General features: G+C 44.7%; 1 protein-coding gene across 2 annotated transcripts; it reads left to right on the top strand.

The window, feature by feature from the left end:
* Positions 1-30,139: 30,139 nt before the first annotated feature.
* Positions 30,140-125,730, top strand: GANAB (glucosidase II alpha subunit). Of its 2 annotated transcripts, XM_040409010.1 has the most exons (25): positions 30,140-30,231; positions 33,470-33,568; positions 40,571-40,679; positions 51,378-51,505; positions 51,575-51,754; positions 51,997-52,062; positions 67,067-67,151; positions 68,375-68,441; positions 84,226-84,322; positions 86,244-86,424; positions 86,516-86,669; positions 87,782-88,017; positions 88,212-88,338; positions 88,631-88,710; positions 88,788-88,931; positions 89,044-89,140; positions 89,226-89,327; positions 89,430-89,673; positions 90,858-90,922; positions 99,382-99,458; positions 99,537-99,611; positions 99,741-99,854; positions 99,983-100,092; positions 100,188-100,288; positions 124,090-125,730. In XM_040409010.1, the coding sequence occupies exons 1-25, from the start codon at positions 30,215-30,217 to the stop codon at positions 124,197-124,199; spliced, it is 2,865 nt and encodes a 954-aa protein (XP_040264944.1). In that variant the 5' UTR covers positions 30,140-30,214; the 3' UTR covers positions 124,200-125,730. The 2 variants fall into 2 exon arrangements, with proteins under 2 accessions (XP_040264944.1, XP_040264945.1); XM_040409011.1 differs by lacking the exon at positions 51,997-52,062.
* Positions 125,731-144,179: the final 18,449 nt, after the last annotated feature.

Genomic DNA, 144,179 nt, shown 5'->3' with positions numbered 1-144,179 from the left:
ACTGAAAAAAGAAGGGGAGGCTCACATCAAAAAGTTAACAGAGCGCTTGTACGACTTAGAATCACTACACAAACGACTCCTTACCCCCTCTCTTCTGGCGGAGCTAACAACAATAAGAGATAATCTTAAAAATGCTATAGATAAACGGTTCACCCTCTCAAGGGAAAGATTCCAGAGTTTTCTATATGACAAGGCCAATAAATGTGGGAGCGCGCTTGCCAAGTTGTTACATCCTAGAATATCGCAAACATATATCCCTGTGATTAAAGATCATAGAGGTCAGTCAGTACATCATCCCTCTCACATTGCCAATACCTTCAGGACGTATTATGAATCGTTATATAATATTAGGGGCCAGTTTGCTGATACGTCCCAACAAGACCTTGAGAGACGTATATCTACATACATGTGAGAAACATCGGCCGAGCAGAGTACAGATTTAGATCAGCCTTTCACAGAGACGGAAGTTAAGACAGTGATATCAGCCCTTAAAGGGAAGAAAAGTCCTGGCCCAGACTGTTTTACAGCCATCTTCTTTAAAAGATACCAAGAATTATTGCTCCCCTTCCTCACGAAGATGTATAACAGTCAATCCCCCACATGTCCTTTCCCTAAACAATCCTTAGAGGCCAACATAGTGGTTATACCTAAACCAAATAAGGACGGTACTATATGCAGTAACTATAGGCCAATTTCTTTAATAAACTGTGATATTAAGATCTATTCAAAAATCCTAGCGAATAGGCTCAATGGAATACTGCCTGATATTATCAACAGAGACCAAGTAGGATTCATCTTAGGGAGAGAGGCTAGAGACAATACTATCCGCACCATTACTCTAATTTCGCAAGCTCAACAACGGAAAATACCCATGTGTTTGATGTCAGTGGACGCTGAAAAAGCGTTTGATAGGGTACACTGGCAATTTATGCTGGCTTCCCTAAAACAAGTAGGCATAGGGGAAAGGTATGTAGAACTGGTAGCAGCTTTGTACTCGCACCCATCAGCACGAGTTCGTACTAATGGTATTCTGGCCCCACCATTTGACATACACAATGGAACGCGACAGGGATGCCCACTGTCCCCACTTTTATATGCCCTATCAATGGAACACTTGGCAGAAGCTATTAGGAACAACCCGAACATTAAAGGGATAGAGACCCCAGGCATGCAACATAAACTTGCTCTTTTTGCAGACGACCTTCTACTATATGTAACTTCCCCCCACACCTCCATTCCATCCGTGCTTAAAGAGTTTGATAGATAGTAATCTTAGTAACTTTAAGATAAACACGGACAAGACTGAAATATTAAATATTTCTCTCTCTCAAGAGATGACTGAATCTCTCAAACATAACTTCCCATTTAAATGGAAGGCTGATAGCTTATCATATTTAGGTATTCAGATTCCAGTTCATTTACACCAGTTATTCCCCTTAACCACCTCCGGACCGCTGTACGCACAGACGCGTCCTGGAGGTGGTTGATTCATTCCTCCTGGACGCGCCGGCGCGTCCTCTCGCGAGACGCGAGATTTCGGTCACAGCCGGCCCGCGCATGCGCATCGCGGGCCGGCAAAAGTTAGAGGAGTATTTCATCAGCAACCTGCCAGCCAATGATCGTCGCTGGCAGGTTGCTGATTTTTAAAAAATCGAATCACAAGCCAGATAACAGATCATATTAGTAAATATGATCTGTTATATGGCTTCTCTGCTTCTCTGCTGGTCCTTTTCGTCGGTTGGATCCAGCAGAGAAGCAGACATCACTGTGAGTACACACCAAACACTGCCCTTAGCCCCTGATCACCATCCATCACCCCCATCATCCAAATTAACCCCTTGATCGCCCCCTGTCAATCACTTAGTGAAAGACAAAAAGTGATCAGTGTAAACTGACACTTTTTTTTTTCACTAGTATTGGCTGTTAGGTTTTAGGGATAGTTTAGGCCCCTTGGTTAGGTAGTTAGCGTCAGTTAGCGCCCACCCCACCGCACCGCAGTCACTTTTATTCGCTGTTTAGCGTATCGCTAATCAGCATTTGTACTTTTATAGTATCTGTAAGTGATCAAAACTGATCACGGTCAGATCTATAATAGTATTAGTGTCACTTTAGTTCGCCCTCCACCCAAAACGCAGTGTTTGCCCGATCAGGCCTGATCGGTCGCCCACACGTGCGTTCACCCACGCCTGCCCCACCGCAGTGACAAAAAAATTTTTTTTTTTGATCACTGCACATTCACTTTACACGCTCTGCGGCGATAAAAAAATCAGTTTTGATATTTTTTATCAACCGCAGCGGCCTCCGGTACTTCGCTAGCCTCCCCTTTGTAAGACAGGCTTGCTTTTTTTCTTGGGTAGTCTCAGGGAATACCCCTAAATTTAGTAGTCCAAATGTCAAACAGGGGGTATTCTTCTGAAGAGGCCTACAGGATTCTGACCCAGTCGGATGAGGAGTGGGAACCCTCATCTGATGAATCTAGCGGGTCAGAATATGAACCTGTAGAAAGCAGTGGCTCTCTGACCCAAAGTTCGGACGAGGAGGTTGAGGTCCCTGGCAGCACCAGGCGTACCCGGCCCCGTGTCGCTAGACCACAGGTTATGCAGGATCCGCTTCAAGAGCAGCAGAGTGGGGCTGTCGCTGCCGGATCACGTGGTGAGGCATACACCAGCAGCGCAGCCCTTCCTGGACCTAGTACCAGCACTGCCGTACAACATGGTGAAGTAGCGAGCACCAGAAGGGCAGTTGAAGCTGGTACGGTGGCACGTGCACTAGTTACCCCGTCGCAGCCACCGCACAGACAGGCCCGTAGAGCCCCTAGAATCCCTGAGGTGCTGGCAAACCCTGATTGGCAGTCACCAACTTCAGCCGCACCAGTAGTTCCCCCTTTCACCGCCCAGTCTGGAGTTCGGGTTGAGACGGCTCAGATCAGTACGGCCCTGGGATTTTTTGAGCTGTTCTTGACTGCGGAGCTCTTGGACTTAGTCGTGGCAGAGACCAACCAATATGCCACACAATTTATAACCGCAAACCCGGGAAGCTTTTATGCCCAGCCTTTCCGGTGGAAACCAGTCCAAGTTTCCGAACTTAAAATTTTTCTGGGCCTTCTCCTCAACATGGGCCTGACAAAAAAGCATGAATTGCGGTCATATTGGTCAACGCACCCAATTCATCACATGCCCATGTTCTCTGCTGCTATGTCCAGGACACGATTTGAGGCCATCCTGCGTTTCCTGCACTTTAGCGACAACACCACCTCCCGTCCCAGAGGCCACCCAGCTTTTGACCGGCTCCACAAAATTCGGCCCCTCATAGACCATTTCAACCAGAAATTTGCAGATTTGTATACCCCTGAGCAAAACATCTGCGTAGACGAGTCCCTAATACATTTTACCGGGCGCCTTGGCTTCAAACAGTACATCCCAAGCAAGCGTGCCCGGTATGGGGTCAAATTGTATAAGCTCTGTGAAAGGGCCACAGGCTATACCCACAAATTTCGGATCTATGAGGGAAAAGATCAGACCCTGGAGCCGGTCGGTTGCCCTGACTACCTGGGGAGCAGTGGGAAGACAGTCTGGGACTTGGTGTCACCCTTATTCGGCAAGGGGTACCATCTTTATGTGGACAATTTTTACACAAGTGTGGCCCTCTTTAGGCATTTGTTTCTAGAACGGATTTGCGCCTGTGGCACCGCGCGAACTAGTCGCGTGGGCTTCCCCCAACGGCTTGTAACCACCCGTCTTGCAAGGGGGGAGAGGGCTGCCTTGTGTAACGAAGAACTGCTCGCGGTGAAATGGAGAGACAAGCGTGACGTTTACATGCTCTCCTCCATTCACGCAGACACGACAATACAAATTCAAAGGGCAACCCGTGTCATTGAAAAGCCCCTCTCAGTCCACGACTATAATGCGCTCATGGGAGGGGTGGACTTCAATGACCAGATGTTGGCTCCCTATTTAGTTTCCCGCAGAACCAGACGCTGGTATAAGAAGGTGTCTGTATATTTAATTCAATTGGCGCTCTACAATAGTTTTGTTCTCTACAGTAAGGCTGGGAGAACACGATCCTTCCTCAAATTCCAGGAAGAGATCATCGAGAACCTCCTTTACCCAGGAGGTTCCGTGGCCCCATCCACCAGTGTAGTTAGCCGTCTACACGAGCGACATTTCCCCAGTGTCGTTGCTGGTACCTCAACCCAACCGCCACCCCGAAAAAAATGTCGTGTCTGTAGCAGGAGTGGAATAAGGCGTGACACCCGCTATTTCTGTCCTGACTGTCCGGACCACCCTGCCCTATGCTTAGGAGAGTGTTTCCGGAAGTACCACACACAGGTACACCTAGCATAGGGATCACATCTCACCAGGACAGGCACACAGGGCTATTAGGGCCCTTTCTCTCACAGCTGCTGCAAACCTCTCCTTTCACCTGGGATAAAGTGCATAACGTACTTCGCCACATCTTTGGGCGATTTGCGCTTTGCACATTGTCCCATGGGGAAGGAGAGGTTTGTTCTATAAAGGTAAAAAAAACAAAACAAAAAAAAAATTAACGGTAAGTAAAAAAGTTAAAAAAGTTTAAAAAAGTTAATATGTTCTGTTCTAAAGTTAATAAAGTTATTGCTTTGCGGCCTGGTTTTTTCTTTTTTGTTTTGTTTTTTTTACCTTCCAGGTGGACCATCCGATCGACCAGCTGCAGCACTGATGTGCATTCGGACAGAAGCATTGCGCTGCTGTCAGATTACACGCAAGTCGGTGTATGCGGCGCTGCAAGACGAGATTTCTCCTCTGCAGTAAAAGATATGTTTGTCAAGGCATATGAGCTGAGGAGGTGGCGGTGTTCATATACTTTGGCAAACACTTTGTATATATAAAAAAAAAAATCCCGGCAATGATTTATTCATCCACATCGATTGATGTGAATGGAGAAATCTGGTTTGCCAGGGCATACGAGCTGAAGTGGGTATGGATGTTGGGCGGAGCTCCTATGTCCTGGCAGACGCCTTTCCCCTCCTTTTTTCTTTTTTTGGCAGAGATTTTTTCATCCACATTGATCGATGCGAATGAAGAAATCTGTGCCGTTCATTTTTTTCTTTCAGCCCAGAGGCTGAACGAAAAAAAAAAATCTCATTACCCGTATGCTCAATATAAGGAGAATAGCAGAAACTCCTAATGCTGGCCATACATGTAATGATTGCGGAGACCCTCAAATGCCAGGGCAGTACAAACACCCCACAAATAACACCATTTTGGAAAGAAGACACCCCAAGGTATTCGCTGAGGGGCATATTGAGTCCATGAAAGATTGAAATTTTTGTCCCAAGTTAGCGGAAAGGGAGACTTTGTGAGAACAAAATCAAAAAAATCAATTTCCGCTAACTTGTGCCAAAATTTTTTTTTTTCAATGAACTCGCCATGCCCCTCATTGAATACCTTGGGGTGTCTTCTTTCCAAAATGGGGTCACATGTGGGGTATTTATACTGCCCTGGCATTTTAGGGGCCCCAAAGCGTGAGAAGAAGTCTGGTATCCAAATGTCTAAAAATGCCCTGCTAAAAGGAATTTGGGCCCCTTTGCCCACCTAGGCTGCAAAAAAGTGTCACACATCTGGTATCTCCGTACTCAGGAGAAGTTGAGGAATGTGTTTTGGGGTGTCTTTTTACATATACCCATGCTGGGTGAGATAAATATCTTGGTCAAATGCAAACTTTGTATAAAAAAAATGGGAAAAGTTGTCTTTGCCAAGATATTTCTCTCACCCAGCATGGGTATATGTAAAATGACACCCCAAAACACATTCCCCACCTTCTCCTGAGTACGGAGATACCAGATGTGTGACACTTTTTTGCAGCCTAGGTGGGCAAAGGGGCCCACATTCCAAAGAGCACCTTTCGGATTTCACAGGTCATTTACCTACTTACCACACATTAGGGCCCCTGTAAAATGCCAGGGCAGTATAACTACCCCACAAGTGACCCCATTTTGGAAAGAAGACACCCCAAGGTATTCCGTGAGGGGCATGGCAAGTTCCTAGAATTTTTAATTTTTAGTCACAAGTTAGTGGAAAATGATGATTTTTTTTTTTTTTTTTTTTTTTCATACAAAGTCTCATATTCCACTAACTTGTGACAAAAAATAAAAACTTCCATGAACTCACTATGCCCATCAGCGAATACCTTGGGGTCTCTTCTTTCCAAAATGGGGTCACTTGTGGGGTAGTTATACTGCCCTGGCATTCTAGGGGCCCAAATGTGTGGTAAGGAGTTTGAAATCAAATTCAGTAAAAAATGACCTGTGAAATCCGAAAGGTGCTCTTTGGAATGTGGGCCCCTTTGCCCACCTAGGCTGCAAAAAAGTGTCACACATCTGGTATCTCCGTACTCAGGAGAAGTTGAGGAATGTGTTTTGGGGTGTCTTTTTACATATACCCATGCTGGGTGAGATAAATATCTTGGTCAAATGCCAACTTTGTATAAAAAAATGGGAAAAGTTGTCTTTTGCCAAGATATTTCTCTCACCCAGCATGGGTATATATAAAATGACACCCCAAAACACATTTCCCACCTTCTCCTGAGTACGGAGATACCAGATGTGTGACACTTTTTTGCAGCCTAGGTGGGCAAAGGGGCCCACATTCCAAAGAGCACATTTCGGATTTCACAGGTCATTTTTTACTGAATTTGATTTCAAACTCCTTACCACACATTTGGGCCCCTAGAATGCCAGGGCAGTATAACTACCCCACAAGTGACCCCATTTTGGAAAGAAGACACCCCAAGGTATTCCGTGAGGGGCATGGCGAGTTCCTAGAATTTTTTATTTTTTGTCACAAGTTAGTGGAAAATGATGATTTTTTTTCATTTTTTTCATACAAAGTCTCATATTCTACTAACTTGTGACAAAAAATAAAAACTTCCATGAACTCACTATGCCCATCAGCGAATACCTTGGGGTCTCTTCTTTCCAAAATGGGGTCACTTGTGGGGTAGTTATACTGCCCTGTCATTCTAGGGGCCCAAATGTGTGGTAAGGAGTTTGAAATCAAATTCTGTAAAAATTGACCTGTGAAATCCGAAAGGTGCTCTTTGGAATATGGGCCCCTTTGCCCACCTAGGCTGCAAAAAAGTGTCACACATCTGGTATCTCCGTACTCAGGAGAAGTTGAGGAATGTGTTTTGGGGTGTCTTTTTACATATACCCATGCTGGGTGAGATAAATATCTTGGTCAAATGCCAACTTTGTATAAAAAAATGGGAAAAGTTGTCTTTTGCCAAGATATTTCTCTCACCCAGCATGGGTATATATAAAATGACACCCCAAAACACATTCCCCACCTTCTCCTGAGTACGGAGATACCAGATGTGTGACACTTTTTTGCAGCCTAGGTGGGCAAAGGGGCCCCTTTCGGATTTCACAGGTCAATTTTTACAGAATTTGATTTCAAACTCCTTACCACACATTTGGGCCCCTAGAATGCCAGGGCAGTATAACTACCCCACAAGTGACCCCATTTTGGAAAGAAGAGACCCCAAGGTATTCGCTGATGGGCATAGTGAGTTCATAGAACTTTTTATTTTTTGTCACAAGTTAGTGGAATATGAGACTTTGTAAGAAAAAAAAAAAAAAAAAAAAAAAATCATAATTTTCCGCTAACTTGTGACAAAAAATAAAAAGTTCTATGAACTCACTATGCCCATCAGTGAATACCTTAGGGTGTCTACTTTCAGAAATGGGGTCATTTGTGGGGTGCTTGTACTGTCTGGGCATTGTAGAACCTCAGGAAACATGACAGGTGCTCAGAAAGTCAGAGCTGCTTCAAAAAGCGGAAATTCACATTTTTGTACCATAGTTTGTAAACGCTATAACTTTTACCCAAACCATTTTTTTTTACCCAAACATTTTTTTTTTTATCAAAGACATGTAGAACTATAAATTTAGAGCAAAATTTCTATATGGATGTCGTTTTTTTTGCAAAATTTTACACCTGAAAGTGAAAAATGTCATTTTTTTGCAAAAAAATCGTTAAATTTCGATTAATAACAAAAAAAGTAAAAATGTCAGCAGCAAAGAAATACCACCAAATGAAAGCTCTATTAGTGAGAAGAAAAGGAGGTAAAATTCATTTGGGTGGTAAGTTGCATGACCGAGCAATAAACGGTGAAAGTAGTGTAGGTCAGAAGTGTAAAAAGTGGCCTGGTCTTTCAGGGTGTTTAAGCACTGGGGGCTGAGGTGGTTAAATTACATACCTCTCCAGAAAAGAACTCTTGAGTACCTCCAGACATATAAACTTAAGTATCTCTCATGGTTCGGCCGTATGAATACAGTCAAAATGGACATCTTGCCGAGGTTTTTATACCTATTTCAAACTATACCTATTCACGTGCCTAAAAAATACTTCCTAGAGATCCAAAGAGCCCTTAACAGGTTCATTTGGCACACAAGTAAACCTAGATTTAATAAGGTCTTGATCAAACATAAATCCCTAGGGGGGTTTGGTTTACCAGATATCCGCCTATATCATGAAGCAGCGGTACTTACTAGACTCTTGGATTGGAGGCATAAAGGCTTAAAGAAGCTTTGGGTCACTTTGGAACAATCTTTGTCTCCTATCTCCCTTCAAGTCATACCCTGGTTAAATATAAAGGATAGACCCTCTCAGGAAGAATATCCATTTTTAGTGAGACATGTTCTAGCAATCTGGGAGGAATGGATCAATAAATCCCAAATTTCCTTCAGGTCCTATGACTCCACTTCATGGGAATCCAGCATTTATCCTGGGTATGACTCCATCATCCTTTCTCATCAAAACCACACATAATGATCTAATGAGAATTAGAGATGTTCTATCAGAGGGGGCACTATCCTCTTTTGAGAATCTACTCCAGAGCGTAGCAATTAGTATGACTTCCTGGTTGGGATATGCTCAATTAAGTTCCTTTTTTGGAACCACATTTTCCGGAGGAACAGTGAACCCAATGACAGGATTTGATAGGTTATATTTGCAACAGGGCACAATTGAGGGCACTTTGTCCACACGTTACCGATTGCTTCTTGATTTACAAAGTGGAGAAAGGGCATAATTTTTTGATAGTTGGGAATCCGATTTGCAGACCCGGTTCACAGACGAGGAGGTAGAGAAGATGTGTACGTTTTCCAATGGAATCTCACTGGCGTCACAGGTCAAAGAAAAGAATTTATAAGATTCTCTCGAGATGGTACTATTGTCCTACTAAATTGCATCAGATGTTCCCTAATGTGTCGGACAGGTGCTGGAGGTGCGAAAATGATAGGGGTTTATTACTACATATTTGGTGGAGTTGTCCGAAAATCCATTCGTTCTGGGAGCGAATTTTGCAGATCTTTGCCAAATACTCACACAGAACGATTCCTAACACTCCACAACTTACCCTACTATCCCCGATTCCTGGCTCTCTTGCCCAGGTCAAGAAAGGAGTCCTGAGGCATTTTCTAGCTCTGGCGAGGATGGTTATTCCTAGACATTGGAAGTCCAGTTTGCCACCCACATTGCTTGAATGGTCAAGAGAGCTAAGATTTATACCACGTATGGAAGAGTTGATAGCAAACAAACAAGAAAGAGCTGAATCCTTTGCTCGTAGCTGTGACCCCCTACTCCAGTTTCTGGACTCTTCAGAATTTGTTGACTTACTAGGAGTGTAATGAGTTTTAGAATTTATAAGACTTCTCACTGTATCTTTAGATCAGGTCCATATGTTTTAATATCTCTCGATGTTTTCTTCCCATCCACCCCCCTCCTTCCTTATGTTTCTTGTTCCCCCCCATGTTTTTTTTATACTAAAAGGTGATAACTCCCAGCGAGATGACCGTTTAGCCGCAAGAAATATTCTGAAAGTGCTATGTGGTTCCCTATGCCACAATGCTTCATAGGGAGTCTTAACATGGATGCAATGTTTCAAAGTGAGTCTATACCTGTATTCATTTTTTGATGATTATATTCATTTTTTGTATTTGATGTATTGATAACAATTTACTCGTTGTTACTTTATACGCTGGACTCTAATGGTTCTATTGTAATACTCTTTGTGTCAAATGTCACTAGCCATTTTTGATTTTGGTATTCCCAATAAAATGAGAGTAAACATAAATGCACGTTCAGAGAGTATACTGGCTGCAGGGCAGGCCAGCACCTCCAAGGCATACAGGGCAAGCTCTGGCCTTGTGGACAATTTGGAGACCCAGAAGTTTAATGGGGCAGAACAATCAGTCAGTACGTGTAGTCGTGTGCACAGGTACTGTTCCACCATGTTGTTCAAATGCTGCCTCCTGCTAACATGCTCCATATCAGCAGTTGGGGCCGGTTGTTGCGGCGAGGTGACAAAGCTTTTCCACAGGTCGGCCATGCTAACCCTGCCTTCTGAGGTGCTGGCGCTGACACAGCTGCATTGGTGACCTCTTCCTCCTCCCCTGCCTTTGCCTTGTGCTTCCACTTGTCCCCCGGCGTCAGTCGGGAATGCTCTCAGGAGCGCGTCTACCAGCGTTCGCCTGTAGTCGCGCATCTTCCGATCACGCTGCAGTGAGGGAATTAAGGACGGCACATTGTCTTTGTAACGGGGATCCAGCAGGGTGGCCACCCAGTAGTCAGCACACGTTAAAATGTGGGCAACTCTGCAGTCGTTGCGCAGGCACTGCAGCATGTAGTCGCTCATGTCTGCCAGGCTTCCCAGAGGTAAGGACAAGCTGTCCTCTGTGGGAGGTGTATCGTCTGCGTCCTCTGTATCCCCCCAGTCACGCACCAGTGATGGGCCCGAGCTGCGTTGGATGCCACCCCGCTGTGAACATGCTTCATCCCCATCCTCGTCCTCCAGTAGTGGGCCCTGGCTGGCCAAATTTGTACTTGGCCTCTGCTGTTGCAAAAATCCTCTTTCTGAGCCACTTCTAAAAGACTGGCCTGAAAGTGTTAGAGATGACCCCTCTTCCTCCTCCTCGTCCTGGGCCACATCCTCTTCCATCATTGCCCTAAGTGTTTTCTCAAGGAGACATAGAAGTGGTATTGTAACGTTAATAACAGCGTCATCGCCACTGGAGATGTTGGTGGAGTACTCGAAACAGGGCACACAGGTCTCGCATGGAGGCCCATTCATTGGTGGTGAAGTGGTGCTGTTCCGCAGTGCGACTCGCCCGTGCGTGCTGCAGCTGAAACGCCACTATGGCCTGCTGGTGCTCGCACAGTCTCTCCGGCATGTGCAAGGTGGAGTTCCACCTGGTGGGCACGTCGCATATGACGCGGTGATCGGGAAGGCCGAAGTTACGCTGTAGAGCAGACAGCAGAGCGGCCGCAGGATGAGAACGCCGGAAGCGCGCAATGAGTTTCAGCACCACCAAATTCAGCACATGCGCCAGGCAAGGGATGTGCGTCAAACCGGCTAGTCCCAGAGCTGCAACGAGATTTCGCCCATTATCGCACACCACCAGGCCGGGCTTGAGGCTCACTGGCAACAACCACTCGTCGGTCTCTATACCCCGCCACAACTCCTGCGCGGTGTGGGGCCTGTCCCCCAAACACATTCGTTTCAGAACGGCCTGCTGACGTTTAGCCCTGGCTGTGCTGAAGTTGGTGGTGAAGGTCTATCGCTGACCGGATGAGGAGGTGGTAGAAGAGGAGGAGGAAGCCGAGTAGGAAGAGGAGGCAACAGAAGGCAAAGAATGATGCCCTGCGATCTTTGGTGGCGGAAGGACGTGCGCCAAACAGCTCTCCGCCTGGGGCCCAGCCACCACTACATTTACCCAGTGTGCAGTTAGGGAGATATAGCGTCCCTGGCCGTGCTTACTGGTCCATGTATCTGGTTAGGTGGACCTTGCCACAGATGGCGTTGCGCAGTGCACACTTGATTTTATCCGATACTTGGTTGTGCAGGGAGGGCACGGCTCTCCTGGAGAAGTAGTGGCGGCACATCCTCTGTTTGCTGGGCGGCAGGTGCCAACGTTCCTCCAGAGGCGGAGGAAGAGGCCGAGGGAGCAGGAGGGGCCTGAGCCCTTTCTTGGTTTTGAAGGTGCTTACTCCACTGCAGCCCGTGTCTCGCATGTAGATGCCTGGTCATGCAGGTTGTGCTAAGGTTCAGAACGTTAATGCCTCGCTTCAGGCTCTGATGGCACAGCGTGCAAACCACTCGGGTCTTGTCGTCAGCACATTGTGTGAAGAAGTGCCATGCCAGGGAACTCCATGAAGCTGCCTTTGGTGTGCTCGGTCCCTGGTGACGGTGGCCAGTAGCAGGCGAACTGTTTTGGCGACGGCTGCTCTGCTTTTGCACCCTGCTCCCGCTTTTGCTACGCTGTTGGCTCGGTCTCACCACTGCCTCTTCCTCCAAACTCTGAAAGTCAGTGGCACGACCTTCATTCCATGTGGGGTCTAGGACCTCATCGTCCCCTGCATCGTCTTCCACCCTGACCTCCTTTTCGGTATGCACACTGCATAAAGACGCAGCAGTTGCCACCTGTGTTCATCATCAGAGACGTGCCGAGGTGGTATTCCCATGTCCTCATCAGGAAACCTTAATGGTTGTGCGTCAGTGCATTCTATGTCTTCCACCCCTGGGGAAGGGCTAGGTGGATGCCCTTGGGAAACCCTGCCAGCAGAGTCTTCAAACAGCATAAGAGACTGCTGCATGACTTGAGGCTCAGACAGGTTCCCCGATATGCACGGGGATGATGTGACAGACTGATGGGCATGGGTTTCAGGCGCTTTCTGCAGAAGACTGGGTGGGAGATAATGTGAACGTGCTGGATCCACTGTCGGTCACCCAATTGACTAGCGCCTGTACTTGCTCAGGCCTTACCATCCTTAGAACAGCATTAGGTCCGACCAAATATCGCTGTAGATTCTGGCGGCTACTGGGACCTGAGGTAGTAGGTTCAGTAGGACGTGTAGCTGTGGCAGAACGGCCACGTCCTCTCCCTGCACCAGAGGCTCCATCAACACCACCACCATGACCGCGTCCCTTATTAGATGTTTGCCTCATAGTTAGCGTTTACAAAGTCTGTTAAAAATTAACCGCCAATAAAAACCCTGATGTAGGGTATTGCACTCAAATTTTTTTTTTTTTAACTCTATATGACAGCGGTATTTGTGGCCTAAATGTGACACTCACTTACGCACGTCTTATCCCAGATGTGCAGTATATCAGAGGGTTTTTTCACCCTAGTAACCAAAAAGCCGTATTTCTGGCCTAAATGTGACACTCACTTATGCACGTGTAATTCCATATATGCAATATATTAGAGGCTTTTTTTACCACAGTATGCCAAAGCTGTATTTCTGGCATAAATGTGACACTCACTTATGCACATCTTATCCCAGATGTGCAGTATATTAGAGGGTTTTTTCACCCCAGCAACCAAAAAGCTGTATTTCTGGCCTAAATGTGACAGTCATTTATGCATGTGTAATCCCAGATGTGCAGTATATCAGAGGCTTTTTTCACCACAGTATGCCAAAGCCGTATTTCTGGCCTAAATGTGACAATCACTTATGCACGTGTAATCCCAGATGTGCACTATATTTAACAGATGTATTTTTTTTTAACCCCAGTAAGCAAAAAGCTGTATTTCTGGACTTGCAGATAGCCTGTGCTGGTGCACTATCGTTGCATAAAATGGCTGCCGATTATGTATTGATATTGACTAACTGAAGAAAACAAAAGTTTGTTTTCAGCAGTAGTTGGCTCAGGGCAGGCTTAAAAAAATTGTGCACTGCACCCACAAAACACATTTGCTGTAGATCGCTGAGTACAAAAAACAGTTCTTGATAAGATGTCTCCCTGATCTCTCCCTCACAGCAGCTGCAGCCTCTCCCTACACTAATCCGAGCAGAGTGACGGGCGGCGCTACGTGACTCCAGCTTAAATAGAGGCTGGGTCACATGCTGCAGTTGGCCAATCACAGCCATGCCAATAGTAGGCATGGCTGTGATGGCCTTTTGGGGCAAGTAGTATGACGCTTGTTGATTGGCTGCTTTGCAGCCTTTCAAAAAGCACCATAAAAATCGCCGAACACCGAACCCAAACTTTTACGTAAATGTTCAGGTTCGGGTGCCGAAAACCCTAAAGTTCGGGTTCGCTCAACTCTACTCACAAAGTGACTTCAGACCTGAACTGGTCCTTAAAAAGTGGGTTTTGGAAAATTTCAAATTTTTTTTCAAGATTTGCTTCTAAACTTCTAAGCCTTGTAACGTCCCCAAAAAATAAAATGGCATTCCCCAAATGATCCAAACATGAAGTAGACATACGGGGAATGTAAAGTAATAACTATTTTTGGTAAATTTGGTATTTTTTTTTTTTATAAATAAAAATGATTTTTTTTTTACTCCATTTTACCAGTGTCATGAAGTACAATATGTGACGAAAAAAATATCTCAGAATGGCCTGGATAAGTAACAGCATTTTAAAGTTATTCTCACATAGTGACATTTTCAAAAAAATGGCCTGGTCCTTAAGGTGAAAATGAGCCCGTTCCATAAGGGGTTAATATTTGTATTGACTGGTGTTGGCCCATGTAGTCTTATATGTACTCCTACTTCCCTATACTATATAAAAGACAGTTGGACCGTTGTAGAATACAAACACTTATGGTATGCCTCCTATATCACCCCTATCTCGTCTCATCTAAGATTGTAAGCTCTCGCATGCTGGGGCCTCACTCATATTGTCGACATTTCAATCTGTAATGTCTAGTTACCTATAAATGTTCCTTCTGAATTGTAAAGCTCTACTGAATATGTTTTCCCTATATAAATAAAAAATACAATTTTTAGGTATGAGTCACATTTTATTTGTATACATCCATACCCCACTGCATACTCCTCCACAGGTGTGTGCTAGATAAATTTCCAGAAAAGTAATTAAATTAGTCCAGATAACCAACAGGAACAAAATGTCATTTTGTGACAGGCTAGAATCAACAGACTCAGACGCTTCTTCATTTGCAAGTTTCAGCCTTGGGGAACCTAAGAATCAAATATTGGTTCCATTTCTTATTTCATAGAAATGTTTAATATCCAAAGAATGGTAAAACTATGATTGGTAACTTGCTGGTGATAATACCTTTATAGAAGAGATCTACAAAATGTTATGGCTCAATCTAATATTGTCATATATCTAGTGACTTCTGCCTCTAGTCAGATTATGTAGGGTGGGCATGGACTCCTTAAAAATGTCTCATGAACTGACACAAGATCAGATCCTGAAAATACACCTAGCTTAGGCCTCGTTCACACTTCAGTGTTTGGTCAGTGATTTCCATCAGTGATTTGTGAGCCAAAACCAGGTGCAACTCTAAACACAGCACAGGAGCAGATCTTTCCCTTCTACCTCATGTCTGTGGAGGCTCCACTACTAGTTTTGGCTCACAAATCACTGATGGAAATCACTGACCAAACACTGAAGTGTGAACGAGGCCTTATAGGTCTACTCAACTAAAAGCTGTTCTCCCAGCAGGGACCAGGGGCGGATTGGCCATAGACCTTACATTGAAATTTCCAGATTGGCTGATGTCCAGGGGGCCACCCAAGCCAAGTTTCTGCCGCTGGCTGGTTACATAATAATCAGTAGTAATTAACTCAGAGAGTTGAGAATCAGGTACTCATGTATCCGGCTAACATGCCCTCCTGAATTCAACTATGTCCCATATAGTACCTCCTAAGCACCCTGCTCCATATCCTAATCAGTGACAACTGGAAGAGGAGGAGAGAAAATGGCCTCTATTGATGGCCAAACTCAGAGGGACAGCTTTTGGGGCAATATATTGTGGTATTTTGTGCTATGATATTGTTGACACCCCCCCTCTACTTTTGTTGCCCTGCTTCCTGTCAATTTAGACTCTCTACTACGATATGGGGCCACTTTTCGTTTTTTTTTTCCAGGGCCACATTAGGTTCCCAATCTGCCCCTGGCAGGGACCCTCACCAATCTTAGGCCTCATGGACATGACTGTATCTATTTTGCAGTCCACAAATTGTTGATCCACACAATAAGGATGCAATCTGTTTGCTGTCTGCATTTTTTCCAGACCCGCTGACTTCAATGGGTCCATGATCCACATTTTGTCGACATAATCTGTATTTTTGCAGAACAGACATATAGATGAGAAAACACACGGATGATCATGTCCCATACTTGGCCACAAAATATGGACTACTGACCCAATGAAAGCAATGGGTCTGCAAAAAACACGGATGCAACACAGACTGTATCGGTATTTTTCTGAGCACTAAATACTTATGGTCGTGTTCATAAGGCCTAATTTGTATGTAAAAAAAAAAACACACAGAAAACAGATGATAATGCACTGACACAATAGATGCAAGCATTATATATGGACTTAAGCCCTTACTCTAGTCTGATATGATAAAATCCTAGACTCTCAGCCAATATATTTTGATCAAAACACGTGTGCCCGCCTACCCACACCAAGGTGGTCTCAGGCAAGTCCTACACTAAATCTACCTATGCCATTGGGCATCTATGTTCAGGAGCCTGACTGAGACCACCTTGGTGCGTTTAGGCAGGCACAGATGTGTTTTTTATCAAAATATTCTGGCTGAGAGTCTCGTATTTTATTACATCAGTGAGGGCTTGGTCCATATATAATGCTGGCAATGGCATCTATTGTGTTAGTGCATTATTATCTATGTTTTTTTTAAAATTTATTCATAAATGTAGCCATGGGCAACTGCATATTTATTTATCATATCGTGTAGGATGTTTTTCTTAGTTTTTTTCTCCGATTTTTTTCTAATTGGTATGTGATTCATTATTTTATCTACATTCTATCTTTGTACTGTATGCTTATCTTTGTTTTTTGTAATCTTTTTGTAACCTTTTAGCACTAACTTTTATATGTTAAATCTTTAATTTAATTTAAGTCATTCATTGATGCTCTAAACGTACTCACACCCTCTAAGTTCTGCTTTGCTGTGTTACTATTGAAGGCTGGTGTATGTTAGAACACAGTGTGTACAGTACAGTTAATGCTTTTGTAACCAGGACATCCTGAAGGGTGGTGGCAGTAATGAGTGTTGACAGGTTCAGGAGTTTCTCCAGGGGAGTGTGGGAAGGAAGAATCAAATTATTTGGGTAATGGAGGAGATTCTGACCAGCTAGAGTGTTGTCAATAACTGTGGGTACAGTGGCCGTAAGGGAGCGTGAAGATGGGTCATAGGTGTCAGGAGCAGTCTCAGCAAAATTAGTACTGAGAGATGGCATCCCAACTAGGCAATGCTGGGTAACTAGAAACACAGGTGTCATGGACTGTTAGGACAGTAGAGTTTAAGGGGAGGGGGGACTAAGTGTGTGGGGGAAAAGTGGATGATTGGAGGCAAACAGGTGCAGTAATGGTTATTGGATAATGCATCTGACATTTGTGTAGATATAGTGAAGGCCTGATGTGTTCCAATGTGGCCAAATTTTTGGCTCTGCATATTACTGTTTTGTAAGATTTGAAGATCCTGAGTACTGGTGGTGGGTGGAGACTGTGTGGGAGGCTCCTGTGTAGTAGTGGTTAGAGGAGGAGGCTGCGGAGGACCAGTGGTCAAGGGATGCTCAGAAAGGGTCGGAAGAGAATGAGAAGTAGATGGGAGATTATGAGGATTGGGTGATGAGTTATATAGAAAATTATGAGGTATGTGATTAATTGATGACGAATTATGGAATAGTGATGGTATTTATGGGAGACCAACTATGATGAAGTTGGTTGGATCCTCACTGGAACTGGGAGGGGGCAGTACACCAGTGTATGGTTTATTGTTCTTGTATTTACTATTGACTTAGTTTCAAGATTTCAGACCTGCTCAGATTGCTGGCTTGTAGGGAGTAGAGGATAAGGTAACGGGCGGGAAGGAACTCGCACAATAAGCAGCAGTGTCACATGACCTATGTGCTCGGTTAGCACATGGAAAAACTCCATAGGACTAATGATGGAGGCCATTTTTGGTATTACAATTATTTCACCGCATGCATGGTTACATTGCTGCATGTTTCCAGATGATTTGTAAAATGGCTGCCTGTCTCTAGTATGGCAGCACAACATTTAACATACAAACAATAGAGCTGAGAAATGGGGATCATACTAAATTAAAGTGGTATTATACCTACTATAAATGAAAAAGAAGCCTTTGCGCACATTTTTGATCAAAAGTGTGTTGAGCCCCATCTACCAGGCGTCAAGGTGGCTTCCGCAGATGGGTACCTAACACTAACAGAACTGCCTCTCTTGGACTTACCTAAGCCTACAATGTTCAGGGCGTTGTAGTAACCAGATACATTTATACTCTTCTCAGAAGCCCCATTTCTCAGTTCTATTGTTTGTATGTGAAATTTTGTGCTGCCATACTTTTATTAGCTTTCCATATGATCGCTTTATGGATATGCACCTGTGACTGTGATAGTCTAAATTTTCTTGTCTCTAGGTGATGTAAAAAAAAGTCAAAAAAAAAATTACAAACAACACGTACAGGGGAGACAGGGAGAACAATGTTAGTTCTGCTTCTACACAGACACCGATAGACATGAAATGCTGCTGCAGGCAGTAATACTGTATACATATGTTCTGCATCTCAGTAAATTGTTATTCACCCGTTAGATATCTGGATAGTTAAAGGGGTTATCCAATTTCACAAACAGCCCCGCCATGTGCTGGGCCCCTCACAGGTAATATACTTACCCCACTCCCGGCACCGCTGCTGCTTCTCCCTGTACACAGATGAAAACATCCAGTGTCGGGGGGGAGCAGCCAATGGCAGGTGAGGACTGGGACGAGCCTCTCTAGCATCGCGGGTGACTCTAGGGAGGCTCGTCCCCGCCCGCCATTGGCTGCTCCCCCAGACACCGAATGTACATCAGTGTACAGGGAAAAGCATTGGTGCGAGAACCAGGGGGCTGTTTGTGAAATTAGATGACCCCTTTAACCGCCTCTGGACCGCTTAACGCAGGATCGCGTCCTGGAGGCGGCAGCTGCAGGCAGAGTCACGCATCTATGCGTCATCTCGCGAGACGTGAGATTTCCTGTGAACGCGTGCACACAGCCGCTCCCGTTCACAGGATCGGAAGGTAAGAGAGTGGATTTCCAGCCTGCCAGCGGCGATCGTTCGCTGGCAGGCTGTAGATGCGATTTTTTAAACCCCTAACAGGTATATTAGACGCTGTTTTGATAACAGCGTCTAATATACCTGCTACCTGGTCCTCTGGTGGTCCCTTTTGCTTGGATCGACCACCAGAGGACACAGGCAGCTCAGTAATAAGTAGCACCAAACACCACTACACTACACCACACCCCCCCCCCTGTCACTTATTAACCCCTTATGAACCCCTGATCACCCCATATAGACTCCCTGATCACCCCCCTGTCAATGATCACCCCCCTGTAAGGCTCCATTCAGACGTCCGTATGTTTTTTACGGATACATGGATCGGATCCGCAAAACACATACGGACGTCTGAATGGAGCCTTACAGGGGGGTGATCAATGACAGGGGGGTGATCACCCCATATAGACTCCCTGATCACCCCCCTGTCATTGATCACCCCCCTGTAAGGCTCCATTCAGACGTCCGTATGTGTTTTGTGGATCCGCAAAACACATATAATGGAGCCTTACAGGGGGTGATCAATGACAGGGGGGTGATCACCCCATATACACTCCCTGATCACCCCCCTGTCATTGATCACCCCCCTGTAAGGCTCCATTCAGAAAATATTTTGGCCCAAGTTAGCGGAAATTTTTTATTTATTTTTTTCCTTACAAAGTCTCATATTCCACTAACTTGTGTCAAAAAATAAAATCTCACATGAACTCACCATACCACTCACGGAATCCAAATGCGTAAATTTTTTTTGACATTTATATTCCAGACTTCTTCTCACGCTTTAGGGCCCCTAAAATGTAAGGGCAGTATAAATACCCCACATGTGACCCCATTTCGGAAAGGAGACACCCCAAGGTATTCCGTGAGGGGCATATTGAGTCCATGAAATTTTTGTCCCAAGCTAGCGGAAAGGGAGACTTTGTGAGAAAAAAAAAATATATATCAATATCCGCTAACTTGTGCCAAAAAAAATAAAAATTTCTATGAACTCGCCATGCCCCTCATTGAATACCTTGGGGTGTCTTCTTTCCAAAATGGGGTCACATGTGGGGTATTTATACTGTCCTGGCACTTTAGGGGCCCTAAAGCGTGAGAAGAAGTCTGGGATCCAAATGTCTAAAAATGCCCTCATAAAAGGAATTTGGGCCCCTTTGCGCATCTAGGCTGCAAAAAAGTGTCACACATGTGGTATCTCCGTACTCAGGAGAAGTTGGGCAATGTGTTTTGGGGTGTCATTTTACATATACCCATGCTTAGTGAGATAAATATCTTGGTCAAATGCCAACTTTGTATAAAAAAAATGGGAAAAGTTGTCTTTTGCCGAGATATTTCTCTCACCCAGCATGGTTATATGTAAAAAGACACCCCAAAACACATTGCCCTACTTCTTCTGAGTATGGCGATACCAGATGTGTGACACTTTTTTGCAGCCTAGGTGGGCAAATGGGCCCACATTCCAAAGAGCACCTTTTGGATTTCACAGGGCATTTTTTTTTACAGATTTTGATTTCAAACTACTTCTCACGCATTAGGGCCCCTAAAATGCCAGGGCAGTATAACTACCCTACAAGTGACCCCATTTTGGAAAGAAGACACCCCAAGGTATTCCGTGAGGGGCATGGCGAGTTCCTAGAATTTTTTGTCACAAGTTAGCGGAAAATGAGACTTTGTAAGAAAAAAAATAAAAGAAAAAAAATAATCAAAGTCTCATATTCCACTAACTTGTGACAAAAAATAAAAACTTCCATGAACTCAGTATGCCCATCACGAAATACCTTGGGGTGTCTTCTTTCCAAAATTGGGGTCACTTGTGGGGTTTTTCTACTGTCTGGGCATTGTAGAACCTCAGGAAACATAACAGGTGCTCAGAAAGTCAGAGCTGCTTCAAAAAGCGGAAATTCACATTTTTGTACCATAGTTTGTAAACGCTAAAACTTTTACCCAAACCATTTTTTTTTTTTTTACCCAAACTTTTTTTTTTTATCAAAGACATGTAGAACAATAAATTTAGAGACAAATTTATATATGGATGTCGTTTTTTAAAAAAAAATTTACAACAGAAAGTGAAAAATTTCTTTTTTTGCAAAAATTTCGATTAATAACAAAAAATGTCAGCAGCAATGAAATACCACCAAATGAAAGCTCTATTAGTTAGAAGAAAAGGAGATAAAATTCATTTGGGTGGTAAGTTGCATGACCGAGCAATAAACGGTGAAAGTAGTGTAGTGCAGAAGTGTAAAAAGTGGTCTGGTCATTAAGGGGGTTTAAGCTAGGGGGGCTGAGGTGGTTAAGGAGGTTGTCCCACAAAAAATACTCTACAGTTTTCTAACCAGCACCTGAATTATTTTGTAATTGCATGTATTGAGTTATTCAATAAAATGTATCAGTGCCACCTGCTGTTTTTTTTAATTTTTTATTATTTCTTTGTCCTGCTCACTGAGATGGCCGCACATGCTCAGTTTCATCCTTCAATTGCCTCCTGAGTTGCGATAGATAGAACATGGACACGCCTCCTGAGCTGCAGCAGTAATGACACTCTCCCTTAGCTGTCAACTTGATATAAATCTAGCAGAGCAATGAATGGGGAGATCTCTGGATCCATGTGAGGTACAGGGCTGGTTTGTCTACTTTGCTAGAAAGGTATTGTTATGTACTACAGGGCTCGACAAATCCCAGGCGCCAGGTCGCCTAGGCGACCAGGAATTTAGTCCTGGCGCTTGGGTATTTGTCAGCCCGTTTTCAAAGGTGCCCGGGCGATGGGTGCAGAGCTGCCGTTCTGTCCGGAGGCAGCACCGTGTGAACAGCTCCTCAGTCTGAGTCAGTGAGTCACAGCACACAGAGAGTGAGATGCTGGCAGCAGGGAGGGGAGGGGCTCGGGAGGAGTGTAATCTGATCCTAGAGTGGAAGCTGCTTCTGCCAGCCCCTCCCCTCCCCGCCCACCAACCAATCAGAGCTGAGGCAATGCAAGCACTAGCAGCTCTGGGTCACTGACACAAGTACAGGAGGGAATCTAGAAAGAATCGAATGAGTCTCAGGTTAAAAGAATCTAAAGATCCGACTTAAGCCTCATGCACACGACCGTTGTGTGAATCCGTGGCCGTTGTGCCGTTTTTTTTTCGCGGACCCATTGACTTTCAATGGGTCAGTGGAAAAATCTGAAAATGCACCGTTTTGCAGCCGCATCCGTAATCCGTGTTTCCTGTCCGTCAAAAAAATATCACCTGTCCTATTTTTTTGATGGACAACGGTTCACGGACCCATTCAAGTCAATGGGTCCGTGAAAGAACACGGATGCACACAAGATTGGCATCCGCGTCCGTGGCCCCCCCTCCCTCTATTGTAATTTCATTGGTGGCCAGTGTGCGGCCCCCCCTCTATTGTAATAATATCATTGGTGGCCAGTGTGCGGCCTCCCCTCCCCCCCCCCCCCCCCCCCCCCCCGATCATTGGTGGCAGCGGAGATTCCGATCGGAGTCCCAGTTTAATCGCTCTGGGGCTCCGATTGGTAACCATGGCAACCAGGACGCTACTGCAGGCCTGGTTGCCATGGTTACTTAGCAATATTACAAGCATCATACTTACCTGCTGCGCTGTCTGTGTCCGGCCAGGAGCTCCTCCTACTGGTAAGTGACAGATCATTAAGCAATGCGCCGCACAGACCTGTCACTTACCAGTAGGAGGCCACCAATGATATTAATACAATAGAGGGGGAGCGGGAGGGGGGGGCTGCACACTGGCCACCAATGATAATACAATAGAGGGAGGGGGGGGGGGCGACGGAGGGAGAATATACTACTAACTGTGAACATGACTGCCCCCTGCTGCCTGGCAGCACCAAGTTAAAATATACCATCGGATTGGAGAAAACTCAGATCCTATGGTATATTAACTCCTGACTTTACATTGAAAGTCAATGGGGGACGGATCCGTTTGAAATCGCACCATATTGTGTCAACGTCAAACGGATCCGTCCCCATTGACTTGCATTGTAACTCAGGACGGATCTGTTTGGCTCCGCACGGCCAGACGGACACCAAAACGACTTTTTTTTCATGTCCGTGGATCCTCCAAAAATCAAGGAAGACCCACGGATGAAAAAACGGTCACGGATCGTGGAAAAACGGAACCCGTTTTTGCGGACCGCAAAAAAAAAACGGTCGTGTGCATGAGGCCTCAGTTAGGGACTCATTTGATTCTTTGAGTTAAAAGAGCCGTGAGTCAGACTCTAGAACAAGTTACACTGAGGCTGTCTGATGCTTTTGTTGCAGCAGTGATAAGATTAAGGGACAGGAGCAGAGAGATAAAAGTGACAGGCCAGTTTAGATTACAGTTTGAATTAACCCTTTAGGATCAAATTGGCTTCTCAAGGAGATATATATGTTAAAGGCATCCCTTCTTCTGTCTCATTCAGTAGCTATATAACTAAGGGTACTTTCACACTTGCGGCAGGACGGATCCGGCAGGCTGTTCACCCTGTCGGATCCGTCCTTCCGCTGTTTCGCTGGACCACCGCTCCGTCCCCATTGACTATAATGGGGGCAGAGCTCTGGCGCAGCACGGCAGTGCATGGTGAAAGGCCGCCGGACTAAAAGTACTGCATGTCCAACTTTTTAGTCCGGCGGCCTCTCACCGCGAACTGCTGTGCTGCACCGGAGCTCCACCCCCGTCCCCATTATAGTCAATAGGGTCCGGGGACGGAGCGGCGGTATATGTAACATGGTATACAGCATTATTGGGGGGCTCTATGGAAAAGTGGGGGGGGGGGGGGGGGGGGGAGCCACTATGGGGGCACCTACTGGGGGCTTTATGACGCGGCTCCGCCTGGCTCCTAACTAGATTCCAAGGAAATTTGTCAAGCCCTGATGTACTATATGATCTCTGATTTTCATTTTTTACAATAGTCATGGCATAACCCCTTTAAACTGAATGCCAGAAGCCACATGACAGGATTGAGGGTCACATGACTGACCCTATGGATGGATTTTACAGGGCTAAAATGGGCCATACCATTTTTTTCTTTATATACTAAAGGTCTGCGAGCAAAATTTTACATGTATACTAGAAAATTGTATAACTGCCTATTCTCTAAACTAATAAAGTTATTATTAAAATCAGAATATCTCTGTATTAAAGGGAGTCTGTCATCAGCATTTCACTTTTTTAACCCTTCCCATAGCTCCCTAGCATGCTTACAGTTAATAAAAACATTACCTCTGGCATCAATCCTGGACTTATAAAACCATCAAAAACGATCTTTATAACATATGCAAATGAGGGCTCGCAAGTGCCCAGGGCCGAGATCCCGCACCTGCGCACTCATTCCTTTGGCCGGCGCATGCGCACTGCGATGCCCATTCCTTGTACGGCATCACAGTAATTAATGCGCATGTGCCGATGGACCGCCTCCTTTGTTGTGTTTTCACGTCGTCAGCCGGCGCATGCGCAATAGTTACTGTGATGCTATACAAGGTATGGGCATCGCAGTGCGCATGCGTCGGCCAAAGGAATGAGTGCGCAGGTGTGGGATCTCGGCGAAACAACAAGTTAGTAGATAGGCGGTCAGAGGGAAAGGATGGGTGGGCGGAGGGTAAGCAATGAAAAGGCTGAGCTAGCAGGGCACCTACGAGGGTAACGCCGCCCCTGGGCACTTGCGAGCCCTCATTTGCATATGTTATAAAGATCATTTTTGATGGTTTTATAAGTCCAGGATTTAAGCCAGAGGTAACGTTTTTATTAACTGTAAGCATGCTAGGGAGCTATGGGAAGGGTTAAAAAAAAAAGTGAAATGCTGATGACAGACTCCCTTTAAAGAATGTAGTCATGATTTTAAAATGTAATATTATTATTTATTTGAAAGCGCCATTAATTCCATGCCATGGTACATCAAGAGAGGGTTACACATACACAGTATAAAAATACAAGAACCAGAATGGTAGAGGGGAAGAGGATCCTGCCCTCAAGAGCTTACAATCTACAAGGCATCGATATTAAAAGCCTGGAAAACATCTTTAAGGATTTGTTTCTGGAGGAGCCTATTTCTGTACACTGCTTGTTGAGGAAGGTAGTTGATAGCTGCACCGGTCTGCTGCAATCCTCAAGAGAGAACATTCTTCTGCGCCTGTGAGATCAAGAGGACGACTCCCGTGAGAAGACGAGTATATAGGAAGCGAATTGGCTGCTCACATGAGGCCATTGTGCTGTGCACACAACAGCTAATAGCGCTTTAAAAAGAAAAGGCATGAACAAGGAATGATTGACAAAGGATTGACTAATAAAATATATTGTAACTATGCAGCCATTCTAAAAGTCCACATAAATGGTCAATGTAAAGTAACTGACAGATAATAAATAAGTAAATCAATAATAAAAAAAATGCAAAACTCTCAGTCACAGCAGGATGACACTGTGCCTTGTAACCGCTGGCTTCAGCATTCCTCCTGTTCCTTGTAGCACCTTCCTTTTTCTAAGGCTACTTTCACACTAGCGTTTTTACTGGATCCGGCAGGGTTCAGCAAAAACGCTTCAGTTACTGATGATACAACCATCTGCATCCGTTAGGAACGGATCCGTTTGTATTATCTTTAACATAGCTAAGACGGATCAGTCATGAATTCCACTGAAAGTCAATGGAGGACGGATCCGTTTTCTATTGTGGCAGATTGTGCCAGAGAAAACGGATCCGTCCCCATTGACTTGCATTGGGGGTCATGACGGATCCGTTTTTCCCAGGACGACAAGAAAAATACAACATGTTGCGGTTTGCTCTCCGGTCTAGGAACGCAACTAAACTGAATGCATTTTGGAGCATTCCGTTCAGTTTTGTCCCCATTGACAATGAATGGGGACAAAACGTAAGCGTTTCTTTCGGTATTGAGCCCCTAGGACGGAACTCAATACCGGAAGTGACAACAAAACCCCACCACCCCACCTGTGGCAGAAAGTCAAGAGTTTTACTGTTGGTTACTTCTGTGAGAGAAATCAGCATTTGGACTGCCTCAAGGAGGAGGTACAAGATCCCACGCATAGCTGTGGTGGTAATAGTGTAACCCATAGCCACTGTATTGGCGTCGGGAACAGAAACAGTGGCAGTCGGGGCGAAGGAGCCCTCAATGATCTATCACAGTCTGCTAAAGATGGCAGGGAAGGTGAGGACTTTAGTGACTGTTGGACAGGACCTGGGAGCTGCATCAGGGTACGGAGGACTAGGAGGAGGTAACATCAGACGGCGAGGGTGGTGGCAGCATCACCCGCTGACACTGTGGGTGCTTAAAGGCACACTGACAGGGCCAAAAAGCATATTAAGGTATACAGGGAGTGCAGAATTATTAGGCAAGTTGTATTTTTGAGGATTAATTTTATTATTGAACAACAACCATGTTCTCAATGAACCCAAAAAACTCATTAATATCAAAGCTGAATATTTCTGGAAGTATTTTTTAGTTTTAGCTATTTTAGGGGGATATCTGTGTGTGCAGGTGACTTACTGTGCATAATTATTAGGCAACTTAACAAAAAACAAATATATACCCATTTCAATTATTTATTTTTACCAGTGAAACCAATATAACATCTCAACATTCACAAATATACATTTCTGACATTCAAAAACAAATCCGTGACCAATATAGCCACCTTTCTTTGCAAGGACACTCAAAAGCCTGCCATCCATGGATTCTGTCAGTGTTTTGATCTGTTCACCATCAACATTGCGTGCAGCAGCAACCACAGCCTCCCAGACACTGTTCAGAGAGGTGTACTGTTTTCCCTCCTTGTAAATCTCACATTTGATGATGGACCACAGGTTCTCAATGGGGTTCAGATCAGGTGAACAAGGAGGCCATGTCATTAGATTTTCTTCTTTTATACCCTTTCTTGCCAGCCACGCTGTGGAGTACTTGGACGCGTGTGATGGAGCATTGTCCTGCATGAAAATCATGTTTTTCTTGAAGGATGCAGACTTCTTCCTGTACCACTGCTTGAAGAAGGTGTCTTCCAGAAACTGTCAGTAGGACTGGGAGTTGAGCTTGACTCCATCCTCAACCCGAAAAGGCCCCACAAGCTCATCTTTGATGATACCAGCCCAAACCAGTACTCCACCTCCACCTTGCTGGCGTCTGAGTCGGACTGGAGCTCTCTGCCCTTTACCAATCCAGCCACGGGCCCATCCATCTGGCCCATCAAGACTCACTCTCATTTTATCAGTCCATAAAACCTTAGAAAAATCAGTCTTGAGATATTTCTTGGCCCAGTCTTGACGTTTCAGCTTGTGTGTCTTGTTCAGTGGTGGACGTCTTTCAGCCTTTCTTACCTTGGCCATGTCTCTGAGTATTGCACACCTTGTGCTTTTGGGCACTCCAGTGATGTTGCAGCTCTGAAATATGGCCAAACTGGTGGCAAGTGGCATCTTGGCAGCTGCACGCTTGACTTTTCTCAGTTCATGGGCAGTTATTTTGCGCCTTGGTTTTTCCACACGCTTCTTGCGACCCTGTTGACTATTTTGAATGAAACGCTTGATTGTTCGATGATCACGCTTCAGAAGCTTTGCAATTTTAAGAGTGCTGCATCCCTCTGCAAGATATCTCACTATTTTTGACTTTTCTGAGCCTGTCAAGTCCTTCTTTTGACCCATTTTGCCAAAGGAAAGGAAGTTCCCTAATAATTATGCACACCTAATATAGGGTGTTGATGTCATTAGACCACACCCCTTCTCATTACAGAGATGCACATCACCTATTATGCTTAATTGGTAGTAGGCTTTCGAGCCTATACAGCTTGGAGTAAGACAACATGCATAAAGAGGATGATGTGGTCAAAATACTCATTTGGCTGCCTCTGAGAATGAGACTGTGCGCAGGCGCGATGCGATCCCGCCCAGTGAGGGTGCCGGGCGCATGCGCTGAAGATAGCCGGGGACACTAGTAGCCGCCCAGCGAAGTGAATATTGATGAGCTGGGCGGCGCTTCAAACGGCAGTTTTGGCGAGGCTGGCTGGGCACAAGCTGAGGTGAAACACCGCCCCTTGGGCAGATTGAACCCGATTCCAGCAGGTTATAAAACTTCACATTACTGTAGTTATAAGGTGGACAGGGGGGATACTTACACGATTCTTATACACTTTATAAGACCTGTACGGTCATATATATACCTTAATATACTTTTTGGCCCTGTCAGTGTCCCTTTAAGGCCCAAAACACACCAGAGTTAAGCCAAGCTCGGCTGTCTCCAGCTCTGCGTGAGTATCTCCCGTCTGACGGTTTTTCTCAAGGCCGCCCAAAGACAGAAGTATTGCCCTGTGCAAGCTCTGCAAGAGTAAAATAAGCCATGGGCAGTCAAACACAAGCAGAGCTCTACTGAACCACATGAAGCAGCATCATACCTTCCCTTAGGAAAACAGAGATGGAAGCCAGCTACCGTAACAAGTTTCCTGCTTTCCTGGTCTCCCGGCATCAACAGGCAGTACTACCTCTTCACATCGTTGTCCTCACTTTCTGCCCCTCCCCCTCCATCGTCAGCCATCGGAAATATGTGGCCAGGAAACAACTTTAAACGCCCAGCAATCCACTGGTGCACAAGCTTAATTCGCACCTGGCCAAGGTGCAGGTGAGAATGGGCCTAAGGACCATCAGTATAATTCATTCTAGGGCTTTAACGATTACTCGACTTAATCGATTAAGGCTACATGCACACGAACGTTGTTTGTTTCCGTGTCCGTTCTTTTTTGCGGATAAGATGCGGACCCATTGCTATCCGCATCAGTATGTCCATTCCGTAGCCCCGCAAACAAAATAGAACATGTCCTATTCTTGTCCGTTTTAGGCATTTTTACAATGGATGCGCAAAAAAACCAAACGGATGGCATACAGATGTCATCCGTTTTTTTTGCGGACCGCAAAAAAAATACGGTTGTGTGCATGTAGCCTAACTCGACACAAAGAAAATCCTTGAATCGGTGATTCGTTTGTGCCATGTGACCACAGAGTGTGAGTGAAGAGCACACAGCGCTGCTTTAGATCCTGACGCACACACATCGTCGTCCTGGTCGCTGGGGTGGGAGAGAGCTGAAGGCACTGGGGCTGATGGCTAGGAGGGGGAGCTGATGGGGCTGGGGTGGGAGAGAGCTGAAGGCACTGGGGCTGATGGCTAGGAGGGGGAGCTGATGGGGCTGGGGTGGGAGAGAGCTGAAGGCACTGGGGCTGATGGCTAGGAGGGGGAGCTGATGGGGCTGGGGTGGGAGAGAGCTGAAGGCACTGGGGCTGATGGCTAGGAGGGGGAGCTGATGGGGCTGGGGTGGGAGAGAGCTGAAGGCACTGGGGCTGATGGCTAGGAGGGGGAGCTGATGGGGCTGGGGTGGGAGAGAGCTGAAGGCACTGGGGCTGATGGCTAGGAGGGGGAGCTGATGGGGCTGGGGTGGGAGAGAGCTGAAGGCACTGGGGCTGATGAGTTTTTATAAAGGAAAACAGTCTATTCATTTTTTCTTATTCGAGTACTCGATTAATCGTGAAAAATAAAAAATAATCGTTTACTGCAGCACTAATTCATTCTGGAGGCCCCTGTACAGCTACATGGAAATGGTAGATTATGATGGTCCAAGGCCGGCCCGTCTCTGTACCTATATGAGTCTATAATTTGTCAAATAATCGACCCGGTTTTTATACCGAGATGCTGTGCTGGGGGCCCAGGGGTGGATTCACCTGTTCCTCCTAGGCCAGTCCAAGTCTGTCACAAATTTCTTCCAGTTTTTAGTGATGATTGATTTGTGGTCATGACCTAGTGTGGGGACAAAAGGGGAGGCTGCAGCACTGGAAACCAGGTGACCGTCCTACCTTCTGAAACAACCCTTTGTCTTGACTCTTCCTCGCCTTTCCCGCCCATCGTCTTCCTGGTCACATGACCCGGCCCACATCTTCGTTCTACACACTGCCAGGTAGTCGCGTCATGGCAGCCGCTGGTGTGGGCGTGGCGTTTCCTGGTCGAGCTTTTACCGACCAATGGTACGCGTTGACGTGTCTCGGACAGCGCTTTAGGGCTTGCGATGACGTTTGGGCAATGGGCGTGGCTTCTGTCAGAGAGCCGGCTACTGGCAGGGGGGTCGGAGGTTAGAGCGGCTCCAAGATGGCGGTGGCGTGGAGGTGAGAGCGGGCCCGATATAGGGGGAGACGGCGCTGACTGGGAGGGAAGGAAGGCACCCGGTGCGATGTGGTCGGCTGTAGCTGCTTTGTATTCTAGTTAATGGAGGGTTTGTGGTGTAGAGCGCTGAGCACGGCGGTCCGCTTAGCAGTCATCTACCAGGGAAAGCAATGGCTGCCCTTCCCCCGTCCAGTGGCCTGGTGGTGACCAAGCGGAGCAGTGGGAGAAATGTCGCTTGTGTGGGAAGCTTTCATATTCTAAATGCTCAGAAAATAATGCACTATAGTAATAGATGCAAGCACTACATGTGGACTAAGCCCTCACTCTAATGATAAAATCTGATCAAAACACATCTGTGCCCACCTACCCAGCGCCAAGGTGCTCCCAGTTCAGGCGGGTCCTACCTAAACCTGCCTATGCCGTTATGCATTCATGTTCAGGAGCGCAGACCCCGCACATATAGTGTGTTGCTCCTAGTTACCTCCATGTGCAACAGCAAATGGTGGGAGGAGCAGCGCACACTGGGTAGGTGGGCACAGATGTGTCAGACTCTATCATTGGGGTACTTTCACACTTGCGGCAGAGGATTCGGCAGGCAGATGTGTTAAAACGTATGCAAACTGATGGCATTTGTCAGACGGATCCTGATCCGTATGACAAATGCATTGAAATGCCGGATCTGTCTCTCCGGTGACATCCGGATAAACGAATCTGGCATTTCTAATTCATTTTATTTATTTATTTTTTCTCTTTTTTTATTTTTTTTTATTTTTTATTTTTATTTTTTTTGCAATGCCGGATCCGTTTTGCCAAAACATTCGGGGCCGGATGGCATTCATGCAGTTTAATGGGAAAAATGGACGGAGATAAAACTGCAGCATGCTGCGGTATTATCTCCGTCCTGAAAAGGCAAAAAAACTGAACTGATGCATCCTGATCGGATTGCTCTCAGAATGCATTAGGATATGCCTGATCAGTTCTTTTCCGGTATTGAGCCCCTAGGACGGAGCTCGATGCCGGAAAAGAATAACGCTAGTGTGAAAGTACCCTAAGAGTGAGGCTTAGTCCATATGTTATGTTTGCATTATTTTCTGTGCACATCCACATATTAACCATCATATCGTGCAGGATGTTTTGCATCTTTTTTCTGTGATACATTCTAAATGCTGCACTATTCTGACAGTGAACAGTAACCTATTACAGAACTGTCTGGGAGCCTTAGTATGACTGAAGAGAGCATAGACCTGGCAGTAACCTGGCCAGTACACACCAGTACTGGGGCCATCTAATGTGGGGGTGCCACTAGCCTGTCCCTAGTAATGCAGGTGACACTGGCAGTTCTCCAGCGGAGGGTGGCGATCCAGTTATTGAGCCCTTCCAGTGGGAAATCCGTTCTCTTGGAGTTCCCCTTTAAAGATGTAAAGGGCTGGGGTATTCTTCTGCTGCTTCCTTCATCTTCATGAGGTTTGCAGAAATCCATTGTTGTGACAGAGACAACCCCCTTCAGATGTATGGGACCGATCTGCAACTGTTGTGATGATGATAGAACGGACCGGATGTAATGAAAGCATACTTAGCTGCGCTTTTAGACATATATGAGGACCCCCATTGTATATTATGCACTAATATAAACCCACCTCTTTTGATGATGGTCTGACGGACGTGGTCCCAGCGGAAGCTAATTCCTTTAAAGGGGTTGTCTCACTTCAGCAAATGGCATTTATTATGTAGAGGAAATGAATACGAGGCACTTACTAATGTATTTTGGTTGTCCATATTGCTTCCTTTAGTGGCTGGATAAATTTTTCCATTACATTATACCCAGCTTGTTTCCATGGTTACAGACCACCCTGTAATCCAACAGTGATGGCCGTGTTTGCACACTGTAGAAAAAAGCGCCAACCTCTCTGACAGTCAGAACCACAGGAGTGCGTATAGGCCGGCACTTTTTCCTATAGTGTGCAAGCACGACTACCGCTGGATTGCAGGGTGGTCGTAACCATGGAAACACGAAGATTACAATATGGCCTTATTCACATGTCGGTGAATTGCGCTGAGCCAGTTTTCTTTAGCCCTGGTTTTAATAAATGTTCCCCTATAAGTCAACTGCTGCTGCTACTACCCCAGGTGTTTATTAACGGAGCTTAAAGGGGTTATCCATTTTGGTTTGTTTTTTTTAGTCTCCTCTCGCCCACACCAGTAAGAATGGCATTCTGATGAGTTTTTTTTTCCTTACTAGGCAAGCGCTGCGCTCCCTGGTATAATTATGATGCGGGCACTTCTAGGATCACATGCCGTACACAGGGTATGTGATCCTAGCCCGGTTTCCACCCACAGTGTGCAGGGGTTGTGCCTGCGCAGTCAGGCAACCTTGGGAGCTAGGAGCCGTCTGCACAGGTGCAACTGGTGAACATAGTAGGTTGAAACCGGGCTAGGATCATGTGCCTAATGTAAGGCAGGTGAACCTAGAAGTGCCCACAACATAATTAGACTGGGAGCACAGCGCTTGCCCTGTAAGGTAAACAAAAAAAGTAATGTGGGTGCTATGAGAGTAAAAAAATAAAATAACCGGATAACCCTTTTAACCACTTCATATCCAGTTCTGACTGTAAAAGCCACCATGTGAACATACCCTTAGAGATAGCTACAGTCTTTGCCATGGAGATGCATAGATCTGTGAAGCAGCCATGCATCTCTATAGCATTACTGCTTTATTTTTCTTTAAAGGGTCACTAAACACCCGGTTTGTGTGTCGGCTGTATCTCCTCTCACCAGTACCGACTGGGTCAGTGTTTTATGACGGTCAGTTCTGCTCACAAGTCTGTGCATGTGATTTTTTTAAAAAAAAAATTTTATATATATTTTTTTAAATTGCCGCATGTTTGCCTCAGACCAGTCTGACCATTTTACAGTTTGTGTATAATCTGTGTAAACAGTTCAGGAACTTGGTGAAACTGGTAGATGGTCATTGGCTACATCTAGTGTTCCAGTTCAGAGCTGAAATCTCCCAGCATTCCTTGCAGGCTCAGTATCGGCACAGGGCTTGTTGGGGCGGTTTGCATTCTGGTGTCATCCAGGCAATGTGCAGAACAACCAGCTGTCTCGCCACATTCTAGAACTCTATTTCCAGTAGCAACCAGCAGACGCCTCTTCATAGAATGAGACAATATTTCCCCCATTGTGTGTTTGTTTCCTGGCTGATATTTGAGCGTCTCATGGGATTTTTCTCTCTCGTTATAGGCTCCTTGGACTTGCCCTCTTGTTCTCGGTCTGTCTTACTCCTGTCCTGAGTGTTGATAGGAGCAACTTCAAGACATGTGAACAGAGCTCATTCTGCAGGTCAGTGACTCAAGTATTGAGTGTGAAGAACTAACATTTGTACCATAGGTGTCATTAGCATATGAAGGCGACAGCAACTACACCCACTAAACTGGGCAGGAGAAGGGGATGGTCCTGCAAAATGGCTACAAGGGAAGTACTGGTGCCAGTATTGGCACAAGAACAGATGACGGGGATCTAAACTAAGGGTACTTTCACACTAGCGTTATTCTTTTCCAGCGTCCTAGGGGCTCTATACCGGAAAAGAACTGATCGGTTTTATCTCAATGCATTCTGAATGGAGAGTAATCCGATCAGGATGTCTTCAGTTCAGTCTTTTTGCCTTTTCAGGACGGAGATAATACCGCAGCATGCTGCAGTTTTATCTCCATCCAAAATTCTGGAACACTTGCCGGAATGCCAGCATTTTTTCCCATTGAAATGCATTAATGCCGGATCTGGCCCCGAGTGTTCTGGCAAAACGCATCCGGCATTGCGGTCTGCGCATGCTCAGACCACAAAAAATGTAAAAAAAAAAAAGACCCGTTTTCTGGAGAAACGGATCCGGCATTTCAATGCATTTGTCATACGGATCAGGATCCTGATCCGCCTGACAAATGCCATCAGTTTGCACACGTTTTGACGGATACGGCAGGCAGTTCCGGCTACGGAACTGCCTGCCGGAATCCTCTGCCGCAAGTGTGAAAGTACCCTAAGGGGGCGCCTGACGTTTTCCCCAGTGGTAAATTGGATTTCTCTGATAGAAAACCATGGCCAGAGTTGTCTGGCAGAGAATTTATTTTCCTCTCCCCATTTTGAAGTAATTATCCATGCTTGACCAAACATGTTTGCTTATGGTGGAGTTAGCAGAAATAGATGACGGCTATCTTGTTCCTGACCCACTTTTCCTTTGTCTGTGTGTTGAGGCCACAAACCAGGGTCACAAATGCTCTAGCTGTTGTCAAACTACAACTCCCAGCATACATACTTGGCTGTTCTTGGAACACCATAGAAATGAATGGAGCTTGCTGGGATTTGTAGCTTTACAACAGCTTCAGTGCCAGCTGTTGCAGGAAATAAAATTTTACAAATGAGCCTCTAGGAGCAATAGGGGCGTTACCGTTACACCTAAAGGCTCTGCTCTCTCTGCAACCGCCATGCTTTCTGTACTTTGACAGGGCCAGGTGTGATTACATTTTCATTACCTGGCCTTGCCAATCAGGGTGTGTCAGTTGCAGAGAGAGCAGAGCGTCTAGGTGTAACGGAAATGCAAGTGTTGCTCTTAGAGGCTCATTTGCATTTTTCTCAGCAATGTGGGCACATATGACCATGGGACCAACACAGATGCCATCAGCTGCCAAGCGCACATGCTACAGCTCTACCAGATTTTCTGGCCTATCGCTAAGCAAATGCAGACAAGCGAACATTTTTGACCAGGGCATACCAGTAATCTGTACATAAAAAAAAAAAACTGCTTTAGGGATCCTGCTCGCAATCGTGTGCCGGCTGAGCCAGTGCTGTGGACTGAAAGATGCGGTCCGCATTGCACAGGCACTGAAAGCATGCCCACCCACCGTCTGCGGATACGGACCCATTCACCTGCATTGGGGCATGCACTACTTTTTTGTGATGTGGAGGCACGAACGTTCCATGCCTCCATTCCGCACCTTCCGGATTCTGCATTCGTAATGAAGTGCACAAACGCCTGGTGCCCGTATATTGTGGACCCGCTGTTTGCGGGCCGCAATACTGACGCGGCCCTGCAAAGATTGTGTATGTTTATGCCACCCTATAAAACTAAGAGACCTAACGTATTTTTCAAAAGTTGATTTCCTGCATCGGCAACTGGTACAAACAGATGAAACACATGGTTTGACTTTTAATTGTCATGACTTCCTTAAAGGGATTCTGTCACCTCCCCTAACCCAAAATCGGATTTTAAAGCAGTCATGCAGCACAGCTTACCTTCAATCGGCTGTGCTCTTCTATCTTGTAATCCGTCCAGTAGTTTATGAGAAAAACGACTTTTATGATTATGTAAATTAAACCCGAAGGTGCCCAGAGGGGCGTTTTATTCCTCTTAGTGTGCCCAGTAACGCCCCTCTTACAGTGCCCAAAACGCCTTCCTTCCGACTGCCTAACCACCCACAGCCTCTCATCCCTCTCCTCCTCCTCCCTCACGGCCGAACGAACTCTCGCTCAGGCGCAGTACCCACTGAGGGCTGCGCCAGTGCGATCTGCAGGAGACTGAGGGCAGGAGCTTCATCCTTGTCACTGGGCATGCGCCGAGCCCAGTGACGTCCGAGCGAGCATCGGGGCCGTTTGGTCGATAATCCTCCACCTGCGCAATCCAACGGAGGACCTCTGACAGTTCCCAATCCACCCTCCTGGGTCGTTTAGTTCATAATTCTCAATCTGCGCATTCCAATGGAAGACCTCTGGATGTCCCAATCCACCCTCTGGGGTCGCTTGGTTGATTTTATTCTCCACCTGAGCAATCCAGTGGAGCACCTCTGGAACTTCCCAATCTACCCTCCGGGGTCGTTTGGTTGATAATGCACTGCCGGCGCAATCCGATGGATGGGCCTCTAGACGTTCCCATTCCACCCTCCGGGTAGTTTGGTTGATAAGTCCCCACCTGCGCAGTCCGCAACTGCCAGAGGCGATATTCTGAGGGGTAGACCTACGTGCAAGTGGGCCACAGCAGGTCGACTTTCTCCTTGAATATCTCCGCACCCCCACCCTTCCTCCCTGGGTCACGCTCAGACACGCCCTCCCTCCCAGGAGAGGGTCAGTCCGAGAGGAGGGGGGGGGGGACACTGATTCAGACCCTGACATGAATCCGAAGCAATCTCCAAGATTGCGTCTACGGTAGCCAGCAGTACTTGTCGGATGCATTACCCCCTTCCATAGGCGGAGTAATTGCACTACTATGGGATACAGTACTTGCCTTATACATTGTCTCCTGCCATTGGTGGACTAAGTACATTAACACTGGTTTCAATGCCGAACGTATATATTTTCCCCCTTCTGTAGGTGGCGGAATTGCATCTCCACTGGGTCCAGTACCTGCCGTTGTATTAGCCCTTCCATAGGTGGCGTGAAGACATTATCACTGGTTACAATGTGTGCTGTAGGCATTACTCCCTTACTTAGGTGCAATAATTGCACTCCCACGGGGTACAGGACTCACCATATGCACTAGTTCCTGCCGTGGGCATTAACCCCCCTTCATAGGTGGAGTATTTTCCCTACCACTGGCTTAAGTACTTGCCGTATGCACCACCTTCCATAGGTGGGGTAATTGCACTACCATTGGATATGGTCCCGACTGTCGCGCTATCCCTTTCCATAGGCGGAGTGTTGCACATCACCGTGCTTCCTGTTGCATTACCCTCTTCCACAGGTGATCCATTAGCAGGGGAATAATTAAACATCTTAAGATGCCTAAGCTTATTTCACAAGTGGGACGTAGCAACAGTCGGTACCTGGTACTCTTTATCTAGTGGTATATGGGTGCTGCAAGTGGCTATTCCACATTGTATTCTTCTTTTCTTTGGTGCTGGTTTTGGGCATGATTATGTCATCCTCTGCCTTCTGAAGGGGTTACCTAGCATCACTTATGTGTCCTATAGGACCCCCCCATCTCCATGGGTCTTCTCTGTTCCAGTCGGTAATGATATTGTCTGCATCAATACGTAGTGCGTACACCATTGCGCATAATATGGTGAGTACATTCCAGCGAGTCGAGTGTTTTCACTGACTCTCTATTCTCTATCCATCACTCCTCCTTCTCTGGGAAGGTGGTTATGCTTGCACTCTGGTTTAGCTACTACAGCGTGTTCTCCTCCACAGGTGCAGCTTTTACGCTAATGCTCAAGTTCGTGGTGGCTGCAGTGGGGCGTCCCCCTCAGGTAGGGGTCCTACCCTGGCACTAGCTTCGAGGGTTGCTCCTGTTCAGCCCCTTTCCAGGTAGAGTTTTTACGGTAGCTCTACTTCACTGGAGCAGTATGGTATATGGCTACTACAGGATAGTCTCAGGCCTCCCCCTCAGTTTTGTGCTGACGGGCAAGCGCTGGCTACTACTGGGGGAGTGGTATTTGTGTTACCACTACATACTAGGGTTCTTAATGCACAGCTCCTTCGTCAGGTGGTGGATTCTTCTAGCACTGCATTTGGTGGCCTCTGCGGGTGGCCCCTCCTCTGCTGGGGCATAGGGCTAGCAATACAGTGTGACTCCCCTTGCCTGGCTTCCTCCTCAGGCGGAGTTTTTGCACAGCCAATATATTCCTGGCTACTTCTTTATAGCGCCAGTATCAGATGGGGAATGGGCTTAGACCTAGCCCATTCTTCTCCTGTCTTTTTTCTCCTCTGGCTCATGGTTCAGAGCCACCCCGAAAGCCTTGGTAGCTTCTGCGTTACTACCTTTCCCTCATCTGCATTGCACGGGGTATTCGTTTGGTGGCCGTCCATTTCCAGACATGCTCCGGTCCCGACTGGTGGACTGTGGCGTCCACCAAATCCCTCCTTCTATAGGAATCCTTCCCACTACACGAAAGCTTCCCTCCTTCTCTCCCGAGCAAGAGATCTGGAAGCATGCTGCGTGGATGCCCTGATATCCCCTTGGCAGGAGTTCTCCATACTTTTGTGTTCCCCCCTCCCTTCCCACTCATACAGGGGGTCTATGGAAGATCTAGATGGAGGGCGATCCTAGTCTCTCCAGATTGGCCCCGTCGTGTGTGGTACGCCGACCTAGTGCTAGGAGACGTCCCTTGGTCGCTGCTACTCAGAGACTACCTTCTTTCTCAGGGTCCGGTCTTCCATCAGCATTTAAGGTCTCTTCGTTTGACGGCGTGGCTATTGAAACCGCCATTCTGACGCGGAGAGGGTTTTCGGCGGACGTCATCCGCACTATGATTCAGTCCAAAAAGCCTGCATCGCCCAGGATCCATTATAGGATCTGGAAGTCCTTCCTGGGCTTCTGTGAAAGCTGGGACATTCCTCCATTCCATTTTTCTCTCCCCACGGTCCTGTCCTTTCTACAATCGGGGTTGGACCTTGGGTTAGCCCTTAGTTACTTGAAGGGTCAGGTGTCGGCGCTTTCTGTCCTGGGGGACACAGCTTTTCTAGCGTCCCCTGGCCTCCCTGGGCCATAAAAACCTTCCTTCAGGTAGTAGCCCATACGGTTCTTCTGTACCGTCCTCTTCTACCACCTTGGGATCTGAATATAGTCTTCTCAGCGCTCCAGACTTCTCCCTTGAGCCCTTGCAGGAGATCTCACTCAGACTCCTGTCCTGGAAGGTAATTTTTTTCTTGTGGCTACACATGCATCTGACGGGTGTCCGAGTTGGCGGTGCTCTCTTGCAGAGAACCCTTCCTGGTTCTTTTCAAGGATAAGGCGGTTCTCTGGCCCATCCTCTTCTCCTGTAGGTGGTTTCTGACTTCCATATCAACGAGAAATTGTTCTTCCCTCACTGTCCCTCTCCTTCACACCCTAAGGCCTCTTTCAAACGACAGTTTTTTTTTTTTTTTTTTTTTTTTTCGTTTCTGGGCAGTTTTTGCGTTCCCTATACGGAACCAAACGGAATGTACTCCGTATGCTTTCCGTTCCGTTGAAAGATAGGACATGTTCTATTGCCTGCAAATCACGTTCCGTGGCTCCATTCAAGTCAATGAGTCCGCAAAAAAAAAAACTGAACACATACGTAAATGCATCTGTATCCGTTCCGTTTTTGCGGAACGATCTATTGAAAATTTTATGCCCAGCCCAATTTTTTTTCTATGTAATTACTGGAAAAAACGAACAGAAACAGAAACCCAACGGAAACAAAAAACGGAACAACAGATCCATGAAAAACGTACTGCAAAACATTGAATATGCTATACGGTCGTGTGAAAGAGGCCTAAAGGAAAGGAGTTACGCCATTTGGATGTTATCAGGGCTCTGAAGATTATTAGCAGCCTCCAGTTCCTTTCGGCGTACAGACTCTTTTTGTCATTCTGGAGGGTGCTCGCAAGGGATTGGCGGCCTCCAAGGTGGCAATTGCACGTTGGATTCGGGCTGCAATTGCGGAGACATACCGCTCCTGGGGCAGGATCCCACCCTTAGGTGTCACTGCTCACTCCACCAGAGCGGTGGGCGCATCTTGGGCTCGGAGGAATCGTGCTTCGGCTGCACAGTTGTGTAAGGCGTCTACCTCGTCCTCCTTAAGCATATTCACAAATTCTACCTGGTGCATACTTATGCACCGGTGGACGCTGCCTTGGGCCGCATGATCTTGCAGATGGCAGTTTCTTAGATGCCTGCAGGGACGCTTGCTACCATGGGTCTGATGTCGTTATCGTCGTACCCCCTTCTGTGCACTGCTTTTGGACGTCCCACGGTTCCTGTGTCCCCCCCCCCCCCCCCCCTCAATAAATATGGGCAAGAAAAGAAGATTTTTGTAAAACTTACCAGTAAAATCTCTTTCTCGCTCTTCATTGGGGGGGACAGCACCCACCCAGTATTGTTGTCCGGCCACAGTTGCGGCAGTGTTGATTAGAACCCAGTTGTGGTTCCTTGACATTGTTGGTGTTCCACGTTTTTTCGTTGGTTAACTTGCCTCTCCTACTGCTTGTACACAAACTGAAGCTCTCTCCCCAGGCTGGAGGGGGTATAGCTGCCAGGGGAGGAGCTAACAGCTTTTACTAGTGTCAACGCCTCCTAGAGGACATAGCTATACCCACGGTTCCTGTCTCCCCCAATGAAGAGCGAGAAAGAGGTTTTACTGGTAAGTTTTACAAAAATCTCCTTTTACCTTGCTCAAGCTATACTTTCGGATGTGAACAGTGATAGGCTGGAGTCCTCATCTGCCACGGTGTTGTTTCAACCAGTTATACAGACATAAAAGAGGAAAGTGCTGACTATTTGTGACCCCTCTGGTTGCAGCAGTCCTTTCATTGTATTAAGTGTATCAGAGCTTTGATTTCATTCATAATTTGCATCATTAGATCCAAATGACTATAATTGTTATTTCTTTCTAGCCGTCAACGCAAGCTGGAGCCGGGATCCTCTCTGTATCGTGCTTTGCTGGGAAGCACAAAACTGACTGCGGACAAACTTGAAATCCAGCTCATTAATGACAAGACCCAGGTGAGCGGTCAGACATACAGACATGAAAGTTGGGCACACATCTGTGGGGGAATAGCGGCTCTGATTGAAACCTAACTGCACTGCGAGAAGATGCATGACCAGCGCCATCATCTCTGTGGTTGTTGCATAATGATCTGAGGATATTAAATTTATTTTGCAAGATGGAAAGTAAAGGGAAATGTTTTTTCCTTTTAAAAGAAAAAAAAATCCTCCAGATTTGTGTATGAAATCTGTATATGTAAATGTCCAGCTCACACCACTAGTCACAATATAATTATTTGGATAAAATTTGTTTGGGAGCCCAGATCTCTATTCACAGTGGCACTCCATTATAATTGTAAAGGGGTTGTCCACTTTTCTTTTTATATTTTGCCCCTCAGCCAGAGGTACCTGTAAAGAAATCCATTCTCATCTGGTCCCCGCCACTCTGTTCTGGTTACAAAAAAAAAAGTGCCCCAACCACCATTCACCACCGCTGCCCTGAAATGTGTATATACACTCACCTAAAGAATTATTAGTAACACCTGTTCTATTTCTCATTAATGCAATTATCTAGTCAACCAATCACATGACAGTTGCTTCAATGCATTTAGGGTGTGGTCCTGGTCAAGACAATCTCCTGAACTCCAAACTGAATGTCAGAATGGGAAAGAAAGGTGATTTAAGCAATTTTGAGCGTGGCATGGTTGTTGGTGCCAGACGGGCCCGTCTGAGTATTTCACAATCTGCTCGGTTACTGGGATTTTCACGCACAACCATTTCTAGGGTTTACAAAGAATGGTGTGAAAAGGGAAAAACATCCAGTATGCGGCAGTCCTGTGGGCGAAAATGCTTTGTGGATGCTAGAGGTCAGAGGAGAATGGTCTGACTGATTCAAGCTGATAGAAGAGCAACGTTGACTGAAATAACCACTCGTTACAACCGAGGTATGCAGCAAATCATTTGTGAAGCCACAACACGCACAACCTTGAGGCGGATGGGCTACAACAGCAGAAGACCCCACCGGGTACCACTCATCTCCACTACAAATAGGAAAAAGAGGCTACAATTTGCACGAGCTCACCAAAATTGGACTGTTGAAGACTGGAAAAATGTTGCCTGGCCTGAGTCTCGATTTCTGTTGAGACATTCAAATGGTAGAGTCCGAATTTGGCGTAAACAGAATGAGAACATGTATCCATCCTCTGATGGCTACTTCCAGCAGGATAATGCACCATGTCACAAAGCTCGAATCCTTTCAAATTGGTGTCTTGAACATGACAATGAGTTCACTGTACTAAAATGGCCCCCACAGTCACCAGATCTCAACCCAATAGAGCATCTTTGGGATGTGGTGGAACGGGAGCTTCGTGCCCTGGATGTGCATCCCTCAAATCTCCATCAACTGCAAGATGCTATCCTGTCAACATGGGCCAACATTTCTAAAGAATGCTATCAGCACCTTGTTGAATCAATGCCACGTAGAATTAAGGCAGTTCTGAAGGCAAAAGGGGGTCCAACACAGTGTTAGTATGGTGTTCCTAATAATTCTTTAGGTGAGTGTATGTGAAAAGGGTTGCTATTGGAGTATAATTGTCTTGCATTAAAATACCCCTTTAATAGTCAGTCAGTCTGTCAGCAGTTGTGCATGCTGCTGACAACACTAAGTAGGAGCCGAGGGGAGCAAGACAATCATACCGTTTTGTTCTGCCTGACACTTATGGCCCAGGCAGCGCTGTATTGTACTGCTTCGCAGCCCTTTATAGTTAGGTGCTACAGCTGTCACTCAGTAGAGGCTGCGAGAACTTCACTGTAAAGCTCTGCCTCTAGTGCACTTGTAGGAGCAGTACAAGAAAGAATAAAAGTTCATATTGACACTAGACGGTGTAGTTTCTGAAGAAACCACAGAATGTTGGCTTGAAATCTGATTGGCTGTTGGTGGCTCCACCCACTTTTTTGAATTTTAATCTCAGTCCTCCAGTGACCAACTGTGCCAAGTTTGAAGACTGTGCCAATAAAAGTCTAAGAGCAGCGGCCGTTTTAAATTTCCCCATTAAAACAGCTGATTAAAATTTGATTGGCCGTTGTAGACTCCGCCAACACTTTTGTAAATTTTAACCTTTGTCACACACTGATCCACCCTGCCGAGTTTGGGTGCTGTGGCTTAAACACTGTGAGAATGACAGCTTTTTAAAGGTTTCTCATTGAAGTCAATAGGGAAAACCTGATTAGTTGTGGCTCCGCCCACTTTTTTAGCATCCCCAAAATGAGACAGACATTCTCACAGTCCTCCAGTGACCAACTGTGCCAAGTTTCAGGACCCTGCCATTAACAGTCTAAGAGCAGCGGCAGTTTTAAATTTTCCCATTTAAACTAATGGCTGAAATTTGATTGGCTGTCGTAGACTCCGCCCACTTTTCATACATTTTAACTTCAGTCACCCATTGAACAATGGTGCAAAGTTTGGGTACTCTGGCTTAAATACTGTGAGAATGGCAGCAATTTCAATTTTCTCATTGAAGTCAATAGGGAAATTCTGATTGGCTGTTTGTGGCTCCGCCCACTTTTTAGAGTCCCCAAAATGTGACAGAAATTTTCAGGTTGACCCCATGACTAAGTGACCCAAGTTTGGCGAATTTAACTTAAAAGCTGTACGAGTGGCAAAAGTTTAAAATTTTCCAATGAAAGTCTATGGGGAAAAAATGGGATCTTCGGGGGGCAGCTTATGTGCCGAACAAGTGTGCAAAGTTTGTTAATTTTACTCCTAAAACTGTGGGAGGAGTAGCGTATAGAAAATTGCTAATTTTTCATTGCTCGTTGCTAGCTCCGCCCACTTTGGGGTATTTCTCTCCCCCCCCCCCCCCCCCCCCCCTTTCTCCCGGTCTCTTAGCGATTGTCACCACAGATGCCAGTCTCCTGGGTTGGGGCGGCGTTCTCCGATCCCTCACGGTCCAGGGGGTTTGGTCAGAGGCGGAATCCCGCCTCCCGATCAACATCCTGGAACTGGGAGCGGTTTGTCACTCCCTCTCCCATTGGACTCCTCTCCTTGTCGGCCGTCTGGTGCGGGTTCAGTCAGACAATGCCTCGGCTGTGGCTTACATCAATCGCCAAGGTGGGACCCGCAGCCGAGCGGTGATGCAGGAAGTGAGGAGGATCCTGCAGTGGGCAGTCTCATGTTCCGCTGTTGTCGGCGGTGTACATCCCGGGAGTCGTCAACTGGACAGCGGACTTCCTAAGCCGCAACAGGGTGTATCTAGGCGAGTGGTCTCTGCATCCAGACGTATTTGAAGACGTCTGTCACCGGTGGGGCCGTCCAGATGTGGACTTGATGGCGTCCAGGCTCAACAACAAAGTTCCGGTGTTCCTGGCTAGCCCTTGGGATCTTAAGGCGCACGAGGGGGACGCGCTGGTGGCTCCTTGGAAGGACTTCAGCCTCCTTTATGTCTCCCCTCCACTTCCTCTGCTGCCGAAGGTTCTACGCAGGATCGAGGCGGAAGGGATTCCGTCAATTCTCATCTCCCCGGATTGGCCTCGTCGCGCATGGTTCTCGGACGTCGCCCGGATGCTGGCAGACGCCCTATGGCCTCTTCCCGACAGGGAAGATCTCCTGTCTCAAGGACCGCTCTTCCACCGGAATTTATGGTCTCTTCGTTTCACGGCGTGGCTGTTGAAACCTCCATCCTGAAGAGGGGGTTCTCGGATTCTGTAGTTAGAACCATGGTTAGCGCAAGGAAGTCAGCTTCCTCCAGGATTTACTCCCGTACCTGGAAGGCCTTCCTGCTTTTCTGTGAGAACTCTAGGTTCCCTCCCCTTCGTTTTTTCCATTCTGGTGATTCTTTATTTCCTTCAGTCTGGCCTTGAGCTGGGGCTGTCCCTGGGCTCCCTAACGGGCCAATTTTCGGCCTTAGCGGTCTTCTTTCCAAGATCTCTCGCTCTCCTGGGTCCTGTGAAGACCTTCCTGCAGGGGGTGGTGCGTTCGGCTCCTCCGTACGTCCCCCCTTTGCCTCCGGGGGATCTCAATTTGGTGCTCCGCGCTCTTCAGTCAGCTCCCTTTGAGCCTTTGAGGGGGTCTCCCTGACTCTGATTACCTGGAAGGTGGTCTTCCTTGTGACCATAACTTCCATTGGGCGAGTATCGGAGCTGGCCGCTCCTTCCTGCCAGGAGCCTTTTCTGGTTTTTCATAAGGATAAAGTGGTACTCGGTCCTGTTCCATCCTTTTTGCCCAAGGTGGTATCCCCTTTCCACCTTAATGAGGATCTTGTTCTGCCCTCCTTTTGTCCTTCTCCGGCAAACCCTAAGGAGCGCGCTTTACATTTCTTGGATGTGGTCTGGGCCCTGAAGGTGTATCTGAAGGCTACTTCCTCCTTTCGTCGTTCAGACTCCCTCTTTGTGATTCCAGAGGGGCCTCGTAAGGGCCTGGCGGCCTCCAAGGTCACTGTGGCGAGATGGATCCGCTCATCTATCGCTGCGGCTTATCGCGCTCGTGGCAAGGTTCCCCCGTCGCGGATTTCCGATCACTCCACTGGGGCGGTGGGAGCTTCCTGGGCAAGACGCAATCGTGCTTCTGCCAGTTACTTTCGCTGGCCTCAGCTGATGCAAAACCTTGCAGCCCAAGACGGCAGGCTGTGGTTCCTGTCTGACAGTTGGCCGTTTTTTTCCTGGCGGTGTTGATGTTTTTTCCCACCCCATGGACTGCTTTAGGACGTCCCATGGTCTGTGTCCCCCAATGGAATGTATGAGAAAAGGAGATTTTTTGTGAAACTCACCTGTAAAATCTTTTTCTCGTTGTTTCCATTGGGGGACACAGCTCCCGCCCATTCTGCTTGCTGCAGGAGGGGATCTGTTCTGTTTGTGGTTGGGCATCTGGGCCTTGGTTTGATGATTTCCATTATTTGGATTCTTTCTACTACTGCTTTTGCAACGCCTGAGTTTCTCCTGCTGGAGCCTGGGGGTATAGCCCGAGGAGGAGGAGCTCTTTCGTTTGCATAGTGTCCCTCCTACTGATACCTAGTCGTGGCAGAAACAAACCGATATGCCACTGAATTCATAGCCGCCAACCCGGGAAGCTTTTATGCCCAGTCTTTCCGGTGGAAACCCGTCCAAGTTTCCGAATTTAAAACTTTTCTGGGCCTTCTCCTCAACATGGGCCTGACAAAAAAAGCATGAATTGCGGTCATATTGGTCCACGAACCCAATTCATCACATGCCCATGTTCTCTGCTGCCATGTCCAGGACACGATTTGAGACCATCCTGCGTTTCCTGCACTTTAGCGACAACAGCACCTCTCGTCCCAGAGGCCACCCAGCTTTTGACCGGCTCCACAAAATTCGGCCCCTCATAAACCACTTTAACACCAAATTTGCAGATTTGTATACCCCTGAGCAAAACATCTGCATAGACTAGTCCCTTATGGGTATGGGGTCAAATTGTATAAGCTCTGTGAAAGGGCCACAGGCTATACGCACAAATTTCTAGTCTGAGGGTAAAGATCAGACCCTGGAGCCGGTCGGTTGCCCTGACTACCTGGGGAGCAGTGGGAAGACAGTCTGGGACTTGGTGTCACCCTTATTTGGCAAGGGGTACCATCTTTATGTGGACAATTTCTACACAAGTGTGCCCCTCTCCAGGCATTTGTTTTTAGGACAGATTGGCTGCTGTGGCACCGCTCGACCTAGTCGCCGGGGATTCCCCCAACGGCTCGTTACCACCCATCTTGCAAGGGGGGAGAGGGCTGCCTTGTGTAACGAAGAACTGCTCGCGGGGAAATTTAGAGACAAGCGTGACGTTTACATGCTCTCCTCCATTCACGCAGACACGACAATTGAAATTGAACGAGCAACCTGTGTCATTGAAAAGCCCCCTCTCGGTCCACGACTATAATTTGCTCATGGGAGGGGTGGACTGCAATGACCAGATGTTGGCTCCTGATTTACTTTCCCGCAGGACCAGACGCTGCTATAAGAAGGTGTCTGTATATTTAATTCAATTGGCGATGTACAATAGTTTTGTTCTCTGCAGTAAGGCTGGGAGAACAGGATCCTTCCTCAAATTTCAGGAAGAGATCATCGAGAACCTCCTGTATCCAGGAGGTTCCGTGGCCCCAACCACCAGTGTAGTGAGCCGTCTACACGAGCGACATTTCCCCAGTGTCGTTACTGGTCCCTCAAACCGACCGCCACCCCGAAAAAAATGTCGTGTCTGTAGCAGGAGTGGAATAAGGCGTGACACCCGCTATTTCTGTCCTGACTGCCCTGACCACCCTGCCCTATGCTTAGGGGAGTGTTTCCGGAAGTACCACACACAGGTACACTTAGCATAGGGATTGCGTTACACAGGACAGGCACACAGGGCTGTTAGGGCCTTTTCACTCACAGCTGCTGCAAACCTCTCCTTTCACCTGGGACAGAGTGCATAATGTACTTCGCCACATCTCTGGGCGATTTGCGCTTTGCACATTGTCCCATGGGGAAGGAGAGGTTTGTCCTATAAAAATGTAAAAAAAATCACCGGTAAGCAAAAAAGTTAATGTTCTGTTCAAAAAGTTAAATAAAGTTTATAAAAGTTAATGTTCCGTTTAAATGTTATATAAACTTAATGCTAATAAATTTATTGCGTTGCGGCCTGGTTTTTTCTTTTTTGTGTTTGTTTTTTTTACCTTCTAGGTGGACCAACCGATGTACGAGCTGCAGCATTGATGTGCATTCTGACAGAAGCATTGCGCTGCTGTCAGATTACACAAAAGTCGGTGTATGCGGCGCTGCAAGACGAGATTTCTCCTCTGCAGTAAAGATACGTTTGCCGAGGCATATGAGCTGAGGGGCGGTGTTCATATGCTTTGGCAAACACTTTGTATATATAAAAAAATCCCGGCAATGATTTATTCATCCACATCGATTGATGTGAATGGAGAAATCGGGTTTGCCAGGGCATACGGGCTGAGTGGGTTTGGATGTTGGGCGGAGCTCCTGTATCCTGGCAGACGCCTTTCCCCTCTTTTTTTTTTGGCAAAGATTTTTCATCCACATTGATCGATGCGAATAAAGAAATCTGTGCCGTTCATTTTTTTCTTTCAGCCCAGAGGCTGAACGGAAAAAAAATCTCATTACCTGTATGCTCAATATAAGGAGAATAGCAGAACTCCTAATGCTGGCCATACATGTAATGATTGCGGAGACCCTCAAATGCCATGGCAGTACAAACACCCCACAAATGACCCCATTTTGGAAAGACACCCCAAGGTATTCGCTGAGGGACATATTGAGTCAATGAAAGATTGAAATTTTTGTCCCAAGTTAGCGGAAAGGGAGACTTTGTGAGAAAAAACCAAACAAAATCAATTTCCGCTTACTTGTGGCAAAAAAAAAAATTCTTCTATGAACTCGCCATGCCCCTCATGGAATACCTTGGGGTGTCTTCTTTCCAAAATGGGGTCACATGTGGGGTATTTATACTGCCCTGGCATTTTAGGGGCCCTAAAGCGTGAGAAGAAGTCTGGAATCCAAATGTCTAAAAATGCCCTCCTAAAAGGAATTTGGGACTCTTTGCCCACCTAGGCTGCAAAAAAGTGTCACACATGTGGTATTGCTGTACTCAGGAGAAGTAGGGCAATGTGTTTTTGGGGTGTCTTTTTACATATACCCATGCTGGGTGAGAGAAATATCTCTCTAAAAGTCAACTTTTTCCATATTTTTTTTTTTATACAAAGTTGTCATTTGACCTATTTATCTCACCCAGCATGGGTATATGTAAAAATACACCCCCAAAACACATTGCCCAACTTCTCCTGAGTACGGCAATACCACATGTGTGACACTTTTTTGCAGCCTAGGTGGGCAAAGGGGCCCAAATTCTAAAGAGCACCTTTAGGATTTCACACGGCATTTTTAACACATTTGGATTTCAAACTACTTCTCACGCAATAGGGCCCCTAAAAGGCCAGGGCAGTATAACTACCCCACAAGTGACCCCATTTTGGAAAGAAGACACCCCAAGGTATTTCGTGATGGGCACAGTGAGTTCATGGAAGTTTTTATTTTTTGTCATAAGTTAGTGGAATATGAGACATGATTTTTTTTTTTCTTTTTAAAAAATAAAATAAAAAATCATTTCCCGCTAACTTGTGACAAAAAATAAAAAGTTCTATGAACTCACTATGCCCATCAGCGAATAGCTTAGGGTGTCTACTTTCCGAAATGAGGTCATTTGTGGGGGTTTTCTACGGTCTGGGCATTGTAGAACCTCAGGAAACATGACAGGTGCTCAAAAAGTCAGAGCTGCTTCAAAATGCGGAAATTCACATTTTTGTACCATAGTTTGTAAACGCTATAACTTTTGCGCAAACCAATAAATATACACTTATTGCATTTTTTTTTAATCAAAGACATGTAGAACAATAAATTTAGAGAAAAATTTATATATAAATGTAGTTTTATTTGAAAAATTTTACAACTGAAAGTGAAAAATGACATTTTCTTGCTAAAAATTCGGTAAATTTCGATTAATAACAAAAAATGTTAAAATGTCAGCAGCAATGAAATACCACCAAATGAAAGCTCTTTTAGTGAGGAAAAAAAGGAGGTAAAATTCATTTGGGTGGTAAGTTGCATGACCGAGCAATAAACCGTGAAAGTAGTGTAGGTCAGAAGTGTAAAAAGTGGTCTGGTCATTAAGGGTGTTTAAGCTAGGGGAGCTGAGGTGGTTAAAAAGTGGGTTTTGGAGATTTGCTTCTAAACTTCTAACTTCACAAAATGATCCAAACATGAAGTAGACATATGGGGGATGTAAAGTAGTAACTATTTTTGGAGTATACTATCTATTATAAAAGAGAGAAATTTGCAAATTTTTCCAAATCTTTCGTAAATTTTGTATTTATTACATTTTTTGAAGTATTTTTGTTTGGACATACTGTACTTCATGACAGTGGTAAAATTATGTGACGAGAGAAAAGTCTCAGAATGGCCTGGATAAGTAAGTGTTTTTAAAGTTATTACCACATAAAATGACACGTCAGATATGCTAAAAATGGCCTGGGCAGAAAGGTGAAAAATTACCCTTACATATACCCTTTTTTTTTTTTTTTTTTATATATAAAACCTTCCTCACTCCAGCTGTTGGGAAACTACAACTCCCAGCATGCATACTTGCTCTGTTTTTGTAAAAACTCACATAGAAATGAATGGAGCATGCTGGGAATTGTGCTGAAGGTTGCTGATCCTTGGTCTATGACTTAATAATCATGACTGATGGAGGGTTCAGTGTATTGAGTCTTTCTGAGGGAGATTTATCAAACTGGTGTTAAAGAAAAACTGGCTTAGTTGCCCATAGCAACCAATCAGATTTAATTTTCCAGAGGAGCTCTTAAAAATAAAAGGTGGAATCTGACTGGTTGCTATGGGTAACTAAATGATTTTTCATTTTCACTAGTTTTAATGAATCTACCCCAGTGTTCTTTTTGAAAATTGATTAGGGTATCTTTTTAGATAAGGAAATGGAAAATTGTTAAACAGATAAAAAAAACTAAATTGATTTGGGCTGTGGTCACACAGGTGATTTATTTATTTTTTCTAATAAGTGTTATTAGTGTTGAATAAAACGGTTAAAAGTACTTAGGCCTCTTTCACACTTGCGTTGTCCGGATCCGGCGTGTACTCCACTTGCCGGAATTACACGCCGGATCCGGAAAAACGCAAGTGTACTGAAAGCATTTGAAGACGGAACCATCTTCCAAATGCGTTCAGTGTTACTATGGCACCCAGGACGCTATTAAAGTCCTGGTTGCCATAGTAGGAGTGGGGAGCGGGGGAGCGGTATACTTACAGTCCGTGCGGCTCCCGGGGCGCTCCAGAATGACGTCAGAGCGCCCCATGCGCATGGATGACGTGATCCATGTGATCACATGATCCATGCGCTTGGGGCGCCCTGACGTCACTCTGAAGCGCCCGGGGAGCCGCACGGACGGTAAGTACACTGCTCCCCCGCTCCCCGCTACACTTTACCATGGCTGCCAGGACTTTAGCGTCCCGGCAGCCATGGTAACCACTCTGAAAAAGCTAAATGTCGGCTCCGGCAATGCGCCGAAACGACGTTTAGCTTAAGGCCGGATCCGGATCAATGCCTTTCAATGGGCATTAATTCCGGATCCGGCCTTGCGGCAAGTGTTCCGGATTTTTGGCCGGAGCAAAAAGCGCAGCATGCTGCGGTATTTTCTCCGGCCAAAAAACGTTCCGTTCCGGAACTGAAGACATCCTGATGCATCCTGAACGGATTTCTCTCCATTCAGAATGCATTAGGATAATCCTGATCAGGATTCTTCCGGCATAGAGCCCCGACGACAGAACTCTATGCCGGAAGACAAGAACGCAAGTGTGAAAGAGCCCTTAGACATGCAAAAGCCTGAACATCCATGGTGTGCCAGTATAAATGACCATAATACAGTGAATAATGCAATAAGAAAATAAAAATGCATGTCCAAACAAGACAACTCGTGTCTTGGCTGAAAGTCTATGGGAAATGTGAAAATCACAAATCTTTAATACTGGTAAAAAAAAAAAAAAAAAAAGCAACACGTTTGTGTGTCCCTAAATTATGACTTTAAATTTTTGTTTTTTTTATGATGGGTGCCATTTGTCACAGCAGCAGTGTGGTTTTCAGCACTATACAGTGTCTGAGGCGTTGGATAATTAGTTATTGGATAATACAGTTCTTTCTTGTCCTTCTAGGTATCCCTCCTTCTGGAAGTCTTTGGACTCCATGGAAACATGACGCGTATTAAGATCAATGAGCTTAAACCTCTAAAACCACGATATCAGGTTCCTGATGTGCTGGTGGGTACACCTACCCCTGAAAAGTAAGTGAACTTGGAATGGCTTGCCTATGGTCTTTGTGTATACATGTGTATTGATAACGATTCTGATAGTCTGCAGGTAACTGGACAGGATGATAATATGCTGGAGGTGTCCTTGGGAAGTGATGAGCACAAGCTTTTGGTCACTGGGTCCCCTTTTCGATTGGATATCCTAGCAGGGCAAGATTTGGTCCTCAGTGTAAACTCTCGTGGGTTGCTTTACTTTGAGCACTTTAGAGAAAGGAAAGACACGTAAGTACCATGGGGTTTTTGGTAATTTAGTGTGCTCTTTAGTGATTGGGTTGTAATTACTGGCCTGGCATTCTGTATAAATCATGATATAGAAAGATAATGAATAAAATTCATTGAGATATTGGGGTGCTGGGTTGGCATTTTGTACCTGGGAATTGAAACTGAAATGTGTTTTTCTTTCTTTTTTGCTCTATGCCCCGTCCCCGTTTCTTTCTGCCCTCTCCTCCCCCATCACCTCCCAGTCTCTCGGCTAAAGTTAGTAGTGCTGTCGGTAACATGTGGCATAAAGTGAAGAATCTTTTCTCTAGGTAATCATTGATCCCGCTTGCAAACTGACTCCTACACGTGACTGACGAACTTTAAGCTTTGACCTATGATTAACACAGACCTGATTTAAGGGGACACTAAACCTAGACGTTTGAGTCCTGAAACAATCATGCATGTAGAAATCTTGGGGAGGGTTTCCATTTTTAAGTGGCGGGTTTAGCTTTTTTTTTTTGTCTCCTTTTGCAGCAGTGTATTTCCCTTTAAGGTGCTCATACACACTGGATACATTTTGGCCACATGTAGGTTATATATGCATAGATATTACACAACCTCCTTATAAGGAATAGAAGTAAACGCCCATATTATTTTATTACATACTGTGTCTCAATAAATATACAAAAACAGTGATTAAAAGCTATGCAACCCTATTGATACTGACAGACACCAAAGCAATTTGATAGGCCACTCAAGAGTATAACTTGTCATAATCCAAGGATATATATCAGATAATTATGTTCATATACCCAAAATCAACATCTAACTGTACTAAAAGGAATAAAGGTAATTATTGCTACTGAAGGCAAAATATAAGTATTAATATTAGTATGACAGCCTCAATGAAGTACCCTCACAATTCATATAAAAGGCCCAGTTAATAGATCATGTCTACTTAGACAATATGTAATAAGCAAATATCAGTTAATCTAGCATTATACTCTGTAGTATACAGTTAAGCCTGTATTATACCAGGCGATTGTCGGGCCAATCATCGCTAATGTGCATTTGTATGAACGCTTGTTAGCGATGATCTAGCAATACTGCAGCCCATGAATGAGCAAAAGCTGGTTCATCGGGCTATCCAGATTTTTAAGCATGGTTAAAAATCGTTGTTTGCTGGCGGCAGATCAAGCTGTGTAATCAAGATTTGCTGCCAGCAAACAACTGGACAGCATGGGGATGAGCGATGGCATAAGGGTCACTCCTCCCCGCACTGAGGAGATCGCTGCATGTAATAGAAGCGGTTTCCTCTGCTAGCTAACAGCTGATTACTGGGAAGGAACCCCTCCCTCGTGACAATCGCCGGCAGAATCGAGCTGTTTAATACAGCCTTAGGCCTATTGCACACAACCGTATGGCTTTTTCAGTGCTTTGCGGTCCGTTTTTCACAGATCCGTTTTTTTTGTTTCCGTTGTGTTTCTGTTTTTCCGTATGGCGTATACAGTAATTACATAGATAAAATTGGGCTGGGCATAACATTTTCAATAGATGGTTCAGCAAAAAACAAAACTGAAGACATATGGATGCATTTCCGTATGTGTTCCGTTTTTTTTTTGCGGACCCATTGACTTGAATGGAGCCACGGAATGTGATTTGCAGGCAATAATAGGACATGTTCTATGTTAAAACGGAACGGAAAAACGGAAACGGAATGCATACTGAGTACATTCTGTTTTTTTTTTTTTTTTTTGCAGAACCATTGAAATGAATGGTTCCGTATACGGAACACAAAAAACGGCCAGTAAACGGGGGGAAAAAAACGGCCGTGTGCAGGAGGCCTTAAGGTAGCCAGTTACTCTAAAGTACAATCTGAATAGACATCTCAAAATGATGATCCACTTATATAGAGGGAGGCATACACAATCAAACAGTAGCCATCAATCCGTCATACACAGTTGGACATTTTGAGACCCAGACCACTGGGCCGCAAACATCTTCTCTTTTTTTCATTTTTTTTTTTTCAACAAAAAAGTAACATGGGAACATTACAGAAATTAGAGTTCCAGAGGTAGTCACATCAAGGAATGTAATAGGAACAAAGTATAAGAGACAGATCTCGAGATCTCTAATGACAGGTGCACAACCGCAGTCTATACACTTAATTTAGGTCCGAGTGTGGCAGCGGAAACAATGTTAACCAGGGTCTCCAGAATTTCGTGAAAGGGCTCAGGTTATTTTTACGGTAAGCAATAAGCTTTTCATATACACAATGAGCAGAAATCATGTCAGTGACATGATCTATAGATAGGATTAGGGTAGATTTCTATTTTCTAGCTATCAGAAGTTTAGCAGACAGTAGTATATGACATATCAATTTTCGGTGAGAGTGTGGAAACCTGTCTATCCCTAAAGAAAGTAATGCTAAGTCCGGCAATAATTTGATTTTTAAAGTTGTCACGGTTTGGTGGAGTTTTTCTATAACCAATAGAAGTTAAGTGCAGTACAACTTCAGAATATGTGAAGTAAGTTACCCGGGGATCTACTACATCTCCAGCATTTATTGGTTGTATTCGGATAAAATGGATTTAGTCTGGCAGGGGTAAAATACCATCTGGTCAACAACTTATGATATCCCTCCAAGAGGCTTGAGCAAGCTGTAGACCCAAAGGAATTTTTTATCGCTGTCTGCCATTCCGAGTTTGAACAAGTCTGCTGGAGATCCCTTTCCCAATTGAGCAGGTGTGTTTTTTTGTTGTAAAAGATAGATCTCCTAAAATGCTTCTGTATATCATTCTAGTAGTAATTTGCAAATCACCATCTGGCAAATATAGGAAGGTATACAGGGAGAGTGGGATAGAAAGGCTTTTCAATGCCTGGGAAATACGGAGATAATCAAATTGTTTATTTCTGGGGATAGCATATATGGTTTTAGAGAGGAAAAGGATCTCGTCCCACTCCCATCATAGAAGTCCTCAAGGAGGCGTATCCCCCTATTTCTCCATATTGCCGTGGATAGATCTGGTATAATGTATTCTAATACTTCTAAAGGTAGGGGAATCTCTTTTTTAGCCTCTATATGTTGTGTTTTCTTAAGTACTGATATCCATATTTGGATCGAGGCTTTTAAAGGAAGGGTTGGAGGCAGAGGGCGTTTTGGGTCGATAGCGTGGGTTAAGAGGAGGGCTTCAAGGGTTTTGTCTGAATTGAGGTCCCTTTCTATTTCAATCCACCCTATGCCAGGTTCACGTCTACACCAGTGGCTTTACTGTTTAAAAAGGATCGTCTCACAGTATGCTTGGAGATTCGGTACTCCTAGTCCACCATTTTCCCTATGTGAATATAAGATGGCGGCTGCTACCCTATGACTGTTATTCCCCCAAATAGATGAGAGCATTTGCCTTTTAAATTTCTGCAGTAATGTGTATGGTATAGGAAGTGTTAGGCTACTTTCACACCTGCCTTTGGTGTGCATCCGTCTGGTATCTGAACAGACGGATCCGCACCGATAATGCAAACGCTTGTATACGTTCAGAACAGATCAGTTTGCATTATTCTTTTATAAAAAAGTCTAAGTCAAAACGGATCCGTCATGACTTACATTGAAAGTCAATGGGGACGGATCAGTTTTCAATTGCACCATATTGTGTCAGTGAAAACGGATCTGTCCCCATTGACTTACAATGTAAGTCAGGACAGATCCGTTTGGCTCTGCATCGTCAGGCGGACATCAAAACGCTGGGCCGCTTGTGAGAGCCCTGTAACGGATCTCGCAAGCGGACCCAGAATCGCAAGTGTGAAAGTAGCCTTAGAGTGCGGAAATAATATAATAGCTTCGGTGGCGCCATCATTTTGTAGATCGTTATACGACCTAGCCAAGATGGTTCTATTTTGGAGTATTTATCCAGTTCCGATTTGAAGGGATTTGAGCAGGATGTCATAGTTGCAGGACAGGAGCCTTGAAAGTGGGAAACATAATTGAACCCCCAGGTAAGTCACAGAGGATGCAGCCCATTGGAAAGGAAATTCTCCCCTGAGCACCTCCCGCAACGACGGCGGCATCTTGATGGCTAGAATTTGAGACTTGTTCTCATTTATTTTATAATAAGAGACTTCTCCAAATGATCGGATAATGCCCATGGTAGATTAGTGGATCTGAGAGTCAAAATTACGTCATCCGCAAAGAGACCCAATTTATGTTGTCTGTGACCAATCGGAATGCCTCTAACGTCACTTGACATTCTAATCAAGTCAGCTATTTTTGTTTTCAAGAGAGTTACCTCTTCTTCCAGAGAGTAGTGAGCGTAGATTAACTCATTATGGGAGTTGGTGAGCTCGCTCATCTTATTTTCTATATGATCCACTCTTGTGCCAATGTTGTCTATAGACAAAGTAATAGCTGAGGCTACTCGGTGAAGCTGAGATGTAAGGGAGCGGTGCAGGGCCGTCATCATGGCTTTTAAGACATCCTCTAATGCAGCTTCATCTGAAGCAGGAAAGTCCTGCATTGGATCATCTGCTGAGGCTAGATCAGTGATAAGAGGGTTGAGTGATTTTACAGGCACTGGAGGCTTTTGGTGAGGGAGGCTACCCGGCGAGTTGGGTTCTGAGACTCTCACCGCAGAATCGGGCGCCATTTTGACTCCTCCGTCCACGCCTGATGCTTCTCGCTGTTTTTCTCTGTCACTGCCTCTTCCTCTCTCTCTGTCTGAATCCGAAGAGGAGGGAGGCTTCGGTGAATGTTGATGTGGAGGTCAGTGAACCTCCGCTGCTGGAGCCGTTCTCTGTTCATCAGCTTGTAGCCTCTGGGGAGAAGGTCGCGCTGGGAGTGCGCCATTGTTGGGCTCCTGCGCCAGGTTAAAGTCTGTCAAACGGCGAATCCCCAACCTCTTGCGGGTCATCATGTCGGTCGATGTAGGTACCGGTCTGGTTTTTAGGAGTGGATGTCCCTCTAGACAAGCTTTTAAGTCGCTTTGTGGGGAAAAGTTAACTGAGCTCCTTCACAGTGCGGTCATCCACCGCGCACAGCAGGCCACGCCCCCCCGGCCGCAAACCTCTGACACACGTTTTTCTATTAACAGCTTCTTCAGGAGGCAATAGTAAAATAAATTTTACACTAAACAGATGAAGGTCATGTGGCAGCTTCAGTAATCACTGCGTCCTTACTGTGATGCATCTGTGTCAAGGAGAAGGCGCGCAGAGAGATTCACAATGAGGGCATGATATATAATGTCATCACTCCAGACACTATGGTAACAGTCGCCCACAACGGCACCCCCCCCCCCTTCACAGTGTAATATGTATGAGCCTACCTGAAAAGGATCCAAATTGTTGAACTTCAGTATGTCCAATCCATTGTCTCTATAGGAGATAAGCCACTGCCAGAGGTAGGTGGAGTAAAGGGAGTCAGAGTTTGACCTTTTAGATAGGTCTTCTCTGAAGTGTCTAAGAATGAGAAGAGTGGGACACACTTAATGTGTGTGTGTGTGTATATATATATATATATCTATATGTGTGTGTATATATATATATATATATATATATATATATATATATTACACACTGTGTGCAGAATTATTAGGCAAATGAGTATTTTGACCACATCATCCTCTTTATGCATGTTGTCTTACTCCAAGCTGTATAGGCTCGAAAGCCTACTAACAATTAAGCATATTAGGTGATGTGCATCTCTGTAATGAGAAGGGGTGTGGTCTAATGACATCAACACCCTATATCAGGTGTGCATAATTATTAGGCAACTTCCTTTCCTTTGGCAAAATGGGTCAAAAGAAGGACTTGACAGGCTCAGAAAAGTCAAAAATAGTGAGATATCTTGCAGAGGGATGCAGCACTCTTAAAATTGCAAAGCTTCTGAAGCGTGATCATCGAACAATCAAGCGTTTCATTCAAAATAGTCAACAGGGTCGCAAGAAGCGTGTGAAAAAACCAAGGCGCAAAATAACTGCCCATGAACTGAGAAAAGTCAAGCGTGCAGCTGCCAAGATGCCACTTGACACCAGTTTGGCCATATTTCAGAGCTGCAACATCACTGGAGTGCCCAAAAGCACAAGGTGTGCAATACTCAGAGACATGGCCAAGGTAAGAAAGGCTGAAAGACGACCACCACTGAACAAGACACACAAGCTGAAACGTCAAGACTGGGCCAAGAAATATCTCAAGACTGATTTTTCTAAGGTTTTATGGACTGATGAAATGAGAGTGAGTCTTGATGGGCCAGATGGATGGGCCCGTGGCTGGATTGGTAAAGGGCAGAGAGCTCCAGTCCGACTCAGACGCCAGCAAGGTGGAGGTGGAGTACTGGTTTGGGCTGGTATCATCAAAGATGAGCTTGTGGGGCCTTTTCGGGTTGAGGATGGAGTCAAGCTCAACTCCCAGTCCTACTGCCAGTTTCTGGAAGACACCTTCTTCAAGCAGTGGTACAGGAAGAAGTCTGCATCCTTCAAGAAAAACATGATTTTCATGCAGGACAATGCTCCATCACACGCGTCCAAGTACTCCACAGCGTGGCTGGCAAGAAAGGGTATGAAAGAAGAAAATCTAATGACATGGCCTCCTTGTTCACCTGATCTGAACCCCATTGAGAACCTGTGGTCCATCATCAAATGTGAGATTTACAAGGAGGGAAAACAGTACACCTCTCTGAACAGTGTCTGGGAGGCTGTGGTTACTGCTGCACGCAATGTTGATGGTGAACAGATCAAAACACTGACAGAATCCATGGATGGCAGGCTTTTGAGTGTCCTTGCAAAGAAAGGTGGCTATATTGGTCACTGATTTGTTTTTGTTTTGTTTTTGAATGTCAGAAATGTATATTTGTGAATGTTGAGATGTTATATTGGTTTCACTGGTAAAAATAAATAATTTAAATGGGTATATTTGTTTTTTGTTAAGTTGCCTAATAATTATGCACAGTAATAGTCACCTGCACACACAGATATCCCCCTAAAATAGCTAAAACTAAAAACAAACTAAAAACTACTTCCAAAAATATTCAGCTTTGATATTAATGAGTTTTTTGGGTTCATTGAGAACATGGTTGTTGTTCAATAATAAAATTAATCCTCAAAAATACAACTTGCCTAATAATTCTGCACTCCCTGTATATATTTACACTGCTCAAAAAAAATAAAGGGAACACTTAAACAACACAATGTAACTCCAAGTCAATCACACTTCTGTGAAATCAAACTGTCCACTTAGGAAGCAACACTGAGTGACAATCAATTTCACATGCTGTTGTGCAAATGGGATAGACAACAGGTGGAAATTATAGGCAATTAGCAAGACACCCCCAATAAAGGAGTGGTTCTGCAGGTGGTGACCACAGACCACTTCTCAGTTCCTATGCTTCCTGGCTGATGTTTTGGTCACTTTTGAATGCTGGCGGTGCTTTCACTCTAGTGGTAGCATGAGACGGAGTCTACAACCCACACAAGTGGCTCAGGTAGTGCAAGCTTATCCAGGATGGCACATCAATGCGAGCTGTGGCAAGAAGGTTTGCTGTGTCTGTCAGCGTAGTGTCCAGAGCATGGAGGCACTACCAGGAGACAGGCCAGTACATCAGGAGACGTGGAGGAGGCCGTAGGAGGGCAACAACCCAGCAGCAGGACCGCTACCTCTGCCTTTGTGCAAGGAGGAACAGGAGGAGCACTGCCAGAGCCCTGCAAAATGACCTCCAGCAGGCCACAAATGTGCATGTGTCTGATCAAACGGTCAGAAACTGACTCCATTAGGGTGATATGAGGGCCCGACGTCCACAGGTGGGGGTTGTGCTTACAGCCCAACACCGTGCAGGACGTTTGGCATTTGCCAGAGAACACCAAGATTGGCAAATTCGCCACTGGCGCCCTGTGCTCTTCACAGATGAAAGCAGGTTCACACTGAGCACATGTGACAGACAGGTAGCCTGACTGCCATTAGGTACCGAGATGAGATCCTCAGACCCATTGTGAGACCATATGCTGGTGTGGTTGGCCCTGGGTTCCTCCTAATGCAAGACAATGCTAGACCTCATGTGGCTGGAGTGTGTCAGGAGTTCCTGCAAGACTAAGGCATTGATGCTATGGACTGGCCCGCCCGTTCCCCAGACCTGAATCCAATTGAGCACATCTGGGACATCATGTCTCGCTCTATCCACCAATGTCACGTTGCACCACAGACTGTCCAGGAGTTGGTTGCTGCTTTAGTCCAGGTTTGGGAGGAGATCCCTCAGGAGACCGTCCGCCACCTCATCAGGAGCATGCACAGGCGTTGTAGGGAGGTCACACAGGCACGATCTAGGATGTTATTTTTGTGTGTGTGTGTGTGTATGTATGTATGTATGTATGTATGTATGTATGTATGTGTGTGTGTGTGTGTGTGTGTATATGTATGTATGTGTGTGTGTGTATGTATATATATATATATATATATATATATATATATATATATATATATATATATATATATATATATATATTCCGCAGCACTCCTTGAAAGATAAAATGTGCTCTTTATTCACACATATCAAATGTTGACAACGTTTCGGTTCTCTCACAGAACCTTTCTCAAGTCATGTGACTTGAGAAAGGTTCTGTGAGAGAACCGAAACGTTGTCAACATTTGATATGTGTGAATAAAGAGCACATTTTATCTTTCAAGGAGTGCTGCGGATCTTCTTTCTTATCTTCTGTCCTGAATTGAGGGACCACCGCTTGCACCCAGTGATACTGCTGAAGGGAGTGCTGCAAAAAAATCCAGAAAATCATTGTCTGATTTATTTTTTATGAATTTATTTGCAAATGATGGTGGAAAATAAGTATTTGGTCTATAACAAAAGTTCATCTCAATACTTTGTTATATACCCTTTGTTGGCAATGACAGAGGTCAAATGTTTTCTGTAAGTCTTTACAAGGTTTTCACACACTGTTGCTGGTATTTTGGCCCATTCCTCCATGCAGATCTCCTCTAGAGCAGTGAGGTTTTGGGGCTGTTGCTGGGCAACACAGACTTTTCAACTCCCTCCAAAGGTTTTGTATGGGGTTGAGATCTGGAGACTGGCTAGGCCACTCCGGGACCTTTTAAAATGCTTCTTACGAAGCCACTCCTTCGTTGCCCGGGTGGTGTGTTTGGGATCATTGTCATGCTTAAAGACCCAGCCATGTTTCATCTTCAATGCCCTTGCTGATAGGAGGTTTTCACTCAATCTCACGATACATGGCCCCATTCATTATTTTCTTTACATGGATCAGTCGTCCGGGTCTTTTTGCAGAAAAACAGCCCCAAAGCATTATGTTTCCACCCCCATGCTTCACAGTAGGTATGGTGTTCTTTGGATGCAACTCGGCATTCTTTCTCCTCCAAACACGAGTTGAATTTTTACCAAAAAGTTCTACTTTGGTTTCATCTGACCGTATGACATTCTCCCAATCCTCTTCTGGATCATCCAAATGCTCTCTAGCAAACTTCAGACAGGCCTGGACATGTACTGGCTTAAGCAGGGGGACACGTCTGGCACTGCAGGATTTGACTCCCTGGTGGCGTAGTGCGTTACTGATGGTAGCCTTTGTTACTTTGGTCCCAGCTCTCTGCTGGTCATTCACTAGGTCCCCCAGTGTGGTTCTGGGATTTTTGCTCACCGTTCTTGTGATCATTATGACCCCACGGGGTGAGATCTTGCGTGGAGTCCCAGATCGAGGGAGATTATCAGTGGTCTTGTATGTCTTCCATTTTCTAATAATTGCTCTCACAGTTGATTTCTTCACACCAAGCTGCTGGCCTATTGCAGATTCAGTCTTCCCAGCCTGGTGCAGGTCTACAATTTTTTGTTTCTGGTGTCCTTCGACAGCTCTTTGGTCTTGGCCATAGTGGAGTTTGGAGTGTGACGGTTTGAGGTTGTGGACAGGTGTCTTTTATACTGATAACAAGTTCAGACAGGTGCCATTAATACAGGTAACGAGTGGAGAACAGAGGAGCCTCTTAACCACTTCCTGACTGCCCATTTGACTATAAACGTCCTTGGGCGGTCTGTTAATCTCTGAATGGACGTTCTAAATATTAATAAATATTTAGAGGTATCACTTTCTGTTTTAAAAGCAGAGAAATAGAATTTTTTTTTTAACTTTTTGGTAAATTTGGGATTTTTTCATAAATAAAGGTGAAATATATTGACTCAAATTTATGACTATCATGAAGTACAATGTGTCACGAGAAAACAATTTCTGAATGGCTTGGATAAGTAAAAGCGTTCCAAAGTTATTACCACAAAGTGACACATGTCAGATTTGCAAAATTAGGCCTGGTCAGGAAGGGGTCAAAATGGCCAAGATGTGAAGTGGTTAAAGAAGTTGTTACAGGTCCGTGAGAGCCAGAAATCTTGCTTGTTCGTAGGTGACCAAATACTTATTTTACCGAGGAATTTACCAGTTAAGGCTATATGCACATGACTGTATGTTTTGCGGTCCGCAAACTACGGATCCGCAAAAAAAATAAAAATACATTTCTTTGCGGATCCATTGTAACAATGCCTAAAACGGACATGTTTTATTCTTTTTGAGGGGCTATAGAACAGACATACTGATGCGGACAGCACCCATTGAAATGAATGGGTCCGCATCCTAGCCACAAAAAAAAACAACTGAACGGACACTGAAACAAACCATTCGTGTGCATGTAGCCTAATTCATTAGAAATCCTACAATGTGATTTCCTGTATTCCCCCCCCCCCCCCCCCATTCTGTCACTCATAGTTGAAGTGTACCTATGATGAAAATTACAGGCCTCTCTCATCTTTTTAAGTGTGAGAACTTGCACAATAATAAATATATATATTTATATTTATATTTCGGACAGCACTCCAGGTAAAAAAAAACTAATATGTATTCACCCATGTGGCAAAAAAAGGAAGCAATGTTTCGGCTCAACAGACCAAAAGTTTGGGGACACCTTCTCATTCAAAGAGTTTTCTTTATTTTCATGACTATGAAGGCATCAAAACTATGAATTAACACATGTGGAATTATATACATAATAAACAAGTATGAAACAACAGAAAATATGTCATATTCTAGGTTCTTCAAAGTAGCCACCTTTTTGCTTTGATTACTGCTTTGCACACTCTTGGCATTCTCTTGATGAGCTTCAAGAGGTAGTCACCTGAAATGGTATTCCAACAGTCTTGAAGGAGTTCCCAGAGATGCTTAGCACTTGTTGGCCCTTTTGCCTTCACTCTGCGGTCCAGCTCACCCCAAACCATCTCGATTGGGTTCAGGTCCGGTGACTGTGGAGGCCAGGTCATCTGGCGCAGCACCCCATCACTCTCCTTCATGGTCAAATAGCCCTTACTTTCAAAGTTTTCCCAATTTTTCGGCTGACTGACTGACCTTCATTTCTTAAAGTAATGATGGCCACTCGTTTTTTCTTTACTTAGCTGCTTTTTTCTTGCCATAATACAAATTCTAACAGTCTATTCAGTAGGACTATCAGCTGTGTATCCACCTGACTTCTCCTCAACGCAACTGATGGTCCTAACCCCATTTATAAGGCAAGAAATCCCACTTATTAAACCTGACAGGGCACACCTGTGAAGTGAAAACCATTTCAGGGGACTACCTCTTGAAGCTCATCAAGAGAATGCCAAGAGTGTGCAAAGCAGTAATCAAAGCAAAAGGTGGCTACTTTGAAGAACCTAGAATATGACATATTTTCAGTTGTTTCACACTTGTTTGTTATGTATATAATTCCACATGTGTTAATTCATAGTTTTGATGTCTTCAGTGTGAATCTACAATTTTCATAGTCATGAAAATAAAGAACTCTTTGAATGAGAAGGTGTGCCCAAACTTTTGGTCTGTAATATATATATATATATATATCACACAAATCCAAACTGGTGCAATTCCTTGAAGCAGACCACGGACCCGGTCCTATTAGATATGTGTAAAAAAAAAAAAAAAAAAAAAAGGCCAAGGCAGCACTCAAATATCCGTGAAGAAAAGGGTATTTTAATCACCCATGTGGTAACAGCAACGTTTCAGCTCACTCCATGGAGCCTTTGTCAAGCCATAATACATAGTGCAAAATAAAGTGCTTATATAATAACTAAGTGATTTACATAATTGTACAACAATTTTTACAAAAACAATGTTAAAAACAATATATATCAAATGTGCATGATTATATCTCACTAAAAACAGACAATGCGTCATAAAGTGCTATGTGCCAAAAATTCGATCCATAAATTCATATGGTTACAGTGCATGACATCATTAATCAATATTACAAATCAGGTGTACATGATCGTGCTAATTAAAAACGAATAATCCAATAGAGAATTCTCATATGTAGCTTGAGACGGCAGGACTCAGTCGGCGTCCGGAATTGAGTAGTGCGCAGGCGTGAAAAACTCCTCATCCCGCGAGACTATCTATCGCATAGAACACATAGGCGCCCACATCCAAGATGGCGACCCGGCACTAGACATAAACTGAGCATGCTCATACCCTAAACAGGGTGGAGACAGTCTGACACACACATCTCATGTGACGAAGTCACATGACCGCCATTCATGCCAGTGGACCGATCGTACTACACCATTTCTTTAATAATAACTCAAGAGAAGGGAGTCAAATAATACAAACTGGGCTGATGGCATCCCGCCAATATCACCCTTATTGACATACTCCCATATCTTCATATATCAATGGTTATATATCTAATGGTCCACCTATCATAGGCAGTCACACTTTATCTCAAAAGGCATGGCATCTCCACCGGGGGTCACCCCTTCAGAGGCAGCACGCCCAGATAGGATCCACAGACGCAGCCGTCACCATGAAGCGACTCTGCATCCCGGTCCCCATCATGAGAAAACCATCCAATCACACGCAGACTGTATAGTATCCTAGGAAACCAATATACACAAATACATAGCCTAAAACAATGGCCATTTGCATTGTTCCAAAGGTCCCATAATATTAAGAGAAATATAAAAAATATATATTGCAAGGTCTCATCTTGTCGGTGTCGTCATATGTCCCAATGTGATTACATACATGCATCAGTAAACACTAAAGATAAATTCGAGAAATATTTTTTCACATATCCATAATCACCAATATGGTCCTGCTGTCTTATAGCTTCCAAGGAGGTAAGGCTACTTTCACACTTGCGTTCGGGGTTCCGCTTGTGAGTTCCGTTTGAAGGCTCTCACAAGCGGTCCCGAACTGATCCGTACGGCCCCAATGCATTCTGAGTGGATGCGGATCCGCTCAGAATGCCTCAGTCTGGCACCGTTTGACCTCCGTTCCGCTCAGCAGGCGGACACCCGAACGCAGCTTGCAGCGTTAGGGTGTCCGCCTGTGCCGTGCGGAGCCAAACGGTTCCGTCCAGACTTACAATGTAAGTCAATGGGGACGGATCCGTTTGAAGTTGACACAATATGGTGCAATTTCAAACGGATCCGTCCCCCATTGACTTTCAATGCAAAGTCTGGACGGATCCGTCTGACTAACTTTCAGACTTAGAATTTTTTCTGAAAGATAATGCAGACGGATCCGGAACGGATCCCATCGTTTGCATTATAGGAGTGGATCCGTCTGTGCAGACACCAGACAGATCCCCTCCGAACGCAAGTGTGAAAGTAGCCTAATTCATTGTAGAACAGGTTTGCATATCCATCTATATAAAGAATAAATAAAAAATCAGTTATTGGAATAAATTTTATGGTTGCACATGTATGAAACCCATACGAGAGAGGAGGGCAAAGTTCATCAGAACCATAGAACAAAAGAAAAAAGAGGGAAAAGGAAAAAGAAAAGAAGAAAAACGAAGAGGAAGGAAAACAAAACAAAAGAACTTAAAAAAGACATTGAGAGATATTCATAACCCTGAAATCCACATATCTATTTTGGAGGACCCAACATCAGCCCTGACTAATTTATCTCCTAAGTTACGACTCCTACGAAAGGAGCACAAAGGGGGGACCCTGAATTCCTCTATATTGTCAAAACCACTGGCCAAAATCGACCAGTGTTTCCTGACAATAGAGGAAACTTGAGGACTATTGATGCTGTAATCAGTGACAAATGGAATCCTCGACATCACAGTCTTGGACCTTCTTGGGTCTCCATTCTTTATTCTGATTTTTAGTTTTACAGATACGGTCAGAGATGAGCCTCTTAGGATAGCCTCTAGTCTGAAACTTAGTGGCCATCTCTGACAATCTGAGGTCCCTAACCGGGCCTTCATCAACTATCCTAGCTACCCGTAACATTTGGCTGAGAGGAAGAGACTTGATCATTGGTCGTGGATGATGACTTTCAAACCTTACAAGAGTATTTTTGTCAGTGGGCTTCACATAAAGATCAGTGGACAACTCGTGTCTCCTGATCGAAACCTCGGAGTCGAGAAACTGCAGCTTATCATGAGTGTGTACCAAGGTAAATTTGATACTTGGGTCAATGTCATTTAAGAAAGAGTGGAAAGCCATGAGGTCCTCTGTTGCGCCCACCCATACCAAAAGAATGTCATCTATATACCGCCACCACCCCAGCACGTGGCTGAAGTGGCGGCACCCATAGATATAGGGGTGCTGCCACGTGCTGGGGTGGTGGCGCTACATAGATCCCTACAACACGAGGCAAGTTTTTTTTGTGTTTTTTTACGCATTAAAAAGTACCTCCAAAATCCACAATATTCCAAAAGACAAGCAGAGTGTTTGTTAGTTGGATTTAAATCTAGGACCCCATTGCTGCAAGGCATCAGTGCTGCCCGTTTTCCATTTTCTACTTGCCCCAAATGGGTGATTTTAGTATGTAGCTGATGCCATAGGGCATAGGCATCTTAGATGTTGGTTGGCAGTAACAAAATAAGGAGTACAGCTTTAGACATGTAGTGTAGTTATGTTGATTTGGCCCTCAAAGACTTTGCCAAGAAAAATTCAACTATTGAGGTGACAAACATATTTTATGCTTTTTTTTTTTTTTTCCTGGAAAGAATGCAGTGAGGGACACATGTGCACACACACAGCTTTGCAAGAGTAGGCAGTTATGATTTTATAGATTGAAAGTTACAGATTTTTCATGACCAAGTGTGACCTCTGTGGTTGGTTAGCGACAGTGACATTATTGTAGACAACTCAGAATGACGGCAGTAGTGATAAGAGTAGTTACCTCTACAATTACAGATATACATAGTCTTAGATGTGATATCCTGTCATCACATATCCTTCATCTTCTAATCCTTTCCCTCATCTCTACCTTGCCTCTGTTCTATATATCTCATCCCTCTGGAAGCGTCACTCCTCACCATTCGTCTTTGTTCGGCTTGTAGTGACTCAGAGAAGATGGATGAACCCACTGAAAGTAATCATGAACAGCAAGGAGAGGAAGAAGTAGCAAAAGAAGACAGCAAAAAGGTGAGAGGAGAGGTTGGAATGTGGAAAATAATTGAAAGAAAAAACTAAGATAATTAGCTGATTGTTGGAGTCACTGTACAGTGGTCCCTCAAATTGCAATATTGGTTTCCGGACGACCGTTGTATATTGAAACCATTGTAACGTGAGTAATCAGTTTCAAAGCCCCAAAATGTCATCCACGATGACAGAAAATGAAGATTTATGGAAAAAAAGCCAATAACTAAGACAACTAAAACAAGTCCTTACATGTAACAGTCAGGAATAGCTGCTAACTATAACTAATACAGCTATTTTACCAGAGAAGTGGCCTTGATTGGTTGGATATGAGGCATTGTATGTGGAGTCTAGTTTCAACTTACGATCGGTCAGAAAAGACCATATGTTAAAAATATTGTATCCTGAGGCCATTGTATCTTAAGGGACCACTGTACTTTCACACAATTAAATTCAATAAAGAATGGTGTAATTAGCACATTTTTATATCACTTTGTTTAAAAAAATAATCTGCCTGCATCGGCAAAAGTCGTAAATTCATCGCCACTAGAGGTCTCACTCGCAGTCCACTGCCTGTTAGGCCTGATCCGTGAACGTTGGGCCGTGTTCACAACTACGGCAGCAGATCTGCTGGATTTTGCCAGGTCCTGAAAAGTCTTATTCTACATTTCACCAACAGATCCTCATTTGATTTAACAAGCTTTGGCAATGATCCAGACACTTTCCGACATAAATGACGGGCTTTCGCCAGCATTTGTGCCAGATGATCGTGTAGCAGATGTGAACATGGCCTAACAGACACACAAGATGGCTCACAGGAAACTGGAAGCGTGTCAGAACTAGCTGAGCTCCCTTAGCCTGATCAAAGAACTGCTTCTGAAGAGCAGAGAGCGTCTGTGTAGTCTCATCAGCTTTCTGAGCTCACTAGAAGAAAACAAACATAGTGGGAAGTGAGGACACTGCATACAGTACTGGTGGATTACACAGATGGGAAACGCCCCCTGCTTAGGAGAGAAATACTTCTAGTTGTACAGTTGAAACAGGGACCAATATGGCTGACATTAGTAAAGCCACAAAAAAGACCTGCTCATTCAGTTATGATTCTACAATAATGCACAGCCATTATGAAAACATCTTGAGAACTCTGATATACTTTAAATGCAACATCAATTTTTATCAGTGCTTTGGTTAATCAGTATGGTAACTTTTTTTCCCTACTTGTCTTCTAGGAAGAAAAGGATGAGCCAGGAATGTGGGAAGAAACCTTTAAAACTCACACAGACAGCAAACCAAATGGTAAGGACAATAATGACTGCAAATTCAGCCTTGTTGTGTAGATGGGAAAACGCAGTGGATATCAGGCAGCATGGTCTAGCTAGTAACACTGCAGCCATCTACTTTTTTTGTAATCGAGTATTCTACCAATTAATCAGATGATTAATCGAGTACTCTAATAACAAAACTAATTAAAATAATGTTTTTGTTTATAAAAACTCATCAGCTTTCCCCCCCCCTCCCAGTGCCACCATCTCCTCCTCCTAGCAATGTTCCCAGCGCCAGTGAAATAAAATACTTACCTCTCCTGTAGGAGGCGCTGCTCCATAGCTCGTCCATCTTCTCCGTGCGCTGCACTGTCGTCCTGACGTCACACAGCGGCAGGTCATAGTGCGCGTTTATGTGCACTGTGTTCTGACAATGTGTGGGCCAGCGGGTGACTACGGAGGGTGAGTAATAGCAAGCTCTTCAATCACGCTTCGTGGTCACATGACACAAGCGAATCCAAGATGCAAAAAACTTGCCTTGAGGATTTTTTTTGTTTCGAGTTTCTCCATTCAATCGTTTCAGCCCTACTTGGTAGGTCTGAGCCCTGGTGCGGAGACTCTCCTACCTTTGCCCTCACAGAGCCCTAAAGGGGTGTAAGAGCTCAGCATTGAGTCCTCTCATTCGTTTGGCTCTGTTCAGCTTTCATCCCAGAGTGGAACACGTGGTGTACAGATTCATCCATACACTGCTCATTGGGAGAACTGAAAAGAAATGAAAGGGCACAGTGCTCAGCGTCTGCTCCTTAGTTTTAGAGGGGGTTGGGGATCTCCGCACCCTTGACCACCAGTGATTAACACTTCTGACTTGTCATTACAATATACTCTGTTGTCTCTGAACATTTTAAATGCAACTATGCCCCTAAAATATATTTAGACAGAAAGATGAGACAGGTGCTGGTCAGCTTCGTAGGAAATATCATTAACAGCAGGAGAAATTCAAGGGGCAGGATATCTCATGCTGCTCGTTTTGCATTGCTCCATATAGGGTTAACCAGGTATAAATATTAATGACTGTAGCTTTATTGTTATGCGGTAAAATCTAAACATGTATCACATACACAGTCCACACACACAGTGTGGACTGTGTATGTGATACGTGTTTGGATTTTACCGCATAACAATAAAGCTAAGTTGTTTTTTTTTTATTGGAAGCTGGACTTTAACAATTTTCGATTGAGTTGACTTACGGCCGAGTCTGGGCTATGTCCGCTCCTCCATAAGAACACAGGTGAGCGCTGCTTTTTTGTATTTTTGAAATCCTCAGGATAGGTAATCGTCAGATCGGCAGGGGTCTGACACTTGGGACCCCCACGATCAGCTGTTAGTCTGTGTCTCTTAGACTCTGTGAGTCAGTCTCTTATGCAATGTGACATGACCATACATCGGTCACATGGCCTAGTGGCAGCACAACTCTGTTCAAGTCAATGAGGCTAAGCTGGAATGTCAAGCACAGCCACTATACGATGTACAGCCCTGTGCTTGGTAAGCTCCCAGGAGGCTGTGTCCCGAAACAGGTGATCAGGGTGGTGACTGTGTATAGGTCATTAATATTATTCCCCTGATAACTCCTCTAAGCTGGAGCTGTTCTATTCACAGCAAGAGACTAAAATGTGAGTGCAGAAGTAGAACTGTCTTGGTGGCTTAAGATCAGGACACCAATGTGAGTCACAAAAAACTCTACTCAAATAACTTGGTAGTTTTTTTCCCCCCCCTTTTTGCTTTGACAGCACCCATGAAGAGACAGTCTCTTTTCCTCAAAACAGAAACCAGAATCGCTTGAAAGGAGGGAACCTCCCCTTATCCCTAGTTCTCTTTCCTCTCCTAAGGATGACAGGTGGGATTAGTATTTACAAGGAACTGCAGGGGCCCTATGGGAAATGAGGTGTAGAGGGTTGCCCTGGGCAGCATAAAACTTTCTTCTAGGAGTCACGGCTAAGTCAGGTGCCAAGTCTACTCCTCCCTGGATGCCGGTCCGTTCCCCAGTCTGTCCGCGTGGAAGTAGAGCGGTTCGCCTTGCTTTAATGCAGGCAGGTGTCAGTTTTTTTTGAAATTCCCATGTGGTGAATGCTGTAACGGGGGGAGTTAAAGATGAAAAACACACAATTTGCTGTTTTTGTAAAAAGAAAATCGCAGAATATAATACAAAACATCCTGCACGATATGATAGTAAATATGTAGATGTGCATGGCTCAGTTTATAAAGTCACAGAAAATAATGCACTAGAACAATAGATGCAAACATAATTTCTCGCCCATATTCATTGGGGTAGACAGGAACCGTGGGTATAGCCATGTCCTCTGGGAGGCGTTGACACTAGTAAAAGCTGTTAGCTCCTCCCCTGGCAGCTATACCCCCTCCAGCCTGGGGAGAGAGCTTCAGTTTTTTTCTAGTGTCAATAGGAGTTCTCCTGGGGGAGCACGCCAGCGTTGGTCCGCCACACTACCTCCTCCCCCACAAGAAGACAAGGTGGACCAGGGCAGCCTTGCTCCCCTGCATCCTGCCAGCAGAAGGGTCACCTAGGTCCGCCAAAGAGGAGACCCTCCCGCCATACTAGACTCCTGCCACTCCGGTGCCAGCTGCTGAGGAGGTGACCCTGCTGGAAAAGGTGACCTTGCGGGTCCACTTAGGGAGGGAAAAGAGGATGAAGATGAGGTGAGTACACGGGACTAGGTAAGTATGGTTAACCCTCTCCCCTTAGGCGGCATCGTTTTAAGGGTCTATAGCGTTAATAGGCACCCGGCCCCACTTATAGTAGCCCAGGACCCCTGAGGACAGGCTCCCCCTCGGCGCTGATGGTGACTTAGGCACATACAGGGTTAATTCCATGTCCCTCGGCTCACATCGGGCGGCTGAACAGGCAGGCAGGGGAGCGGATGAATCTCCTGCTCCCCGATATCAGACGCCATAATCCGCCCTTTTCGGAAACTGGTGCCAGGCGCTGCTCCGAAAAGGGTTAATGCCTGCACTGGCTGATATCTCAAACGACTCCCCCTTTTATTTCTTCTTCCTCCTCGAACAGAATGGCTGCTGGCCTCTCCCTTCTGTATTCCGGGACTGCGGAAGGTGTTCTAGGCGATCTGTCTGCGTTGCAGTCGCCTGGACGTGGACTTGATGCCTTCGGGACTGACTCTGAAGCTTCCCACCTTTCTCTCCCGAGCAAAACATCCGGAAGCTTGCGGTGTGGGCGCCGTGATTTCCCCTTGGCAGGGGTTCTCCCTCCTTTGCTTTTTCCCCCTTTCCCCCCTCCTACCCAGAGTTCTACGGAAGATCAGGATGGAGGGTATTCAGACTATCCTAGTTGCCCTGGGGATTGGCCGTTGCACGTGCTACGCCGACCTCGTTCTCCTTCTAGGAGACGTCCTTGGTCACTGCCACTCAGGGATGACCTTCTTTTGCAGAGTCCGGTCTTCCATTAGTATTTAGGCTAGGTTCACACCTGAGCGTTATACAGCGCGTTCCTACGCGCTGTAAAACGCTCAACAGGCAAAAACCAATGTTTCCCTATAGGCATGGTTCTCACCTGAGCGTTTTACAGCGCGTACGAACACGCTGTAAAAGGCTCTACGCCCCAAGAAGTACAGGAGCTTCTTTGGGGCGTATTGTGGCAGTTTTTCATTGGATGCCTCTGTGGTTAATCACACAACCGTGCGTACTACGCGCGTTTCCAAAATACAAAAACGACTGTAAAAAGCGCTTATCGAATACGCTCAGGTGTGAACCCAGCCTTAAAGCGAACCTTTCACCTCATTTTCACTTTATAAACTAGCAACAGTACCTTATAGATTATCTTCAGTGTGTTCTTATACATGTTAGTGCCGCTTTCCTGCGCTGTTTATTCTTGAAAAAATCGTCTTATAAAGTTCACATTTTCTGCTCCAACAGTCACGCAACAAGTCAAGGGGGTAGCCCTTCCCTCACCTCTGGCTGTACCTCCCCTGCCCTAACGCCGCCTCTATGGTCTGTAATTGACAGCCGGCTCAGTCGCCGGGACCGCGCTTGTGAATCCTGCGCATGCGCCGTCCTCCTCATTCGCCGCCCGTCTTTCTTGCAGACACAAGCGCGATCCTGTAACAGAATCGCGCATGCGCCGTACGCAATGCCTGCCTGTCTGCTCTCCCTCCCGTCCGCGCGCCCCACGTGATCACTGTAGACTTGCCATCTACAGTAACGCCCATATAGGAAGTCCGCCTTCCACACCCCGCGTCCTTTCCTTCCCGATGCGCTCCACATTGGAACGCATCGGCACTACCTTCCCTGGTGCGCTCCACCCACCAGCTTACATGCTGGAACTAGCGCCTCCCAGTATACCCTGCCCTCTCATCAAACACGCCTCCTCTCCCTTGTCTGCCCAAACTCACCAGCACACAGCGGCCCCTCAAGAGTCCACACCTCCCCCTGCTTCAATCCACGGAACGCATAGTAACAATCCTATAATAGAGTTCTAATGCGTTCCACTGTGGAACGCATCACAGTCATTTCCTGTGGATTCACAAGCGCGGTCCCGGCGACTGAGCCGGTTGTCAATTACAGACCATAGAGGCGGGGTTAGGGCAGGGGAGGTACAGCCAGAGGTGAGGGAAGGGATACACCCTTGACTTGTTGCATGACTGTTGGAGCAGAAAATGTGAACTTTATAAGATGATTTTTTCAAGAATAAACAGCGCAGGAAAGCGGCACTAACATGTATAAGAACACACTGAAGATAATCTATAAGGTACTGTTGCTAGTTTATAAAGTGAAAATGAGGTGAAAGGTTCGCTTTAAGGTCTCTTCGTTTGCCGGCGTGGCTATTAAGACCGCCATTCTACGCAATGAGGTTTTTCGGCGGATGTCATCCACAAGCCTGCATCGTCCGGGATCTATTCAGGACCTGGAGGTCCTTCCTGGGTTTCTGTGGAAGCCAAAATGTTCCGCCACTTAGTTTTTTCTCTCCCCACAGTCCTGTTCTTTCTACAATCAGGGTTGGACCTTGGTCTGGCCCTTAGTTCTTGAAGGGTCAGGTGTCGGCGCTTTCTATCCTTTTCCATCGCCCTCTGGCCCCACCTGGGGCATGTATGGACCTTTCTTCAGGGAGTGGCACATACGGTTCCTCTGTACCGTCCTCCTTTTACCGCCTTGGGATCTGAATTTAGTCCTCTCAACGCTCCAGGCTTCCCCTGGAGCCCTTGCAGGAGATTTCTCTGACTCCTGTCCTGGAAGGTAGTTTTTCTGGTCGCTATCACTTCCATCAGATGGCTGTCTGAGTTGGCAGCGCTCTCTGCAGAGAACCCTTCCTGGTTATTCATAGGGACAAGGTGGTTCGCCGGCTTGTCCCTTCTTTTCTTCCGAAGGTGGTCTCTGACTTCCATATTAACGAGGAAATTGTCCTTCCCTCACTGTGCCCATCTCCTTCACACCCTAAGGAAAAGGAGTTACACCATTTGGTTGTAGTCAGAGCTCTGAAGATCTATTTAGCAGCCTCCGGTTCCTTCCGCCATACGGATCCCCTTTTTGTCATTCCGGAGGGTCCTCTAAAGGGACTGGCGGCTTCCAAAGGGGCAATCGCATGCTGAATTCAGTCTACAATTGCTGAAGCATACCGTGCTTGAGGTGTCACGGCTTACTCCACCAGAGTGGTGGGTGTATCTTGGGCTCGGAGGAATCGCGCTTCAGCTACTTGTCCTCCTTACACACATTCGCAAGATTTTACCAGGTGCGTACTTTGCATCGGTGGACGCTGCCTTAGGCTGCATGGTCTTGCAGACTGTAGTTTCTTAGATGCCTGCAGGGACGATTGCTTCCAATGGGTCTGTGGTTTTTTGCTCCCTGTGAACTGCTTTTGGACGTCCCACGGTTCCTGTGTCCCCCAATGAATATCGGCAAGAAAAGGAGATTTTTGTTTAACTTACCAGTAAAATCTTTCTCACTCTTCATTGGGGGACACAGCACCCACCGTGGTGGTGTTCGACCACAGTTGGGCAGTTGCTGGTTTGAACCCCGTTGGGTCCTTTGGCATGGTTGGTGTTCCACGTTTTTTCTTTGGTTGGCTTACTTCTCCTACTGCTTGTACACAAACTGAAGTTCTCTCTCCATGCTGGGGGGGTATAGCTGCCAGGGGAGGAGCTAACAGCTTTATCTAGTGTCAACGCCTCCTAGAGGACATAGCTATACCCACGGTTCCTGTGTCCCCCAATGAAGAGCGAGAGAGATTTTACTGGTAAGTTATACAAAAATCTCCTTATTTGGACTAAGCCATCACGCTAATGATAAAATCTGAGACTTGGCCAATATAGTTTGATTAAAACACATCTGTACCCAGCGCCATGGTTTTCTCAGGTCAGGCAGGTCCTACTCTAAACCTACCTATGCAGTTGTGCATCTATATTCAGCAGATCAGACCCTGCACAGTCTCAGATTTTATCATTAGAGTGAGGGCTTAGTCCATATATTTGCATCTGTTGTACTATTGTTTTTAGTCACCTTTTAATTTTTATTTATTTCGGTATCGCTGTATTTGTATTGAGCCACAAAATGAGTGTCACTTGTCATTTTTAGCGCACAGGTCAAAACCCCAAAAACCTTGGCAGAATTATTTTTTTTCAGCCCACAAAGCATTCCCCCCATCTCCCCCCCCCCCCCCTTATATTTTACCGTAACAGTAGAACACCTCGGGAACACCTCGGGATGCTTGGGTAAGACTGGAAGTCCAATGGGAGAACCCGAGCATTAAACCAGGCACCCATGCTCTGGTTCACAGGAAAAGGTCAGAAATTGATGGAAACACCACTGACATGGTTTGGGAACAGCATGAGGACGATGTCTGGATGCATCTTGGACTCCCAGGTCACTGCTGGGAACGACGTTGTCCGAGTAGTACGCCACTTTTACAGACTGACAATAATATACATAAAGCCAAAGATAAAATCAATTTTAGAGGAAAAATAGGAAACCACCTTTCCTGTATATTTACTTGTATATAAAGTGCAAGGAAGAGGCACTCTGATACAACCTGTAGATCACACAAAGAAGGGCCTCATTCACATTGTGGTACAATTGTTCAGGTAGTGGGACTCCTACACTCATAAAGCCTATGCACTAAGTGAAAGGGCTGCCAAAAATTACAAGGGATCGGCACTCCAATGCACTCTTTATTACACATAAAGGAGGGCATCATACCCACCCTTGAAAAATTATGATTGATGGCCTGCTGGTGACCCTTAAACTATTGGAGCAAGGGCCTGCTGATCTGACCATCTAAAACATTTTGGGCGAGGGCTTGCTGATGACTCTCAAAAACATTATGAGCGAGGGCCTGCTGGTTACCCTCTAAAACATTATGGGTGAGGGCCTGCTGCTGAGCTGACCCTCTAAAACATTAGGAGCGACGGCAGCCTAATAAGTATGTTGATATGATTTGAGGAGGATGAAAAAGGGAGACTGAACCACATACCCTTTTTAGTGGTGGAAGAGGTGCATGGGAATACAGTGTATTTAATACACCATAAAAGCCACATTTAGAGTGCCTTTATATTTAGCAGCTTTCTTCTGGTGGAGTAGAGAAGTCAGGAGCAATCCAGGCCTTGTTCATTTTTATAAGAGTCAACCGGTCAGCATTTTCAGTTGACAGGCGGATGCGCTTATCAGTTATTATGCCCCCAGCAGCACTAAATACACGCTCGGACAAAACGCTGGCGGCAGGGCAGACCGCACCTCCAAGGCGTAGAGTTTGTGCCATGTGTCCAGCTTGGACACCCAATAGTTGTAAGGCACAGAGGGATCACTGAGGATGCTGACAGTCTGCTACGTACTCCTTCACCATCTTCCAAAATTTTTCCCTCCTTGTGACCCTTTGCTGCGCATCAGGTTGATGGTGCTGGCAGGGTGTCATAAAACTGTCTCAGGCCTTGGAGAGTGTTGCCCTGCCCCTGTTGGAACTGCTGTGTGTTCCCCTCGTCTCCCTCGGTTGGCCAAGGAACTACGTACTGTGCAGCCAGCGTTGTCGGCTGGAAATTTTTGGAGCAATTTTTCCACAAGGACCTTCTGGTATTGCACCATTTTGCTCGTCCTCTCCACCAGAGGAATGAGAGATTAGAAGTTCTCTTTGTAGCGGGGGTCGAGAAGGGTGAACAACCAGTAATCTGTGTTGGCCAAAATGCGTACAATGCGAGGGTCACGGGAAAGGCAGCATAACATAAAGTCAGCTATGTGTGCCAGAGTCCCAACAGTCAAGACTTTGCTGTCCTCATCAGGAGGATGATCTCAATCTCCTCATCCTCTTCCTCCTGTTCTACCCATACATGCTGAACAGATGGAATAAAACTTTCATGGGTACTACCCTCTGTAGCAGAGGCAACCGTCTCGTGCTCCTCATCATCTAATTTGTGCTGAGAAGATGAACTGAGGGTGGTTTGGCTATCACCCTTTGTACTTTCTTTCTCTATTTCCACCTCTTCCACATGCAAAGCATCTGCCTTAATTGTGAGCAGCGAGCGTTTGAGTAGATACAGAAGTGGGATGGTTACGCTGATAATAGCATTATCGCCGCTCACCATCTGTGTTGATTCCTCAAAGTTGCGTAAAACCTCAGAGGTCATACATAAATGCCCACTCGTCGCTTGTGAACAGCGGAAGTTGACTGGAAAGGCGACTACTATGTTGCAGCCAGTATTACACTACTGCCGTCTGCTGCTCACAAAGCCTGGCCAACATGTGGAATGTGGAGTTTCAGCTCGTGCTCATGTCACATAACAGTCGGTGAGTTGGCAATTGCAAGCGCTGCTGCAGCGTTGCAAGACCGGCGGAAGCTGTCGATGACTTGCGGAAATGGGCACACACGCGGCGCACCTTCACCAGTAGCTCAGGCAAATTGGGGTAGGTTTTGAGAAACCGCTGAACCACTAGGTTGAACAAGTGGGCTAGGCATGGTATGTGTGTGAGCTTGCCGAGCTCCAAAGCCGCCACCAAGTTACGGCCATTATCTGACACAGCCATGCCTGGTTGTAGGTTGAGTGGAGAGAGCCACAGCTCAGTCTGGTCCCTTATCCCCTGCCACAGCTCTGCGGCGGTGTGCTGTTTGTCACCTAGGCAGATCAGTTTAAGCACGGCCTGTTGCCGCTTCCCCACTGCAGTGCTACACTGCTTTCAGCTACTGACTGATGGCTGACTGGTGCTGCAAGATGATAATTCAGAGGTGGAAGTGGAGGAGTAGGCAGAGGAGGAGGATAAGTGGGGTTGCAGCCACTAACTTAGATGGTGGCGGAAACCCTGATTGAAGTAGGGCCTGCAATCCTTGGCGTCGGTAGCAGCTGTGACATCCCAGGGTACAACTCTCTCCCGGCCTCCACAACGTTCACCCAGTGTGCTGTCAGGGAAATGTAGCGTCTCTGGCCAAAAGCACTTGTCCATGTGTGAGTAGTTAAGTGGACCTTCCCAATAACTGCGTTGGTCAGGGCATGGGTGATGTTATGGGACACATGCTGGTGTAAGGCTGGGACTGCACATCGTGAAAAATACTGGCAGCTGGGGACAGAGTAACGCGGGACGGCCACCACCATCAGGCAGAAAGCCTGTGTCCGCAAGCCTAAATGGCAACTTTTCCAGGGCCCGCAATTTGGAAAAGTGCGCATTTAGTGCTATGGCCGGTGGGTGGCTGGGTATTTGCGTTTTCGTTCAAAGGCCTGGGCTATAGACATCTGTACGCTGCGCTGGGACACAGAAGTGGATGTGCTAGATGATGGTGCTTGCGAAGGTCCAGGTGCAGGGCGGGAGATTGGCCAGCATGTAACACAGGGGAAGAGGAGGCAGTGGTGTAACCTGCAGACACAGATTGTGGACCCAGGCGTTCGGCCCACTTGTTGGGGTGCTTGGATGCCATGTGGCGGATCATGCTGGTGGGGGTGAGGTTGCTAGTGTTCACACCCCTGCTCATTTTGGTACGGCACAGGTTGCAAATGACAAATCTTTTATCGTCCGCACTTTCCTCAAAAAGAGCGCCAGACTGCGGAACACCTACCCCTTGGCAAGGGAGATTGCCGAAAGGGGGTGCTCCGGGGAACAGTTGCCCCTTTTGCCACCCCACTTCCAGCCTGTTGCGGACTCCTCCCCCTCTGTACTGCTGTCCTCGCTCGCCTTGCCACCTTCCCAGGTTGGGTCAGTGACTTCGTCCACCTCTTCCTCTTCCACTTCCTCACTCTAGTTATGCTCCTGACTTGTTGACCTAACAACAACCTCAGTTATTGACAACTGTCTCCTCCTCATCAACCTCTTGAGACACTAATTGTGGTTGACTTATTGGCAACTGTGTATCATAATAATCATCCTCCACCTCGTGAAACACTAATTGCCGTCATCTTGTGACTGTGGATGCTCAAGAGTTTTGGAATCAGGGCACAAGATCTCCTCATGTCCCTCTTCAAACGGCCTTGGTGAGAGGGCCAAATCAAGGAATGGCGCTGAAAAGAGCTCCTCGGAATATCAGAGTGTGGGATCACTTGTTTGCCAAGACTCTCCATGGTGGGAGGAAGGAGGATCATGGTGAGGATTCTGTTGACCAGACTCTTGGCTACTGAGACTGGACTTTGTGGAAGACAGGGTTGTGCTTAACCGACTGGAAGCATTCTCTGCTGCAATCCAACCGACCACCTGGTCGCGCTCGTCTGACTTCGAGAGTGGTGTCCTGCGCCGCCCTGCAAACTGGGACATGAAGCTAGGTATCATGGATGAGTGTGTATCTTGTGCTCTGGCAGCAGGCACAGTTTCACCTCGCCCAGGGCCATGGCCTCTGCGTGCAACATCAGCAGCACGGCCACTTCCCCGTTCCTTACTTGTTCGCCTTGTGCATATTAAATGGTGTATATTTGCTTCTGACTGCTAGTAAGATGTTATAGGTACTTAGGTATGATGTACACCAATAATAGCATATATAAAGGTTATAAATAAATAAATAGATATATATAGGCTTTTGAAAAAATGTGGATGCAGCACACTGTAGGTTGCTGGTGCAAAATCAGGCCAATGTGAACCGGCACCTAGGACCAATGTAATGTAGAAATGAAAGAAGGCCAGCAGCACACCACTGATTTCAATGGAAAACGTGTAGTTTATTCACCCGAAGTCAGCAGCGACGTTTCAACAGCTTGTTGCTGTCTTTCTCAAGCTATGAGAGAGCTTGAGAAAGACAGCAACAAGCTGTTGAAACGTCGCTGCTGACTTCGGGTGAATAAACTACACGTTTTCTGTTGAAATCCGTGGTGTGCTGCTGGCCTTCTTTCTTTCATTTCTAGATATATATATATAGATAGATAGATAGATAGATAGAGAGAGATCCGTTTTTGCTGGGCATAAAATTTCCAATAGATGGTTCCACAAAAACTGAATGGATACGGAAGACATATGGAGTACTTTCCGTATGTGTTCAGTTTTTTTTTTGCGGACCCATTGACTTGAATGGAGCCACGGAACGTGATTTGCGGGCAATAATAGGACACGTTCTATCTTTGAACGGGAAATATGGAATGCACACGGAGACGCTTCCGTTTTTCTTGCTGACCCATTGAAATGAATGGTTCAGTATAAGTAACGCATACTGAACAAATAAAGCGGCCAGTATACTGAACGCAACAAACGTTTGTGTGCATGAGCCCTTAAAGTGGTTATCCAGGAATTTAATATTGATGACCTATCCAGAGGATAAGTCTTCAATATCAGATTGGTGGGGATCTAACACCCAGGACCCCCACTGATCAGCTTTTAGAAGGTGCCAGGGCTGTGTGAGCATCAAGGCCAGTGACATCACTGTATATCAGTCACGTGGCCTAGTTGCAGTTTGGGCCCATTCAAGTCAATGGGGCTGAACGTCAATACCAAGCACCGCCACAATACGATGTAAAGCTCTGTTTTTGTAAGCACTTGGGAGACAGAGCTCCGGTGAGCGCTGCAGTTTCCCAAAACAACTGATTGGCTGGGTGCTTGGACTCTGACCCCTTTGGATGTAATATGGATGACCTAACCTGTGGATAGGTCATCAATTGTTTTCCTGGATAACCCCTTTAAACTGGAGCCACATTTCCGCATAACAGGGCATCCAAGGGTTAAAATATATTTCTTCAGCAGGTAAACCAATCCAGAAAGATGAATCTCCTTGGGATCTGAATGCAGCTCTCAATCAGTAGCCAGGTGGATTAGGCAGGCTCGCTAGCATACTCCTTGGGGTGCATTTCAATAGATCAGTAGCTACTTCCTGGGCAGAAAGGGCCTGTGCAAATTTGTAATGCAGCCACTTGGAGTTCACCTCACACTTTTTTTTTTTTTTCAAGCATTACAGGCCACAGCTTCCTTCTAATGGTGGATTAGCATGTGGGAGGAAGGTACTTCAGGCTGTAGTGCTACCCTAGCTTTATATTCTTGTCTACTCTCCATGGGTGCTGTCATAAGGCAAATGGTAAAATTAAGATTACACATACTAGTAGTTGATTTTCCCTGAGCCTATAACAGCACCCATTTTTTTTTTTTCATTTTTCCTAAGTTTAGAAAAAAGGTATGTATGTATGTGTGTGTGTATAGATAGATATACAATAATGTACTTGGTTCTAGGGTTGGGCGATAACAAAAATAGGAGACGTTATACTGACATATGGGGGCAGCCACGAGGTGACGTTATACTGACATATGGGGGCAGCCAATAAAACAATGTCTTCTTGTTGGTCATGTCATGCATGGGGGAGTGGGGAGGGACTCATGATGACTCATTCCCTAATGCCTGCTATTTCAATGTGCAGTAGTGCGGTGCAGCTTGCAGGAAGGAGTAGGCCAGAGTCAGACAGGGCCGCAGTAGAACACATACATGGTCACCATTATAGGCAGACATTACACCTTTATTCACTCTGGTCGGGGCGGCTGTAATATATGTTAGGGTCTCTCTCTCCACTCGCAGGCGAAGTTGTGAACTCTGTGGGGTCGGTCTAGGAGTATCTTGAGACTTTCCTGCCACTCGCTCTGATTCAGACGTTGGTGGGCGGAGACTTCATTATGGGAGCGAGGAGGAGTCGGGGGCGGCCGCTGCGGGCATTAATTGTATTGGTGGTATGCAAACATTCAGTGGCGGGCAGCCGCGGACGCAGATTTTGAAGTAGTCAGCGCACCTGACCGCTTCTATGACGTCACAAAATACTGTGGTTTTTAGGAAACGGCGAAATTGCCACATCGCTGTTTCCTAAAACCGCGGTATATCGCCAAGACCGATATGTCGCCCAACCCTACTTGGTTCTTGGAAAAGACTAAGGATAAGGGGATGTTCCCACCTCTTAAGAGATTCCAGTTTCTTGTCCTGGGGAAGAGGTGGTCTTCATGTGTGCGGTCATAGACTCTAAACCAATTATTAGTAAGTATAATCTAGATTTTTCCAATGGTCATAGTTTGAAGGTGTGAGTCGCTGTAGAGCTTTAGCCTCAGTGCTCTTGTATGCTAGGACTTGCGATGCACTAATCAGTAAGGCTTTGGTAATATCTCCCTCTGCCTCAATAATAGCAGTGGAGCGCCTCTACGTTGCCAAGGGGCCAGGCTTTAAAAGTTGGTCTGGTCCTTTGAGATGGAGCTTTTTAAGTCTGTTGGAGCAGAGGTCAGAGAGATTCCATCTTTACTTACTCTGGTCAAACCTTCTTATCTTTTACATTGAAAAGATATTACAGGAGGACATTGGGTGTGGTTTGCTGTGTATAAATAGTCTTTGTAGAGTGTTTCACTTTGCCACCTGTACCAAATACTGGCGCTTTTCTGTTTGTATTGCTTTTATTGAATTGGTTATGTGTGGTTGAATTCTTAGGCTACTTTCACACTGGCGTTTCAGGGTCCGCCTGTGAGATCCGTTTCAAGGCTCTCACAAGCGGCCCCAAACGGATCGGTTAGCCCCAATGCATTCTGAATGGATGCGGATCCATTCAGAATGCATCAGTTTGGCTCCGTTCCGCCTCCATTCCGCTCTGGAGGCGAACACCAAAACGCTGCTTGCGGAGCCAAACGGATCCGTCCTGACTTACAATGTAAGTCAATGGGGACGGATCCGTTTACATTTACACAATATTGGTGCAATTGTAAACGGATCCGTCCCCCATTGACTTTCAATGTAAAGTCAGGAGTCCCTATTAATATACCATCGGATCGGAGTTTTCTCCAATCCGATGGTATATTTTAATTTGAAGCGTCCCCATCACCATGGGAGGAACGCCTCTGTTAGAATATACTGTCGGATCTGAGTTTTCACAATCTAACTCAAATCCGATGGTATATTCTAACACAGAGGCGTTCCCATAGTGATTGGAACGCTTCAAGTTAGAATATACTAAGAACTGTGTACATAACTGCCCCCTGCTGCCTGGCAGCACCCGATCTCTTACAGGGGGCTGTGATCCGCACAATTAACCCCTCAGGTGCCGCACCTGAGGGGTTAATTGTGCGGATCTCAGCCCCTGTAAGAGATCGGCTGCTGACAGGCAGCAGGGGCCAGACCCCCCTCTCTCCCCAGTATTAAAAGCATCGGTGGCCAGTGCGCCCCTCCCTCCTCAGTATTAAAAGCATTGGTGGCAGTGGCCACAGGCTAACAACCCCCCTGCATCGCACAGACCTGTCACTTGCCAGTAGGAGGAGCGCCGGCCACAGACAGCGCATGTAAGTATAAGCTAAGTAACCATGGCAGCCAGGACTGCAGTAGCGTCCTGGCTGCCATGGTAACCGACCGGAGCCCCAGCGATTAAACTGGGACTCCGATCGGAAATGCCGCTCCGCTGCCACCAATGATGGGGGGGGGGGGGGCGGCTGGGTTGTTAGCCTGTGGCCACTTCCACCAATGCTTTTAATACTGGGGAAGGAGGGGGGTCTGCCTGGCAGCACCCGATCAGGGGCTGAGATCCGCACAATTAACCCCTCAGGTGCGGCACCTGAGGGATTAATTGTGCGGATCACAGCCCCCTGTAAGAGACCAGGTGCTGCCAGGCAGCAGGGGGCAGTTATGTACACAGTTCTTAGTATATTCTAACTTGAAGCGTCCCCATGACCATGGGAACACCTCTGTGTTAGAATATACTGTCGGAGCTGAGTTTTCAGATAGTGAAAACTCAATCTGAAAAAGCTGTTAGGCACACGGATCCGAACTGAACGGATACCATTGTTTGCATTTATAGGTGCGGTTCCGTCTGTGCAGATACCAGACGGATCCGCACCTAGCGCAGGTGTGAAAGTAGACTTACATGCAACTAAGGGTACTTTCACACTTTCGTTTTTCTTTTCCGGCACGGAGTTCCGTCAAAAGAGCTGAATGCCGGAAAAGAACTGATCAGGTATATCTCCATGCATTCTGAATGGAGAGCATTCCGTTCAGGATGTCTTCAGTTCAGTCATTTTGTTTGATCAGGCAAAAGATAAAACCGCAGCATGCTACGGTTTTATTTCCGGCCAAAAAAACTGAAGACTTGCCTGAATGCCGAATCCGGCATTATTTTTCCATAGGAATGTATTCAAAATACCGGAATGCCCATGCGCAGAACGAAAAAAAAAAGGTGAAAAAAAAAAAATGCCGCAATCCTTTTGCCGGATGACACCGGAAAGTCGGATCCGGCATTTCAATGCGTTTTTAAGACTGATCAGGATCCTGATCAGTCTTACAAATGCTATCAGTTGGCATATGTTTTGGGGGTTCCGGCAGGCAGTTTTGGCGACGGAACTGCTTGTCGGATCACTCTGCTGCAAGTGGGAAAGTAGCCTAACTTTGACTTGTATATGTCATGCAGGTCCTTCTTCGGTGGGTCTTGATTTCTCTTTACCGGGATTTGAACATGTATATGGGATTCCAGAGCATGCTGACAACCTAAGACTACGGACAACAGAGTAAGAATATTTTTTTTTTTTTTTTTTTTGTGTGTGTGTTTTTCTGCCATTATTACATTAGACATATGTTTCAAGTCATTAGCCGATCAGTGTGGTTGCATGGGCCTAAATGTGGTGTGCCTGACATCCGCCATTATTTTGCATACATCTTTGAGACCAATTACAGGGGTGTGGAATTCCTATCGCCCGACGCCCGGGACATGCAGTTCCGGGCGCCGGGCAGGTAGTTTGTGCAGGCAGCTTAGCCCTGCGGGCAAGTAGCAGGGCTAGGGTTGCGCCGGGTTTTCCTCTAATACACAGCCCGGTGCAGCAAGTCCGGGCTGCTTACCGCAGTGTTAGGCTACTTTCACACTAGCGTTCGGGTGTCCGCTCGTGCGCACCGTTTGAAGGGGCTCACGAGCGGCCCCGAACGCATCCGTCTGGCCCCAATGCATTCTCAGTGGAGGCGGATCCACTGAGAATGCATCCGCCTGCCAGCGTTCAGCCTCCGCTCCGCTCAGTGAGCGGACACCTGAACGCTGCTTGCAGCGTTCGGGTGTCCGCCTTGCCGTGCGGAGGCGAGCGGATCCGTCCAGACTTACAATGTAAGTCAATGGGGACGGATCCGCTTGAAGATGACACTATATGGCTCAATCTTCAAGCGGATCTGTTCCCCATTGACTTTCAATGTAAAGTCTGAACGGATCCGCTCAGGCTACTTTCACACTTAGAAAATTTTCTAAGTTTTAATGCAGACGCATCCGTTCTGAACGGATGCGAACGTCTGCATTATCGGAGCGGATCCGTCTGATGAAACATCAGACGGATCCGCTCTGAACGCTAGTGTGAAAGTAGCCTTATCAGCGCTCCTGTGCAGGCCGGAAGTCGGGCGCCGCGGGCCGGAAGTCAGCTCCCAGCGGAGGCACAAGTTAGTCAGCGGCTGTAGTAGGAGCTCCTGACATGGTGGCAGCCCATGCCGTGATAGATAGCCCAGCAGGTAGTGTGTGTGGTGACTGCTCTGGGTCAGCTATGCTCTGCTGTCAGGCTGCCGCTCTGCTTCTTCTCCCTGGCATTGAAGTGTCAATAGGAGTGCTGCCAGGTTCCAACTTCCAGCCACTCACCCTCCATGAATAGGGGGGGACGGGGACTTCCCCATACTAATGTCTCCCTCTTGCCCCCATACAGTATAACGTCACCTTGGGGCTGCCCTAGTGCCCCATACAGTAGAACGTCACCAAGCGGCTGCCCCCGCACAGTATGTCACCCTGTGGCCCCTGCCCCCATACAGTATAACATCACCCTGTGGCCCCTGCCCCCATACAGTATAACATCACCCTGTGGCCCCCGCCCCCATACAATATAACGTCTCCCTGTGGCCCCCGCCCCCATACAGTATAACATCTCCCTGTGGCCCCCGCCCCCATACAGCATAACGTCTCCTTGTGGCCCCTGCCCCATACAGCATGACATCTCCTTGTGGCCCTGCCCCCATACAGCATAACGTCTCCTTGTGGCCCTTCCCCCATACAGCATAACGTCTCCTTGTGGCCCTTCCCCCATACAGCATAACGTCTCCTTGTGGCCCCCGCCCCATACAGCATAACGTCTCCTTGTGGCCCCCGCCCCATACAGTATAACATCGCCTTGTGGCCCCCGCCCCCATACAGTATAACGTTAGTATAAGTTCAGGACAAGTAGATGGTCATGAGGGACAAGTAGATTGAGCCCCCACTTTAGTCCTTCGACAAGTAGTTTTTATTTTTTTTATTTCCACACCCCTGCAATTAAAAACGCAATACCTTAAAACCTCATTCGACACAGCTTGTCAAAATTGCATGGAAAATTGGCCTCTTGAAGGTGGTCTTATAAAATATTGCCAGTATGTACAATATATGGAAGACCTGAAAATGTTACATGTAGTCATGCAGTTTCATCTTTGTAGGAACACAGACCCTTATCGGCTCTATAACCTGGACGTGTTTCAGTATGAGCTGTATAACACCATGGCTTTATATGGCTCTGTCCCCCTCTTGTTGGCTCACAATGTTCAGCGCACATTAGGTATTTTCTGGCTCAACGCCGCAGAGACTTGGGTGGATATCAGCTCTAACACAGCTGGCAAGGTGAGCACATTGGGTTGGGGTAGGAGTTGTAACGTTAATATGAGGGGAACTGGCTAGCTGCTAATATCTTGTATTCTTATAAAAATTACAGACTCTGCTTACCAAGATGTTGCAGTACATTCAGGGAGGCGATGAGACCCCTCAGACAGATGTGCATTGGATGTCAGAAAGTGGGATCATTGACGTGTTCATTTTACTTGGGCCTTCACCAAGCGATGTCTTTAAGCAGTATGGCAGTCTCACAGGTATTTAAATGTACACCTTTGTATTTTGTGATATTCGAAAAGACTACTTAAAATGGCTTCTTCCAGAAACTCTTGCTATTGCCATTCACCCATTTTCACTTGAATAAGGCTGAGCTGCAATACCAGACAAAGCCCATGGACAAGAATGGTACTGCTCCTAGAATAAAGCTGCTTGGTGGATTTTGGAATGTCATACAACCAGCGTTGCCGTTTCTCTGGGAATGCCTGTCTCTTGGTAAAAAGGATGAGCATGAAAAACTGGAATAGAGGATGGAGCATTAATTAAATGCAAGGAAGATTGATTCATTTTGACTGCTCACACCTTACCCTTTTTCATTCCTGACCATTTCCTTTAGAGTATATGTAGCTCAGACAAGGAGACCAACTTTTCCTGCTATTTTGGTGTAAGAGTTCTCTCAGTTGCCGTTTGCAACAACTGATGGTACCAAGCAATAGTGGACTCCAGACTTTATGGCACTTGCCATGCTTTTTATTCTTGCAAAATGAAAGTATGTTCCAGTAGCTGTCCAGTCAGCAGGAAAAGGGCATCTTGTATTAGTCAGTTTCATCTAGACTCTGACCAGGTGTACTGCACAAAAATAAAAGAACTGAAACATGGTTATCCAGAAAATGTCAAGTTTAAAGGGGTTCTCTGGGAGCAGGCTATTGGTGACCTGCCCCCAGAGCATAGATCAGATTGGTAGGGGTTTAACTTTAGTAACCCCCCAATAACCAGCTGTTTTAAGGCAGTGGCCTCTTCATGGTTTTCATGGGGCCATCTACTTGGTAGCAACGGTCAGAGCATTTCAATTTCATTCTGGACACTTGAATGGGAGAGTTTGACTTCTGCCAATCTGACTTTGATGGCTTATCCTGAGCATAGCCCATCAGAATCAAAATGACAAAAAAAAAAACTTTTATCAAACGTCCAGCATGGATTGCGGGTAAGAGGCCCAAAGTTTTATCATCTAAGTCAACTTTTTGCACCTTTTTTCTTTCCCCTATGCCATATTGTGTTTTACAGTGATTTGAGTTAAAAAGATGTGTCTCCAGTGCAGGAGACTGAGAATCTCTTACATCTTTGCAAAAACGGTCTTTCCATGATTATATAGGGACCCAGGCTCTGCCACCATACTTCTCATTGGGATACCACCAGTGCCGATGGAACTACAATGATGAGGAGGATGTGCGTAATGTGGATGCTGGCTTTGATGAGCATAATCTACCTTATGATGTCATCTGGTTAGATATTGAGCATGCCGATGGAAAGAGATATTTCACCTGGGACCCTCACAAGTTCCCCACTCCAAAAAATATGCTGACTGGATTGAAAGAGAAGAGGAGGAAGGTGAGATTATTATCTATTTTATTTAAATTTTTTTCCTTGGCCTATATAATCTAGTAGTGACACCAGTTCTCACTTTTTTCTTCTTCTTTTCTTGCAAATCCTAAGTGTAAGGTCACAGTAGGCTGTGGTGGAGTTGTAGTCCTAATATATAATGTGCGGCCTTATCTTTATATTATTCCTTAACTCTATTGCAGATGGTGGTCATCGTTGATCCGCACATAAAAATAGACAGTGGTTATCGGATTCACAGCGAGATTCGTTCTCGTAATTTCTATATTAAAACCAAAGATGGAGGTGACTATGAGGGATGGTGCTGGCCAGGTAGGTCTGATGTAAAGTAAATGACATGGATGTTGGTCATAGAAATGTCATTTATTAACTGTATGACTGGATTTGGTGTTCCTATATTAGGAGTCAGAAATCTGAGAAAAACCAAACTTGTGGCATTGCCTATAAGGATAATGTGAATGTATTGGGAAGTCGCATGGAAAAGGGGTTATTGGATTTAATTCATTTATCTTCTAAAGCATATAGGAGGAAAAAGAAACCTAATGCAGTGTTGAGACACTATTGTGTATTATTAGATGTATTTTTCATGTTTTATTTCTTTTAGGCTCTGCTGCTTATCCTGACTTCACTAATCCAGATATGCGAGCCTGGTGGTCCAGTATGTTCTCATATGACCAATATGAGGTGAAATGCTGAACATTTTTCTTTGTTCTCTCCTTTTCTGTTCCTCTTTGATGCTTACTTTCGTGTTTCCTTATCAGGGATCTATGGATAATCTGTTTGTTTGGAACGATATGAATGAGCCATCTGTATTCAATGGCCCAGAAGTGACTATGCACAAAGATGCTGTACATTGGGGAGGCTGGGATCATCGGGACGTTCACAATCTTTATGGGCTGTATGTGGTGAGTATAGTTTCCTTTTCATCTAATGTTTTTCATGGAAAGGCTTGCCACTGTGTGTGTGTAGATCAAATCCTTCTGTTAGTGTTCTCTCTGATTCATTTAATATTCACAGCACCAAGCCACTGCTGAGGGCTTGATTAATCGTTCTGGAGGGAAGGAGAGGCCATTTGTCTTGACTCGAGCGTTCTTTGCTGGATCACAGCGTTATGGTAAGAGCTCTATTGGTATGTGATGAGAATCCGCTACATGGGACCTACAGTAGTTAAAATAGCAACCTCTTATTTTGTTATCCAGGTGCCGTGTGGACAGGTGATAATGCAGCAGAGTGGGAGCACTTAAAAATATCCCTCCCCATGTGCCTGAGTCTGGCTCTCGTTGGCATCTCATTTTGTGGAGGTTTGTTTTAACTTTTATTGGTGGAGGTCCATCCACTGTGACCCTCTCCAACCACTAAAACAATGTTATGAGACCCTTTAAAACTCTGTTTGACTTCAACAGCGGATGTTGGAGGATTCTTTAAGAACCCAGAGCCTGAACTAATTGTTCGCTGGTATCAGGCTGGAGCATATCAGCCTTTCTTCCGTGCCCATGCTCACTTGGACACCCCTCGACGTGAACCTTGGTTACATGGAGAAGCAAATACAGAACTTATACGTGAGGCTCTACTGCAAAGATATGCTCTCCTTCCATACTGGTATACTCTTTTCTACAACGCACATCGCGATGCAGAGCCTGTAATGAGGTAAGAGGAATGCAGAGAGTTTCGTAAAATAGAAAGCTGGAGCCTATAGTTACTAAACTCAACCATTTAGGTTTGATTTTAGCTCTGCAAGTATAGGTGACAGGTCTATACTGATAAAATGGTATTTCTTTAGTGAACATTTACTGATTTGAACAAGTACAATAAGGAATTAAAGAGGACCTTTCATTACAATAAAAAATCTAAACTAAGTATACAGACATGGAGAGCGGCATCCAGGGATCTCCCTGCACTTACTATTATCCCTGGGCGCCGCTCCGGTATCTTCAGATTTTCGGCTCAACTGGGAGGAGCCTGCTCTTGTTCTCCTGGGCGTCTCCTTCTCCCAGGCTGTAGCGCTGGCCAATCGCAGCGCTCTGCTCATAGCCTGAGAGAAAAAAAACTCTCAGGTTATGAGCTGAGTGCTACGATTGGCCAGCACTACAGCCTGGGAGAAGGAGACGCCCAGGAGAACAAGAAAAGGCTCCTCCCAGTTGAGCCGAAAATCTGAAGATACCGGAGCCTATACCGGGAGAACGGAGGGGTGCCCAGGGATAATAGTAAGTGCAGGCAGATCCCTGGGCGCCGCTCTCCATGTCTGTATACTAAATTTAGATTTTTTATCGTAATGAAAGGTCCTCTTTAAGTATATGAAATGCACATTAAAATATACATTGCACCATTATAATAGATACTTTGAGACCGATTTACTGTTGAAAATGCCCCAGTTTTTTGTCGCAATTTGAAACAAAAATCTAAAGTACATGTTTTGCAATGCATTTACCAAGTGTTCTAGAAACTTTTCTAACATTTGTACGCAGACAAAAAGGCGTGGCTTTAAAGAGGACCTTTCGTCTGTTTATCCCTAGTCTAATTAGGGTCTTACCTTTATAGGGCGGCCCCCACTGATGTCATAGCACTCCCTATTATGCCGATGGGAAGTCATTAACGAGCTAATTGAAATGCATCCTAGGAGATGCAGATACTTGATTGTCTCATGTGAGCTCCTGCATGCCCACAGAAAGGGAAGAGAGTCCTCTAAATATAAGTTAAAAGAAAAAAAGGCATTAACCTGTTTCAGATTAGAGCACATTCAGTGTGATGTCAAATTGTAAGGGGGAGAGGGGGGAAGAGGGGAGAAGAGTCTTCATGCGCTATAAGCCCTTATGATGCTTTGTATATTTTAGGCCCCTCTGGGTCGAATTTCCATCAGATGTTTCCACATTTGCTATGGATGACCAATATTTGTTGGGTAAGCATCATCCACATGTCTATACTCTGTATATTTGCATACCCTTTTAAGGACCCCTCTGTATCATGGCTCTGAGATGCGTTTGTTTTGTCCATGGATGGTTGTGTTTTTGAGAACACAATTTTACACATTATTTTGAAGCATATTTTGGGTGTCCTATTTAAAGGAGTTATGCCAACTTAGAAACTCCTCCCTTATCCACAAGGGAGTCTCGAGCACCATTTATGGATGGAGCTGCAGATCACACATGCCGCTGCTCCATTTATTACTTATTCCTAGGACTGTTGGGGATTGCCTCCATTCATACAGGGGCACGAGGCCCCCCGTTCTTGTGATCTGTAGGGGTTCCAACAAATCGGATCGGTTTCCCTATCTTTGAACTTTTTAAAGGGTTGTTTGACCCCCCCCCAAGTTAAAATAATAGACAAAATGTAGGTATCGGTGTACTGGCACTAACACTCCTAAGCAGCATGCGAGTGCACGATGTGTGCTCCTCTTTGGTCACACAGGGGAGAAGGAGGGAGTGTGTCCCTCCCTACTCACTGTGATGCGGCAGCCACAGCCACCAATGAAAACACTGAGTGGCCGATGGGGGCACGTGAGTGAGAGGGGAGAATAGGAGGGCAGGAGAGAGAAACTGTGCTATTGTCCTGCACCCATAAGATCATATGAGTGCGGGACAATAGTTCTGTAGGCGGCCCGATGTGCACAGCATCATTGTAACCTATGAAGCTGTGTGCTCCCGTGCGCAAGATCAATTCCGCTCTGGGACATATGGCCCGCTCGAGAACCTGATTATTTTGTGCAATCAGTAAAACAGGGTACAAGCGGCTATGCAAAAATATAAATGGTTTTTTATACAATAGTTTAAAATACAATCAAAAATTAATAAACGCAAATTTCAATAATATACAATTATATGAATTACCCAGAATTCACCACTATATGGTGCCAACAAAACACTACTCAACCAACACAAGAATATTATGCAATACGGCTTTAAAATATTGAGAAATATACAATCAATGGATTTTGCGAAAAACTCAAGAAAATGACAGATACGAGCCCTTGCTCCGCCCCAAAATGATGATCAATCTCAGATAATGGTAGTATTGCAACAAAACTTTTAAATTATTGGCTTGATATAAAACTAGGGACTATAAAGATTCCCAACAGAGTTTCTCCAATATTATCCCCTTCATTCAGTTATATGCATCGTAACTGAAATCAAGCGACAATATTGATGTAGCAACTAAAGTTACATATCTGGCTAAGTATCAAGCCAATTAATTTAGATCAATACTACATAAAACAAAAATATACATTACCCAAGGGTCAAGTGATGTGTCTTGGGGCAGTCGGCTCTAAAGAGTTTTTCCGATAACCCAACGCTTTCTCCAGAGATCTCCCTTTCTTTGTTTTTTTTTCTTTCTGTCCTCCCTTTTCTTCTTCTTTCTTCTTCCATCCTTCCTTCCTTTCTTCTTTCTCCTTCCCCTTCTCCCCCCAAAACTTATCAGATGAACACACCCTCCTAGTTTGGAACTTTCCAATCATTGTTGGATGGGCGTGTGCATTGATAAGGAGCATGACGTCATAATACTACCCAGAATGCACTTTTGTTACTGGTGTAGTATTAACTGCTCATATCTAGGTGGCACTGTTATATAAGCAATAATAATCATACCATTAAGGGTTAACTCATACATGCCTGATATTTTCAATACTACACACCTCTGACATCTGGAGGCCTTGTCTCAGAGCCGAGGGACAAACTTTGATACATAAATGTATACTTTGAGGAACATCTAGACAATTCTCACACTGGGATTCATGTTCAGATAAGAAATGCAATGAAGCCTCTAAATCTGCAGGTGCCGTGTATCTTCTGTCTAAATGTATAATATATTGTTACAATAACACTAGCTTTTTGAACGGCACAGTAATCTTCCCATGGACTGACTTCGGCCTACATGAAAATCCATACAAAATAGTGAATATACATCAATATTGCTCTTAAAGGCAATGAATACCCATTATAATTAAATTAAGTAGATATAACTGTAGTAATAGGAAAATGAGCGAGCACTCATACACTTGGCAACCAGATTGACATGTGCAGAAAATATTTATTAAATCCCCATAAAATACAAGTAATAAAATTTATAAGAACAATGTAGCAATAATATACAACATTACAGTCACATATATTGTGGTAGATATGATCGACACTATATTCATATGACTCAATAGTGTCGCAATTTCCTTTGGTGCAGCTTTCAATGATAAGAATAGTTAATCCTTTACTGTAGAGATTTTCTTCTGTATGGCCATACAGTATTATCGGAGGCTTTTCAATGCAGGTACATCACTTGTTTCACAATACGCGTTTCGGGTAGATTCACTCTCCCTTCCTCAGTGGTCCCACTATTACTTGTATTTTATGGGGATTTAATAAATATTTTCTGCACATGTCAATCTGGTTGCCAAGTGTATGAGTGCTCGCTCATTACTCTATTACTACATTTGCCTTTAAGAGAGGGTGGGGTGATTCCCTCTATATGAGCTTGCAGCACCATACCTTAACTACTTGCTAGTGAGCCACCACAACCTACCACTATTTTAAGTAGATATAACTGTTTACACTTATGAAAAAGCACAACATAGTAAACCTGAGATTGGGTCCCTATGTATCCATAATAGAATTTCATACACCGAATGCGTTAAAATCCATTACATTACACAATACTCAACTTTCCTGGGTGCTAATAATTCAAGCGTATGCTCACTCCAAAACAGAAACCCAGAGTAAGGCTATCTAGTAGCAGGGTTATCTAATTAATGGCAGTGGATATGTTTTTTGCTTTTATCTGTATTGCTGATAGAAAGTTATTGACCCTACTTGTCAAAAGGCAAACAGTTCAATCTCGCTATTTAGTCCATTAGGTCAGCTATTATCTTTAAGATTCTCAGCCCATGTAAAGGGCCCTTTAGTGGCTTTTTAATCTTAATTCTTTGGCACCCAATGGTTTAAATAGCGAGATTAAACGGTTTGCTTTTTGACAAGTGGGGTCAATAACTTTCTAGTGGCAATGCAGATAAGCAAAAAACAATAGTATCCACTGCCATTCATTAGTTAACCCTGCTACTATGATGCACCTAGGATTTAGAGGAGATTTTTTTTTAATGAGACCACAGATCAAACCAACAGAGCCCAAAGTTGCATCTGGTCAGACCACCCCTCCCCCAATCTTCATCAGGGTCAGAGCAGAACCCCCACCCCAAATCAGTGTCAGCATTGTCCATATTGCCTCCTTTTCTGGCTTGACGAATTTTTCCATCACCTTATACACTGCTTGTATCCAGGGGTTATGACCACCCTGCAATCCAGTGCTTGCACACTATAGGAAAGTGTGTTGGCCTATGCACACTCCCATGGTACTAGTCACTAGAGAGGCTAGTGTATTTTCCTATAGTGTGCAAGTATGGCCATCACTGCTGGATTGCAGGGTGGTCTTGACCCTTGGATACGAGCAGTGTCTAATGTGATGGAAAAATGAATCTAGCCAGCAAAGGAGGCAATATGGATGAGAATACATTAGTAAGTGCCTTGTATTAACTTCCTCTACATGATAAATGCTGTTTGCTGAAGTGAGACAACCCCTTTAACTTACCAGATCACTACTGAAATGTAGTTGTTGAAGCGTGGTGTGCTTTTCAGTGGCTAAGGCCTTTCACACGAACGATACGGATTGTGTCAGGATGTGTTCAGTGAAACTCGCACCATTTCACAAGCAAGTTCAGTCAGTTTTGTTTGCAATTCTGTTCATCTCCTAGCAGCCATCAGTGAAAGACATGGCATCCAGTTTTAATGCGTTTTTCACTGAAGCCTCATTCACTTTTTATGGGGCTTGGGCTGCATGAAAAACGCAGAATATAGAACGTGCTGCGATTCTCACACGACGCGTGAAAAAAATTTGCACAGACCTATTAAAATGAATGGGTCAGGATTCAGTGTGGGTGCTATGCGTTCACGTCGCGAATCGCACCCGTGTGGAAACTCACTCACGTGAAAGGGGCCTAAAGGGGTTGAGCAGCAATATATATTGATGTAAGATTAACCAACACTTTGGCTCCTTATGATTGCAAAAATGGTGAACGTGGGTGATGGCTTATTGGCTGTCCGAAAGGCCAAGTATTGCAATAGTTAAGTGTACTAAGAATAAAGCTGGCACTCCCACACCTGGTACATGTTCTAAAAAAAAAAACATTAGTTCAGAATTTCTGATTAGATGATAAAGGAATGAATGATATATTTACTGCTTTCGATCCCACACTAATTTATCGCAGGTCCCTCTAGTATAATAGAAACAAAAATAGAAGAGATGGAGAAATGACAGTGCCTTGCAAAAGTTCTTCCCCCCCCCCCCCCCTTTTTTTTTTTTTTTTTTTTTACTTTTTTTTGGTGCCTCACAACCTTGAATTAACATGGATTATTTGAGGATTTGCATCATTTAATTTACAGAACATGCCCACAACTTTGAAGATTTTTTTTTATTGTGAAGCAAACAACAAATAGGACAGAATAACAGAAAAAGTCAATGTGCATAACTATTCACCCCCCCTACAGTCAATACTTTGTAGAGCCACCTTTTGCAGCAATCAAAGCTCCAAGTCGCTTTGGATAAGTATCTATAAGACCTCTACGCCACACAAACAGATAATCAGAAAACTTTATTACATAATAAGATAATATCCACATAAGTCACAAAAGATGAAATACATGTACTAGGGGAGTGTAAGAAAGTGGAGACAAGGTCCCTCCAATCACAAGAATAAACTATAATAAGGCTCAACAGTCACTCCGTTACATCTAAAGTGTGACCCCCACATTACTAACAGTATACAGGTGCCAACCGGCTTCCTAAAATGTAATACCACTAAGCGAATCCACACCAGACGCAACAATGGGAACGGCTGGCTGACCCAGATAATGACCGAGAGCAATAATGTAAATAATACTACAGACCTGGATTGGAAGTAAAAAAGCGAGACTGCGAAACTGACGTCGGGCTGTTCCTTCCAATCCAGGTCTGTAGTATTATTTACATTATTGCTCTCGGTCATTATCTGGGTCAGCCAGCCGTTCCCATTGTTGGGTCTGGTGTGGATTCGCTTAGTGGTATTACTTTTTAGGAAGCCGGTTGGCACCTGTATACTGTTAGTAATGTGGTGGTCACACTTATGATGAGTGACTGTTGAGCCTTATTATAGTTTATTCCTGTGATTGGAGGGACCTTGTCTCCACTTTCTTACACTCCCCTAGTACATGTATTTTCATCTTTTGTGACGTGGATATTATCTTATTATGTAATTAAGTTTTCAGATTTTATGAGGTTGTGTGGCGTAGAGGTCTTATAGGAGTTAATGTTCTGGTTTCACGCATGGTATATGGTATGATCTATACATTGGAGTTAAAGAAGTCTCTATGAGCTTGCCACATCTTACCACTTGGATTTTTACAAAACTGCTCCAACTTCAAGTTGGATGTTTGCGCTTGTGAACAGCAATCTTTAAAGGGGTTCTGCAGTTTGTTTAAACTGATCTATCCTCTGGATAGATTATCAGCATCTGTTCGGCGGGGGTCTGACACTCGGGACCCCCGCTGATTAGCTGTTTACCGCAGGCACAGTGACATCACAACCAGTATCAATGGCCTGGGTGGGGATAAGCTCCATTCAAGTGAGCAGAGCTTAGCCCTGCCCAGGCCATTGATACTATTCGTGCGCTCCCTTGCCCTGCGCTAGATTGTGCAGGGCACGGGCTCTTTTGTGTATCATAACACACTGCCGAACGGAAACTTCCGCCCGGCAGTGTGTTCGGTGAAGTCACCAGCTCTGATGGGCGGGCTTTAGTGCTGCCCTAGCCGTTTTACTCGCTAGGGCAGTGCTAAATCCTGCCCATCAGTGCCGGTGATGTCACTGGGCTTCCTGGAAGCCCCATGGAGAGCCCCAATATGTCACCGGATCTCCAAAAAAAGCCTTTGCCCAGCGAGATTTAGCGCAGGGCAAAGGAGAGCATCGAAGCATGAACTGCTACGATGCTCAAGTCAGGGGAGCTTCCTGGGTGAAAATGGTGGTATGTCCGGGTTCAGCTCTGAACCCAGGCAACCCCTTTAAGGCTGTAATGTAACAAAATACGAAAAAAGTCAAGGGGGGGGGGGGGGAATACTTTTGCAAGGCACTGTATATGTAAAAAATATTAACATTGATAAAAATGAAGTACACTTAGTTTTTATAGTTTTCAATATTCATGTTGATCCATAGGCATATTTTGTGTTTAATGCCACATACATAAATTTATATAGTAGCCACAAGATGGCTTGTCTTCAATAGTAGTGACGGGTATTTGGTTGTGAAAAAAGTGTTGTTCAGCTTACAATATATCTTATAGCTTCAACTATGCTGTGTACCACAGTAGCTAGTTTGCTTGCTTTGCTTTTCAGCCATACCACAAGCAAATTGGCTACAGTGTTATATCTGCCGTTTAAAGAAGAGGCGGCGCTCCATGCCACTTTCTTTTCATTACACCACCCATCGTCTTGGAAGCGAGTGTCATTACAAGTACTTGCTCCATTCACTTTAAGGGGCAGATGACGCGTAGTGCAATGAAGAGGAAGTAATACTCGCATGGAGCATCGCCTTCTCTTCGAACAGCTGATCAGCAGGGGTGCTGGGTGTCAGACTGCCGCAGATCAGATATTGAAGACCAATCCTGAGGAAAGGTCATCAATATAAAAACTCTGCACAACACTTATGTTAAGTAAAATAGGGCTGGAGGGGTCAAAAAAAAAAGATTTTTTTTTTTTAACTCACCTTAATCCACTTGTTCGCGCAGCTGGCATCTCTTCTGTCTTTAACTGTGAGCAATAGGACCTTTTGATGACATCACTACGCTCATCACATGATCCATCACCATGGTGATGGATCATGTGATGGACCATGTGATGAACGCAGTGACATCATCAAAGGTCCTATTGCTTACAGTTAAAGACAGAAGAGATGCCGGCTGCGCCAACAAGTGGATTAAGGTGAGTTAAAAAAAAAAAATTTATTAACCCCTCCAGACTTATTTTACTATGCATTCTGTATTCAGAATGTATTATTTTCACTTATAACATGGTTATAAGGGAAAATAATAGCCATCTACAGAACACCGATCCCAAGCCCGAACTTCTTCTCGGGTTTGGGTACCAAACATGCGCGATTCCAAAACGCATTACAATGTTTTGCACTCGCGCGGAAAAATCACGCATGTTCCCGCAACGCATACGCACCTTTTTTCGCAACGCCCGTGTGAAACCAGCCTTAGGAATGTTAGCTCCAGTATATTCATGCCGACGTTTTGTCTTGCATTAGCTTGGGGATCAAACAACCCTTTAAAGGGGTCAAAGAATAGGGGAGGTGTATCTGATTTGTTGGGACCCCTACAGGTAACAAGAATGGTGGCTCCGTGCCCTGTATGAATGGAGCTATCCCAACAGTCCCATGAATGAGAAATGAATGGAGCGGCGGCCGTGTGCGAACTGCAGCTCCATACATACGTGGTGCTCGAGACTGACACGCAGTGTGTATATACAAAGGCCTGGTATATGTTTAAAAGAAAGAAACCAATTAACCCGTTCACTGGCACTCTGTTCCTGCTCTGACAGACCAGCCAGCTGACCAGTCCCCAAGGGATCTCAGCGGTGATGTGTCTCCAAATGGCATGTGATCACTGAGACCCTGCAGTTATGTGGCATTTGGGAAACGTCATGATTCCAGTGAATAGCTGCAAAGGTGCACATGATCAGAGAAGGGACATAGTACTTCCTGTCCACAGTAGCCTTAATGGGGTTTTCTTAGATTTTGATACTGATGACCTATCCTCAAGATAGGTCATCAGATCGGTGGTGTCAGACACCCAGGACCCCTGCCGATCAGATGTTTGAGAAGACATCAGTTCTTCTGTGAGCACCATATCCTTCTCAAGCACAGCACCATACATTGTATACCGGCTATGCTTGGTATCGCGCTTGGCTCCATTGAAGTGAATGGGCTCCATTAAAGTATCTGATCGGTGGGTGTCCTGGGACCCCACAGATCAGCTGTTTTCGGGAAGGCAGCGGCGCTCCTTACAGCTTACCAAGCACAGCGCTGTACATTGTATAGTGGCTGTGCTTGGCTATCGTGCTCAGCCCCTTTGACTTCTATGAGACTGAGCTGCTCCTAGGCCATGTGAGTGAACGTGTTGTCACTGGCCTAGGAAAAGCTGAGAGAAGGCCATGGTGCTCACAGGAGCCCCGCTGCCTTCTCAAACAGCTGATTGGCAGGGGTCCCCATGTCAGCCCCCCACCGATCAGATACTGATGACCATTACAAGTACACCCTGTAATGCATGGCTGTTTTATCTATACCGTGTAGGCTCTGCTCTTTTAGTGCACCCTGTAACGGAAGGCGGTGCTCGAGGAGTACAGATCTATCTACCTGGTACTGGAGAAGTAAGTGTACTGGTCACTTATTATGGTTGCATGATCCCTATGATCCTATCTGTTGCTCACCCCTTGTATTCTTGACAGGTCTGGTATGATGTGCACACACATCAGAAATACGAGTCTCCTCAGAAGTTATATCAGCCGGTCACCATGAGTTCAGTAAGTATCACTGTAATGATGTACAGATATGAGCTGATGCATGGTCTTACAATCTTGTATTTCTGCTTTCTTAGCGATCTCTTCCTAAATCTTGTCTGCCCTGTCTGTAAATATTGTGATCGTTTCCAGATACCAGTGTTTCAACGTGGTGGGTCTATAATCCCTCGGAAGAATAGACAGAGACGTTCCTCAGATTGCATGCAAGACGATCCATTTACTCTGTATGTGGCACTGGATCTCCGTGTAAGTTAATTTGGTATTTGAGTTCTCCATCATTGGCTGTTGTGGTAAGCTCTCTGAACTTGCTAGTGGGCTTTGTCCTGACTTCACCTCCATGAGCCTTTTCATGTGAGATGTACTCTGTATTTTAGGGAGAAGCCCAAGGTGACTTGTACTTGGATGACGGTCATAGCTTTAGTTACCAGCAAAACGAGTTCTTGTACAGAAAATTCACCTATAGCCATGGAAAGCTGACATCAAGGTGAGGTTAAGTAAATCAATTACAGAGGCATGAACAGAAGAGTGCCAGACTGCCCCTTATTAGTATGTAAGTAAAATAATTATTTCTTTCTTCAGTTCCTTGGATATTAATGGAAAATCTGAGACGCCCAGTTGGTTAGAGAGAGTCGTGATAATTGGAGCTGTAAAGCCAAACATCGTAACCCTGTATCAGCCAGGTAGGAAGCTGTTTGTTGAATACACTTCTGTATAATTATGCATTTATGACTGCTCCCTGCCCAATAATTAAATGGTTATAATCAAATATAAGTAGCATATGAGTTCTCTACCTTTCTGCATCTTACATGTACGTGGTTAAGGGTGGTATTAGAGTTTGTGCCATTTAACCACTTCAAATTCGGGCCATTTACCCCCTTCCCCACAGAGCCTAATTTAGCAAATCTGACGTGTCCCTTTACGTGGTAATAACTTTGGAACGCTTGTACTTATTCACTATTCTGAGATTATTTTCTCGTGACACATTGTACTTCATGACCGTGGTAAATTAGAAAAATTAGCAATTTTAAAAATTTAAATTTCTCTGCTTTTAAAACAGAAAATTATACCGTATAAAATATTTACTTAACATTCCCCATATGTCTCCTTTATGTTGGCATAATTTTGTAAATGTTGTGTTTTTTAAAAAAAAAATTGGGACGTTCGAAGGCTTAGAATTTTATAAGAGAGCTATAGTTTCTATATTTTATTTTTAGTTTTTTTTTAGCTATTTTCTTATGGTCTAATTTTTTGCGGGATGACGTGACTGTTTTAGGCTACTTTCACACTGGCGTTTCAGGGTCCACCTGTGAGATCCGTTTCAAGGCTCTCACAAGCGGCCCCAAACAGATCAATATAGCCCCAATGCATTCTGAATGGATAAGGATCCGTTCAGAATGCATCAGTTTTGCTCCGTTCCGCCTCCATTCCGCTCTGGAGGCGGACACCAAAACCAGCGTTTTGGTGTCCTCTGGCGGTGCAGAGCTGAACGGATCTGTCCTGACTTACAATGTAAGTCAATGGGGACGGATCCGTTTACATTGACACAATATTGGTGCAATTGTAAACTGATCCGTCCCCCATTGACTTTCAATGTAGTCAGGAGTCCCTATTAATATACCTTCGGATCTGAGTTTTCTCCAATCCGATGGTATATTTTAACTTGCGTCCCCATCACGATGTAACTCGCCTCTGTTAGAATATACCATCGGATTTGAGTTAGATTGTGAAAACTCAGATCCAACAGTATATTCTAACACCGAGGCGTTCCCATAGTGATGGGGACGCTTGAAGTTAGAATATACTAAGAACTGTGGACATAACTGCCCCCTGCTGCCTGGCAGCACCCGATCTCTTACAAGGGGCTGTGATCCGCACAATTATTTCCTCAGGTGCTGCAGCGGAGCGGCATTTCCGATCGGAGTCCTAGTTTAATCGCTGGGGCTCCGATCGGTTACCATGACAGCCAGGACGCTACTGCAGTCCTGGCTGCCATGGTTACTTAGCTTATACTTACATGCACTGTCTGTGGCTGGCCGGCGCTCCTCCTACTGGTAAGTGACAGGTCTGGCTGATCGAGGTCTATGGAAGACACAACAGCTCCTGCACTCTCCCGGCCTTGGTGGTCACATGACCACCAAGCCGGGACAGGAAGCGCATTGCTCTTCCTGATCTGTATACACAGTAATCTAGAAGGCAGGGACACCTGAGAACTGTCCCTACCTTCTCTCTGGGTTGCCCTGCTGTCAGTGACCACCTGCTCAGCAGCTGCACGATTAGCGTGCCATCTCTGAATGGACGTTCCAGAACGTCCATTCACAGATAAACATCCACCCATAGGACGATTATATCCTATGGGCGGATGTGAAGTGGTTAAAGGGTATGGATAGAGTTGAACGAAGCAAGCTTCGGATGCTTAATCCAAAGTCGATTTGTTTAAAACTTAGGCTCATCCCAATCAATACATTCTAATATTGTACGGAGATGAATCTCCGTACAGTATTATTCCGAAGTAAGTTATTCACGGAGTCACTCGTGACTTTGAATAACTTCGGTAGTTGATTTTTAAAGTGGAAAACCACTTTAAAACTTGAAAACGAACTCTGCTTCGCTTCCGACTAGTACCATGGAACCGAAGCCAAGTTTGGTTTCAAGTTTTAAAGTGGTTTTCCACTTTCACTTAGTTGCTGAATATGACATAAAGCCATCTGAGAATGGCTCCTGTTTCTGCGAGTTCTCTGCTCTTCTCTTCTTCCTTTGTCTCAGTTTTGGAACATCATGAAGGTGCATTCGCATGACCATATGTGCAGCTTGCACAGGGAGACATTTATTTCTATGTGGATGGAAAAAATGCGGACAGGACACTGATATCATCTGTGTGCTTTCCACATCCATGTGACAGCTGCAAATTATAGAACATGTCCTAGACCTTTTTTCAGTAGGGCCTGCAAAGTGTGGAATGCACATGGACTGCATCTGCAATTTGCAGAATGCAAAACTGATAGTCGTGTGAACGCACCCTGAGGTGGTTCAGGGCTTGTGTGTGTAGAGAGGGGAACGAAGTAGAGCAGCCAGTGCAGGTGATGGATAGGGTGAAAAAAAATTGCGCACTCCTTAGCATCAATGACTACCAATGCAAAAGAGAGGAGATCGCACATAAGCTGTACAAGGGAGAAAATCACTCCTGGAATTAAGCTGTGATTCCTGAGAGCTGGAGAAGACGGCAACATCCTGGTCGCACAGATCTAGTATCTGTTTTCAAATTGAATATAAAGCTCTCTGAAAATAAATCAGGGAATGAAGATTGCTGTATAATTTTTCGTTTTACTCAAGGTAACCACTTCCAAGGTTTCCAATGGCCTGTAATTATATTTTGTTTAGATATGTCATTAAAAGTGTTTTTTAAATAAGTTATTTTATTGTTTTATATGGCAAAAATCTCTCTTCTGTTATCTCTGTATAGCAGTACAACAGATTGTATTTTATGGCAGTTACATTGAACGGGAATTTAAGGGACACTGACAGGCCTTCTGAGCATAATTAGCTCTTTATATGCCCCCCTAGGTCTTATAATAAGTTCCAAATTCATATAAGTATTATCCCATTACGCCCATCTCATTAGTATTCACTTCGCTGGGCGGTATTTCTCAGTCCCCGACATTCGGAGATCATGCGCATGCGCCCGGCACCCTCGCTCGCCGGGATCACATTGCGCCAAGTGAATACTAATGAGATGGGCGTGTCTAAGGACCCGGCAGTTGGGACGCGGCTGGGCACAAATGCGCCACAAAGAACGCCCCTTGGGCAGAAAGGAGAGGTGATTATAAAGATTATTTTTAACGTTTTATAATGCGCACAGGGATAATACTTGTATGAATTTGGAACTTATTATAAGACCTAGGGGGGCATATAAAGAGCTAATTATGCTCAGAAGGCCTGTCAGTGTCCCTTTAAGTCAGAAAAGTGTAACGAGGCCACATGTAACTGCACATCTGCTGCTGAACTTTAGTCAAAGTGCAATGGCATGTGGTTTTATGTAAAATGCTGTAGTATTTGGTTTCACAGTTTTTTTAAATGTAGTTTGTGTAAGGGCTGTATTCACATCTGCATTTGGAGGCTCCTTTAGGACTCCACTATGATCAGTGGAGTCCACATGCCATTCCTTAGCGCAGGTGTGAACCCACCCTTACATGTGTTTTTAGAAGTTTCATTTTTAACCACTTCCCGGCCAGCGCTGTAATAGTACGATGCTGCAGGAAGTGACTTTCTGACCAGCGCCGTAGTACTACGATACACTAATCGGGTGCAGGAGCTGAGCCCGCCCAATCAGCTGTACCTGTTAGCTGGACCCCTGCTGTATGCGCCGGCATCAGTGAAAACACCGATGCTGGCGCATTAACCCTCACACCAGTTGCAATTAGTTGTTCCGATATAGTTTGTCCCTCTGTATAGCTACGTTATCTCAGCAGAACCGCACACAAATGCTGCACACTACAAATGCACTATATAGAAATAATATTATAGGTATATCACACCCCTGCCTCAGATTATTATTTTTTTTTTTTAGCATACCAGTTGCAATTAGTTGTTCCAATAGTGTTTGTCCCTCTGTATAGCTGCAGTATCACAGCAGAACCGCACACAACTGCTGCACAAAACAAATGCACTATAATATACTTTCTATGTTAGATGGTATGTTATAAGTATATTACACCCCTCAGTATGTCACACTTATCAATAGCACAGCTATACCAGTCCTTATACTAGTTGCTGCGAAACGACCGCCGGGCGAACCGCGGGCCATCTCGAATTGGGTTTCTACAGGAAACATTTTGAAAAGCGTCCTCCCGGTCTACTCTTAAGGCCCATTGGCTCTGAGTGCTTGACGGCTTTGCATACTTCTAAGTCCAGGGGAGTTACTGTTTAAAGGGCTTTTGTCACCCCCCCTAAACAAATTTTTCATTTTTTGGCTACTTAACCCCTTAAGGACCGGGCTCATTTTCACCTTAAGGACCAGGCTCATTTTCACCTTAAGGACCAGGCCATTTTTTGCAAATCTGACCAGTGTCACTTTAAGTGCTCATAACTTTAAAACGCTTTGACTTACCCAGGCCGTTCTGAGATTGTTTTTTCGTCACATATTGTACTTCATGACACTGCTAAAATTGGGTCAAAAAAGTTAATTTTTTTGCATAAAAAAATACAATTTTTACCGTAAATTTTGAAAAATTAGCAAATTTCAAATTTTCAGTTTCTCTACCTCTGTAATACATAGTAATACCCCCAAAAATTGTGATGACTTTACATTCCCCATATGTCTACTTCATGCTTGAATTGTTTTGGGAATGATATTTTATTTTTTGGGGATGTTACAAGGCTTAGAAGTTTAGAAGCAAATTTTGAAATTTTCAGAAATCTTCAAAATCCCACTTTTTATGGACCAGTTCAGGTTTGAAGTCATATTGTGAGGCTTAGATAATAGAAACCTCCCAAAAATGACCCCATTCTAGAAACTACACCCCTCAAGGTATTCAAAACTGTTTTTTCAAACTTTGTTAACCCTTTAGGTGTTCCACAAGAGTTAATGGCAGATGGAGAAACAATTTTGAAATTTATATTTTTTGGAAAATTTTCCAATATAATCAATTTTTTCCAGGAGTAAAACAAGGGTTAACTGCCAAACAACACTCAAAATGGGTTGCCCTGATTCTGTAGTTTGCAAAAACACCCCATATGTGGTCGTAAACTACTGTTTGGCCGAACGGTAGCACATAGAAGGAGGGGAACACCATATGGGTTTTGGAAGGCAGATTTGGCAGGACTGGTTTTGTTTATACCATGTCCCATTTGAAGCCCCCTGTTGCACCCCTAGAATAGAAATTTCAAAAAAGTGACTCCATCTAAGAAAGTACACCCCTCAAGGTATTCAAAACTGGGTTTACAAACTTTGTTAACCCTTTAGGTGTTCCACAAGAGTTAATGGCAGATGGAGAAACAATTTTGAAATTTCTATTTTTTGGAAAATTTTCCAATATAATCAATTTTTTCCAGGAGTAAAACAAGGGTTAACTGCCAAACAACACTCAAAATGGGTTGCCCTGATTCTGTAGTTTGCAAAAACACCCCATATGTGGTCGTAAACTACTGTTTGGCCGAACGGTAGCACATAGAAGGAGGGGAACACCATATGGGTTTTGGAAGGCAGATTTGGTAGGACTGGTTTTGTTTATACCATGTCCCATTTGAAGCCCCCTGTTGCACCCCTAGAATAGAAATTTCAAAAAAGTGACTCCATCTAAAAAAGTACACCCCTCAAGGTATTCAAAACTGGGTTTACAAACTTTGTTAACCCTTTAGGTGTTCCACAAGAGTTAATGGCAGATGGAGAAACAATTTTGAAATTTCTATTTTTTGGAAAATTTTCCAATATAATCAATTTTTTCCAGGAGTAAAACAAGGGTTAACTGCCAAACAACACTCAAAATGGGTTGCCCTGATTCTGTAGTTTGCAAAAACACCCCATATGTGGTCGTAAACTACTATTTGGCTAAACGGCAGGACATAGAAGAAGGGGAACGTCATTTTTGGAAGGCAGATTTTGCTGGACTGGTTTATTTACACCATGTACCCTTTCAAGCCCCCTGATGCACCCCTAGAGTAGAAACTCCATAAAAGTGACCCCATCTAGGAAACTACGGGATAAGGTGGTTGTTGTTTTGGGACTATTTTTGGGGTAAATATGATTTTTGGTTGCTCTATATTAGTCTTTTTTGAGGCAATGTAACAAAAAAATGTAATTCTAAAATTGTTTCTACATTCACTATTTGGTTTTGTGGAACACCTAAAGGGTTAACATAGTTTGTAAAGTAACTTTTGAATACCTTGAGGGGTGTAGTTTCTTAGATGGGGTCACTTTTTTGGAGTTTCTAGTCTAGGCTACATCAGGGGGGGCTTCTAATGGGACATGGTGTCAAAAAAAAAACTGTCCATCAAAATCTGCCTTCCAGAAACCATATGGAGTTCCCTTCGTTCTATGCCCTGCCGTGCGGCTATATAGCCATTTACGACCACATATGGGGTGTTTCTGCAAACTACAGAATCGGGGCAATAAATATTTAGTTTTGTTTGGCTGTTAACCCTTGCTTTATTACCGGCAAAATGGATTCAAATTGAAATTTTGCCCAAAAATTGGTGTTTTGGCACAGTTTTTATTTTATATTTTTAACACCGTTCATCCGAGGCGTTTGGTCAAAAGTTATTTTTATAGCGACGACTTTTACGCACGCGACGATGCCCAATATGTATGGCTCTCAGACTTTGGAGACACTAAGCAGGCATCCTAAAACTGCGGCCCTCCAGATATTGTAAAACTACAATTCCCACCATGCCCTGCTGATGGCTGTAGGTTGTCTGGGCATGCTGGGAGTTATAGTTTTACAACATCTGGAGGGCCGCAGTTTGAGGATGCCTGCTCTAAAACTAATATTTTTTGGGGAAAGAAAAATTGTTTCCGTGTCTCCAAAGTCTGAGAGCCATAGTGTTTTATGTTCTCTAGTGGACTGTTGAGGATTATAAAAATTTAGTACTCCATGGAAGTGTGATACTCCCTGAAGCAATTGATAATGCAGAGGCCCGGATGATCGGGGCAAGTGTCACATTGAGTAGTGGTGTCCTTCCGTATCCCCCTCTTGTGACACACTCTGCACTTTTTTTGGGTTCGTCCCTTCTTTCCAGTATGGGGGACCACACCTGGAAAGTGTTGGCCAGGGACGATCCGGGCGCCTCCAATTCCCGAGGTACTCCGGCCTGCTCTTTCCCGGTCCGAAAAGATCAGGTCTTTGAGGACTGCCTCATAGAACTGGAGGAATGTCCCTGTGCTGCCAGCGCTTCGGGATAGTACAAAAGAGTTGTACATGGCAACCTGTACCAAGTAGACCGCAACTTTTTTGTACCATGCCCGGGTTTTGCGCATGGCGTTATATGGCGTGAGGACTTGATCAGAGAGATCAACTCCTCCCATATACCGATTGTAGTCGACGATACAATCGGGCTTGAGGACCGTTGCCGCGGTACCTCGCACAGGGACAGGGGTGGTGCCGTTACCGTGGATTGTGGACAGCATAAGGACATCCCTCTTGTCCTTATACCTGACCAGCAACAGGTTTCCACTGGTAAGGGCACGGGTCTCACCCCTGGGGATAGGTACCTGGAGGGGGTAGGCAGGGAGGCCGCGTTGATTTTTCCGCACGGTCCCACAAGCGAACGTGGATCTGGCGGCAAGGGACCTGAACAAGGGAATGCTGGTATAAAAGTTATCCACGTACAAGTGGTAACCATTATCCAGCAGTGGGTACATAAGGTCCCACACGAGTTTCCCGCTAACACCCAGAGTGGGGGGACATTCTGGGGGTTCAATACGGGAATCTCGCCCCTCGTACACACGAAATTTGTAAGTGTACCCTGAGGCACTCTCACAAATTTTGTATAGCTTCACGCCATACCTCGCCCGCTTTGTGGGAATGTATTGGCGGAAACTGAGTCTCCCCTTGAACGCAACGAGAGACTCATCAACCGCGACCTCCCTTCCAGGTACGTAGGCCTGCTGAAATGTGGCCCCAAAGTGATCGATGACCGGCCGTATCTTATACAGCCGGTCATAGGCAGGATCACTTCGGGGGGGACATGCTGCATTATCGGAATAATGCAGACATTTCCGGATGGCCTCAAACCGGTGACGTATCATGACCATACTGTACAGTGGGGTCTGGTAGAGTATGTCCCCACTCCAGTATTGCCTGACACTGGGTTTTTGGACTAGACCCATATGCAGCACGAGGCCCCAAAATGTCCTCATTTCGGCTGCACTGACCGGCGTCCAGCCACCGGGTCTAGCCAAAACTGAGCCTGGGTTTTGAGCGACGAACTGTTGGGCGTACAGATTCGTCTGCTCCACCATCAAATTCACCAGTGAGTTACTGAAAAAAAAACTAAAATAGTCTATTTCAGTAAACCCCACTGTGGGAATCTGGATTCCAGGATTGCCAGCAAAATCCGGAATCTCAGGCTCAAAGTCCACTGGGGGACACCAGCTAAGTTCATCGGCAGGGGGCTCCGGTGGACTTATTTGGTGGGCCGGGAAACCAGTACGAACCCCAGGGCGGCTCGTACTAGGGTGGGCCACAGGATCCCTAGCATGTGGGGCCCCTGGCTCCGCCTGGCGGCGTCTCCGCCGCCTTGGTGGCTCATCGTCATCAGATGATGATGAGGAGGATGCGGATGACAAAAGGAATGTGGGGTCATCCTCATCCTCACTGGGGCTCTCAGAGTCGGAGGCAATCTGGGCGTATGCCTCCTCGGCCGAGAACATCCGGTGGGCCATGGGTGTGTGTGCGTGTAGGTGTGCGTGTGTGGCAAACTTTATTATATGTGCGTGTGTGTGGGGGCAACGGGTGTTCGCGTACTAAAAAGTCCAGGCAAAAAAATGGGCAAGTGTTAGAAAAAAAAAAGTTAAAACTTGCTGATCAGCGGTACAACGCTGATCAGCGGTCGGTGGGGTGGTGGGGCGGGCGATGCGCTAACAGTGGACGGACGCTAAAAAGTGCCGGCCAGTCAGCGCACGCAGAAAAAAAAAAGTGGTGGGGGGTGGGGGGTGCTGGTGGGGGGTAGGTGGGGGGGGGGGGGCAGGTGGGGGGGGGGGGGGAAGTGGCTGGTGGGGGGTGGGTGGGGGGGCAAGTGGCAGGAGGGGTCTGGGTTAGGGTTAGATGGAAGTTTGGAAGTTTGGAATAAAAGTACTTTTTTTTTTTTTTTTTCTAACTTACTTTTCCCTTCTTTCCCTGCCTAACGGTGCCTCTCCCTCACTGACCCTAACCTACCTGGGTGGCGATGGGTGCAGGAGGGTGATGGATGCCGATTAGGGGGACACAGGAGCTCGTTCTGGACGGTGCTGCACGGTCAGGGTGCTGGACAGGAAGAGGAGGGGAGAGAGGAGCGCAGGAAGTTTGAATCTCGCGCCTCTCTCCCCTGCACCAATCAGCACCCTGGACAGCGGCGTTCAGCACCAGGGCCAGCACCGCCTCTCCAAATCCTCGGACTGCGATAGGTGGTGTATAATTACGCCACCGATCGCAGTCTTTTTCCGGTTCATCGGGTCACAGGACACCCGAATGGACCGGAAACGCAGAAAACCGCAGGTCTGAATTGACCTGCGGTTTTCTGCGATCGCCGATACGGGGGGGTCAAATGACCCCCCCCTGCATTGTTACGGGATGCCGGCTGAATGATTTCAGCCGAAATCCCGTTCCGATTAACCCCTGCGGCGCCGGAGTTCCGATTTTAAGTCAGGACGTACCGGTACGTCCTCGGTCCTTAAGGACTCGGGAAATAGGGCGTACCGGTACGTCCTAGGTCCTTAAGGACTCGGGAAATAGGGCGTACCGGTACGTCCTAGGTCCTTAAGGGGTTAAAATCCTTATACTGCGATATATCAATATATAATGCTCTTACTCTTTTTCGTTCAGTAGTTTCTTCAAAAAACGGACTTTTATAATATGTAAATTACCTCTCTACCAGCAAGTAGGCCGGCTACTTGCTGGTAGCAGCCGCATCCTCCTTTAAAAAAGACGCCCCCTCCTCATGTTGATTGACAGGGCCAGCGAGAGCTCTCGTCCTCTGGCTAGCCCTGTCTGCGTTCTAAATCTCGCGCCTGCGCCGTACCGGTCTTCAGTCGGCGCAGGCGCACTGAGAGGAGGACGCTCGCTCGGCCGATGACGTTACATCTACACCCGCCGCAGGCCCACTGAGGAAGGAGCGGCCGAGCGAGCGTCCTCCTATCAGTGCGCCTGCGCCGACTAAAGATTGGTACGGCGAAGGCGCGAGATTTAAAACGCAGACGGGGCCAGCCAGAGGACGAGCGCGTTCGCTGGCCCTGTCAATCAACCTGAGGGGGCGTCATTTTGAAAGGATGCAGCTGCTACTAGCAAGTAGCCGGCCTACTTGCTGGTAGAGAGGTAATTTACATATTATAAAAGTCAGTTTTTTGAAGAAACTACAGAACGAAAATCAGTAAGAGCATTATATATTGATATATCGCAGTATAAGGAATTTAAGTAGCCCCAAAAAAAAGAGACTTTAGTGGGGTGACAGAAGCCTTTTAAGTTGTCCTGCAAAATGTCTTGATAAACTTAGGAATTCATTTTTCCTTCGATGATAGCAATCCGTCCAGGCCCTGACTCAGCAAAGCAGCCCCAAACCATGATGCCCCCGCCACCATACTTCACAGTTGGGATGAGGTTTTGATGTTGCTGTGCTGTGCCTCTTTTTCTTCACACATAGTGTTGTGTGTTTCTTCCAAACAACTCAACTTTGGTTTCATCTGTCCACAGAATATTTTGCCAGTACTGCTGTGGAACATCCAGGTGCTCTTGTGCAAACTGTAAACGTGCAGCATTCTTGTTTTTTTTAGTTTTTTTTTATTCGCTTTATTGAACACACAAAGCAAATAATAATGACAGTCTCAGTACATAATCCAATATTAATTATACATCTGTGACATCCATAAGAAGTGTACATATGACATGTGCATTACAATGTAAATAATAAATAAAAAAAACAGTAAACACCTGTGCTGTATCTGCATATTTGTGCCGTTATATCTAGCAAAAAGTCCACTTAACAAGTACAAATGAGACTTCAGACATTATATACCATTCCTAGCTGATCCAATTCGCTACATTCTATTCCCCCCACACTTCAGATTCGCCGCTGTTCAGCTTGTTCTGCTCTTAATGCCTCAGTCAGTCTGTGGGATGAGTAAGCAGTTCTCGGAGATGCACACCATATCCCCCATACCTTCTGAAATTTAGGCATGCAGCCCCTATTTTTAAAAACTATGTTCTCATATGGTATGATTGAATTGACTAGCTATTTCCACTGTGCTAAGGTGGGTGATCTGTCACCCATCCATCTCACAGCGATCGCCTTCTGCGCCAGGAACAATACTTCCCTCAGGAATATCCTAACATAATGTGAGTAAATAGTCTCATCTAATATTCCGAAAAGACAAATCTTCGGGTGTGATGGTACTGCACAGCCTAGGAGATCAGTGAGCAACTTGATTACCTCTTCCCAGAATGTATGTATATAGGGGAATGCCCATATAAGATGCCAAATGTCAGCATCCACTGACGCACATCTGTGGGTAAGATGGGTAAGCCTACCCATCCTATTTAGCCTTAGCGGGGTCAGATAGCTCTGATGTAATATGCAAAGTTGGATAAAATTATTGTTTATGGCGGGTGACACTAGTGTGGGGGATTCTAGAATATCTTCCACATCTTCATTAGTTAAGTCTGGAATTTTAGCTTTCCATCTATTTAATGCTTGAATTGAGACACCTTTTAGCTTAGCATCTAGGAGATGAGTATATAACACTGATATAAAACCACGTGGTCCTTGGGAGCGGATAACTCCAATCATTAGGAAGGTAGACAGTAAGATTGGGGTATCCCTGTAGTGGGTTTGCAGGGCGTGTCTCAATTGCAGGAATCTATAAAATACCTGTCTAGGGAGCTCATGCCTACGACTCATAGATTCATAATCATTGAATACATTATTGCTGTATAAATTGCCCAATGTGACAACCCCATGTTCCTTCCAGAACATCCCTTCTTGCATAGTCAGTAGATCAGAGAACATGGGGTTATCCCAAATTGGGGTCTCCAACAGATCCAGCTCTATACTGTATAGTCTCTTACTAGCTGTCCAAACCTGAACAGCCACCCTATGAATTGGTAGTAGCTTACGTGAGAATAAACGAGGCTTTTCTAACACAGACCATAATTTAGCAATACCCAGGTAATCGGCTAATTGCTTCTCTTGCCTACTAAGATCGCCTCCCGGTGACAACCAAGATCTGATATTCCTAAATTGCCCAGCCAAATAATATAGGTATACATCGGGCAAGGACATGCCCCCTTCCTTTTTAAAACGGGATAAGTTAGTTATCGAAAGCTTGGGTCTATTTGCACCCCAAATAAAGGACGACAACAGCGAGTTGAGGTTCTGGAAGAACTTTTTTGGAACCGCATATGGTGCATGCTGTAGAATATACAAACACTTCGGTAGGATAATCAATTTGATCAGATTGATCCTCCCCGACACGGACAAAGGCAGGTTCTGCCATACCCTGAATTTCTCCTTACAATACGTTAGGAGTGGCTGGATATTCAGTGTATGAAAGGACGTGACATTTTTGGTGAAATGTACACCTAAATACTTATAGCTATGCACAATAGGCAATTCTCCTGGGTTGAACGTGTCCTCCATTTGATATAGAGGGCATAGAGTCGATTTGGACTAATTTATCCGCAATCCCGAGAACCGACTAAATAATTCAATTGTGGTGATTGCCCTAGGGAGTGTGGATTCTGTTTGTGACATAAAAAGCACCATATCATCGGCGTATAATCCTACCCTATCCTCCTGTTCTCCTATTTGGGTGCCATGATATTGCGGGTCTGTCCTAATACGCATGGCCAGTGGCTCTATGGCTAGGGCAAACAGCAGTCGTGATAGGGGACAACCCTGTCTGGTTCCTCTCCCCAGGCAAAAGCTGTCTGACAGCAACCCATTCACCAAAACACCAGCTTTGGGGCTTTTATATAATAATTCAACCCAACGTCTGAATTTAGGGCCAAAACCAAATTTCCTAAGGACCTGGAATAAATATGGCCATTCAACCGAATCGAATGCCTTTGCTGTGTCTAGTGATGCCAGAGCCCATTTCTCCTGTTTCTGAAGACCAATCTGGGTCACCACCTGCACCCTTCTGATATTGTCAGTGGTGGACCTGCCAGGCATAAATCCAGATTGATCTGGATGCACTAATGTGGTAGCTACTTTACCGAGACGCACGGCCAATATCTTTGCTATAATCTTATAGTCTATGTTTAATAATGATATCGGACGATATGACCCGCACTCGTCAGATTCCTTGCCAGGTTTCAATAACACAACTATAGTTGCGTCATACATTGATGACGGAAAGCATTCATTTCGGAACGCTTCATTGTACATTTTTAACAGAAGTGGATTAATGTGAGCAGAGTACTTAACATATACTTCTAAAGGCAGTCCATCGGAACCAGAGGCCTTACCCCTAGCTAGTTGTGAAATGGACTCCTGTATTTCCAAAATAGTTATGGGGGCTTCTATGCTGTCCACTGCCTCATGCGATAGAGTAGTAAAATCTAGATCCTCAAAATAGTGCATGACATCATCTATCTCGTAATTCACTCTGGACTCGTAAAGGTCCCTATAATATTCTTGGAACCTACCCGCTATAGCCTCCAGATCTGCAAGTATCTGTCCATCCATAGCTTTAATGCGTAATATAGCGGGGGATACCTGGCTCTGCCTAACAAAGTGGGCCAACAGTTTACTGGACTGATTACCCAAATCAAAGTATGTTTGTTTGGAGAAAAACATTTTCCTTTGGGCTTTTTCCTTAAGCAGAGTCAGGTATTGTCTCCCCTTAGACAACCACGCCTCCTTATTTAAATCATTGGGATCAGAGACGTATACCGCCTCCAATCTAGAGCAATCTGCCGCTAAGCTTTCCTCCTGCTTAGCCGCCGACTTTTTATTTTATGATATAGTAGATCTAAGGGCCCTTTCACACTTGCGTTGTCCGGATCCGGCGTGTACTCCATTTGCCGGAATTACACGCCGGATCCGGAAAAACGCAAGTGAACTGAAAGCATTTGAGGACGGATCAGTCTTCAAAATGCGTTCAGTGTTACTATGGCAGCCAGGACGCTATTAAAGTCCTGGTTGCCATAGTAGTAGTGGGGAGCGGGGGAGCAGTATACTTACAGTCCGTGCGGCTCCCGGGGCGCTCCAGAATGACATGCGATCACGTCATCCATGCGTCACTCTGGAGCGCCCGGGGAGCTGCACGGACGGTAAGTATACTGCTCCCCCGCTCCCCACTACACTTTACCATGGCTGCCAGGACTTTAGCGTCTTGGCAGCCATGGTAACCATTCAGAAAAATCCTGATTACGATCTTCCTACCACATTTGAACACTCATGGCTGTCTATGAACTGGTTTGGTCAATTACGTTAAAGGATCAAAGCAGATATGCATTAAACAATTCCTGAGCGTCCAAGAGAATGTATACTTAGTCAGTCTGGATGTTACCACCGACTCCGATGACCAGTCCCAGGATCCCTCTTACTTTTGCAAACAAGGAAACAAGGGAGTATTCACACTTTTATCTTGGTGCTCTTGCGTTTCTCCCCCTTCCGTCTAGCCAGTTAGTGGCTTCCTCAGGATTATTGAAGAACCGGCTCACTTCACCATCCACTACTCTCAGGCGGGCTGGATACACCATGGAATAGTGTCGATTCTTCTCGCGTAACCTCCGTTTCACCACGCTGAACATGGCCCTGCGTTTCTGCAGTTCAGATGAAAAATCCGGAAAAATCATAATGGTACTGTTTTCAAACTTTAACTCTTGCTTGGTACGCGCCATCTGTAACACATGATCTCTGTCCATAGAGTTCAGTAGCCTAGCAAGTAAAGGCCTTGGAGGAGCCCCCGGTGGAAGGGGTTTGGCGGGAATGCGATGCGCTCGCTCGATAATGAATGTCGCATCTGGAAAGGAATCTCGGAGCCAGGTAGTGACAAACGCGCACGGGTTATTGCCCTCAGCTTATTTAAGCATGCCTATTATCCGCAAGTTATTGCGTCGCGTGCGGTTCTCGTAATAATCACATTTCTGTTGCCAAAAATTAACTTTTTGCTCCAATTCCTGTATCTTTACGGGAAGTGGTTGCAGGCGGTCTTCCACGTCAGAGATCTTATTTTCCGTCTCTAACGCGGTCTCGAATAGCCTGCATGTCATGGCGGAGCAGGCCTATATCCACCTTAACTTCCTCCAGTTTGCCCACCATGGACGTGCGGCAGGTAGATATTGCTTGCAGCAACTGTTCAGTCACTTGCTTGAGAGATGGTTCGGCGGCCGAGTGTTCCGCTCCTCCTGGCACAGGATCCTCTTTCGCCCTCTCCACTGACGAAGATCGAGAGCCCGCGCCATCTTGGTCTTCCACGCGGGCAAACTCTCGGAGCCGGTCCGCAGCAGACTGTGCTCTATTTCGGGCCATATTCGAGTTGCAGGTTTTTCCCGACCGCCTACCGGTTCTGGAGGTGATGTTTGCGGCAATGATTTGTCAGGATAATGTAGAAGTTAAAGGAATTGGGTCCAGAGCTCCACTACATGCGTCCGCTCATATCGACTTCCGGCCACGCTCCCCGAAATCCATTCTTGTTTAGTGTTTTACGTATCGTAGATTCGCTAACAGGGTTGTTGGCATATGCCAGAGACTTTTGTTAATCTTTAGCTTACACTCTAGGATTCTTCTTCACCTCATTGAGCAGTCTGCGCTGTGCTCTTGCAGTCCTCTTTACAGGACGGCCACTCCTAGGGAGAGTAGCAGCAGTGCTGAACTTTCTCCATTTATAGACAAATTGTCTTACCGTGGACTGATGAACAGCAAGGCTTTTGGAGATACTTTTATAACCATTTCCAGCTTTATGCAAGTCAACAATTATTAATCGTAGGTCTTCTGAGAGCTCTTTTGTGCGAGGCATCATTTACATCAGGCAATGCTTCTTGTGAAAAGCAAACGCAGAACTGGTGTGCAGAATATTATAAAATGCTATTCTTCAGAGATCATTCCTATCTTGACAACTCTGTACACTCAGATTTATAGGGAGGACATGGAAGTAGACCAGTTCACGGAATCTAGGGTGATTGTGCTTCCTAAGCCAAATAAAAACCCATGACCTACCGCAGTCCTATAGGCCAATCACCTTAATGAACCAGGATTATAAACGCCTAGCTAAAATTATTGCCAATACAATGCAAACCTTTCTCCCAACCTTGATTCACCCCACTCAAATGGGTTTTACACAGGGAAGACATGTGGTTAAGGCCTCATGCACACGACAGTTGTTTTTTGCGTCCGCCAAAAAAAAAAACGGATGTTTTTTTTGGAGGATCCGTTTTTTTCCACAGATCCCTTGTAATAAATGCCTATCCTTGTCCGCAAATGTGAAAAAAGTAGGACATGCACTATTTTTTTTGCTGAAGGGAAACACTGACAACGGACGCGGAACACAAACGGATGAACTATCAGCATTTTTTTTCTGACCCATTGAAATGAATGGGTCCCCATCCTATCCGCAAAAAAAACGGAACGGAGGCCGAGAAAAACAACGGTCGTGTGCATGAGGCCTAACAATGTGTGTCGTGGCAGCTACGGTCGCAGCTCAAAATCCCATGCAGCCCCAAGTGCTGCTTCTCAGTCTAGATGCTGAAAAAGCATTTGACAAGGTGTCATGGCCTTTCCTACACACAACCCTAGCCGTCAGTTTTTTATTATAATCAATATGTATACTGATGTAACAACCATGATAACCATTAATGGGAAGAATTCACGGGTTTTAGATCTCTTTAGAGGCATGAGGCAGGGATGCCCCCTAGCCCCGATTTTTATTTAATCTGTCCTTGGACCCGCTCTTGTACCGTTTCCATACCACGCATAGTTTCCTTGAGGTGAGGATAGGGCAATAACATACTTGGGGGGTTTCCATCCCTAAAAAAAACAATCTCAATTATATAATTCTAACGTAAGACGTTATATTTCCTCCCTAGAGTCTACTATCACTGTCTGGAAACACTATCCTATGTGGGAAGAATAAATCTCCTTAAAATGACTGAGTTTCCCAAGTTATTATACAAGCTTCAAATGTTGCCTATTTACCTTAGACCCAAGGATAAAAAGTGAATAAACTACCTATATAGGACATTTATTTGGAATGGGAGACACCCCAGAATAGTCTGTCACATAATGCAACAGCCTAAACTAAACGGGGGTTTATATTTTCCTAATTTTAAACTGTACAATATTGTGGCCCTAATGAGTGGTGCGGGGTTGGCTACACTCCTCTTCGTTATAGACCAATCCTTTACACTGCACATAGCACTGCCAAATCTACTACATACCTCACATGGGAATCTTCCCCAAATGGTGAAGGATAACCCACTTCTCATGACGATGTGGCGAGCGTGTTGCAAGTCAAGGGGTCTGTGTAAAATGCACTCTTCATTCTCAACACAATTAACATTGGTGTTGAATCCCTCTTTTCAGAATGGGTCTTCGCACTCAGTCTTTACCCGCTGGAAAACGCAAGGCATCACCAACATAGATAAACTCCATAAATGCGCAAAATAAGTCGGTTAAACCAATCCATGAGCTACAGAGAGAATACCCAGATATAGCTTTTCTCTTTTTCCTGTATTTGCAGGCAGAGTTACTAAGGTAATCTCCTCTGTCAGATACTGAGTGGAGTCCATATTTGAAAAGATGGTACTCAAGCCCTAGTGAGGGGAAAAGACAAATTTCTGTTAATTTATAAGTTCCTACACGTACCTTTTTGATTATACTGTATCCAAAGTCTCTGACTGTCGGATCCGTCCTGCCGCAAGTGTGAAAGTACCCTTAGTGGAAGATTGAGGTGCCACAGGCCACTCCATCTGTGATACTTGGGGCACTTACACAAGCACTTGCCCGTAGTGTGTTATGTAGAAATGGTCTTACAAATTTGCCATAGATGCTGTTTAACACCGAGAAGAGTATTTAAAATGGGCATTTATTACTCTACCTGCTGTTTTCAGTGTGGGGCTCTAGATGTGGGACTGTCCAAGGATTAGAGTTCTGGGACAAAATCATCAATTTCACTAATACACATTTGACTAATTTTACCCCACCTGTCCCCCTTGGGGCTTTGGTTACCTGGACACAGACCTATAATTGTACCCCAGGATGCTGGAAACTGTTACATTTTGTGGCAGCGGCAGGCCCAAGGCGATCTTGCAAGTCTGGCTATAAAACCTACAATCCCCCCTTTCAAACTATTCTTGGAGAAACTCTCATATATTATGCGCATGGACTGGGTCGAGGCCTCACACCAAAAAGACAAGAAAGTAAAACACTTCTTCCAGGTGTGGGAAAAGCTTTATGAATGTATTGGGCTACTTTCACACCTGCGTTTAGGTCGGATCCGTCTGGTATGTGCCCAGACGGATCCGCACCTATAATGCAAACGCTTAGATACGTTCAGAACGGATCCGTTTGCATTTTTTTTGTTCATGATAATGCAAACAGATCCGTTTTGACTTTACATTGAAAGTCAATGGGAGACGGATCCGTTTGAAAATTGAGCCATACTGTGTCAACTTCAAACTGATCCGTCCCCATTGACTTCCATTGTAAGTCTGGACGGATCCGTTTGCCTCCGCACGGCCAGGCGGACACCTGAACGCTGCAAGCTGCGTTCAGGTGTCCGCCTGCTGAGCGGAGGACAAACGGAGCCAGACTGATGCATTCTGAGCGGATCCGCATCCATTCAGAATGCATTAGGGCTGGACGGATCCGTTCGGGGCCACTTGTGAGAGCCTTCAAACGGAACTCGCAAGCGGAGCCCCGAACGCTAGTGTGAAAGTAGCCTTAGCGTTACACATCTGTAAGGCTATATACGAGTGTTTCTCTGTGACTACCTGGCTCCAGGAGCAGGTCTTGATGGGTGAAGAGCCTGATCTGTTGGCCTGGGGTGTTTAAAATCTTTTTATTTTCTCCTTGTTTGCTGGTAATACACCAAACCATACTTAATGTCTGTATAACGAGAAAATGCCATAGAAAATTACTCGCCTGTCAGTGGCAGACTGTATATGCCTATAACACCTCGGATTTGACAGGGACAGATATTGATAACTTTGCTTGAACTGAAAGTACAGTATTAACTAGATATTTATTTCGTCTGTTTATTTTTCTAAAATTGTAAACTCGATAAAAACAGAAAAAAAAGAGAAATTCAAATTCAGAAATTTTAAATTTTTATAAATAAAGGAATAAATATATTGACCAAAATTTAGCACTGTCATGAAGTACAATGTGTCACGAGAAAACAGTCTCAGAATGGCTTGGATAAGTAAGTGTTCCAAAGTTATTACTACATAAAGTGACACATGTCAGATTTGCAAAAAAAATGGCCTGGGCAGGAAGGTGGCCAGGGGTAGAAAGGCTTACATTTTTAGACCAGGTGCTGTTCATGCATTTTATGCAGTTCATCTGTTGCCTCAATCTAAAACAGTCTTCATAAAGATTTAATTCAAGCTTGTAGACAGACAGCAGCAGTCCAATTACCCAGACATTAAACCCAGCAAGTGTTTAGGTGATAGGCGGTGAATAAACGGCCCAGTCCAACAGTAGTAGCACATACTTCAGCGCTCACCAGTTCGTAAACTTTTTCTTCATTCCATGCATGGTCAACATAGCATAGTGGATACATCACAAGTGCGGACAACAGCAGTTTCACACAGCATCCTACTCCCTGAGGAGCTGAAATGGAATAAAAGACTTTATGGACTGATGAGTGCCCCGATATGTATTTTTCTGCTATTAGTCTTCTGAAAGAAACAAGTACTGCCCCTCAGAGATTAGCAAGGGAGCTGAAAACTGACTTTTGTGCGTAATAATTACTATCCTGCTTTATACACCTGTCCCTCTAATGATAATGAGAGGACTGCCTACTTTGTTCCTGTGTACACAGCAAAGCTGAAAAATGAGCTGCAGAAAATGTTGGCTCACTGTGTACTCTAGTGTTATATGCGAAAAGCGGAATATTTCAGATATTTTTTTTTTTTTATATATATAAATTGGCTAATAAAACTAATATATGTTTTGTGGTTATACATTCCTCTTAATAGCATGCCCCAACTTGATCTATGTAGCTATATCTTGACCTTTAGGCCTCTTTCACATGACCGTATGGCTTTTTCAGTGTTTTGCAGTCCATTTTTTTGTTTCCGTTCCGTTTATCCATATGGCATATACAGTACACAGTAATTATATAGAAAAAATTGGGCTGGGCATAACATTTTCAATAGATGGTTCCGCAAAAAACGTAACAGATACGGAAGACATACGGATGTATTTCCGTATGTGTTCAGTTTTTTTTTGCCGAACCATTGAAATGAATAGTCCCGTATACGGAACACAAAAAACGACCCGTAAACGAAAAAAAAAAAAAAAGAAAAAACGGTTGTGTGAAAAAGGCCTTATTGTGACTCTCTAATTCAGGGGAAAAAAAATCACATTAGTTTGGAAACTAACAGAACAATTACCCGGTTCCCATCTACTTGCAGATACTAATCTGCCAATAGATGGGCTGCCTGATACACACTGCACATCAGTAGTCCAAGGCACCTCCTGCTTGTCCAGCCCTGCTCTGGGATTAGCCAGCAGGAAGTGTGTTGGACTTCCAAATTCACAGAAAGTGACAGACAGGCGGTACAACCATCTTAGATGGCACATAAGAAGCCTGGCAATTGGCATATCTGCAACTGAAAAGATGAAAAGTAGGGCATCAGTTAAGGCCCCCATTCAGATGAATGTACAGACACTGTGCCCGTGTTGCGTGCGTGGACTTGAATGGGTCTGCAACATATGGCAAAAGATAGGAAATATCCTAACTTTGTGGTGTTGGAGACATGGACCCAGAAGCCCACGGAAGGGCTTTTGATCCATGCCTCTGCAGCCCAAAAGATAGGATATGTCCTATCTTTTGCCATTTCTTGCATATCGCTGACCCATTCGTCAATGGCTCTGCTCCACAGCGCAAAGTTCACACAGCCAGTGCCCTTGTATTGTGTAGCCACTGTTTGCAGTCCGAAACATGGGCACGGAGGCCATATGGTCATCTGAATGGGGCACAAGTGTAGTGTTTGTCCTCGGTTTAATATGTCTTTTTTTTTTCTTGAACTGGGGAGTTTCTTTAACCCGTAGAGGACCCGCGCCATACATGTACGGCACAGATGTCTGTGACCTATGGACCAGAGCAGTACATGTATGGCGCTGTGATCGGACGGTTGCAGAAGTTGCGCCCGCTCTATCCGGGGCAGGGGTCCGGCAGTCACTGATAGCCGAACCCCTGCTGCATGCGCCTGCATCAGTGAAATCACTGATGCTGGCGCATTAACCCTTCATGTGCCACAGTCAGCGCTGACTGTGGCACATGCGATGTCCTCAACAGGAATCGGCGCTGCCATTGGGTCCCCGTGCTGCTGTGACGGAACGCGATGGCAAGGAAGGCAGCGTGATGCATTCCTTGGGCATCTGGGCTGCCTTCTGGTGGAGAGCCTGAGATCCAGCCCCCTGGATCTCACAGGCAGGAAGCTGTATGAGTAATAAAAACACAACCAATGCATTCCAATACACAAGTATTGGAATGCATTGTAAAGGGGATCAGACCCCCAAAAGTTGAATTCCCAAAGTGGGACAAAAAAATAAAGTGTAAAAAAATAGTGTAGTCGTCGCGCCCCCCCCCCCCCCTTCCCCCCAAAAAAAGGAAGTTTCAAGTAAAAAGTCAATCGCCCAAAAAAAATAAATGACTCAACATATGGAGACACTAAAACATTGTTTTTGTTTTTTAAAAAGGCTGTTATTGTGTAAAACTTAAGTAAATAAAAAAAAAAGTATACATATTGGGTATCGCCGTGTCTGTAATCTGCTCTATAAAAATATCACGACCTCAGGTGAATCACGACCTCAGGTGAACACTGTAAAAAAAAGTAATAAAAAGGTGTACAAAAAGCAATTTTTTGGTCACCTTACATCACAAAATAGTGCCAAACGTCATCTCATCCCGCAAAAATGATACCCTACCTAAGATGATTGCCCAAAAAAAAAAAAACTCTGGCTTTCAGAATATGGAGACGCTAAAACATGATTATATTATTATTATTATTATTATTTTTTTGTTTCAAAAATATTGTGTAAAACTTACCCAATATGTCTACTTTTTTAAATTTATGTATCACCGCAGGTAATAACCTGCTCTATAAAAATATCACATGACCTTACCCCTCAGGTGAACACCGTAAACAAAATAAAATAACAGTGTAAAAAAGCCATTTTATGTCCCCTTACATCACAAAAAGTGTAATAGCAAGCGATCAAAAAGTCATATGCACCCAATCAAACCGTCATCTCATCCTGAAAAAAACTGAACCCCTACACAAGACAGTCGCACAAAAAATAAATAAAATTACGGCTTTCAGAATGTGGAGACACAAAATAATTTTTTTTTTAAATGCTTGGTTATGCAAGACTGAAACAACCAACCAAAAAAAGTAGTCCTATTTGGTATGGTCGTGTCCGTAACAACCTGCTTTATAAAAATACCACATGATATAACCTGTCAGATGAATGTTGTAAATAACAAAAAATAAACGGTGCCAAAACAGCTATTTCTTGTTACCTTGTTTCACAAAAAGTGTAATATAGAGCAACCAAAAATCATATGTACCCTAAACTAGTACCAACAAAACTGCCACCTTTATACCGTAGTTTCTAAAATGGGGTCACTTTTTTGGAGTTTCTACTCTAGGGGTGCATCAGGGGGGCTTCAAATGGGACATAGTGTAAAAAAAAACAGTCCAGCAAAACCTGCCTTCCAAAAACAATATAGCGTTCCTTTCCTTCTGCGCAATACCGTGTACCTGTACAGCAGTTTACGACCACATATGGGGTGTTTCTGTAAACTACAGAATCAGGGCCATAAATATTGTTTTGTTTGGCTGTTAACCCTTGCTTTGTAACTGGAAAAAATTTATTAAAATGGAAAATCTGCCAAAAAAAGTGAGGTTTTGACATTTTCTCTATTTTCCATTAATTCTTATGGAACACCTAAAGGATTAACAAAGTTTGTAAAATCAGTTTTGAATACCTTGAGGGGTGTAGTTTATAGAATGGGGTCATTTTTGGGTGGTTTCTATTATGTAAGCCTCATAAAGTGACTTTAGACCTGAACTGGTCCTTTAAAAAGTGGGTATTGGAAATTTTCTGAAAAATTTCAAGATTTGCTTCTAAACTTCTAAGTCTTCTAACGTCCCCAAAAAATAAAATTGCATTCACAAAACGATCCAAACATGAAGTAGACATATGGGGAATGTAAAGTAATAACTATTTTTAGATGTATCATCTATTATGAAAGTAGAGAAATTGAAATTTGGCAATATGCAATTTAAAAAAAAGGGTAAATTTGATATATATATATAATTTTTTTTTAATTAAAAATATATATTTTTTTTTACTCAATTTTACCACTGTCGTGAAGTACAATGTAACGAGAGTCTCAGAATGGCCTGGATAAGTAAAAGCGTTTTAAAATTATTACCACATAAAGTGACCCTGGTCAGATTTGCAAAAGATGGCCTCGTCCTGAAGGTGAAAAAATGGCAGGGTCCTGAAGGGGTTAATGGTTTGGGAAGAAAATATTGTATGGCTATTGGTTGTTTGCTAGACCCGAAGGAGCCATATTTGTAGTGACGTTTAACCCCTTTCCTTCATTTCTCCCTAGGTGGTTCAGAAGTGCACCTGGAATTTGACTACAATGCACAAACCTCAGTGATAACTGTACGAAAACCAGGAGTTAACATCGCATCAGATTTCACCATATCATTTCGATAACACCACTGATTTACCAAGTCTTTAGGGATGGGGGAAGAAGGGGCAGTTGATTTCCGCCCCCCCCCCCCCTCCCCCCATAAGAGGTGTTGCGAGTTGGACTTCATTCATGGACCAAATATGAGAATAAAGAGACCAGAGGAAGTGTCAAAGCACTGAGTGTATGTGTGAATGTATGTCTGACCAGTTATGGGTACTGCCCTCCTGCACTTATGGTGTGTATGTGCTTGTGTGTTTATATGGATCCTGCACTGTCTCCATTAACAATAAGAAACTCGACCACCTCCTCCCGCACTTGAGGCATTCTTTTCTTTTTATCTGCCCCCTTAATCCAACTTTTTATCTGACTTAAAATGGCCCCTAATAGTTCTTAAAGAGGATCTGTCACCAAACCAAACAAATTGTGCAGCTTGTATAATCTAACTAGCCATGCTTCCCATTACTCTTTTCCTGCACCAGAACCCCCCACCCTCACCCTTCAGTTATGTGGCCCTAGAGTTCCAGCACCACCTATGTCTATCTCAAATGACCAGTCACAGAAGTGTTCACTTTTTTTTTGCAAGGAGGGGAGGTTTGAAAAAAATATACAATTTTTTTAGGTTTTGCAAGATCACGCTGCAGCTGGAGGGTGTGTGAGATGTAGATTTTCACAGGGGGGAGAAACCATAACTTGCAAATAAGCAAAGTTGTTGACCACACCAGATTGCTAAGTATGGTGCTGGACCTTTAGGAGGGCATCACAGGAACGCCTAGTTCGACTACACAAGCTACACCGTTTTTGCTCTGGTGACAGGTCCTCATTAAAGGATGTGAACACCTTCAGGGCCAATATATATTTTTTTATTATTGCATTTTACTCATTTTAGTCTATAAATTCAGTTGGTCTTCTTTAAAAATTGTCAAGAATTCGTTTTATAGCCTTCACTTTCACTGTATGTGCAGATTATCTTGGCCTCTGTTCTACAGTGAGTCCAACAGGGAGCTACTCTGACGTCTTGATGTGTAACCCTCATCGCTAAACTCGTACACATCACAAACGTTCATTTAAGCCATATTCTTATCAGTTTGAGAATTTATTTTAAGCCCAAAATGAGTAAAATGCCATGATAAAAAAACAATACCCCCTTCCCCCAGGTGTTCATAGCTTTTCCATGTGGGAGGAGGGTTGACGAGATTTACAAGTGATACAAATGACTAATATAAAATCCTCAGGGCCGCAGCTATTATAAGGAATATTTGAATGAAGTGAATTGAAAGTAATAAATTGACAGGCAACACCTCGCCTGCTCTTTCTTTCCCTCATCTTGACCTGTACCTGAGGAGGTGCAGAGACAGCCCACTAATGTGACACCATGTGTAGCTATGATTTGGGGAGGCTTCAAGCTAAGTCCCTAATTCTTTTCCAGTCGGCTAGTGAGTACATAAGGAAGATAACATGTCAAGGCTTTTCTATTTCTGGTGAAGTGGATTCATGTCTTGATAACTAGAAAATGTTTTGATAAAATGAAAAATAAAATATAAATACACATCTTTATTTATATTCATTTTTATTATTGTAATGTCTGCTGAATACTCTAGCACTTTGCATGTGCACTGTGCCCTTGTCATTTTCTTTCACTCCAGCTCTTCTATATATGGACAAAAGTATAGCCTCTAGTAATTGAAGTCTGGTGTTTCATTCATTCGCATTGCTGCAGATTTACCTGCACCTAGCTTTGTCCTAAGGATAAGTCCTCAATATCAGACCGGCAGTTATCTGACTCCCAGCACCCCTGCCGATCAGCTCTTTTGAAGAGAAGGCATCACTCCTGTAAAGCTATTTGCCACAGAAATTGTATTCATACCCCCTGAATTTTTTTTACACCCACAAACTTTAAATGTATTTTATTGGGATTTAAGGTGATAGACTAACACAAAGTAGCAAGTGTGGGTGAAGTGAAAAAAAAAAGATACTTGGCTTTCAAAGTTTTTAATAAATAAAAATCTGAAAAGTGACATGCATTTGTATTCATCCCCCTTAAGCCTCATGCACACGGCTGTTGCGCGACCCGCAAACAACCCATATACATCAGTCCTATTTTTGTCTCCTTCCAACAGGACAACGACCCTAACTATACAGCCAGAGCTACAATGGAATGGTTTAGATCAAAGCATATTTATGTGTTAGAATGGACCTAAATCCCACTGAGAAACTGTGGCAAGACTTAAAAATGACTGTTCACAGATGCTCTCCATCCAATCTGACTGAGCTTGAGCTATTTTGCAAAGAAGACTGGGCAAAAATGTCAGCCTCTAGATGTGCAAAGCTGGTAGAGACATACCCCAAAAGACTTGTAGCTGTAATTGCAGTAAAGGGGGGGGGGGGGGGGGCCTACAAAGTACTGACTCAGGGGGCTGAATACAAATGTATGAATGCCACACTTTTCAGACTTTTTTTAATTTATTAAACATTTTTGAGAGTCGTAGTCTCTTCTTTTCATTTCGGACAAGATGTATAACTTTTACCAGCTTTCCATATATAATTATATACAAGTGATACCCAGATTATACCAGCATGCTCCATATCACAATATACAAGAAAATATATAACATACCAACTGTACAGATATAATCATAATACTGGGTCCATTTCCACTCTGGTTATGTGGGGGCATTATTATTGGGCAGAATAGGAATGTCGCTATTAATAAGGTCACTCTTGAGGAGAGAGATTACTAATGGGGCACTCTGGGAGAGAACTATTACTATTGGTGGGCCTTTTGGGAAGAATTTGGAGACTATCTGCATGGTACTGTTATTTCAGAAGTATAGTAAATGGGGGGGGGGGGGGGAAGCAGGGTGATGATACAGTTGAGGCACCAGGAGAGGGGCGGGGGATGATGGAAAAGTGAGGAAAATAAAATGTCTCTGTGGCAAACTGCAGAGATGAGACGTGCATGAAATTCATCATAGCGGTCTGGTACGAATAGAGAAGAGGAATGGGAACTTCTGCATCAGAAGAGACCTCCCTGCATGTAAGAGGTATGTACTACTGTATGTATTTGTAATATCAATTCAAATATGCCTTTTAAGAGTCCATTCACACATCCATAGAATGTGTCTGCACGCGTTAAGCAATTATCTGGAACGGGTGCGGACCCATTCATTCTCTATGGGGCAGGAATAGATGCATCTGCATTTCCGGAGCGCGGCCCTGAACTTCCGGTCTGTGGCTCCGGAAAAAAATAGGACATGTCCTATTCTTGTCTGCAATTGCGGGCAAGAATAGGCAGTTCTATGGGGGGTGCCGGCTGGGTGTATTGCGAATCTGCAATACACTATGGACATGTGAATGGACCATAACAGTAGGGCTGGGGAAAGCAGTTGGATTGAGAATTTGACATTGGGGGGGGGGGGGACTTTTTACATTTTTATCTCGGGCAGCAGACAGCTAGAATTGGTCCTGGCCACAGCTCTGAATTGTGTCTGCATTCTATGTACAGTCAGGTACATAATTATTGGGACATCAACACAATTCTAACATTTTTGGCTCTATACACCACAACAATGGAATTGAAATGAAACGAACAAGATGTGCTTTAACTGCAGACTGTCAGCTTTAGTTTGAGGGTATTTACATCCAAATCAGGTGAACGGTGTAGGAATTAAAACAGTTTGCATATGTGTCTCCCACTTGTTAAGGGACCAAAAGTAATGGGACAATTGGCTTCTCAGCTGTTCCATGGCCATGTGTGTGGTGATCCCTCATTATCCCAATTACAATGAGCAGATAAAAGGTCCAGAGTTCATTTCAAGTGTGCTATTTGCATTTGGAATCTGTTGCTGTCAACTCTCAAGATGAGATCCAAAGAGCTGTCACTATCAGTGAAGCAAGTCATCATTAGGCTGAAAAAACAAAACAAACCCATCAGAGAGATAGCAAAAACATTAGGTGTAGCCAAAACAACTGTTTGGAACATTCTTAAAAAGAAGGAACACATCGGTGAGCTCAGCAACACCAGAAGACCACGGAAACAACTGTGGTGGATGACCGAAGAACTCTTTCCCTGGTGAAGAAAACGCCCTTCACAACAGTTGGCCAGATCAAGAACACTCTCCAGGAGGTAGCTGTATGTGTGTTCAGTCAACAATCAAGAGAAGACTTTACCAGAGTGAATATAGAGGGTTCACCACATGATGTAAACCATTTGTGAGCCTCAAAAACAGGAAGGCCAGATTAGAGTTTGCCAAATGACATCTAAAAAAGCCTTCACAGTTCTGGAACAACATCCTATGGACAGATAAAACCAAGATCAACTTGTACCAGAGTGATGGGAAGAGTATGGAGAAGGAAAGGAACTGCTCATGATCCTAAGCATACCACCTCATCAGTGAAGCGTGGTGGTAGTGTCATGACGTGGGCATGTATGGCTGCCAATGGAACTGGGTCTCTTGTATTTATTGATGTGACTGCTGACAAAAGCAGCAGGATGAATTCTGAAGTGTTTCGGGCAATATTATCTGCTCATATTCAGCCAACTGCTTCAGAACTCATTGGATGGCGCTTCACAGTGCAGATGGACAATGGCACACTGCATACTGCAAAAGCAACCGAAGAGTTTTTTAACCACCTCAGCCCCCCCTAGCTTAAACACCCTTAATGACCAGGCCACTTTTTACACTTCTGCACTACACTACTGTCACCGTTTATTGCTCGGTCATGCAACTTACCACCCAAATGAATTTTACCTCCTTTTCTTCTCACTAATAGAGCTTTCATTTGGTGGCATTTCATTGCTGCTGGCATTTTTACTTTTTTTGTTATCGAAATTTTTGCAAAAAAATGACATTTTTCACTTTCAGTTGTAAAATTTTTCAAAAAACCGACATCCATATATAAATTTTTCTCTAAATTTATTGTTCTACATGTCTTTGATAAAAAAAAAAATGGTTTGGGTAAAAGTTATAGCGTTTACAAACTATGGTACAAAAATGTGAATTTCTGCATTTTGAAGCAGCTCTGACTTTCTGAGCACCTGTCATGTTTCCTGAGGTTCTATAATGGCCAGACAGTACAAACACCCCACAAATGACCCCATTTCGGAAAGTAGACACCCTAAGGTATTCGCTGATGGGCATAGTGAGTTCATAGAACTTTTTATTTTTTGTCACAAGTTAGCGGAAAATGATTATTTTATAATTATTTTTTTTTTCCTTACAAAGTCTCATATTCCACTAACTTGTGACAAAAAATTAAAACTTCCATGAACTCACTATGCCCATCACGAAATACCTTGGGGTGTCTTCTTTCCAAAATGGGGTCACTTGTGGGGTAGTTATACTGCCCTGGCATTCTAGGGGCCCTAATGTGTGGTAAGTAGTTTGAAATCAAAATGTGTAAAAAATTACCTGTGAAATCCTAAAGGTGCTCTTTGGAATGTGGGCCCCTTTGCCCACCTAGGCTGCAAAAAAGTGTCACACATGTGGTATCGCCGTACTCAGGATAAGTTGGGCAATGTGTTTTGGGGTGTCATTTTACATATCCCTATGCTGGGTGAGAGAAATATCTCGGTCAAATGCCAACTTTGTATAAAAAAAAATGGGAAAAGTTGTCTTTTGCCGAGATATTTATCTCACCCAGCATGGGTATATGTAAAATGACACTCCAAAATACATTGCCCAACTTCTCCTGAGTACGGCGATACCAGATGTGTGACACTTTTTTGCAGCCTAGGTGGGCAAAGGGGCCCACATTCCAAAGAGCACCTTTAGGATTTCACAGGTCATTTTTTACACATTTTGATTTCAAACTACTTACCACACATTAGGGCCCCTAGAATGCCAGGGCAGTATAACTACCCCACAAGTGGCCCCATTTTGGAAAGAAGACACCCCAAGGTATTTCGTGATGGGCATAGTGAGTTCATGGAAGTTTTAATTTTTTGTCACAAGTTAGTGGAATATGAGACTTTGTAAGAAAAAAAAAATCATCATTTTCCGCTAACTTGTGATAAAAAATTCTAGGCACTCGCCATGCCCCTCACGGAATACCTTGGGGTGTCTTCTTTCCAAAATGGGGTCACTTGTGGGGTAGTTATACTGCCCTGGCATTTTAGGGGCCCTAATGCGTGAGAAGTAGTTTGAAATCAAAATCTGTAAAAAATGCCCTGTGAAATCCAAAAGGTGCTCTTTGGAATGTGGGCCCCTTTGCCCACCTAGGCTGCAAAAAAGTGTCACATCTGGTATCGCCGTACTCAGAAGAAGTAGGGTGTCATTTTACATATACCCATGCTGGGTGAGAGAAATATCTCGGCAGAAGACAACTTTTCCCATTTTTTTTATACAAAGTTGGCATTTGACCAAGATATTTATCTCACCCAGCATGGGTATATGTAAAATGACACCCCAACACTCATTGCCCAACTTTTCCTGAGTACGGAGATACCACATCTGTGACACTTTTTTGCAGCCTAGATGCGCAAAGGGGCCCACATTCCTTTTATGAGGGCATTTTTAGACATTTGGATCCCAGACTTCTTCTCACGCTTTAGGGCCCCTAAAATGCCAGGGCAGTATAAATACCCCACATGTGACCCCATTTTGGAAAGAAGACACCCCAAGGTATTCAATGAGGGGCATGGCGAGTTCATAGAAATTATTTTTTTTGGGCACAAGTTAGCGGAAATAGATAAAAAAAAAATTTTTCTCAGTCTCCCTTTCCGCTAACTTGGGACAAAAATTTCAATCTTTCATGGACTCAATATGCCCCTCACGGAATACCTTGGGGTGTCTTCTTTCCGAAATGGGGTCACATGTGGGGTATTTATACTGCCCTGGCATTTTAGCGGCCCTAAAGCGTGAGAAGAAGTCTGGAATATAAATGTCTAAAAAAATTTACGCATTTGGATTCCGTGAGGGGTATGGTGAGTTCATGTGAGATTTTATTTTTTGACACAAGTTAGTGGAATATGAGACTTTGTAAGAAAAAAATAAATAAAAATAAAATAAAAAATTTCCGCTAACTTGGGACAAAAAAATGTCTGAATGGAGCCTTCCTTACAGGGGGGTGATCAGGGAGTGTATATGGGATTATCACCCCCCTGTCATTGATCACCCCCCTGTAAGGCTAGGCTCCATTCAGACGTCCGTATGTGTTTAGTGGATCCGATCCATGTATCCATGGATCCGTAAAAAACATACGGACGTCTGAATGGAACTTTACACGGGGGTGATCAATGACAGGGGGGTGATCACCCCATATAGACTCCCTGATCACCCCCCTGTAAAGCTCCATTCAGACGTCCGTATGTGTTTTGCGGATCCGATCCGTGTTTCCGTGGATCGGTAAAAAACATACGGACGTCTGAATGGAGCCTTACAGGGGGGTGATCAGGGAGTCTATATGGGGTGATCACCCCCCTGTCATTGATCACCCCCCTGTAAGGCTCCATTCAGACGTCCGTATGTGTTTTGCGGATCCGATCCATGGATCGGTAAAAAACATACGGATGTCTGAATGGAGCCTTACAGGGGGGTGATCAGGGAGTCTATATGGGGTGATCAGGGGTTAATAAGGGGTTAATAAGTGACGGGGGGGTGTAGTGTAGTGGTGTTTGGTGCTACTTATTACTGAGCTGCCTGTGTCCTCTGGTGGTCGATCCAAGCAAAAGGGACCACCAGAGGACCAGGTAGCAGGTATATTAGACGCTGTTATCAAAACAGCGTCTAATATACCTGTTAGGGGTTAAAAAAAACGCACCTACAGCCTGCCAGCGAACGATCGCCGCTGGCAGGCTGGAGATCCACTCGCTTACCTTCCGATCCTGTGTGCGCGCGTTCACAGGAAATCTCGCGTCTCGCGAGATGACGCATATATGCGTGACTCTGCCGCCTCGAACGCGATCCTGCGTTAGGCAGTCCAGAGGCGGTTAAGGGAAAGAAGTGGAATGTTATGCAATGGTCAAGTCAATCACCTGACTTGAATCTGTTTGAGCATGCATTTCACTTGCTGAAGACAAAACTGAAGGGAAAATGCCCTCCAGGGATGAAACCCAGCGTCTGGTGATGTCTATGCGTTCCAGACTTCAGACTGTAATTGACTGCAAAGGATTTGCAACCAAGTATTAAAAAGTGAAAGTTTGATTTATGATGATTATTCTGTCCCATTACTTTTGGTTCCTTAACAAGTGGGAGGCACACATGCAAACTGTTGTAATTCCTGCACCGTTCACCTGGTTTGGATGTAAATACCCTCAAATTAAAGCTGACAGTCTGCAGTTAAAGCACATCTTTTTCATTTCATTTAAAATCCATTGTGATGGTGTATAGAGCCAAAAATGTTATATTGTGTCAATGTCCCAATATTTATAGACCTGGCCGTATGTAGATACGTTTGTGAACAAACAGGGAACTCCCTGCTTCCGGGAATAATAATATCTATATAGCCCCACCATATTCCGCAGCGCTTTACAAATTCAGGGGGTTCATGTACAAAACAAAAGACCTCACAACGTAACTGGCTAATATACAACTGAAACAATAGGAGTGAGGGCCCTGCTCGCAAGAGCTTACAATCTAAGGAAATGGGGGTGACACAAAAGGTAGTTGATTGTGATATGTAGTAGTCAAGCCATTCTTGTACTGACAGCAGTGGTGAAGGCCAATTTGCTTTGGGTGTGGGACTGTTAGAATATCGAGTTCAGACTTTAGGAGTTAGTGGGGGAAGAGTTTACTTTTGGGAACAGTAATTTTAGGTAGCTTGATAAGCCTGCCTGAAAAGATGTGTTTTTAAAGCACGTTTGAAGGTGAGGAAGTTGGACATTGACCTGATCTTCCAAGGCAGAGTATTCCAGAGAGTAGGTGCAGCTTGAGAAAAGTCTGGAAGACTGGATTGAGAGGTACAGATTATGGAGGAGCTTAATCTTAGGTCACTAACAGAACAGAGCGCACGAGTAGGGTGGTAGTCAGAAATGATGGATATGTAGGGTGATGCAGCACTATGGAGAGCTTTGTGGGTGAGGGTGAGAAGTTTGAATTGTATTCTGTGGTGGATGGGCAATCAGTAAAGTGACTGGCATAGGATAGTGGCATCAGTATAGCAGGTGGATAGATGAACAAAGAAAGAAACGTCAAGGACGGCTCTCCTTTTCCTGTGATGTATTGGTGCTCCAAACTAGTGCTACACCCTGGTCACAAAATGGAGATAAGTAAGGAGAAAAATGGATGGGCACTCTTTTATAAATGGAATCACACAGAATCAATAAAACATTTATTTGGAACTGAATATAATCAATAAAATATAGACTGGATAAAAATGTGTATAAAAACATAAAATGAGTGGATAAAACAATAACTAGAATGTCCAGTCAACTAGTACATTTGATGGTATGCTTTGAGATTAAGTTGGTCCGGATGGTAAATTGCACCTAATATGGTGTGCTGTTGGATCGGCGCATTAGATCGATATGATAGTGAGAACAGCTGTTATGGCAGCAGATATGAATGAGCAAAATATAGATGAGCACAAAGTGTAAGTCCTCTTTGGAAGTACTGAGTGGTATTTCTATAATCCCAAAATGGCTAGTATTGTGGTCAGGAATTACCAGTTGTTCTGTATTAGTCACTGCCACTTATTTGGATCTTATAATTGGTATGGTACAATACAATCTGTTGGATTAGTTATAAAAAGGTCTCCTTTAAGGGAATAACTCTAATTTTGTGTTAGTTGTATTGATTGTTATCACATACTCTTAGACACTCTTCCTGTGCTTCTCTAAGGCCTCTTTCACACTTGCGTTGTCCGGATCCGGCGTGTACTCCACTTGCCGAAACGCAAGTGTACTGAAAGCATTTGAAGACGGAACCGTCTTCCAAATGCGTTCAGTGTTACTATGGCACCCAGGACGCTATTAAAGTCCTGGTTGCCATAGTGGGAGCGGGGAGCGGGGGAGCAGTATACTTACAGTCCGTGCGGCTCCCGGGGCGCTCCAGAGTGACGTCAGAGCGCCCCATGCGCATGGATGACGTGATCCATGTGATCACATGATCCATGCGCTTGGGGCGCCCTGACGTCACTCTGGAGCGCCCGGGGAGCCGCACGAACGGTAAGTACACTGCTCCCCCGCTCCCCGCTACACTTTACCATGGCTGCCAGGACTTTAGCGTCTTGGCAGCCATGGTAACCACTCTGAAAAAGCTAAATGTCGGCTCCGGCAATGCGCCGAAACGACGTTTAGCTTAAGGCCGGATCCGGATCAATGCCTTTCAATGGGCATTAATTCCGGATCCGGCCTTGCGGCAAGTGTTCCGGATTTTTGGCCGGAGCAAAAAGCGCAGCATGCTGCGGTATTTTCTCCGGCCAAAAAACGTTCCGTTCCGGAACTGAAGACATCCTGATGCATCCTGAACGGATTTCTCTCCATTCAGAATGCATTAGGATAATCCTGATCAGGATTCTTCCGGCATAGAGCCCCGACGACGGAACTCTATGCCGGAAGACAAGAACGCAAGTGTGAAAGAGCCCTAATATTTATTCTTTAGTCAGAATAAATTTTCAGACTTAATACAGTGATGTTTGTTAGTACTCACAATTGCAAGGTCAGTTCTCATTCGTGGAGTAACTGAACGGTAAGCTTACCTCTGTCTGTACATTATGACATGCCAGGAAGGAAACTTGATGATACCTCACTTGGATTGTGTGTAGAGCAGGTCCGTTCCGCTGTACTTTTTTGCTGATGGGATACTATGCCTCACTGTTAGTCTGCGGCGGTCTCGGCTCACTGTGCTATCGGCTCTGTGTCTTTGGCGTAACGCAAGCACAGGTAGTGGAAGTGGGTTGGCCGATTGATTATTCCTGTATCGTACCGGCTACAGACTTCAGCTCTTTCTAGGTACCTTCAGTGAAGCGCTTCACTTCATTTCTCATTAGTCGATGTTTCCCATCATATTCCTGGCTATTATAACAAATAATCAAGTGTAACATTTCATGCCAAATTCCTACTGCCGCGATTTTTATACATGGTAGTGATAGATTTTTATTTTAGTGTATATATCATCGGTGATGTATCTTTTAGCATTAATTTACAGCTCCACATCGTGCTTAGAATCAGAAGAGTTGGAGACAATTACTGCATTAGAGAATTCCCTTTTGTTTAAATGTTCTAAATATATCCTTATGTGTTGCATAGGCGTGTATGGGATGGGAGCCTTCAGCTAAGGAGTGGCCACAGTGCTGGGAAACAGCCTGACTGCGACACCACCCCCCCCCCCCCCGGTAGACCTGCCCCTTCAAAGGAACCCGAAGATTTCTAGTACGGCGGTCAAGCCTTCTGGTAATAGACTGCCAAAGTCAAAAATCCTTCTGGATTCTTGATATGTGATCGCCTCCCCTCCAATGGTGTTCTACTTGTTCGATTGCTGCGAATATAAGGTCTTTAGGGTCTTGATTATGGACTAGTTTGAAGTGCTTAGACAGGGAGTGCTTCTCATAACATTTTTTTTATATTATTTATATGTTCTGTTATTCTGACCTTCAAGGGTCTTTTTGTTCTACCGATATATTGTTTGGAACATGTGCATTGTATGATAGCATCAACATCAGAGAAAGCTTCACCACACAGTCCCCACAGACCCTCTACACAACGGCTCGGTCCCCTTCTCCCAAAACCCGCTTCTCCACCATTACAGAAGAAAAACTCTCCACTCTACACTCCAAATCTCATCTGACCACCTGTGCACTTGACCCAATCCCATCCCACCTCATCCCTAACCTCACCACAGTGTTTATACCAGCCCTAACTCATCTCTTCAACCTATCACTAAACTCTGGTGTCTTCCCCTCTGCTTTTAAACATGTTACGATTACACCCATCCTCAAAAAGCCTTCACTTGACCCATCTTCCTTGTCCAGTTATCGCCCCATATCACTTCTTCCGTATGCCTCAAAGCTACTTGAACAACATGTCCATTCAGAACTGTCCTCCCACCTCTCCTCCTGCTCCCTCTTTGACCGCCTACAATCTGGCTTCCGACCCCACCACTCGACCGAGACTGCCCTTACCAAAGTCACCAATGACCTACTGACAGCCAAAACCAAGAAACAATACTCTGTCCTCCTTCTCCTTGACCTGTCCTCTGCCTTCGACACTGTTGACCACTCCCTTCTGTTGCAAACTCTCTCATCTCTTGGCATCACCGACCTGGCCCTCTTCTGGATCACATCATACCTCACAGACCGGACGTTTAGCGTCTCCCACTCTCGCACCACCTCCTCGTCTCATTCCCTCTCTGTTGGTGTCCCGCAAGGCTCTGTCCTAGGACCCCTGCTCTTCTCTATCTACACCTTTGGCCTGGGACAGCTCATAGAGTCCCATGGCTTTCAGTATCACTCCTACGCTGACGACACACAAATCTACCTCTCTGGTCCAGAAATCACCACCTTACTATCAAGAATCCCACAATGTCTATCTTCTATATCATCCTTCTTCGCCTCTCGCTTTCTAAAACTTAACATGGATAAGACAGAATTCATAATCTTTCCCCTATCTTGTTCAACCCCCTCAACAGACCTATCTATCATGATCAATGGCTGCACACTCTCCCCGGTCAACAAAGTCCGCTGCCTTGGAGTGACCTTGGATTCTGCACTTTCCTTCCAACCACAAATCCAAGCTCTTTACACCACCTGCCGCCTCCAACTCAAAAACATCTCACGCATCCGTGCTTTCCTTAACTTTGAATCTGTGAAAATTCTTGTACATGCCCTCATTATCTCTCGCCTAGACTACTGCAACATTCTCCTCTGTGGCCTTCCATCTAGCACTCTCGCACCCCTCCAATCTATCCTCAACTCTGCTGCCTGACTAATCCACCTCTCCCCCTATTACTCCTCTGCCTCTCCCCTCTGCCAATCCCTTCACTGGCTCCCCATTGCCCAGCGAATTCACTTCAAAGTACTAACAAATACATTCAAGGCCGTCCATAACCTGTCCCCTCCCTACATCTCTGAGCTACTTTCCCGATACATCCCCACACGCACTCTTCGATCCTCACAAGACCTCCTTCTCTCCTCTCCTCTTATTGCCTCTTCCCACAATCGACTCCAAGATTTCTCCCGTGCATCCCCCATACTCTGGAACTCGCTACCCCAACATATCAGACTCTCACCTACATTGGAATCCTTCAAAAGAAACCTGAAAACCCACCTCTTCAGACAAGCCTACAACCAGTGACCCCGCTGCCTCTATACCGCCATGACCAACTTAACTCGCACCTACTGTGTCCTTCACCCATACCATGTAGATTGTAAGCCCTCACGGGCAGGGCCCTCTCTCCTTCTGTACCAGTTTGTAACTTGTCTTGTTTATGATTAGTGCAATTGTCTGTATTATGTATGTGCACCGCTCATCATATGTACAGCGCTATGGAATGAATGGAGCTTTAATAATAAATAATAATATAAATGACGTAAGACGTGTTACTGGTTAGAAATGTTTGATTTCGAAAGAGAACGAGTTTTGTGTTAATTTTCGTGATTTTCTTGGGGAATGTGTTCTTACAATTAATACAACATTCACATCTGTGAAAGCCACTCCTTTTAAGCCATTTATTGATAAATGGGTTGTTCTTTTTTGGGTGTTTAATGGAGGGGGCTATTTTCAGACCCAGGTTAGGAGCCCTAGTATACACTATCTGTGGTAGTGTGGGTATTAGGGATCCTATTGTTTTGTCTTTCTGGATATGATGCCAATGTTTTTTATTTTTTTTCGATTTTGTATTGTGCATTATAAGGTAATATTACACGGAACAACTACTCCTTCCTGTTTTTATCTCATTTCTAGCTGGATTTGTTGTAAAAAAACATTTTCCTGTCCATTTCTCTTACTTTTTGTAGTGCATTATCTTTTGCTTTATCTGGATAATTTTCAGACTGAAACTGCTCTTTCATTTGAGTAGCTTCTTCAAATTTTTCTCCATTTGTACAGTTCCTTTTGATTCTGCGGAACTGTCCAAGAGGTATATTTAGCAGCCATTTGGGTAGGTGGCAGCTGGAGAAGAGGATGAAGCTATTCCTTGCAACAGATTTTTGATAAGTATTACATATATATTGATCTTTCTTGGTAGTAACAAGTAAATCTAAAAATTCTGTGCATACATTGTTTGTTAATATAGGAGAAGCAGAGATTATATGGGTTCTTATTAATTTCCTCCAAAAAGGAATGTAATTCGGGCTCTCCATTCTGCCAGATAAAAATATCATCTAGGTACCTCTTCCAGAGCACCAGAACCGTCCCCAGCTTGGGCATGATGTATTTTTGCTCCCAATGTGCCATGAAAAGATTGGAGTAGGTGGGGGGGGGCGAATCTGGTGCCCATGGTGGTGCCCCGGATCTGTAAATAATAGTCCCCCTCAAAGAAGTAGTTGTGAGTCAATATATGGTTGACACCAGCAACCAAAAATTATATTTGTTTCTTGATTTAAATCTCCGTTGTATTCTAGTTGTGCCTTCATGGCTGCTATTCCTTGATCATGGTTAATAAGTGTAAAGTGACTGTACATCTAGTTTACCTATTATCCAATGGGGGTTGTACTTTCAAATTTTTTAGAATTGTGTCTTTTATGTATGATTGGGTCTTTTTTACTGCTGGCTGAATTAGTTGGTCGATATATTGAGAAAGGTTTGATGTTAGTGCCCCAATTTCAGATATGATCAGGGCGGTGGATCTGTCAAATTTGTGTGCATTTTCGGGAGGCAGTAGAAGATTGGTAGTCTCCGTTGGGTCCCCAAAATGTAATCGAATTCTTGTTCTGTTAGTATTCCCTGTTCTAGTCCTCTATTACAGTATTGGGCCAATATTTCTGTGAACTCCTCGGTAGGGTCTTTTTTGAGTTTCCTGTATGTTGTGTTGTCTGTGAGCTGTTTTAAGCACTCTGCATTGTATTTTTCTGTCTCTAAAAGAACAATAGCTCTGCCTTTATCTGCTGGGCGAATTGTTAGGTTATTTTGTATTTGTAATTCTTTATTTCCACGTATCTCTTGTATTAAGTTGTTTCTTCTAATAGGTCTCTCTGATATTTTTCTCAACTCTGTTTCTACATTACTTCGGAAAGTGGCTATTTCTGCACTTATTTCTTGTCTAGTAAATTTTTTTTACTTCAATTTTAGTTCTGTGTCTTTAATTTCTTCATCTTTGTGCTTTTGAACATTTGATGTAATGGGATTTTATTATGAAATATTTTTTTAAACATTTTTCTAACCGACTTCTCTATTCCCACATAAGTATCAAATTTATTCAGCTTTGTTGTTGGTGCAAATAGATAGATGAGCCTGGCTGCACAATTAAGGACAGCCTGAAGGAGGGAGAGACTGATTAGTAATGAGTTGCTTCGATCGTAAGAAAAGGCCAGATTATGGCGATATTCTTGAGGTGCAGACGACAAGAATGAACAAGTGATTGGATATGGGGAACAAAGGAAAGAGAGCGATTCCTGGCTGACTGTCTAGATTAGGGCCCCCGGACATGTCAAGCCTGCCCCTGCTCAGAAGGGGCCCACCAAGGAGGACCGAAAGATTTTATTGACAGGGCCCCCTCAACAGTATTATACAATGGCATTATATACAGTGACATGACCTATAGTATATATGTGTAGGAAACACATGGAGCAGCTGCATGGCCTGGTCTGAGAGAGCGATCTTGACTAGCCACAGGAGTGAGGGTTGTATGTGAAATGGTGGTTGCTGGATGTGGTGCCCACTCAGTTCTAGTTACACCACTGGCTGGAATATATGTGAAACAAGACTAGCAAGTCTTATAAGCGCAGTTACTTATGAAGAAAATTACCTTGTGTCTCATCAGATTGCAGCCACTGTGCCATGAGGGAGTTTTTACCATAACTCCGTTTTCAGATAATTATTTTATTGGGTTGTTTTAAAATGCTGTTTAACCCTTTCACCCCCAGAGGTTTTTTTTTTTTCGTTTTGCACTCCCTGCCTTCCCAGAGCCATAACTTTTTTATTTGTCTGTTCACATAGCTGTATGAGGGCTTGTTTTTGCAGGACAAGCTGTACTTTCCAACGCCACCATTTAATATTGCAAATGATGTGGTGGGAAGCGGGAAATAAATTCTAAATGGGGTGAAATTGCAAAAAAAAAAAAAAAAGAAGCAATTCCACCACAGTTTTACGTTTTTTATTTACGACGTTCGATGTGCAATTAAAATGACCAGTTAATTTTATTCTACAGGTCAGTACGAATCCGGAAATACCTTTTTTATATGTATAGTTTTTCTTGCGTTTTCATAGTGATAATAAAGTGGGGGAAAAAATCTGTGTTCTTTTTTTGTTGCCATGTTTTGACCCCTATAACTTTTTTGTAATTATGTGTACAGAGCTGTATGGGGGCTCATGTTTTGCGGCGTGATCTGAACTTTTCATTGATACCATTCTGGGGTGTGTGACTTTTTTTGATCACTTTTTATAAAAGTTTTTGTAGAAAATGAAGAGACCAAAAACAGCGAATAGGCCATTTGGACATTTTTTTTTCTGTTTTGCTGTTTTCCGTATGGGGAATATATTTTGATACCATGGGCGTTTTCGCACATCATGACACCCATGATGTCTATTTTTTTTTTATGGTTTATTGTTTGTTTTTTACACTTTTTTTTATATTTTCCAAATCACTCATCTGATTGCTATTATTATAGACTCCAATGCACTAGCATTGAAATCTATGATGATTTTACTACTTTCTTATGGAGCCCTATTACAGGCAAGGGCTCCATAGGAAATACTATGCAGCAGCCTCCTGTCATTAACAAAGACAGGGGCTGCTGTACACACGCTCCGGCTCCTCCGATCGCCACACGGGGGAACCGGAGCACCACTGGAAGAACGCGTTTCTGGTGTTTCACACGCTCAGATGCCCTGGTCAGGCTCAGCGAACGCATTCCGTGGATACACATGTCAGCGCCTGGAATCGGCCTCACAGGACGCACTGCACATGCGCCAGCCAGCAATGAGTGAATAAATTAGCAGTGGGCGGTGCTGGGCTCCCAATGGCCGGAGGGACAGCCCCTTGGGCTCCTTACTCAGGTAATTACCATATTAATAAAAGCGATTTTCTAGACAAATGACAACACTTAGGGAAGTAATACTAGTATATTTTAATACAAAATGTGATTATGTTAAAACCTCTGTCACTAAAATACAGGTGACAGAATCCCTTAAGGTACCTGTACACCCTGTGTATTTCCGATCACCGGCGGGCGGTGATCGGAACTGGGTGCCTGCTGAAATCAATCAGCAGGCACCCTGGGACAATGCCGAAGGGGGGTCCTGTGCTCTGTGCTGTGATGTCAGCTGGTTAACCCCTTCCATGCTGCGGTCCGTAGGGACCGCTGTATGGAAGGAGTTAACAGGGAGGGAGCTCCCTCCCTCTCCCATCGGGGGCTGCTGTGCCTCTTCAGCCCCCGATTCTTGACGGGCCCCCCTCCCTCCCCATCACCCGCTGCTCTGTTGTGGCAGTGAGTGGTGGTTACCATGGCAACCGGACGCCTTCACAGGCTTTCGGCTGTCCATGGTGCTGATCAGAATTCTGCTAAAGGCAGAAGTATGATCAAAGTGTAAATACAGTACAGTACACTATATAGTGTACTGTATTATACAGACATCAGACCCACTGGATCTTCAAGAACAAAGTGGGTCTGGGTCAAAAAAATGAAAAAAGTGAAAAAAAAAACACTTATCACTAATTAAAATAATAAAATGCACTACACTTATTGGGTATCGCCGCGTCCATAATAACCTGCTCTATAAAAATATCACATGACCTAACCCCTCAGGTGAATAACGTAAATTTTTTTTAAAAAAAAGCCATTTTTTGTCACCTTACATCACAAAAAGTGTAATGGCCATAAGTCATATGCACCCCAAAATAGTGCCAATTAAACCGTCATCTCATCACGCAAAAATCATACCCTACCGAAGATAATCGCCCAAAAACTGAAAAAACTATGGCTCTCTGACTATGGAGACACTAAAACTAGAATATTTTTTTTTTTAAATGAAATAATTGTGTAAAACTTACATTAAAAAAAGTACACATTAAGTATCGCCGCGTCCGTAAAAGCCTGCTCTATAAAAAAGCCTGCTCTATAAAAAATACCACATGATCTAACCTGTAAATAACAAAAAATAAAAACTGTGCTAAAACAGCTATTTCTTGTTACCTTGACTCACAAAAAGTGTAATATAGGGCAACCAAAAATCATATGTACCCTAAAATAGTACCAGCAAAACTGCCACCCTATCCTGTAGTTTGCAAAATGGGGTCACTTTTTAGGAGTTTCTACTCTAGGGGTGCATCAGGGGGGCTTCAAATGGGACATGGTGTCAAAAAACCAGTCCAGGAAAATTTGCCTTCCAAAACCGTATGGCGTTCCTTTCCTTCTGCACCCTGCCGTGTGCCCGTACAGCGGTTTACGACCACATATGGGGTAAACGACAGAATCAGGGCCAGAAATAGCCGGTAATTACTCACCGGTAATTCTGTTTCCTCATGGTCACGACCGCACAACCAGAGAGATAGACTCCTCCACTAGGGACAGGAAATCTCTGAATTACAGAGATCTAGGAAGCCTTCCAGTTAGTTAACATCTGAAATAATGCATACCACTTAACAACAAAAGAACAAGCTAACACTTTTTTTTTGCCACACCTCGTGAACACCAAATGTGCACAATCAAGATAGAAGGGTGGGAAGCCCCGTGGTGCTGTCGTGACCATGAAGAAACAATTACTGTGAGTAATTACCGGCTTTCCCCCAGGTCACTACAGCACCACCAGAGAGAATACCAGAGAAGAAAATTAGGGTGGGACCACAGCCTGCTCCAGGCTTCCTAGGGACAGGAAACCACTGATGTATGGGACGGAAGTGCTTCCTTTGCGCTCTAGGTTTCCTGTCCCTAGGGGAGGAGTCCATCTCTCTGGTGGTGCTGTCATGACATGGGGGAAATTGAGTTTTATTTGGCTGTTAACACTTGCTTTGTTACTGCCAAAAAATCGAAATTCAGAAATTTTAGCTCCATTTGCCATCAACTCTTGTGGAACACCTAAAGGGTTAACGACGTTTGTAAAATCAGTTTTGAATACCTTGAGGGGTGTAGTTTCAAGAATGGGGTCATTTTTGGGTGGTTTCTATTATGGAAGCCTCACAAAGTGACTTCAGACCTGAACTGGTCCTTAAAAAGTGGGTTTTTGAAAATTTCAAGATTTGCTTCTAAACTTCTAAGCCTTGTAACAACCCCAAAAAATAAAATATCATTCCCAAAATGATCCAAACATAAAGTAGACATATGGGGAATGTAAAGTAATAACTATTTCTGGAGGTATTACTATGTATTATAGAAGTAGAGAAATTTAAACTTGTAAATTTTGCAAATGTTTGGTAAATTTGGTATTTTTTTTATAAAAAAAAAAATTTTTTTTACTCCATTTTACCAGTATCATGAAGTACAATATGTGACGAAAAAACAATCTCAGAATGGCCTGGATAAGTTAAAGCGTTTTAAAGTTATTCACACATAAAGTAACACTGGTCAGATTTTCAAAAAATGGCTTGGTCCTTAACCACCTCCGGACCGCCTAACGCAGGATCGCGTTCCGGAGGTGGCAGCGCTGCGCAGAGTCAAGCATATACGCGTCATCTCGCGAGACGCGAGATTTCCTGTGAACGCGCGTACACAGGAACGGAAGGTAAGAGTTGATCTCCAGCCTGCCAGCGGCGATCGTTCGCTGGCAGGCTGGAGATGTGTTTTTTTTAACCCCTAACAGGTATATTAGACGCTGTTTTGATAACAGCGTCTAATATACCTGCTACCTGGTCCTCTGGTGGTCCCCTTTGTTTGGATCGACCACCAGAGGACACAGGTAGCTCAGTAAAGTAGCACCAAGCACCACTACACTACACTACACTACACCCCCCCCCCCCCCCGTCACTTATTAACCC

The sequence above is a fragment of the Bufo bufo genome, chromosome 10, assembly GCF_905171765.1.
Source record: "Bufo bufo chromosome 10, aBufBuf1.1, whole genome shotgun sequence".
NCBI classification, from domain to species: Eukaryota; Metazoa; Chordata; class Amphibia; order Anura; family Bufonidae; genus Bufo; species Bufo bufo.
Note: the sequence above shows the minus strand (reverse complement) of the source record. Positions and strands in the feature narration are given on the sequence as shown.

What these genes read in the sequence shown, in the direction of transcription:
- GANAB (XM_040409010.1), top strand. An exon ending in TTTAGAGAAAGGAAAGACAC is followed by an intron (nt 51,755 to 51,996) that starts GTAAGTACCATG and finishes ATCACCTCCCAG; the next exon opens with TCTCTCGGCTAAAGTTAGTA. An exon ending in TGAGGGATGGTGCTGGCCAG is followed by an intron (nt 88,339 to 88,630) that starts GTAGGTCTGATG and finishes TATTTCTTTTAG; the next exon opens with GCTCTGCTGCTTATCCTGAC.